The following is a 139,884-nucleotide window of genomic DNA, read 5'->3' as shown; positions in this document are numbered from 1 at the left end:
GCTCCCTCCTACCAATTCATGAAGAATTATGCCTTCTGTTAGAGGTTAATCTTCTCCCTTTTTGCTAGTCTGTTACTCAGTTCTCATAAATTGAGACTTCATGTCACAATTCTACCACCAGTGTTTCTACTTTTCATTCTCGCAGAGGTCCTCAAACTACGGCCCGCGGGCCACATGCGGCAGTGTGATTGTATTTGTTCCCATTTTGTTTTTTTACTTCAAAATAAGATATGTGCAGTGTGCATAGGAATTTGTTCATAGTTTTTTTTTTTTAAACTATAGTCCGCCCCTCCAACGGTCTGAGGAACAGTGAACTGGCCCCTTGTTTAAAAAGTTTGAGGACATGCCAGCTTAAAACTCTGCTCAGGCATAAAAAAAGCAAACAGGTAAATAAAAAACAAAACCCTCAATTAGTACATATACTGTACTATTAAAAGTACAGTAGAACTTCTGTAAGTTGACCACCCAAGAGACAGTAACCAACTGATCAACATATGGCCGTAGTCAGTATTAGGAACTAGGCCTTACTACATGTGGTGCATGTCTGGTCTGTGAAAATTAGGTCAACTTAAGGAAGTGGTCAGTGTAGGGAGGTAATCAACCATGAAGGTTCTACTGTAATTATCCCTGAGGGGTTATGGTGGGATTTTTGTTTGTTTGTTTGTTTTTTTGTTGTTGTTTTTGAGACAGTCTCATTCCATCGCCCTCAGTAGAGTGCAATGACATCATAGGTCACAGCAACCTCCAGCTCTTGGGCTTAGGCAATTCTCCTGCCTCAGCCTCCTGAGTAGGTGGGACTACAGATGTCTGCGATATGCCCAGCAATTTTTTGTTGCAGTTTGGCCGGGGCCGGGTTTGAACCCCCCACCTTTGGTATATGGGGTGTTGTGGCAAGTGTCTGTAATCACTAAGCCACTACTCACTAAGCCACAGGCGCTGCCCTGTGGGCTTTTTTTTGAGACAGCCTTACTCTGTCACTTTGGGTAAAGTGCTGTAGCATCGTAGCTCACAGCAGCCTCAGACTTTTGGGCTCAAGTGATCCTTTTGCTTCAGCCTTTCAATTGAGATTACAGACACTCGCCACAACAGCCAGCTAGTTTATCTATTTTTAGTAGAGACAGGATTTTGCTCTTGCTTGGGCTGGTCTTGAACTCCTGATCTCCACCTGCCTCAGCCTCCCAGAGTGCTAGGGTTACAGGCGTAAGCCACTGCACCTGGCCTGACGTGTTTTAAGTCTGTGTCTTTCTCTTTTTTTTTTTTATTTTGTAGAGACAGAGTCTCACTGTACCGCCCTCGGGTAGAGTGCCATAACGTCACACGGCTCACAGCAACCTCTAACTCTTGGGCTTACGCAATTCTCTTGCCTCAGCCTCCCGAGCAGCTGGGACTACAGGCGCCCACCACAACACCCGGCTATTTTTTTGTTGCAGTTTGGCCGGGGCTGGGTTTGAACCCGCCACCCTTGGTATATGGGGCCGGCGCCCTACTCACTGAGCCACAGGCGCCGCCCGTCTTTCTCTTTTTTAAGTGTACTGATTACCTTTATAAATGGTATCAGGAGGAAACTCCTGATATTTACAGCCTAATTTCTCCCTCTCAGAACTCGGCTACTTTTCAAGAAATACTTGACACAGACTCCCCTCTTTCCTTACAGTTCATTCTCCTCTAGCTTACTCTCTCCCAAACTCTCCCCTGGAATTACTCAATGAAACGGTACCATCAACTTCAGCACCAGACCAAGGAGGTACCATAGGGTCTCACCTTAACCTCTTTGTGGCACTAAGCATTATTGACAATTCCTTTTTTTCAGATTGCTTTGTTTATATATACTTAAATATTGTATATTATCTGAAATGTAAGACTGTAACATTTCTAGAATATCAAACATAAAATGAACACCTTCCAGCCTAAGAACTAGATTAGAACATTGCTGTTACCTTTGTTATCTATTACCTGTCCCCCTTCCTCTCCTCTAAAGTAGGCAATATCCTAAATTTTTGTGTTCATCACACCCATTTCTTATGTATAGTTTAGCACTCCTGTTTCCATCTGTTTGCTTTTTGAACTTTATGGGCTTATTATATCATTTGTCTTTATACTTTGTGAATATTTTATAAATACTCCTATATTTACTTAATACTTAATAAAAGTCATTAGACAGAAAATTAGCTCTTTAGGTGATTCTGCGATGGACTATATTTAGAAATTATGGCTATATTTTCAACTTCCTACCAGCTATCATACCGTTTCCCTGTTTTTGGGCCCCCCGCTCAAATTCCTGCCTTCCATACTCACCCAGACCATTGCAGGTACTCCTCTTGCATCTGTTCTTTGTGCTGGCTGGTACAGTGTATATCATACATCTGCCTGCTTAAAATTCTCATCATGCCTCCCTGTTATCTACAGATAAAGTCTAAATTCTAAAGTAGGCTATACAAGACCTGCCATGATCTGGCCTCTGCCTGCCCTTCGACTATATCTTTGCCATGCAGTCCACACTCCTGCACTGCCTTTTTTGCAGTTCCATGAAGAGACTTGTTTCTGAACCATCATGAATACTGTTCCCTCTACTTGGAATGCTTTGGCTCCTTCCCCCTTTGTGTGATGAACACCCACTGACTCCTCTCTGGGGACTGACCTGGAGGCTGTCCTCTGAACCCTTCCTCATTTTCCTTGTTATGTATCTAGCTGGAGTATTCACTTAGTTGGCTGTGTTAGTCTCCAGCAGATGAATTTAAAGACAAGGACAGGCTCTTGGTTTTTTATGCCTAATGTCTGATAAATGAGTTAACCACTGTTGAGTGAATGCATGACTGGAAACTAGCCGAGGTCTGTGTTGACCCAAGGGAAAATGAAAGCCTTCCCAGCCAGGCTTTCTCCTACCAACTCCCGCAGTATACTCCAGGCTGCTGCCTACCCCACCTGGGTTTGCACATGCGCCCACACCCTCTGGGTTAACTGGGCCAGCTCCTTCTCCTCAGCCTGCCTCCCTGTGCTCCTCAGGTCTTTCACAGAGACCATGAGCTCCCTGTCCCCTGGAAAGCCATGGCAGACCAAGCTGAGCAGTGCTGGACTCATCTATCTGCACTTCGGGCACAAACTGCTGGCCCAGTTACTGGGCACTAGTGAAGAGGACAGCGTGGTGGGCACCCTCTATGACAAGGTGGGGCACTGAGGACAGAGATGACCCACACGTCACCAGCAGACAAGCTGTGAGTGGCGCATATGCCACTCTCAGAACTTAGCCTCAGTTCAGGGTTCCTGGCCTAGCGTGGGCCCCACACTCATTCTCTCCCTCAGTCAAGCTCATCTCAAAAGGGATTGGTGGTAACTTCCCTCTCTGCCTGCATCCTGGGATAGCTGTTGGGAAGTGGATGACATAATATATGGGCTTTGAGAACCATAAAGCAGCATTTCCCAGTCCTTTTCTTGACACACAAACAATGATTGTTTAGTACCTTTAGGTAAACGGGGGGGATTGCTTGTGTTTGGAAGCATCTGGCTCAGAGGTTCTGGCTGCCCTGAAAGTTGAGGGGAGAATATCCACTGTAATTCCCTGGTGGCACATGAGTTAGAAAGGTTGGCTAGGAAGAGTTTTATTGTGAAGATATCTTTAGGTTCCAAGGGGTCCTCTGCTAGCAATTTCCTGCTATTAGGGAAGGAACAAGACCAGTGGCCCTGGCATGCATGTCAGCTCAAAGGACACCACTTAACCTTTCTCCTGTGCCCAAACTCTCCTGTGCCATTCAGAAGTCAAACGTAATCAATCTGCTGTATTTCTTGCACGTAGGCTGTTGAGTTCAGATCTGTTTTAGCTTACCCATCAGAAGCTCCCTATGACTAGTCTTTTGGAATACTAAAGTTTTAGACTGCCTGGGTCAGTTTTCCGTTCTACTGCTGGAGAGTTTTTAGCAACTGACTAAATTAAACCCATGTTTTAACTAAGCATAATGTTGAGATCTAGACCAAGAGGTGCTGGGCATGGAGGAATGACTTTTTTAGCTCTCCTTAAGTAGCATGTTTCTACATACCACAGGTGTATTGCTATGGAGACCCATCTGGTAGGGCAGTTTTGTTTTTTGTTTTTGAGACAAGAGTCTCAAGCTGTCACCCTGGGTAAAGTGCCGTGGCATCACAGCACACAGCAACCTCCAACTCTTGGGCTTAAGCGATTCTCTTGCCTCAGCCTCCCAAGTAGCTGGGACTACAGGCGCCCACCACAACACCCAGCTGTTTTTTTTTTTTCTGGTTGTAATTGTTGTTTGGCAGGCCTGGGCTGGGATATGGCTGGATGAACCTGCCAGCTCTGGTGTATGTGGCTGGTGCCCTAGCCATGAGCTATAGGTGCTGAGCCCATAGGGAAGTTTTGCATAAAACATCCCATGTTGTTTCTGCTGTGAAACATTATCTTCCAGCTTCTTCAGCCTCAGGAGATACAGCAACTACTGACGTCAACTAGCACATTATAGGCTTCCCTGGGACCCATAACCCCATATCCAGCTCTTGACATCTAGGCAAGCACTTGACTTTTGTGCTTGACCAGACCCTATTTGCCTCCTTAACGATCACCGAATAGCTTCTTCAGCCTGCCTTGCGATTTACCCCCCTCCCCACTCAGCCATCAGAACCCACTCCCACAGACCCTATCCAGGAAGTGGAGACTTTCCTTGTTCAAAAATTGGTAGCCCCCCAACTCAGTACCCTGTTGCTCGGTGGGTAGGGTGCTGGCCACCTACACCTGGGCTGGCAGGTTCGAACCCGGCCCAGGCCTGCTAAAAACCACTACAACAAAAAATGTGGTGGGCGGGGTGGCGCCTGTGGCTCAGTGAGTAGGGCGCCGGCCCCATATGCCAAGGGTGGCGGGTTCAAACCCAGCCCCAGCCAAACTGCAACAACAAAAAAATAGCCGGGCGTTGTGGCGGGCGCCTGTAGTCCCAGCTGCTCAGGAGGCTGAGGCAAGAGAATCGCGTAAGCCCAAGAGTTAGAGGTTGCTGTGAGCCGTGTGACGCCACGGCACTCTACCTGAGGGCGGTACAGTGAGACTCTGTCTCTACAAAAAAAAAAAATGTGGTGGGCACCTGTAGTCCCAGCTACTTGGGAGGCTGAGGCAAGAGAATCGCTTAAGCCCAAGAGTTGGAGGTTGCTGTGAGCTGTGACATCACAGCACTCTACCGAGGGCAATGTAGTGAAACTCTGTCTTAAAAAAAAAAAAAAAAGGGTGGCACCTATGGCTCAGTGGGTAGGGCGCTGGCCCTATATACCGAGGGTAGAGGGTTTGAACCTGGCCCTGCCAAACTGCAACAAAAAATAGCTGGGTATTGTGGCAGGCACCTATAGTCCCAGCTACTCAGGAGGCTAAAGCAAGAGGATCACCTAAGGCCAAGAGTTTGAGGTTGCTGTGAACTGTGATGCCACAGCACTCTACTGAGGGCGATAACATGAGACTGTCTCAAAAAAAAAAATTTCCTAAGCCCAAGAACTGGAAGTTGCTGCAAGCTGTGATATTATGTCACTCTACAGAGGGCAGCAAAATGAGACTCTGTCTTTTTTTTTTTTTTTTTTGTAGAGACAGAGTCTCACTGTACCGCCCTCGGTAGAGTGCCGTGCCCTCACACGGCTCACAGCAACCTCTAACTCTTGGGCTCACGCGATTCTCTTGCCTCAGCCTCCCGAGCAGCTGGGACTACAGGCACCCGCCACAACACCCGGCTATTTTTTTGTTGTTGTTGTTGCAGTTTGGCTGGGGCTGGGCTTGAACCCGCCACCCTCGGCATATGGGGCTGGCGCCCTACTCACTAAGCCACAGGCGCCGCCCCGAGACTCTGTCTCTTAAAAAATAAATTGGTAGACCCCACAGGTTGGCCTTTGCACTAGAGAGAGCACTAGAGTAGAAATCAAGTGATTGGAATTCCAGTCTCAGCACTCTTAGCTCTCTGACCTTGAACAAACCACTGAACTCTGTTCTCCCTTTTGCCAGTTAATGGTGAGATCCTTATAGGCTTGTGAAGATTAAAGGAAAAGATGTGTGTGAACATACTTTGAAACTGGTAAGACTTTACACAAATGGTAGGTAGCCTCAAGAGCATTTCCCCTGCCTTAGATGTATGAGAACTTTGTGGAAGAGGTGGATGCAGTGGACAATGGGATCTCCCAGTGGGAGGAGGGGGAGCCTCGATATGCACTGACCACTACCCTGAGTGCCCGGGTTGCTCGACTTAATCCTACCTGGAACCAGCCCAATCAAGATTCTGAGGTAAGAGGGCCCTGGGAAAGAGACCCTAAGATGGGTTAAGAACCTTGGGAGAAAATGGGAATATTTGCTTCTCCTAAATCCCCAGCAAATTCAAAGTTGGGAGCAGCCCTATGATTCTTACTCCTACCATGCCCAGGCAGGGTTCAAGCGTGCAATGGATCTGGTTAAAGAGGAGTTTCTGCAGAGACTGGACTTCTACCAACACAGCTGGCTGCCAGCCCAGGCCTTAGTGGAAGAAGCCCTGGCCCAGCGATTTCAGGTTACAGGCCTACAAGGAGGCATTGTGAAGGCTGCTGGGCAACGAGGGCTCTTGCTTTGACCCTAAACTTTCTAGCTGTGCTCCATTTCCTTTTCAGGTGGACCCAAGTGGGGAGATAATAGAACTGGCAAAAGGAGGATGCCCCTGGAAGGAGCATCTCTACCACTTGGAATCTAGGCTGTCTCCCTCAGTGGCCATCATCTTTGTTATCTTCACTGACCAGGCTGGACAGTGGCGGGTACAGTGTGTGCCCAAGGAGCCCCACTCATTCCAAAGCCGGTGAGGCCCCAAGAAACCTTGCTGTAGACCGCCAGGCCTGTGTCAGCTCTGTTAGAGTAGGCTGCTGACCTTCACCTCAGCTCTGCACCCCTTTCTCTCAGTTCTTCAGGTCTCCATTTGCTCCAGCCAACTCCCTCTTTCTGCTCACTTGTAGGCTGCCTCTGCCAGAGCCATGGCGGGGTCTTCGGGACAAGGCTCTGGACCAGGTCAGTGGGATCCCTGGCTGCATCTTTGTCCATGCCAGTGGCTTCATTGGTGGGCACCACACCCGAGAGGGTGCCTTGAACATGGCCCGTGCCACCCTGGCCCAGCACCCACACCTCCCACAAACACTCTAGTCCAATAAAACTTCCTGCATCTCACACTGACCCAGTCTTTGACCCATTATTGGCCTATACCATTCGGAGAATGTGTTCAAACTTGGGAAAACTAAAATATCTATTCTGTGAGACCCTATGCTAGGTATTTTCTTTCTTTCTCTTCTTTATTTTTTTTTGAGACAGAGTCTTACTGTGTCACCCTCAGTAGAGTGCCGTGGCCTCACAGCTCACAACAACCTTAAAATCCTGGGCTCAAGCAATTCTCTTGTCTCGGCCTCCCAAGGAGCTGGGACTACAGGTTCCCACCACAGCGTCTGGCTATTTTCTTATTGCAGTTGTCGTTTAGCAGGCCTGGGCCGGGCTTGAACCCACCAGCCTTTGTGTATATGGCTGGTGCCATAACCACTGTGCTACAAGCGCTGAGCCTAGGGTTAACAACTTGACCACATTCACAGAATGGCTAAAAAGTAACAGCAGGACTTTAGCCCAAAATCTGTGCTGTCCCTGACCCCCAACTATACCCCAGTGCAACTGGCATAGAGACTGGTAATTAGTGGAGAACAAAACATTTATTGTAATGGGAGATGAGAGTGAGGTGAATGAGGCTGGGCTGGTGGGGGCCCTGGGAGGGGGTCCCAAGGGGCAGAGATCAGGGACGTCTCAGTAAAGAGGGGCAGGTCATGAATAGAGCTTCCACCCCCAGATGCGGGCTCTTGAGCCCAGCCAACCACTGTGCTAAAACGTGGAAACTGGGCATTGACAAAGTACAGAGGGATATGGGCAATTCGGCCTGTGGACCAGCACTATGGAGAGGGGGTAAAGAAAAGTAGTATCAGAGCCTGGGCCCCAAGAAGGCCACTTGGCAGAACCACACAGAAAGCAAGGCTCTTAGCTTCCCACCCCACCCCCTAAAATTCAGCAGCCTAGCATACTCACCACACTGAGCAGGGCCCCTTTGTTAAAGGAAGGATGGAAAGTGATGAGCTGGGCCTGGGCTCCTGGCTCCCCCTGGATAATGCCACTAGGAGAAGAAAAGGTGAGCAGGCAACTGGAAGCAGAAAAGAGGTGCACAAAGTAGGATGTGGACGTTCTGGGGGCTGCCGGGCACTTACCAGGGAAGAAGCTCAAACACAGGGCTGTTTCGAGTTCGAAAAAGGAGAATGACTGGTTTGCCACCCTGTACCCTTGGATTTCCTGTAAGAAATGGATCCAGATGGGGCCTTGGTATGTGTCACACTTTATGGGGGCAAGACATGATTGCAAGAGGGTCTTTACCTAACAATTGCAATCAGTGTAACCTGGCTTATTGTACCCTCAATGAATCCCCAACAATAAAAAAAAAAAAAAGAAATGGATCCAGAGATAGGAAAATATTCTGAAGGCAGAGTTGCAGGGCAGGAGCAGAGGACTATAGGCCAGGGCATGCACTTGACATAGGGAAGACTGATGTGGCCTGAGAAAGCCCTTCACCCTTGCCTCTTACCTTTCATGAGCACAGCTAGACGTTCCCCACTGGGGTCCCAGACCATGGAGTGGGCCTCTCCCCCAAGCCTATGGGTGAGGACAGGAGGTTAGGAGAGGTAAGTGTGGACCTTCCCACCTTCCTTTCACTGCTGCTCCCTCAACCTCTCAGCTCACCTCTCCTCACCACCTGGTGTCTGTATGGTTGTCTCAGACAGATCTGCCACAATTGTTGCTGACTTTGCACCTCCAACATAACCCTTTCCCTCACCTGTGAATAAAAGCAGACATTGTTACGTGTAGGAAATGAGCCTCTCACTGGTCCCTGCCAGCTCATCATAGGCATTAACACCCTTAAAGTCTCCTAAACTTCTATACGTTCCTTTATCCTTTAGAGCAGGATCTTACAGAAGGTTGCTGCCTCCTGACCATCCCTGATAGTGTGCATCCTGAAGTGTTACCCTAACTCACCACAACGTTCTGGGAATGACAAGGAATAAATCAGTGGCTCTCCCAAAACAGTGAACAGAAGTCGGTTTCCATCTGGGCTCCAGCAGCCAGTCTGAGGTCAAGGAGCAAAAAGCAGAAGGGAGGTCTATAGAGGAATGTAGGAGGGAAAGAAGTAGAGGTAGCCAGGCTTAGAGGACCAGGAGGAGCCCCTTGGAGTCACCTCCCCAGCTTCTGTGAATCATTTCCCTCTTACCTGACACCGCCCTGATAGGGTAGGCCATCTCTCACAAGTCCACATCTGGGCCTCCCAGACTCTGAGCCATAGAGAAGCAAATGACAGCTTAGGGTCTCTAGGTTCCAAAACTTGGACTTGCCTCCCTTGGGCAGAGATTCCAGGAGCCAAATGTCTTTCTCTAGGGCCTTGGGTTCCCTCTACCCTTCTCCCACTCACCGGAAGACAGCTGAAGGTGTGGTAGCTAGGACTTTGCTGCCATCTGGGGACCAGAGCAGGTTAGTAACCCCACCTCCTCGAAACCAGGGAAGGGGAACGCAGGTCTCTGTTGAGACATCCCACACCTACAAGAGTTTGAAGCAGGAAAGTGAGACAAAACACAAGCAGCCTATCATCTCACAGTGGGCTGCCCTCTCTAACACAGAACCAGAAGGGAGAGAAGGCAGCAAAAGGACTGTTTAACATGAAGTCACGCTGGTTCTGTTTTTAAAAGTGTAAAGGAGGCCTGGTAAGATGGCTGATGCCTGTAATCCTAGCACTTTGGGAAGCCAAGGTAGGAGGGTCACTTGAGTTTAGGGGTTTGAGACCAGCCTCAGTAAGACTGAGACCCCATCTCTATAAAATATAGAGGGAGTGGTGCTTGTGGCTCAAAGGAGTAGGGCGCCAGCCCCATATAGTGGAGGTGGTGGGTTCAAACCTGACCCCAGCCAAAAACTGCAAAAAAAAAAATAAATAAAGGGCGGCGCCTATGGCTCAAAGGAGTAGGGCACAGGCCCCATATACTGGAGGTGGTAGGTTCAAACCCAGCTCCAGGGGCGGCACCTGTGGCTCAGTCGGGAAGGCGCCGGCCCCATATACCGAGGGTGACGGGTTCAAACCCGGCCCCGGCCAAACTGCAACCAAAAAATAGCCGGGCGTTGTGGCGGGTGCCTGTAGTCCCAGCTACTCGGGAGGCTGAGGCAAGAGAATCGCTTAATCCCAGGAGTTGGAGGTTGCTGTGAGCTGTGTGAGGCCATGGCACTCTACCGAGGGCCATAAAGTGAGACTCTGTCTCAAAAAAAAAAAAAACAAACAAACCCAGCTCCAGTCCAAAACTGCACAAAAAAAAAAAAGAAAATTAGCTGACCATGGTAATGTGTGACTATAGTCCCAGCTATTCAGGAGGATAAGACAGGAGGAGTTCACTTGAGCCCAGAAGTTTGAGGCTGCAGTGAGCTGTGGTGATACCACTACACTCTAGCCAGAGTGACAGAGAAAGACTTTGTCTCAAAAAAATAAAGTCTAGGGCAGCACCTGTGGCTCAGTGAGTAGGGCGCCAGCCCCATATATCGAGAGTGGCAGGTTCAAACCCAGCCCCGGTCAAATTGCAACAAAAAAATAGCTGGGCATTGTGGCAGGCGCCTGTAGTCCCAGCTACTCGGGAGGCTGAGTCAAAAGAATCGCCTAACCCCAGGGGTTGGAGGTTGCTGTGAGTTGTGTGACACCGTGGCACTCTACTGAGGGTGATAAAGTGAAACTGTCTCTACAAAAAAAATAAACTCTAGGGCTCGGCATGATGGCTCATGCCTCTAATCCCAGCACTCTGGGAGGCCAAGGTGAGTGGATAACCTGAGCTCAGGAGTTTGAGACAAGCCAAGCAAGAGTGAGACTCTGTCTCTTAAAATATCTGGGCACTGTGGTGGGCGCTTATAGTCCCAGATACTCGGGGAGCTAAGGCATAAGGAAGCTTGAACCCAAGAGTTTGAGGTTGCCGTGAGCGGTGCAGTCATAGGATCTTAGAGAAGGTTGCTGCCTTCTTCCAAGAGCATCAAAATAAATAAAATTAAAAAATAAAATAAAATCTAGGGCAGCACCTGTGGCTCAGTGAGTAGGGCGCCGACCCCATATACAGAGGGTGGCAGGTTCAAACCCAGCCCCAGCCAAACTGCAACCAAAAACTAGCCGGGCGTTGTGGCAGGCGCCTATAGTCCCAGCTTCTTGGGAGGCTGAGGCAAGAGAATCACCTAAGCCCAAGAGCTGGAGGTTGCTGTGAGCCATGTGACGTCATGGCACTCTACTGAGGGCAGTAAAGTGAGACTCTGTCTCTACCAAAAAAAAAAAAAATCTAAAAGAAAAAAGCAACAGGCGGCGCCTGTGGCTCAGTGAGTAGGGCTCCAACCCCATATGCCGAGGGTGGCGGGTTCAAACCCAGCCCCGGCCAAACTATAACAAAAAAATAGCCGGGTGTTGTAGCGGGCGCCTACTGGGGAGGCTGAAGCAAGAGAATCACCTAAGCCCAGAAGCTGGAGGTTGCTGTGAGCTGTGATGCCATGACACTCTACCAAGGGCAATAAAGTGAGACTCTGCCTCTACAAAAAAAAAAAAAAAAGAAAGAAAAAAGCAACAACCATTAAGGGACACGTTTATATTTACAACTGTAGCAGAGAAATTTTTATTTTATTTTTATTTATTTATTTATTTATTTATTTATTTATTTATTTATTTAGAGACAGCCTTGGTAGAGTGCTGTGGCATCACAGCTCACAGCAACCTCAAACTCTTGGGCTTAAGCGATCCTCTTGCCTCAGCCTCCTGAGTAGCTGGGACTATAGACACCCACCACAACGCCCGGCTATGTTTTTGTTGTAGTTGTCATTGTTTAGCAGGCCAGGGCTGGGTTGGAACCCACCTGCCTTGGTGTACGTGGCTGGCGCCCTACCCACTGAGCTATGGGCACTGCCCAGCAGGGAAAATTCTGAGTCGACTGGATGGTAAAGCTCCTTCCCTAGATACAGCTGCACACCCTCCTTCCCCTACGTTTTTCCATCACTAGGCAGACATGTTTTCCTCAAGACTAAAAGGAGACTGAAGTGACTGACTCACCAGGATAGCAGCATCCACAGGCGAAGCTGACAGCAGCCGCCCCCCACTAGGGGCCCAGGCCAAGCTGGTGACGGGTGTGTGCCCAGGATGAGACAGCACTTGGGCACAGCCAGAAGAGGGTCTGCCAAGGGGAAACCGAGGGTGTGGAGTCAGAAAACAAGAAGAAGCCCCATGATTTTCTTTCCTTGCCTCTTCCTGCCTAAATTTTCCAATCCCAATGCCCCTGGAGCTCAAATCCAGGTTGGGGAAAAGAAATAAGGATTATGGAAGTTAAAGGGAATGGGAAGCCGGATGAGGTGGTTCATGCCTATAATCCTAACAATCTGGGAGGACAAGGAGGAAAGACCCATTTGAGTTCAGGAATTCCAGACTAGCCTGAGCAAAATCGAGACCCCATTTCTACTAAAAACAGAAAAATTAGCCGAGTCTTGTGGTGGTGCCTTAGTCTTAGCTGCTCGGGAGGCTGAGGCAAGAGGATCACTTGAGCCCAAAAGTTTGAGGTTGTTGTGAGGTAGGATAGTACTCTACTCAGGGTAAAGGAGTGACAATCTTTTTTTCTTTTTTTTTGAGATGGAGTTTTACTTTATCACCCTCGGTAGTGTGCCGTGGCATCACAGTTCACAGCAACCTCAAACTCGTAGGTTTAAACAATTCTCTCACCTCAGCCTCCCAAGTAACTGGGACTACAGGCACCTGCCACAATGCCTTTTTTATTGCAGTTGTCGTTGTTTTAGCTGGCCCAGGCTGGGTTCGAATCTGCCAGCCTTGGTATATGTGGCCAGTGCCCTACCCATTGAGCAACAAGTGCCACCAAAATTTTCTTTCTTTCTTTGTTTTTTGTTTTTTTTTTTTTGTGGTTTTTGGCCAGGGCTGGGTTTTGAACCCACCACCTCCAGTATATAGGACCAGCGCCCTACTCCTTGAGCCACAGGCATCGCCCTTTCTTTTTTTTTTTTTTTTTAAGAGAGAGTCTCAAGCTGTTGCCCTGGGTAGTGCCGTGGTGTCATAGCTTATAGCAACTTCTAACTCTAAGGCTCAAGTGATCCTCTTTCCTCAGTTTTTCTATTTTTAGTAGTCACACTTTTGCTCAGGCTGGTCTTAAACTCGTGAGCTCAAATAATCCATCCACCTCAAAGGGCTAAGACTTTGCCCTTTCTCACTTTTTTTTTTTTTTTGATAGTCTTACTATGTCACACTGGGTAGAGTGCTATGGCATCACAGCTCACAGCAACCTCAAACTCCTGGGCTTAAGCGATTCTCTTGCCTCATCCTCCTGCCACCATGTCCAGCTATTTTTTCTTTTTGCAGCAGTCATTGTTGTTTACCTAGTCCGGGCCGGGTTCAAACCCACCAGCCTCCGTGTACGTGGCTGGCACTGTAACCACTCTTTATTTTTTTCTTTAAAAAAAAAGGTTGTTTTGTTTTGTTTTGTTTTTTGTAGAGACAGAGTCTCACTGTATCTCCCTCGGTAGAGTGCCGTGGCCTCACACAGCTCACAGCAGCCTCCAAATCCTGGGCTTAGGCGATTCTCTTGCCTCAGCCTCCCAAGTAGCTGGGACTACAGGCGCCCGCCACAACGCCCGGCTATTTTTGTTGTTGTTATTGCAGTTATTGCAGTTTGGCAGGTTTGAACCCGCCACCCTCGATATATGGGGCCGGCACTCTACTCACTGAGCCACAGGCACGGCCCCCCCCAAATAAAATTTTTGTTTTTGTTTTTTTTAGACAGTCTCACTTTGTCGACCTTAAGGTAGAGTGCTAAAACTTTATAAAAAAGGTAGAGTGCCATAGCGTCACAGCTCACAGCAACCTCAAACTCCTGGGCTTATGCGATTCTCCTGCCTCAGCCTCCTGAGCAGCTGGGACCACAGGCGCCCGCCACAAAGCCTGGCTATTTTTTTTGTTGTTGTTGCAGTTTGGCCAGGGCTGGGTTTGAACCCGCCACCCTCGGCATATGGGGCCGGTGCCCTACTCACTGAGCCACAGGCGCCACCCAATTTTGAGATAGACATTTGGCCAGGCAGTGGTTCACACCTATAATCCTAGCACTGTGGGAGGCCAAAGCAGTGGATTGCCTGAGCTCACAGATTCAAGACCAGCCTGACCTAGTGCAAGACCACATCTCTAGGAGGCACCTGTGGCTCAGTGGGTAGGGTGCCAGCCCCATATACCAAGGGTGGTGGGTTCAAACGCGGCCACAGCCAAACTGCAACAAAAAATAGCCAGACGCTGTGGTTAGTACCTATAGTCCCAGCTACTCGGGAGGCTGAGGCAAAAGAATCGCCTAAACCCAAGAGTTGGAGGTTGCTGTGAGCTGTGACACTACTGCACTCTACTGAGTATGATAAAGTGAGACTCTGCCTCTAAAAAAAAAAAAAAAAAAAAGACCACGTCTCTAAAAAATAGCCGGGTGTTGTGGCGGGCACCTGTAGTCCCAGCTACTCGGGTCATTGAGACAAGAGAATCACTTGAACCCAAGAGTTTGAGGTTGCTGTGACCTGTGACACCAGAGCACTCTACTGAGGGGACAAAGTGAGACTCTGTCTCAAAAAAAAAAAACTTTATAAAAAAGGAAAAAAATAAATTAGAATGCTTTCCAAATTTTTCAATGATTTGTAATAGTTCAAATAAAATAGAGATTATCTATCATTTGACAATTTTTTTGTGGGGGGGGCAGGGGCTGGTTTTGAACCTGCCACCTCCAGCTTATGGGGATGGTGCCCTACTCCTTTGAGCCACAGGCACTGCCCTATATCCTTTGACAATTAGATGAACTCTTCTAAAACCATTATCAGCCTCTTTTTTTAGTGGTAGAGCCCACCCTTTTTGATTTTTCTAAATCCACTTTAGTAACTTATAACTTGCTAGAAAAGCAAACATTTCCTTTAGATTTTCAAATTTGTTGTCCTAAACCTGTTACTTAATATTCTTTTGTAATTGTTCTATTTCCTCCCATATCTGTGGCTATCTTTCCATCATAATCCTGAAAATAGTGTACTTTGTTTTTCTCTTTTTCCTTAATTAGGCTGTCCAAAAGGTTTTCTTCTTTTTTTTAAGTTTTTGTTTTTTGTTTTTTTTAAATAGAGTTTTACTTTGTCATCCTGAGTACAGTACTGTGGTGTCCTACCTCACAGCAAACTCATTTTTAGTGGTGGAGCCCACCCTTTTTTTTGAGACAGAGCCTTAAGCTGTCGCCCTGGGTGGAGTGCCATGGCATCACAGCTCACAGCAACCTCCAACTCCCGGGCTCAAGCGATTCTCCTGTCTCTGCCTCCCAAGTAGCTGGAACTACAGGCACCTATCACAACGCCCGGCTATTTTTTGGTTGTAGTTGTCATTGTTGTTTGACAGGCCTGGGCTGGATTCGAACCCGCCAGCTTAGGTGTATGTGGCTGGGCCTGAGCCGCTTGAGCCACAGGCGCCAAGCCGAGCCCACCCTTTTTGATTTCTATGATGCCAGGGCACTCTACCAAGGGTGACAAAGTGAGACTGTATCTCAATTAAAGAAAAAAAAAAAAAAAGAACCCTAGTGTTTTGTAGCTGCTACAACACTCAAGCCAAAAAACAACAAAAACCTGGGGCCAAGGTAAGAGAGGCTGCCAAGACTCACCGAGTAGACAAGGAGGTAGGGTCCAGGGTCCAGATGAGAATGCAGCTCTGGCAGGCCACAGCCAAGACAGAGGCACTGAGGGGCTTCCAGGCCAGAGCCGCCACATTTCGCTGCAGACGATGCTTTAGGCAGGGTACTATTGTGCTGAGGTGAAGGGGTAGGGGACTGAGTCAAAGCAGGGACACTAAAGCTCAGGGGACCACACAGCAGTTAAGAATGGAAATCCAGAGAAAAAAGCTGATCCATTCAGGGCCCAGGATTATTTATTATGGGACAGAGGAGAAGACAAAAGTTAGTCCAGCAAAAGAACATATCAGTTATGGAACTCCCCAGACCCCAGCTCTAGAAGTTCTGTGGACTGGGCTCAGGAACTGCAAGACTCCCTTGGGACCAGGGCTGGATAGGAAAGGGGACATTCCCAAGTCAGAGCCCAACTGGTATACCCACACACCTGTTGGCATTGTACACACGGATTGAGTCATCTAGCAGGGCTACTGCAAACTTGTTGGTGTGCGGGTGCCACGCAAAGACCCGCAAGCAGCAGCTAGACCTATGGCAGGACAGAACATGAGATATAAGAACCTGCCCCTCCCATATATCCCAACCCAGAGGCTCAGACTCCTGCCCCATGAAAAGATGGCTCTTTTCTACTTCCTTTTGGGGTGAGGGACAGGAAGAATAACAATGTCATGATGGGGCGTGCCCCTAGCTCAATGGTTAGGGTGCTGGCCACATGCTCCGGGGCTGGTGGGTTCAAACCCGGCGCAGGCCTGCTAAACTAAAAATAGCTGGGCGTGTGGCAGGCGCCAGTAGTCCCAGCTACTAGGGAGGCTGAAGCAAGAGAATCGCTTGAGCCCAAGAGTTTGAGGTTGCTGTGAGCTATGACACCATGGCACTCTACCAAGAGTGAAACTCTGTCTCAATTAAAAAAAAAAAAAAAAGGGCAGTGCCTGTGGCTCAGTGAGTAGGGCACCAGCCCCATATACCGATAGTGGCAGGTTCAAACCTGGCCCCAGCCAAACTGTAACAACATCAAAAAAGAATAGCAGGATGTTGTGGTGGGCACCTGTAGTCCCAGCTACTTGGGAGGCTGAGGCAAGAGAATCACCTAAGCCCAGGAACTGGAGGTTGCTGTGAGCTGTGATGCCACAGCACTCTACCGAGGGTAACAAAGTGAGACTCTGTCTCAAAAAAAAAATCTTGTGAGCAATCAGGACAAAGTAGAAACTCTGACTTTCTTTCAGGAAGTTTCAAGGTTTAGAACTTCCTTCCCACAAAGCCCCAGAGCTTATACACTCACCAATTTGTAACTTGGGCAAATTCAGCAATCAGATCTTCACTCTGGAGCTATAAGAACAAAGCTCATAGAGGACATACTTGGGACAAAAGGAGCTCACCCCCTCATGTACCCACAGAGGAAATGAACCACTCCCACCGTATGGAGTCATCACACCCAACCTTGAACTGAAGGGACCGAAAGTGGAGCAGGGGTAGGGAAGGAGGCCAGACTTACAGACAGATGGGGAAACAGGGAACCGTGGAGGGAAGAGGCCCATCGACAAAGTGCCAGGGCCCAGCTGGATGCCGTCTTCACCCACTCAAACACTGTGGGGTTGAGGAAGCAGCTCTGATTAAACCATTCACAGGGCTCTCACCCTCTTAGGTGAGAGAGAAACAAGGACAAGCACAGACCAGTCCTCTGCCCCGCAAGACAAAGCTGAGTTATTTGGGTAGGTAGAAGGGGAGAAGAAAAACAGAGCTAATAGGGAAGAGGCTTGGCCAAATAGGTATTGAGGGGAAGTTTAAGAAGAATATAGAAAGGGGAGGCACCTGTGGCTCAAAGGAGTAGGGCACTAGCCCCATATGCTCTAGAGGTGGCGGGTTCAAACCCAGCCCCGGCCAAAAAAAAAGAAGAATATAGAAGGGAAATACCAACCACTAGAGAAAACCAGAGGGAAACATACTCACCTTCTTCCTCTGAATTTGCAATTTCATTCAGCACCTCAAAAAGGCCCATATCTCGCCTGACAAGGACAGGAAGCTGTGAGTCAGATTACTCTAATCACCTGAGTGCCTCTAAGTTTCATTCATTCATTCAATTATATGTATTAAAAATATAGGCACACCCATATTTAATGAATCCCAATTATTTACCAGGGGCTTTATATGTTGTCCTTTCATTTACTTATCACACCGATCTTCTGAATGGCATTCTGCCCATTTACAAATGAGTCAACTACGGCTCAGAAATATTTGGGGGCTTTGTGAGCAGGTCGAGTCAGGGCTTCCTCTAAGACAATGAATGAAAAGTCATGGAAGGGGCTCAGTGCCTGTAGCTCAGTGAGGAGGGCACCAACCACATACATCGAGGCTGGTGGGTTCGAACCTGGCCCAGGCCTGCTAAACAACAATGACAAATGTAACAAGAAAAGAGCTGGACGTTGTGGCAGGTGCCTGTAACCCCAGCTACTTGGGAGACTCACTTGAGCCCAAGAGTTTGAGGTTGCTGTAAGCTGTGACACCATGGCAGTCTACCCACAGCGACATAGTGAGACTCTGTCTCAAAAAAATAATAAATAGGGAATGAGGTCAGCGCCTGTGGCTCAGTGAGTAGGGTGCCAGCACCAGGAACGAACTGGTTCCTGAGTTCGAACCCTGGCCAAAAAAAAACAAAAAAAATAGCCAGGCATTGTGGCAGATGCCTGTAGTCCCAGCTACTTGGAAGGCTGAGGCAAGAGAATCTCCTAAACCCAAGAGCTGGAGGTTGCTGTGAGCTATGACACCACAGCACTCTACCGAGGGCAATAAAGTGAGACTCTGTCTCTAAAGAAAAAATAAATAAAAAATAAGGAAGGAAGGAAGGGAGGGAAAAAGAGAGGGAAGGAGGGAGGGAGGGAAGGGAGGGAAGGGAGGAAGGGAGGAAGGAAATGGAAGAGTTTTAAGCAAAGGAATAAGCTAATCACATTAATAAGGTACAGTGGCTCATGCCTATAATCCCAGCACTTTGGAAGGTCAAGGCAAGAAGATCACTTATGGCCAGGAGTTCAAGGCCAGCCTAGGCAACAAAGTTAAGACCCTATCTCAAAATAAGAAATAAGAGAGAGGGCGGCACCTGTGGCTCAGTCGGTAGGGCGCCGGCCCCATATACCGAGGGTGGCGGGTTCAAACCCGGCCCCGGCCAAACTGCAACCAAAAAAAAAAAAAAAAAAATAGCCGGCGTTGTGGCGGGTGCCTGTAGTCCCAGCTGCTCGGGAGGCTGAGGCAGGAGAATCGCTTAAGCCCAGGAGTTGGAGGTTGCTGTGAGCTGTGTGAGGCCACGGCACTCTACCAAGGGCCATAAAGTGAGACTCTGTCTCTACAAAAAAAAAAAATAAGAGAGAATAAGAAAAAAAGAGAGAGAGAGGGAGGGAGTGAGGAATATCAGAGAATGATCAGTCTGGCTGTAGATTAGAGGGGATCAAGAATAGAAAGAAATCAGTTAAGAGGTTACTTCAGTAATCTAGAAAAAAGGTAAAAGTGGATTGAACCAATGGGGATGGAGAACAGCAGACAGATTTGGAACTTAGGAAATAACAAGAACAAGGTTTGAGGACCAAATTAGACATTAGTAAGGAAAAGAGTAGTATTAGTACCCACATCAAATTAACCCAGATTGTATCAGCTAATATGCTTACAATGTGCCAGACCTGCTAGATGCTTCACGGCATTTAAATAAGCCTTTATCACAACCCTACAAAAATAGATATTATTTTTGTTTGTTTGTTTTGAGACATAGTCTCAGTCACCCTGGGGTTGAGTGGTGTGGTATCACAGCCCACAGCAACCTCAAACTCTTAGGCTCAAGTGATCCTCTCAAGTAGCTGGGACTACAGGCACTCGCCACAATGCCCAGCTATTTTATTGTCACTCTTGTTCAGTCTGGTCTCGAATTCCTGAGCTCAAGCAATCTGCCCGCTCAGCCTCCCACAGTGCTAGATTATAGGCATGAGCCACTGAGCCCGGCCAAAATAGATATTTAGATGAGAAATATCTATTTCTCATCATTTTTAGATGAGAAAACAGAGCTGTGAAGAGGTTAATATGAACAAGGTGACCTAAGTAGAAAGTAGCAAAGTCAGAATTCAACCATCTGTCTACCCCCAGAGCCTACACTCAAACCACTTGGTCCTGAATGAGAAATATGCCCATTCCTTAAAATGAAAAACCCAGGGAAAAGCAGGGTCACAGAGGGAAATGAAGAAATTAGATTTGAACCTGCTCAATGTATAAAGTCTATGGAATATCCAAGCAGGAGTATTTCTCAAACAAGTGAACACCCAGATCTGGCACGTCAGTTGGAAAGGAAAGCCTCAGGAACAACCAACATTCAAGGAACATCAGGCAGAGGAGCCACCATAAAGGCTGAGAAACAGCAACCGGAGAGGCAAGCGGCAAGAAAGAGCTTTTCAGGGTGGTGCCTATGGATCAGTGGGCAAGGTGCCAGCCCCAGATTCCGAGGGTGGTGGGTTCAATCCCAGCCCTGGCCAGCTAAAACATCTGTGACAATTGCAACAACAACAACAAAAATAGCCAGGCGTTATGGGGGGCACCTGTAGTCCCAGCTACTTGTGAGGCTGAGGCAAGAGAATCACCTAAGCACAAGAGTTGGAGGTTGCTGTGAGCTGTGACATCAGGGCACTCTACCAAGGGTGACAAAATAAGATTCTTATCTCAAAAAAAAAGAGGGCGGTGCCTGTGGCTCAGTGAGTAGGGCGCCGGCCCCATACACTAAGGGTGGTGGGTTCAAACCCGGTCCCAGCCAAACTACAACAAAAAATAGCTGGGTGTTGTGGTGGGCACCTGTAGTCCCAGCTACTCGGGAGGCTGAGGCAAGAGAGCTGGAGGTTGCTGTAATGCCAATGCCACAGCACTCTGCCAAGGGCGACAAAGTGAGACTCTGTCTCTTAAAAGAAAAAAAAAAGAACTTGGGGTGGCGCCTGTGGCTCAGTCGGTAAGGCGCCGGCCCCATATACCCGAGGGTGGCGGGTTCAAACCCGGCCCCGGCCAAACTGCAACCAAAAAATAGCCGGGCGCTGTGGCGGGCACCTGTAGTCCCAGCTACTCGGGAGGCTGAGGCAAGAGAATCGCTTAAGCCCAGGAGTTGGAGGTTGCTGTGAGCTGTGTGAGGCCACGGCACTCTACTGAGGGCCATAAAGTGAGACTCTGTCTCTACAAAAAAAAAAAAAAAAGAACTTGGGCAGCACCTGTGATTCAGTGAGTAGGGCGCTGGCCCCATATACTGAGGGTGGCGGGTTCAAACTCGGCCCTGGCCAAACTGCAACAAAAAAATAGCCGGGTATTGTGGCGGCACCTGTAGTCCAGCTACTTGGCAGGCTGAGGCAAGAGAATTGCCTAAGCTCAGGAACTGGAGGTTGCTGTGAGCTGTGTGATGCCACAGCACTCTACCGAGGGTGGTAAAATGAGACTCAGTCTCTACAAAAAAAAAAAAAAAAAAAAACTTTTCAGTCAATGAACTGATGTTCAACTTCACTCACATAGAAACATGCAAATTAAACTGTACTGCAATACTAAGTATCAAAATTTGATAGTACATATGCTGGGAAACAGGCATTCTCATACTTTGCTGATGGTACCACATATATGAACAATTTCAACAGAAAACTATTTTGGAAACAACTCATAAAATTACAGATGAACATACCCTTCCAACCCAACAACCTACTTCCTACGAATTCATCTTACAGATGATAATGGTAATAACAACAACAACAAAAAATAGCTAATCCTTGAAGGGATTAATATGAGCCAGACATTGTTCTGTAATACTTTATGTACCTGTTAAGTCATTTAATCACTACAAACTTGTGAGACAGGTTCCATGTTACAGATAAAAAAACTGATGACAAAGTGATTAGTGCCCAAGAGGCCAGGCGAGGTGGCTCATACCTGTAATTCTAGCACTATAAGAGGCTGAGGCAGGTGGATTGTTTGAGCTTAGGAGTTCAAGACCAGCCTGAGCAAGAAACCATCTCTACTAAAAATAGAAAAATAGCTGAGTGTTGGGTGGCGCCTGTGGCTCAAAGGAGATGGGCGCTGGCCCCATATGCTGGAGGTGGCAGATTTAAACCCAGCTCCGGCCAAAAACTGAAAAAAAAAAAAAAAAAAAAAAGAAAAACAAAAAGAAAAAAAAAATAGCTGGGTGTTGTGGCAGGTGTCTATAGTCCCTGCTACTTGGGAGCATGAGGCAAGAAGGATCACTTGAGCCCACGAGTTTGAGGTTGCTGTGAGCTATGATGCCAGAGCACTCTAGCCTGGGGCAACAAAGTGAGATTGTGTCTCAAAATACAAACAAACAAAAAAAACCCAGTAAGGTAAGAAAGATGAAATGGAACTAATGGGGCGGTGCCTGTGGCTCAAGGAGTGGGGCGCCAGTCCCATATGCCGGAGGTGGCGGGTTCAAACCCAGCCTTGGCCAAAAATCACAAAAAAAAAATAAAAAAATAAAAAACAAAATTAAAAAAAAAAAAAGAAAAGAAATGGAACTAATGGTGCACAGCCTTGAGTTCCACATGAAGAACTGATAATCAGACAGGACTTACAGCTCCAGTGAAAAGAGAGCCTTAGCCGGGCGTTGTGGCACGCGCCTGTAGTCCCAGCTACTCGGGAGGCTGAGGCAAGAGAATCGCTTAAGCCCAGGAGTTGGAGGTTGCTGTGAGCTGTGTGAGGCCACAGCACTCTACCCAGGGCCATAAAGTGAGACCCTGTCTCTACAAAAAAATAAAAGAAAAGAGAGCCTGAGGGCAGTGCCTGTGGTCAGTGAGTAGGGCACCAGCCCCATATACCAAGGGTGGCAGGTTCCAATCTGGCCACAGCCAAACTGCAACAAAAAAATAGCTGGGCATTGTGGCAGGCACCTGTAGTCCCAGCTACTCAGGAGGCTGAGGCAAGAGAATTCCCTAAGCCCAAGAGGTGGAGGTTACTGTGAGCTGTGACACCACGACACTCTACTGAGGGCGACAAAGTGAGACCCTGTCTCTTAAAAAAAAAAAAGAAGGGTGGTGCCTGTGGCTCAAAGAGTAGGGTGCCGGCCCCATATGCCAGAAGTGGCGAGTTCAAACCTGGCCCCTGCCAAAAACTGCAAAAAATAAGAGAGAGAGAGAGTCTGAAAAAAACAGCCTTTTGAAGAGCAGCCCAAGGCAGAGGGGTGGTGACCTCATTTTCTCTAAGATCCGTACATGGCCCAGTAAATCCTTTGCCACTCCTCACCAAATGTTGATGCATCTCTTCCACACTTGCTCCCGATGATGGATGAAGGCAGTTCTTGTGCCATGGTCCAGCCTCCCAGAGGTCTTTAAGGGATCCTTGGTCAGGTGTAGGACGGGGAGATTGATCCACTACAACAAAGGTGTCAGGGGTGTGACAGTTGGTCAGTCTCTTCCCCAAATCCTTACTGAACTCCTGCCAACTCCAACCCATGGGTGGCCTAAGCATAAGAAATTCAGAGGCCTGGGCGGCACCTGTGGCTCAAGGAGTAGGGTGCCAGCCCCATATGCCAGAGGAGGTGGGTTCAAACCCAGCCCTGGCCAAAAACCGCAAAAAAAAAAAAAGAAATTCAGAGGCCTGTTTCCCATTTCCACAAATTTAACACTTGTAAGTATGGAAAACAAGTCTTAGCAGCCAGTTGCTGCCACTATTAAACAGTAAAACATTTTTAATAAGCACGCGACTCTTTCTTATATAGCAAACAATAAATATCAGTTTCCTTTCTTTTTCTTCCCAGGAAGACCACAAATAAAAAGTTCCAAGTTTGGCTGAGCCCAGGGGCTCACGCCTGTAATCCTAGAGCTCTTGGAAGCTGAGGCAGGTGGATTGCTTAAGCTCAGTATTTCAAGATCAGCCTGAGGAAAAGCGAGACCCCGTCTCTACTAAAAATAGAAAAACTGAGGCAAGAGGATCGGTTGAGCCCAAGAGTTGGAGGTTGCTGTGAGCTATGATGTCACAGCACTCTACCCAGGGTAACGGCTTGACTGTCTCAAAAAAAAAAAATTTCCAAGTTGTGCCTTCCCGGTTCTCCCAGATGCTGTCCACAACTTTCTAATATGCGTAATTCTCCTGCAGTCTCACACTCCCCAGATTCGCCCTCCATCTCTCCATCCTCTCTAGGCCCGCCTGAGAACTCCTCAGCATCCCTTATACTTCAACCCTGCTAGCCTCACGCCCTGGACAAGCAGTTTCCAGTTCACCAGATTCTGCGACGCGGCCCCTGCCACGAAGCCTCGGTTCCCCAATTCTCCCTGGCTACACCCCCACACCTGCAGGTCCCCTCCCTCCTCGCCCCGCTACCTGGCCCCGGAAGTCGGGAGGTGGGCTCTCGTAGCTATTGCCCGTCACCAGCTCGTTATTGTGCTCATACAGAGTGACTTGACCCCTTGGCGGTGGCGGAGGGAACAACCCCAAGGAGCACATCTTGATTGTCCCGAGGACGTCTAGAGTCGGCAAGCTCCTGGCGGGTGACAGCACAGACCCCACTGCGACTCTTAGTTCCCGGGAAAGATTCGTGTGCGAACGGAAAGCCCCACGTGACAGACGCCGACGTGAATCTAAACGGAAGTGAAGCGAAGAATAACAGGGAAGTAGGATGTGTACACAGCCCCAGGACAGACTTCCGCAGCTTCCTCGCGCGCCGCCTGGCGGCCGGAGGGGGAGAGGCGCGGACACGTCCGCCGGACCAACCCCGGGTTAAGGGCTGTCCGGAGAGGGTTGAGTGTGGTGGTCTGTATTTTGTTTTGTTTTCTTCTGCGAGACTACGGTTTTTATCAACTCCGAATTCCCCAACATCTCCCACTCACTCTCTCAGCTCTTGGAGAATCCAAAATAAGCCACATTCAGGGAAATACCTAATTAAACCAGGCCTGTGGATAGTCCAGAGGAAAATACAGTCTGTGTCACAGGCAGATGGCGGGGAAGCTGAGGAAAAACCTCTGGGAGCAGAAAAAGGCAGAGGAGAGACCTCAGAAGGACAGGTCGTGCACGCTGGAAGTCCACAGCGGTAAGCATCCTGGAAAGGGAGGTGGGAACAGTTGGAAATCATTAACATTTCCTGAGCACTTTTTACGATAAGCTCTTAGGTAATCTTTTAAACAACCTTATGAGGTGGGTACTGTTACATCACCATTAGAAAGGTGAGGCACAGAGAGGGTGGACCTAGATATACTGACACTCGTCATTCTGACTTAAGAAAAAAAGTGAGATTGATATTCTAATTCCAAAGTATGGAACTCGAATTGGAGCCTAAGGCAGAATGGGAGCCCCTCTTCTTGCAGAAGACTTTGGAAAGGTCATTGAATTTTTTTTTTGAGACAGAGTCTCAGTATGTCACCCTGGGTGGAGTGCTCTGGCGTCACAGCTCACAGCAACCTCAAACTCTTGGGCTTAAGCGATGTTATTGTCTCAGCCTCCCAAGTAGCTGGGACTACAGGCGCCCACCACAATGCCCGGCTATTTTTTGTTGCAGTTGTCATTGTTAGCTGGCCCAGGGCCGAGTTCAAACCCACCAGCCTTGGTGCATGTGGCTGACGCTGTAACCACTGTGCTAAGGGCACTGAGCCAGGTCATTGAATTATTTGAGTTTTGGTTTCCTCACTTGCAAAGTGTCCTCATTATTTTACATTTTCCATATAAAAATCATGGAAGTAAAGCTACTTTTTTTTTTTTTTTTGTGGTTTTTGGCCGGGGCTGGGTTTGAACCCGCCACCTCCGGCATATGGGACCGGCGCCCTACTCCTTGAGCCACAGGCGCTGCCCAGAAGTAAAGCTACTTAATAAATTTTTAAGTTCTAAACATGTGTCAAAGGTTGTTAACCATAATTCTGCTATTAGCTAGGTGACCTTGGTCATTGTTTCATTCGTTTAACAGTTTTTTTTCTTGTTTTAAGAAAAAGATTCTAGCTCTGTCAGCTCTGTTGCAGCCTCAAACTCGGCCTTAAGTGATCCTCCCAAGTAGCTAGGACTACAGGTACATATTACCATGCCAGGCTTATTTAAGGAAAAAAAAAAAAATTTTAAAACAGAGTCATTCTGTGGCCCTTGATAGCATGTCTTGAGGCATCATCATAACTCACAGCAACTTCAAACTCTTGGGCTGAAACAAACCTTTTGCCTATTGTCCCTAGTAGCTGGGACTACAGGCACCCACTACAACACCTGGGTATTTTTAGAGATGGGATCTCTCCCTTTGCTCAAGCTAGTCTTGAACTCCTAAACTCAAACAATCTACCTGCCTGGGCCACCATGCCCTGCTTAATTTTTAAAATTTTTTGTGGAAACAGTGTCACCTATGTTGACCTCAAACTCCTAGCCTCAAGAGATCCTACCCCCTGGGCCTCCCAAAGTGTTGAGATTACAGATTGGCCATTCATTTAACAAATGTTAATAAGAAATTGGAAGCACCATAAGGCAGTCCCACGTGCAAGAGTGGCCAGTATCCTTGAAGAATCTAGCGGGCATTCTAGTTCTAGCATTCTTGGATTCTGAGTCTGACCCTGTCCTTTTTTTTTTTTTTTTTTTTTTTTTTGTGATTTTTTGGCCCGGGCTGGGTTTGAACCCACCACCTCCGGCATATGGGACCGGCGCCCTACTCCTTGAGCCACAGGCGCCACCCGACCCTGTCCTTTTTACCTGAAACATTCCCCCAAAACAGTTATTCCCAGGTCAGAAAACAAAGGGTCCCAGAAAGTCTCTGGGAAAAGCCCTTTGCCTGAGAAGATAGGTAGATCTACTCCAATCTAGTATCAAACGTGAAGGGATGTTAGAATCACCTTAGAATCTTGCTAAAAATGCAGATTCTAGGATGGAGCTCAGAGGCTATATTTCCCAAGAACCACTACATTGATACTGCAGAAACCACATTTTAAGTAGCAAGGTTCTAAGCTAACCCTTTTTTATAGCCTAGTTTAATTCACTACATTAGTTCACTGTCACCTAGGAAGCTGCAGAAAGCTTAAAGGGTATAAAGTATAAACTGGGGATAGTTTGGGGAATTTGGCTGAGAAAGCTCTCTCTGAGCAAAGGCAGGTTTAAAGAAGATGGAGTCAGTGAATGACAGATTGGTGGACAGCGCGTAGGACCCAATCACAGTCTGGTTTTGTATTTCCGTTATTAATACCATCCAGCCCTAGATAACCTCCAAGAAATCACTCCCGCCTGCAACTTCTACCCACCCTTCGATGAAGCCTCCATTTTTACCAACAGGTTATGTTGTTATTATCGTTTAGGTGCTTGCTCTCACCCTGTAATACCAACTGGAGAGAAGGAACAGTGCTGTATCCGCCCCACCTCTTGCCCCCACCCTGCCTGGCACAAATACTGACCCCCTCCTCCCTACTGCTTATTTAAACGTTTATTGAATGGTTTTCTCAATTTGCGGGTTCTGGAGAGGCCCAAGTCCAGGCCTCTCGAGTTCTAACAACTTCACCAGGGGGCGCGGCGGCCCAGGCGACTCAGCGACTGTGACCCACCGCGCCGTGGGCTCTCAGCACTTAGCGGGCAGTCTCTGCAGGGCCACTCCCTGCGACCTGGGCGGGAACCCCTGGCAGCGCGCTGGCCGCTGCTTCAGACTTCTAAAAGCAGCCCGCCCGCCCACTGCTGCTGCGGGAGTCGTCGCCAGGGCTTAGGTGCTGGGAGCTCGGCCTGCCGAAGCCCGGCGCCCCGGCCTGGGGCCGGTAACCAGGCGCACATGGCCCGCCCGGCCCTGTTTGTCCTGGCAGCGTGCCGCCGCTATTTGAAGCGGTTTTTATCTCCCAGAAACCAGCAAAACCCCAAGCGGAGTCTAGAGAAGATGAAAGAGGCCGAGGGGCTGGGGAGGGGAGGACCGCGAGGCTGCGGCGGGCGGGAGCTGGCACCGGACAGGCGGAGACCAGGAGGCGAGAGGGCCAGACCCTGGGAGGTCTCAAGAAGCCTGCCCGGTGGGGTGGAGGCGGGATCCTGGGGGTCCACTCCGGACCTCCTCCCCGCTCAGAGCAACTCCGGGGCGCCCTACCCCCGTCCGCCCCACTCCCCTCCCTGGTCTCTCTTCCGCCACAGCCCCCAGCCCACTAAAGTCGTCCTCGGAACTCAGATTCTTCAAAGCGCCTTTGAAGCAGCGCGCCCAGCTGGAGGGCAGGAGATTTCGCACCTGGGCGGGGGCGGGAGTAACGTCTGCGTGGGGAGGGGGCTTGTAACTCGAGTCCACCCGGATCAGGGCCCGGGGTAGCCGACCCCCTCTCATCCGTCCCAGCGCCCCCAGCGCGTCTTTCACCCGGCGAGGTGGACCTCCCTACCCGGGCGCAGTCGGGAATAGGGCCTAGGCCAGGGATGCGGCTCTGTGGGGCTGGGGCCGCACAAAGCCCTATTGTGGTTCGGGGATGGCAGCCACAGACTGGCTTTTGTTCCTCTGCTAACTCCGTGACGGGCACGACTGATTGCAGGCACGGGGCAGGGGGCGAGTTATGTGCCATACCGGGTCGCCCGCCGGGAGCTGCTTCATGGCCTCGCCGGGGCTGCGCTACAACCCCGGTGCCCGCGCTCTGGCCAGGTCACTGTCTGAGACGAGGTAGGTTAGTGCAAACTCTGAGAAGGAACCAGAAAAAAAAAAAACACTGCGCCTTCCCAACTCTACAGAAAGCACTGGACAGTCAAAAACTACCTTTGAGGGCTTGGCCATTGGAGAGCGTGGCCAACAAAGTATTTTACTATGCACATAACGTGCAAACGTGCATAACAGTATATTCGTCCATGGGGGGTCCTCAGTTTGCTAAGGAAAACTGTGGTCCACCCTTCCCCTTCTTCTTCCCCGTTTCTCACCAGAAGAAATTTTCAAATCGAACTTTTATTTATTAAATTAAAAAAAAAAAAAAGACTCCACAAGGGCATGATCCCTTCCCTTCCACAACGTTCCTCTCTCCCCAAGCCCCAGCGGCTTTAACCCTTTAACTTGGGACCTTGAGGGAGCAGGGGACAGAAAAGAAGGATCCAAAGTCACAGGAAAGGCATTCAAAGGCACAAAGCGGCTTTAAAAGTCTCTAGAGGTGGAGTTGGGAGCATCAGAAGTCCCAAGTTGGGGCCCTATGGGTGAACCTCCAAATCAGCTTGGGGTGTCCTCTTAGCTCTAAATTCTTCTTTCTCATGGCTTCTAGGCATCAGGCTGAGTACAGTGCCTTGCACAGAGTGGGCACTCAATAAATACTTGGTTTGTTTTAATCTGATCCCAGAGAAAGCCTTCCTCACTCATTCTTCCAGAGGGGCACCTCCAAACCAGTATCCTCCTGTTCGGTGGACTTCCACAAAGAGCTTGTCTAAGATGGCATCTGTAAGCTCTCCATAATCATGGCAACAGGAGATTAGCCTGATGGGGTCATGGTTTCTGAGGGAAGGGGCAGTGGAAGTACCTGCTCTGGGGCCCAGGGAGCTGCTGTACATTCCAATCCTTCTCCCCTCCATAGGAACTTGAGGTTTCACAGCTTCTGGCTTGGGCTGGGGATATCAGGGATCTCCTAGTTGAGAGATACTCCATTAACTCTTTAACAGAGACCTAGCTAACTAATCCAACTTTTAGAAAGTCTATTAAAAGAGAAACACCATTAACTGAGACCTGATAATAGAAATTCTATTAACAAGATCTCCTCTAATACTTTGTCTATACAGAGATGCATTTGGCTAGAATTTCTTTAGCAGAAATGGATCCCCTTCCCTCCCCAGCTCACTCTAACTGACCCGTCATCATAACTTAGATAAATAGAATTATTATTACTATTCATTACTTCTGGTACATAGGGGTTAAATATAGAGGCCTGGGGGCAGCGTCCCTGACCCTGGGGTCACCCCATCTTTGGGATCAGATCCCCACTGGTCTGCCCCCGCTCTTGGCACCCTGCTCTTGGCCAGGTCTTTAACCCCAATTCCCCCTAACTCTGGTCCCTAATGAAGAGGCCACCAGGGGGCAATAAATTATCATCATCATCATCATCATTGTGTTTGTGTAGAAGAAAAAAGCTCTGGGGAATGAAAAGCAGTGGAGTAAGAAGTTGGGAAGACAGGAGTCTGAGGGATAGCAGTAAATAATCTTGGGAAGGAGAAAGGGCACATGGCAAGGAACTAGTGAAATAAGGAAATAATGCTGGGAGCCCAAATGGAAGGAAGGCAAATTGGTGTGGCAAAAGCCAGGCAGAGAAAAGCTATGAAGGGGCCAGGGAAGAGTTTAGGAAGCCAGAGTGCAGGAATCAGGAACAGGCGAGGGCCTGGATGACATTTTGCAGAAAGCCAGGCTCATGGCAAGGGAAGAGGTGAGCTGGAGGAGGCATACAAAGTGATACCCAGACCCAGAATGGCCAGAGGAGAGATGGAGAAAGCCCCAAAGGACAGCATGCATGGGGTAGAGGCAATGAGGGGCAAGCAATGGTCCACAGAGCCAAGAAAGGCTGGAAATGGAGACCCTCCACCCAGCTCAGATCTCCAGCAGGTTGCTCTGCTCAGGGCTGCCTCCAGGGGCTTTTTCTGGGGGTGCTGGTGAGGCGGAAGGGCGAGGAGTCTGAGCAGCCTCCTCTTCCCCTGGACTTCGGCCCTCCCCCAGCTCCTTGGGGCCACTGGAAGGAGGGCCTGGGCCTGGCTCGCCATGGGTGCGCTGGTGTTTGCTCAAGTGGTCACTTCGGGTAAAACGCTTGGAGCAAAGCAGGCAGGTGAACTTCTTCTCCCGGGTGTGGGTACGCACATGACGCTCCAGCTCATCTGAACGGGTGAACCTCTTGCCACAGAAGAGCCAGTTGCAGACGAAGGGCCTCTCACCCGTGTGCCAGCGCAAGTGGGCCTTCAGGTGTGAGGCCTTGCCATACACCTTGCCACAACCAGGGATGTGGCAGCTGTGGATGGGCTTCTTCCGCAGCCCAGCCGCTGCTGCCCCCAGTCGCTCTAGCTCCTGGCAATTGGGGCAGTCACAGGAAGAACGCCCTGCACCACTGCCCCCATATCCACTAGTGCCCCCAGTGCCCGTGCCACGTGGGGGTTTGGCTCCACCACCACTCCCCTCCAGCTGCCCACTATTGCCCACTGCCTTGGGTTTATAGACATCTTGGGGCAGGACATGCTGAGGCCCTGGTTGCAGAAGGTGGGGAGCTGGGTAGGGGGCTGGATTAAGGGAAGTAAAGTCAGATGGGTAGGTGGGCAGCTGGGGGTTCAGTGGAGGCTGAGTGGGACCTGTGGGCAGTGTTCCTTGAAGCCCATCACCCTGGCCCTGCCCACCACCTAGCCAGTTGCCCCCAGGGTGCATGTCCCACCATGGAGTAGGAGCATTGCCTGGACCCGGTGAAATGCCTGCATGGATACCCGCCTTATACCAGGAGCCGTAGGGGTGTGCCATGTCCAGAGAAGTGTATACACTGGGCAGGCAGTCAGAAGAGCTGTGCCCCTTGGGCACTAGTAGCCCAGGGTCCTGGGTACCCGTGGGTCCAGGGAATGAGTGGGAAAAAGGAGGATAGTCATTGGCATAGCCTGATGTGGGTGCTGGAGGACTGCCTGCAGGTGAGAGAAGGCCATTGGTGCTTGAAAATGGGGCTGGGTAGGCATCCCCCATGGTTTTGGGGGTTGAAAGGTCACTGCCCACAGAATATGGCTTCTTGGTGCCTGCTTTGCCCAATGTTGTTGAGTCCCGCAGAGGGCTGGAGCCACCAAATTTGCTGCACGCTGCCGTCAGCATGGCCAGGGGGCTGGAGCCATAGTGGACTTCCTCCTGTGGAGAGAGGGAGGAACAGCTTAGGGAGAGAGGAGGAGAGGTGCATAATGAAGAGCAAAACTCTAGGACTGAGACCTAGAAACATCGAAAACAGAGCAAAGTCAGGGAAGTGTAGAGGATGGGGACTTAGAGGTAAAAGAGGTGGGCCAGTGGGGACTGGGCATCAGGGCAGAGCTTAGGTGGAATCATGGAAGGAGAGCAGAGGCCCAGGACTCCAATACCCCAACCCAGAGGCAAGAAGCAGAGCTCATTATAGAGTTCTCAGGGTGTGCAAAGGGCCTCCAAGAAACATGAGGCTCTTTTTAAATGGTTGAAGAGTTAGGGATAGAGGCAGCAGCAGAGAGAGGTGAGAATTAGGGATCCTGACCCCTGGAAGTGGGTTAGTAGCAGACAGAGGTCATGGTCAGGGACTTGGAGAAAAAAATGTGAGGCTCAAAGGGCGGCACAGGGAGAAAGCAAAAGACTAGGGACAGTACTTGCCCCCATTCCAGATTTTCCTGGCTTTACCCCTTATTCTGCTTCCTGTCTCAGCTTCAGTTCCTGACTAAGGCAGTAGCCTGGTCTCCCTGAGGTCAAGTCCTCATGTCTCTGGTGAGGAATCTCTTGGCAGGGACTCTGGCGCTGGGGAGCAAGAGGAAGCGACGTGGAGACACTGAGACATTGAAAGGGAACAGGGATGCTGCCAAGCCAGGACTGTGGCTGGGGCAAGAATGTCTTTCAGGCGGGCAGTGGACACCCCCTGCTTTGTGGTGCCAACTCGTACCCCTTTGGGAGGGCTGGAAGAGCCCAAAGTCATCATGTCCACCCAAGGAAGGGAATTAGAGTGGCTAACATACTGGCTCACAGCCACATCCCTCCATGCCTCAGTATCCCCAGCATGTAGTTGGTCTTTCTTCATCCCTTTTTTTTTTTGAGACAGAGTCTTACTCTGTTTCCCTGGGTAAAGTGCTGTGGCATCACGCTCACAGCAGCCTCAAACTCCTGGGCTCAGACGAACCTCTTGCCTCAACCTCCCAAGTAACTGGGACTAGAGGCATGTGCCACCACACCTGGCTAGTTTTTCACTTTTTGTTTTGGGGGGTTGTTTTGGAGACAGACTCTCACTTTGTCACCCTTGGTAGAGTGCTGTGGCATCATAGCTTACAGCACCCCCAAACTCTTGGGCTCAAGCGATTCTCTTGCCTCCGCCTCCCAAGTAGCTGGGACTATAGGCACACGCCACAACGCCCAGCTATTTTTAGAGATGAGGTATCACTCTGGCTCCAGGCTGATCTTCAACGTGTGAGCTCAGGCAATCCATCTGCCTCGGCCTCCCAGAAAGCTAGGATTACAGGCGTGAGCCACCATGCCCAGCCCTCCCACTCCTGCTAGTTTTTCTATTTTCTTTCCTTTTTTTTTTTTTTTGAGACAGAGTCTCACTTTGTTGCCCTCAGTAGAGTGCTGTGGCATCACAGCTCACAGCAACCTCCAACTCCTGGGCTCAAGCAGTTCTCCTGCCTCCATCTCCCAAGTGGCTGGGACTACAGGTGCTTGCCACAACACTGGCTATTTTTTGGTTGCAGCCATCATTGTTTGGTGGGCTGGGGGCTGGATTTGAACCTGCCAGCTCAGGTGTATGTGGCTGGTGCCTAAGCCGCTTGAGCCACAGGTGCTGAGCCAGGCCCAGCTATTTTTTTTGTTTGGGAGGCCTGGGCTGGGTTCGAACCCACCAGCTCCCGTGTATGTGGCTGGCATCCTAACCACTGAGCTACAGGCTCTGAGCCAAGTTTTTCTATTTTCAATAGAGACAGGGTCTCACTCTTGCTCGAAATGGTTTTGAACTCCTCAGCTCAAGCATTCCACCCACCTCAGCCACCCAGACTGCTAGGATTATAGGTGAGAGCCACCGCGCCCAGCCTCTTTATCCTTCTAGCACAGTTAAGTGAAAGAACACATACAGATATACAGATACAGGGCATGATGGAGGTCTTTTAGAAATGCAAAGGTGTGGGCAGTGCCTGTGACTCAGTGAGTAGGGCTTCGGCCCCATATACCAAGAGTGGTGGGTTCAAACCCAGCCCCGGCCAAACTGCAACAAAAAATAGCTGGGTATTGTGGTGGGCATCTATAGCCCCAGCTACTTGGGAGGCTGAGGCCAAGATAATTGCCTAAACTCAGGAGCTGGAGGTTGCTGTGAGCTGTGATGCCACAGCACTCTACCGAGGGTGATAAAGTGAGACTCTGTCTTTTAAAAAAAGAAGAAAAAAAAAATGCAATGGTGCCTCCTTTTTTTTGAGACAGTGTCTCACCATGTTGCCCTCAGTAGAGTGCCATAGCATCATAGCTCACAGCAACCTCAAACTCTTGGGCTCAAGTTATTCTCTTGTCTCAGCCTCCTGAATAGCTGGGACTACAGGCACCTGCCACAATGCTTGGCTAGTTTTAGAGATGCAGTCTTGCTCAGGCTGGTCTGGAACTACTGAGCTCAAGCAATCCACCCACCTCAGCCCCCCACAGTGCTAGATTACAGGCATGAGCCACTGCACTGGGCCTCAAAGGTTCCTCCTTAATGTCCACCTTAATGCACCTGTAGGCCCAGCTACTTGGGAGGCTGAGGCAGGAGGATCACTTGAGCCCAGGAATTTGAGGTTGCTTCTGTCACCAGGCTAAACCACTCTCAAGATCTGTAACCCTTAGGAGCTTAGCTGAGAAAGGAACCCCAGAACCCAGGATTCTCAGACCTCTCCCCCACTCCCCCATAGCTCCTAGCATGTGTTGTGTGTGACACCAATCCTAGAGGTAGGTCTGGGGTTTTTGTTTTTTGTTTTTTTTTTTGTAGAGACAGAGTCTCACTTTATGGCCCTCGGTAGAGTGCCGTGGCCTCACACAGCTCACAGCAACCTCCAACTCCTGGGCTTAAGCGATTCTCTTGCCTCAGCCTCCCCAGTAGCTGGGACTACAGGCTCCTGCCACAACGCCCGGCTAAGGTCTGGGGTTTTAAGGTTGCCACAAGCAGTATGTCCAGTCATCACTCCTGCCCTGCCCCCAAGTGGAAATTTGCTGTTCCTCCTGCCCAGTTACCTCTCTCTAAAGTCCATTGGACCCAGGAGCTCCCAAAGTCAAACCACTAAAAGCTTTCTCCAACCTGGCCACAGTAAACACCCAGGGTTCCTCTGGGTTTCTCTGGAGTCTCTGATCTTCCAAGCGGAAGGTGGGCTAAAGTAGGATAGCTGGTAGGGCAGGAATCAAATACTACCAGAAAGGAGAGGTAGAAACATGGAATTCAAAGGAGCAAGGCAGACACCAGAGACCTGCACAGAAGACCTGCAGCCTGTAGTCCCAGCTAACAGGGAGGCTGAGGCAAGAGAATTGCTTAAGCTCAGGAGTTGGAGGTTGCTGTGAGCTGTGTGACGCCATGGCACTCTGGGAGGCCAAGGTTGGATGATCTCTGGAGCTTAGGAGTTCAAGACCAGCCTGAGCAAGAATGAGACCCAATCTCTACTAAAAATCGAAAAATTAGCCAAGCCAGGCATGGTGACTCATGCCTGTAATCCTAGCACTCTGGGAGGCTGAGGCAGATGGATTGCCTGAGCTCACAGGTTTGAGACCAGCCTGAGCAAGAGCAAGACCTCTAAAAATAGCCAGGCATTGTGGTGGTCACCTGTAGTCCCAGCTACTTGGGAGACTGAGGGAAGAGAATTGCTTGAGCCCAAGAGTTTGACGTTGCTGTGAGGTTGCTAGAGTGTGTGTGATGCCACAACACTCTACTGAGGGTGACAAAGTGAGACTCTGACAAAAAAAAAAGAGAGAAAGAAAGAAAGGAAAGGAAAGGAAGGAAAGATTAGTTTGGCATTATGCCAGGCACCTATAGTCCCAGCTACTGGGGAGGCTGAAGCAGGAGGATCATTTGAGCCCAGGAGTTTGAGGTTGCTGTGAGCTATGATGCCACAGCACTTTAGTCAGGACAACAGAGTGGAGACTCTGTCTCAAAAAAAATACAAAAAGTTCCCAGCTACTCGGGAGGCTGAGGCAGGAGAATCGCCTAAGCTCGGGATTTGGAGGTTGCTGTGAGCTGTGTGACACCACGGCACTCTACCGAGGGCCATAAAGTGAGACTCTGTCTCTACAAAAAAAAAAAAAAAAAAAAATACAAAAAGAAATGGGCAGGGACCAAAACAGCAAAAAGGTAAAAAGACAAAAGGGAAGGAGAGACAGGAAAGCAGAATAAACAAAGAAGGAGAGGTGATGGAAAACAGACTGTGCTAAGAGAGCAAAGGAAAAGAGAAGGGAAAAGGGGGAGGAAAGGGGGAGGAGGAAGAAGAAGACAGACTTCCTACCTAAGAGAAACCCACTGTCCTGGGCCTCAGAAAACCCCCAGACCAGGCCACTCCTCCCCCCTGACCACCCCCTCTCCTTCTCCCCAGACCGGCTCCGGCTCCATGGTTTCCCTGCGGTCGGTTTATTTTTAAAAACGCCGACGCCGTCCCCTGCCTGGCCCTCACACTGTGGCCACAGGGGCCTCAGCCAAGCCCAAGGACCCCACCCAGATGTGGGGAGGAGAGGAGGGGTGAAAGAAGGCAGCCAGCCCCAGGCCAACAGAAGACCCCAGCCCTGGGGAATGGAGGCTCACAGGGCCCCTGAGGGCAAGGAAGGAGAAGGCAGGCACTAGACCCACTCAGGCAGGTCTGGAGGCCAAGAGCTGGGCACATGGCTAAGTTTCACCACAGCCTCGGTTTCCTTCCTGTGCTGATTGCCCTCTCCTGAAAATTAGGGGAGGGTCCTGGTTAAAGGTTCTGAGTGTGTGCCCCCATCCCTGATCAAATATATTACCTTCCTCTATCCATCATCCTTAAAAGAAAAAAGTATTGAAGGGGAACCTTTGGAAAAAGAATAAGACAGGAGCTGTCCCTCCCAGATGTAGAGCAGGGGAAGGGGGTCCTTTCCTTCTAGAGAGATGCTCCCTAGACCTGCCCTGCCTGCCCTCCCAGGGAGATGCTCACTGTACATCTGAGGGCGGGCCTTAGTTTCTGAGCAACCAAGGCCCCAATTTCTAGTTCTCTACTTTTTTTTTTTTTTTTAGAGACAGAGTCTCACTTTGTCACCCTTGGTAGAGTGCCATGGTGTCACAGCTCACAGCAACCTCCAGCTCTTGGGCTTAGGCGATTCTCTTGCCTGAGCCTCCCCAGTAGCTGGGACTACAGGCGCCCGGCTACAGTTGTCTACTTTCTCAGCCTCCTCCCATCTCTTAGTTCTCCCTGCTACCCATTTTTTCATCCCTGCCACCTCCCACCCATTCGTTCCTCCTGCCTGTCCTATACCTCACTTGGCCCAGGTGAGCTTCCCCTCAAGGAGCTGCAGCCTCCCTCTCCAAACCCCAAGTTCTTGTCATTGCCAAGGGACCCAGCCATCCCAGGAAGAAGGTTTCCTGGGGAGGTGGGGAGGAGGTTGAGGGCCTAGGTACCCCACAACTAGACAAAGAGATGGAGGGATTAGAGGAACCAGAGTGCCTTTATATTGAGGGCATCCCCAGCTCACAGGGAGTGAGGGGCCATGAAAGCCTTGCTTCTACAACACACTCCTCTTTGCCAGGCACTACCCCAATCTCATGTCTTTTCACCAGGCCCCTCCCAAGGCTCTAGTGCCACGCTGGCAATGCTGGCATGATGCCCACACCCACTGACACTGCTCTTGCCCTGGGTGGACCCAGGATTTCCGTGCATCTTATTCCTCCAGCTTCCTCAAGACCACAGGGTTCCAATGACGGCTGAAAATAGTCTCCTGGGGAGACGACAGGATGACAATCTGCCTCCACTGAAGTGGAGGTGGGTAACATAGTACAACCCCTGAAGACCCCTACCTGGCTACAGAGTGTGACAAGAGGCACAGAGTCCATCCCATTGGCTTGCATCCCATTCCCTAAAACTCAGCCACGAACTCACTACCTCAGGCCTTACTCATTTATCCTTCCTCATTTGGACTGACAGCTCTCAGATGGCCCAGCTTACACACACACCCCTGTACTCTCACAAAGCTACCTGCACTCAGGCACACAGGACTGTACCCTCACACTCACAGGCCAGTGAACACAAGTGTTAAAAGACTCCTGCTCTATCTCATACACACCTCTCCTACAGGTTTAATGAGTTGGCTTTCTGTTTCACTTTCTGTTTGGGTCATCCTGGGACCACAAACAGAGATAGAGGCTTTGGAGGGGACCCAAGAATACAGAGATACAGGGTCAGAGACCCAGAGGCAAGGAGGACCCAGGCCCCGAGTGGCTATGCATCCTCCCTTTCCAGCTGTATGCCTTGGGTCCCCCAGAAACCCTGGTATAGGCAATGATTTCTCAAGACTCCAAATCCTGACTCTCATGGTATGTTAGTTCCCTTCATCCCCAGCACCAGAGACAAGGGATACTGGGGTCCCAGCCTAGAAGGGAAGTGGCCCAGTCCACCCTGGAGCCTCCCACTCCCAAAATAGAGCTGAGTTTGTCTTTGGCTAAAAGCTAAATATTTGTGAGCTGGGCAGGCGGCCTCAGACCCTGTCCCTCCTCCTTGGTTCCCTCTCAGGCCTGGGCTCAGTTCCCCTGGTCAGCCCTCCCACATGCACATGCCCTCCTCCTTTCTAATACACAAACCAGACAAGAGCCTGCTTAGGCTAGGAGTCCCAGGACAGAGATGGGCCCCCCCAAAGAACTGTACCCAGTTGCTATTCCATGCCCATGTGGCCAACCCTCTCTGCCTTCAATCTTTGCTGCCAGTTTATCTACCTCCCACCCCTCAGCCCTATTCTCCCCTCCCCCTCCTTTCTCCATCCCTTTCCACTCCTCACAGTCAGTGTGCTTAGCTGACCCTTGGGGTTCAGTCTACTTCTGACCTAGTCCTCTCTCCACCTCCTTGCACTGCCCTCTGACCCCTATCCTATTCTTTCATCCCTTTGCTCCTGCCCTCTGCCTCTACTTCTCAGACCCCACTCCCCTCTCCTCATCAGAATGACCCCTGGAAGTGACAAGCACCACAGCTACTATCTGTGTGAGTTCCAGGGTCAGGAATTAGGACCATGTAGATTGTGGCTGATTTCCTGGGGCGAGGAGGGAGCAGTTACCTCGAGCAGGGAGGATGCCATCCTCAGGCTGGGAAACGGGTCGCAAGGAGCCAGGCAGATGGAGATAGCCGAGCCGGAGAGAGAGGGAGAGGGAGGGAGAATGAGAGAATGAGAGAGAAGAGATCTAAAGTTAGAAGGGACTGGGGGCTGGGGGGTGGGGGGGCTGCTCTCTGTCTGTAGGGATCCACCCTCTAATTACAGCTTTCCCAGCGGAGAAGGCTTCAGATCCAATGAGGAGGGTGAGAGAGGGAGGCAGAGGGTCCAAATTTCCTGCTCCATTTGCTGAGCTCCCCAAAGAAGAGATCTGGGAGGGAGAGGAGAAAAGGGGGCACCCAGGGAAGGGTGGGAAACAGGAAGGGGGGATAGGAACACGGGTAAGTTGTCAGGGCTTCCTTAGGAGCTGCTGAGGGGAAAGGTTAAAGGCGCAGAGGATCCAGGTGTCCTACACACCACAGCAATCCCATAGGCATCTGTGGGCACCCTCCCAGAGCTCCCCATGTACCTGGGGAACCTGGGGCTGGCTGTCCCGAGTTTCCTCTCTGGAGGTCTGGCAGGGAGAGTGCTGGCAACGGGTGGCCCGAGGGTGCTGGGGATGGCCTGAGGGTGCTGGGAGGAATCCTCTTCTCTCCCAGGCCAGCTGTGCTCCTGTTCCCACTCAATCCTACAATCCTACTCTTACTCCAGAGTCCTTGCTGCTGCTCGGTGGCTGCTGCTTCTGCTACTGCTGCTGCTGAAGCTGCTGCCGCCCGCCCGCTGCTGAGGGAAGGAACAGGAGGGAAAAGGAACAAACCCCAAACCACTAATTAGAGATGGGGGGGATGGGGGCTGGGGACGACACTCACACAGAGAGACTGGAACACACTGACTTACACACTCATGGACAAATACAGGGATGATGCATGCACTCACAGTCCTACCCACGCAGCATAGCCACTGTCATGAATGAACACAGTGACACACTGGAGGCACACACACCATGCACACACACACACCCAGCTGACCATGGAGATGCTTGTTTCCCCAGTCACCCACTTCTACAGCAGGGGAGCAGTATGTGTATATGTGCACATGTGCGTGTCCATGTGCTTGTGTGTGCGTGTGTGTATGTGTGTGTGTGTCATATGGAGAAGGAGGGAGGATGTGCTCTGGAGTAGGGGCTTCTACTCCCTAAACTTTTAGGGTCACAGAGGTAGTTTCCAGAGCATGAGCTGGGGAAGGGAATGGAGAGTGGGAGAGAGTTGGCATAGGCTTGAGGGGGAAGGTCCCTCAGTTTCACTGTTTGGAAATTATACCTAGGCCATCACTTTTTGCCACAGAATATGGATCTTCCAATGATCAGAAAATTTATGGCAGGTAGGAGTGAGGATAAGAGTTAAAGGGTCGGGTGGCGCCTGTGGCTCAGTGAGTAGGGCTCCAGCCCCATATGCCGAGAGTGGCGGGTTCAAACACAGCCCCGGCCAAACTGCAACAACAACAACAACAAAAATAGCCGGGCGTTGTGGCGGGCGCCTGTAGTCCCAGCTGCTCAGGAGGCTGAGGCAAGAGAATCGCGTAAACCCAAGAGTTAGAGGTTGTGTGACACCGTGTGACACTGCTGTGTGACGCCACGGCACTCTACCCGAGGGTGGTATAGTGAGACTCTGTCTCTACAAAAAAAAAAAAAAAAAAGAGTTAAAGGGTCAACTTCATGGATGGGTCAACTCATCCATGCCTACATTTCATCTCTTTGAATTAACTCTCTAAGAAAGAAATGCCTTAGCCTCCATCACTCTTTGTCAGTTACCATCCCATGGTCACTCTTCGATTAATCTCCATCCTTTTTTTTTTTTTGAGACAGAGCCTCAAGCTGTCACGCTGGGCAGAGAGCTGTGACATCACAGCTCACAGCAACCTCCAACTCTTGAGCTTAAGCGATTCTCTTGTCTCAGCCTCTTCTATGTAGCTGGGACCACAGTTGCCCACCACAACGCCTAGCTATTTTTTGGTTGCAGCCGTCATTGTTGTTTGGCAGGCCCAGGCTGGATTTGAACCCGCCAGCTCAGGTGTATGTGGCTGGCGCCTTAGCTACTTGAGCCACAGGCACCAAGCCTAACCTCTATCCTTTAATAGATAGTTCTTCATATGAGTAATCATACTTTCCTGGGAGCTCCTGGTTCCTTTTCTCATTGCCATGCATTAGTTCCCTGTGCAGCAGAAATAATTGAAGTTAGAGCTGAATAAGGACTTCTCAACTTTGACTTCTCAACAAAATGGGAAAGAAAGAAGGAATGTCAACCAGGTTGTGAGAAGAAAGCCCAAAAAGTCTATTAACTGAGACCTGGGCCCCAGGATAAGCTGAAGGGAGAGACTAGGCAACCAAGTGGTAGGACCAACCTCTCTCCCATAGAGGCGCCCAACCCTGGGAGGTTGTTTGCATGTTATTCCTTCCCACATACCTCTCTCCCCTCCCAGCTCTGCCTGTCAGAGGGATAAAGCTCTATCCTTTCCACTCCCCTGACTCCCCACCGCTGTCCCCTCACTTTCTGAGTGTCCACTTCCTTGACCCTTTTTCTCTCCCAGCTCTCCAGTGAAAAGATTAAGAGGTGGAATGGCAGATGGTGGTCCAGGGAGGGTTAACCAGCAGGGAGGAGTAAATTTCAAGTAGGACCCCAGGAGTTTCAAATTCCAGTTCGACCCCCAAGAAACCCTGTGAGCACAAGTTTTGGGGAATGAATTAGAGAAACAAGTGGCTGGTAGAAAAGGGGAAAGAAGCAAAAGAAGAAACACAATGGCCAGGAGACACACAAAGTAAATGGAACAGCCCAAGAGAATCAAAAGAGACATTACCAGTGCACAGGTATAAGGAAGAGATAAGGAGGGGGCGGCGCCTGTGGCTCAGTGAGTAGTCGCGCCGGACCCATATGCCGAGGGTGGCGGGTTCAAACCCAGCCCCGGCCAAACTGCAACAAAAAAATAGCTGGGCGTTGTGGCGGGCGCCTGTGGTCCCAGCTACTCGGGAGGCTGAGGCAGGAGAATCGCCTGGGCCCTGGAGTTGGAGGTTGCTGTGAGCTGTGTGACGCCATGGCACTCTACCAAGGGCGATAAGGTGAGACTCTGTCTCTACAAAAAAAAAAAAAAGGAAGAGGAAAACAAACAACCAGAGGTCTGGCTTTAAAAAACAAAAAACAAAAAACGGGGAGTGGGGGTTGAAAAGGTAAAAAAATTGGCAGAGAAGAACAAAGATGGGGAGACAATGGATTCTGCAGGACTGAGAAAATAGCCTGAGGCTCGGCCAGGTCTGGAGGAGGTGCAGGGTTCAGCAGCCAGGCAGGTGGGGGGCGGGGACGGATTATAAATAGCACATAATTGTGTCCGATGATTACGCGGGCCACCCCACCCGTCTGCCCAAGAGGAAGTGCCCGTGGTGGGGTGTCCCTGTGACCTCGTAGTCTCCCCCTAGTGCAGGAGTCAGAGTCTGAAGTGCCACCTGGATTTCTGGGGCTCCCAACTCAGAAGTTGGGAGAAAGAAGGGGAAGCTTTATAAAAGTTCTTATATTGCCCAGAAGAAAAGTCCAAGACTCATTGGACCAGGTAAGAAACTGAGGCAAAGGAGAAAAGTCCAGATTCTAGAAAAGGGCAGGTGAGGAGGGGGTTGGGGCTCAAACTAAACTGGGGAAGAAAGGAAAAACTGACTGAAAGGGAAAAATATAAAAGATAAAAAGATGAAAGGAGGGACAGGGTAGGGAGGGGAGTTAAGTGGAAGAGATAACCTTCTCTATATCCCCGGCAGGCTTTAATTCCTAATTGGAGGGGCCAGAAAGAAGTATTCAGGTCCAAAGAATGCTAGGGAAGGAAAAAGGAGTTCCAGCATCTCAAGAAGATGTAAGTCAACCTCCCACCCCCACAGATACTAACCCAGTAGGATAGTCCCTGAACACAGAGCCCTGCCCCCCACCTGAGGTCTGTGCCTAAAACAGCAGAGGGGCTGCCCTCAAGACCCTGGGTTTTACCTTCATCCCCACCCTTTTTAAAGATAGTCCCACAGCCCAGCTCAGGCCCTAGTATTCCTTGGTCCAGCTCCCTACCCACTTCCTAGTGCCTTCATGGGCTGGGGGCAGCAACTGGAAGCCTGACCAAGGCCCTACCCTCCACCCTCACACGCCTCCCTCAGCCCAGCCTTCCCAGGGGGTGGGGCAGTCCAGGCAAAGGCGCCATGTGGCAGGGGCGGGTAGAGGCTGCGGCTCTGGTCCTTCCAGTATAAACCCCCTAGGCATCTGGTTTCTATCCACCACCCCCCACCACCCTAGGGGCCCCTCAGCCTCCACCCATGGCCACCCAGATGCTGAGCTCCTAGAGATGGATGCCCCTAAAGGAAGGGGTGGGATGGTGCCTTTCTGATCTCCCAGTGCCAGGACTGAGCTGAACCACAGGGCTACTCCCTTCCCTTCCTCCCCTGGGAGAATCAGGGTGGGCTTTCTAGGTTGGAGGGGGTTGAATCTGGAACCTGCCTCAGTTCTAACGATTTTGGACCTTTTTGGAAAGATCAGTGGGGTGAAAAGAGAGTAAAAACTGGGGACAGTGGGAGACCTTTACTCCCTACTTCTGTAGGAGGATACCTCCTTCCACACCACTGCCCTTTACCCACCCTTCTAGGCTGTGCTCTTTCAGAGCTCTAATTCAAAGGTTGTCCTAACCTTTCATTGTTGCTGTTATAGAAGGTTTGACTACCCAGAGAGACTCACCAGTGAGTAGCAAATAGAGCCCCTGAAGTACAGCAATTGACACATACTCTAATACATACCTGATGGGCGATACATGTTCAGGTACACACACTTCCATACACGCTGGGAAACACAGTTCATACACATATATGTACTGTGCAGGCACCCACATCAACACTCACTGAAATATATGTACACTATGTAGATAATGCTAACCCAAACACACCCTAACCCCCAATCATAAAAAGGGACACACAAGGGCCGGCTGTGGTCATGCCTGTAATCCTAGCACTCTGAAAGGGTGCTGAGTTCAGGAGTCCAGTTCAAAACCAGCCTGATCAAGAACAAGACCCTGTCTTTACTAAACATAGAAAAACTAGCCAGGCATGGTGGAAAGCACCTGTAATCTCAGCTACTCAAGAGGCTGAGGCAGGAGGATTGCTTGAGGAGTTTGAAGTTACCATGAGCTAACCTGAAGCCATGGCACTCTAGTCCTGGTGACAGAGCAAGACTCTGTCTCTAAAAAAATATATATATATACACGCCAGTATGTATACATGCTTACAGACTCACAATGAACTGGAATACACCCCACATAGATTCACACAGACTCACATCAATACACACATCTACAGCAAGTGTCATATACATACACTCAGGAGTATCATCACAACTTGACAGCTCTCAGGGTCCCTGAGGTCTCCCTGAGGCACTTAGTAACCCCTCTTCTTTTTTTTTTGTAGAGACAGAGTCTCACTTTATGGCCCTCGGTAGAGTGCCGTGGCCTCACACAGCTCACAGCAACCTCCAACTCCTGGGCTTAAGCGATTCTCTTGCCTCAGCCTCCCGAGTAGCTGGGACTACAGGCGCCACAATGCCCGGCTATTTTTTGGTTGCAGTTTGGCCGGGGCCGGGTTTGAACCCACCACCCTCGGTATATGGGGCCGGCGCCCTACCGACTGAGCCACAGGCGCAGCCCAATAACCCCTCTTCTTATAAGAGGGGACAAGGCCTTGCAGACAAGGCCAGACACAGCGGCTCACGCCTGTATTCCCATGGAGGCCAAGAGGGGTAGATCACCTGAGCTGACTGAGTTCAGGACCAGCCTGAGCAAGAGTCAAACCCCTAGACCCCATCTCTAAAAATAGCCTTGCGTTGTGGTGGGTGCCTGTACTCCCAGCTACTTGGGAGGCTGAAGCAAGAGAATTGCTTGAACTGAAGAACCTGAGGTTGCTGTGCTCTATAAGCCATGGCACTCTACTGGGGGCGACAAAGTGAGAAGTGAGACTGTCTCAAAAAAAAAAAAAAGGGCGGCGCCTGTGGCTCAGTCGGTAAGGCGCTGGCCCCATATATCAAGGGTGGCGGGTTCAAACCCAGCCCCGGCTGAAATGCAAACCAAAAAAAATAGCTGGGTGTTGTGGCGGGCGCCTGTAGTCCCAGCTACTCGAGAGGCTGAGGCAAGAAAATCGCTTAAGCCCAGGAGTTAGAGGTTGCTGTGAGCTGTGTGATGCCATGGCACTCTACCGAGGGTGATAAAGTGAGACTCTGTCTCTACGAAAAAAAAAAAAAAGAATCTGTGGATAAGGGTGATGTGGGAGCCACTGCCAGTCCTACAAACTGCTATCTTCAACTTTTACTAGTGTGGGAACTTCCAGCGTACATTTGGGTACCTATGACCCTTTATTCCCCATACTCACCAGAGTTCAGAGTTCAGAGAGCCAGATGGCCCCAGCAAACCCCTGGCCCTGGGGAACCCCAGCATCCCCACCCCAAGCTAGGCCCCCACTGCTCTGCGGGCCTGCTGACTCATCTCTCCCTCTGTGGAGCTCCCCAACCACAGGGGCCTGGAAGAGAAGCTTGGAAAGTTGCGCTCATGTCCCGAGCCCCTGGTCTGGCCACTTTCCTACCCATGCACCCAGGCCCATCCCTCATCTCCTGGTCTCCTGTGGATACCAGTGACAGAAAACATAAAGGGGACAGGAAAAAAGAAGGCACCCAGAGACAAGGAAACAGAAACAAGGGAAGATATGGAAAAACAGATGGTGAGGATACAGATAAGAGATGCTGAGGGTTGGTGGCTAACCTGGCAGGGTCTTCCAAGAGCAATGGGGCTGGTGACTAGAGTAACTTGCTCTTTGGGTTAAGAGAACATCCATTCATGGCCTCAGGATTTGGAGACTTCCCAGTGCCTTGACCCAGCATTCTGAGGTTAGGCTCAGGGTGCTTGGGGAAAATAATTCAATTCTAGGAGGCAAAGCTGAGGATACAGTTAGGAAAGAAGGGAAGCTTTCAAGTGGCTGGCAACCTTTGAATAGGGCAGCTTGGAAAAGGAGCTAAGGAACTCCCCACCCCAACAAATCTGTTCACATACTTACAGGTATGCCTGGCATATCTCAACCTCACTCCCTCTCTGCTGGATCTCCCTATCCCACCCCCACTCCTAGCACCAGAGCTACTAGACAGGACTCCTAGTACTAGCCCTGGCTCCCCTCTTCTTTACAATAGTACTAGGGGAGGAAGATCAGAATTTTAAAAAATGCTATGTGGCTCAGTGCCCATAGATCAGCAGTTATGGCGCCAGCCACCTACACTGAGGGTGGTGGGTTCGAAACTGACCCGGACCTAAAACAACAATGACAACTGCAACAACAACAACAAAAAATATGTGGGCATTGTGGCAGGCTATATATATATATATGTCCTACTACTTGGGAGGCTGGAGGCTGAAGCAAGAGAATCGCTTAAGCCCAAGAGTAAGAGGTTGCTGTGAGCTGTGACGTTACAGCTCTCTACTGAGGGCAACATAGTGAGACTCTGTCTCAAAAAAAAAAAAAAAAAAATGCTACGGAAGGAGGAGGAAAGAGCTAGGATAGCAGGGGACCAAGAGAAAAATGGGAGGAAGAAGACTGAGGTCTGATCCTGGAATAAGAGAACCTGTTCTTGGTGGGCATCACACATGGCCCAACATTGAATTAAGACCCTGGTCAAGGCTCAGTGCCTGTAGCTCAGTGGTTATGACACTGGCCACATACACCAAGGCTGGCGGGTTCAAACTGGCCCAGGCCTGCTAAACAATGACAACTGCAATAGAAAAGTAGCCGGGCGTTGGGGCAGGTGCCTGTAGTCTCAGCTAATTGGGAGGCTGAGGCAAGAGAATCGCTTAAGCCCAAGAGTTTGAGGTTGCTGTGAGCTGTGACGCCACGGCACTCTACCTAGGATGCCAGGATGACATAGTGAAACTTTGTCTCAAAAAAAAAAAAGCAAAGAAAAAGAAAAATGACCCTGGTTATCTCTAATAAATTACTCTTTGAGTCTAGGCAAGTTGGCTCAGGCCTGTAATCCCAGCATTCTGGGAGGCTGAGGTGGAAGGATTACTTGAGTTCAGGAATTCAAGACCAACCAGCAAGAGAGAGACCTGGCCTCTACTAAAATGGAAAAAAAAACTAGCTAGGCAGGCTGGCACATGCCTGTAGTCCCAGCTACTCAAGAGGCTGAGGCAAGAGGATAGCATAAGGCCAGGCTAGTTAGTACTCTAGGAGGCTGAGGCAGATGGATTGCCTGACCTCACAGGTTTGAGACCAGCCTGAGCCAGAGCAAAGCCCTCTCTCTAAAAATAGCTGAGTGTTGTGGCAGGCGTCTGTAGTCCCAGTTACTCGGGAGGCTGAAGCAAGAGAATCACTTGAACCCAAGAGTTCAAGGTTGCTATGAGCTACGGCACCACGGCACTCTACCGAGGGTGAAAAAATTAGTTAAGGGAACATCCATTCATGGCCTCAGGATTTGGAGACTTCCCAGTGCCTTGACCCAGAATTCTGAGGTTAGGCTCAGGGTGCTTGGGGGAAAGGATTCAATTCTAGGAGGCAAAACTGAGGATGCTATGAGGTATAGCAACCTTAACTGCATATAAAATAAAACATATATATGTGTGTGTGTGTATGTATATATATATACACATATATGTGAGTGTATGTGTATGTATGTGTGTATATATACATATGTGTGTGTATATATATATATATTACTTTTTTTTAAAAAAGATAACTTGGGCGGCGCCTGTGGCTCAGCGGGTAGGGCGCCGGTCCCATATGCCGGAGGTGGCGGGTTCAAACCCAGCCCCGGCCAAATTAAAAAAAAAAAAAGATAACTTGGTATCTAATCCATGAAATATACTAGTGTCTTTAGCAAGAAGAATTGGGGTGATAGGGTCCTGAAACATATTCTACTCCCAGAAATGGGGCTGAACAACCCAAGAAAGGGTCTTTCAAAATTCTAAATATATGGGACAGCGCCTGTGGCTCAGTGGGTAGGGTGCTGGCCCCATATACTGAGTGTGGGGAGTTCGAACCTGACTCTGGCCAAACTGCAACAAAAAAATAGCTGGGTGTTGTGGCAGGCACCTGTAGTCCCAGCTACTCAGGAAGCTGAGGCAAGAGAATCACCTAAGCCCAAGAGCTGGAGGTTGCTGTGAGCTGTGACACCACAGCACTCTACCGAGGGTGACAAAATGAGACTCCGTCTCTAAAAAAATGATGGTGGCACCTGTAGCTCAAGCGGCCAAGGCCCCAGCCACATACACTGGAGCTGGTGGGTTCGAATCAGGCCTAGGCCTGCCAAACACTGACAACTACAACCAAAAAATGGCCAGGAGTTGTGGCAGGCACCCGGGTGCCTGTAGTCCCAGCTACTGGGGAGGCTGAGGCAAGAGAACTGCTTAAGCCCAAGAGCTGGAGATTGCTGTGAGCTGTGACGCCATGGTACTCTACCCAGGGCGACAAAATGAGACTCTGTCTCTAAATAATAATAATAATAATCCGAAATATATACCACTCCCTGCTTTTTCTGACCTGCTCCCATTCTTCTTGGGAGATAAATTTTTGAGATGTGGAATGAACCTATAGAACATTCCTTTATTCACCAAAAGCTCAGAGAGTGTCCTTTGTGCTGGGCAAGACAGACCCAGTCTTTTGCCTCACAAACTACCCAGCGACTAATATAAAAGAGTGGGCTGTATCTGGCTAGAGTAAGAGTGAATCTAAGCCAGTGTTGGTGGAATCAAGGAAAGCTTCCTGGAAGAAGAAATAACTAAGTAGAAAAAACTGAAAGATGAATAGTAGTTAGCCAGGTAAAGAAAGGAAGAGTGTTTTAGGTAGGCAGAAGGGTGTATGCAAAGGCCCAGAAGTATGAGAGATTAACACTTTTGAGATGCTGAAAATTGAGTGTGACTGGAGTACAGAGTAGAGGTTGATGGAGAAGGTCTAATCAGCTATGCAAGGGTCTGGATCCTAAGGGTAATACCTGGGAATGTTTGTATATTATAGAAAGACAACCCCAGCTGCAGAAAGAGAATAGGGGCTTAGCGCCAGGCAGTTCTGGGTAAATCAGCCATTTACTACAATGCAAGTTTGAGCAGGCTATTTAACCTAAGATTTCCCTTCTGCAGAAGAGGGAAATAATACGACAACCTCCCAGGGTTGTTGGATTAGAAATAACATGTACAGAGTTCTTAGCACAGCGCCCTACACTTAGTAGTTGCTCCACAAAGGGTGTTGGTTAGTATTGCCACCATCTGGAGGAGGGCAAAAAGTAAGGCAAGGTGTCTGTTGCAGCAGTCCAGGGAAGAGGTGAGAACATGAGGTTCATAGCAGCAGGGGTGGGGGGATAAGAAGTACACAGAGAGGTGATATTTAGGAGATAATGTAGAGGGGACTGATAGGATGTGAGGGGTGAGCAGCCACGGAACACTCCCCTGATATGTGTTTTTGTGTATGCTCTTGTACACAGAACATGCAGGCATTTTAGAGGTATGTATTCAGTTCTGAAGATGTCCCTTGACAGTTACTGGATCTGATCAAAAGTGGCGGGCCAGTGCAGTATCTGAGAATCTGGCCCCCTGCCCACTAGGAGGACAGGAGGACTCCCTCATTTTTCCTGAACTATTTCTCGTCTTCTTTTTTTTTTTACTCATTTCTGCCCGTCTCCTCGTCTCCCCCTCTACGATGGAACCTCCTGTTAAGTTTTGAGCCTGCCTAGACCACCCCTCCCTATCTTTCCTTTTTCCACTGCCTGAGTTAATGAGAGTCCCTGGGACTCAGCCACCACCACCTCCTCCCCACACACCCTCAATCGCACGCCCCCCTTTGGATTTCAAAGCAGTCTGTTTCCGCGTGGAGGCTCGAGGTAAAGCGCAGGATTAAAGCTAAGGCAAGAGTGGGGGTCTCAGCCCCCACCCACAGCTGTTGTAAAGATAGGTGCCCGGGGTCAGTCGGACAGGTCGCGAGGTGTGGGGACGCTAGGAGGTCTCTGGTGGCCTAGGTTACACTCAGGGCCGCAGGGATCTCTCCTGCTTGCTGTGCCTCAGTGTCCCTGCGCCGGCCAGGGGCAAGCGGGCCGGCCGGGGGGCGGGGCGCGGGCGGGGCCGGCCGGGCCAGGCGCCCGGGCAGGAGGCAGCTGCATATCTGCGGTCCTGACCACAATTGCTGGGAGTCGCGTCCCGGAGACTGGCGGCGCTGACTCTGCCCGCTGCGGCCGCCGCGCCGATTAAAGCCCGAGAGGGAGCGCCAGCCCAGGGAAGGGGGGAGGCGGCGGGGGAGCTCCGGGTGCCCCTTTCGCCTCCGCCTCAGCCAGCGCCCCCAGCTACCCTGCCCAGTACTTTCCCAACCGCTTGAACCTAGAGTAGGAGTCCTGCCTCCTACCAGCCCTAGCTTTCTCGAGACTCGATCTCACGCTTCTTCCTCTGGACTCTGCAAGGTCCAAGGTCCCATTGGTGCTAACATCCAGTTGACCCCAGGCCACCAGCCTCTCATGCCTTTTTTCTTCTCCATCACCCCGCACAAAGAGAGATCTGAATCTCAGAGCTTCCCCATTCACGTAGCCTCTGTTCCCCAGGAGCACTCTGGGCAAAAGCAGTTTCAAGCGAAGAAGGGTCAGAGACTGGAGCGATCAGGCTTCCCTGGGCCAGAGCACCCCCTGCTGGCTGGCCCGAAGTCTCTGCCCCTGCCCCTCCCCCTCCAGCTGTGACCTCCAGCTGCGGTGGTTCCGAAGAGCTGGCTTCTTTGATCTAGGAGCGTGGCCGCCCCCTCCAGGCGCCCCATTAACCTCCATTATCCCAATTAAGCAGCCCTCCCAGTCCTGGATCCAAGCTTCAAAGCCCCCTTAGTGGAGAGAAGAGAGCTGAATCCTAAGCCCCTCTCCCCCACCCCAAGCTACACCACTTATAAAGACCCAGGTGTCCTGGTTCCCAGCTTATGCACATGATAGCAGGGCCAGAAGAGGGACCTTTAGAGGCCACCCAGAACCCAATCCTTAAACTCCATTGAAAAGAGAACCAGATAGGAAAGAGGACCCTCTTCCACTGGCTCTCAATTTTTCTGCATCAAATGATGTAGTAGCAGTATGCAGGTTCCCATCAACTTATTTAGCTTTATCCTGCAGAGAGGGGAGCCAAGAGCCACCCCCCCCACCCCATCCCCGCCCCTTAATCCTATCTCAACACCCCCTTCCTCCTCCCTCCTGGAACAATTTCCGCTGGGGGAGCCAGAACAGGGCCCAGCACAGTGGCCGCTTCCTGGAACATTTTCCTGTATCTGAAACCGCGGCTCCCTCCCCAGAGACCAGCTGATCAAGGCCAGATGGAGGAGGAGAGGGAGTCAGGCTCTCACCATCACCCCCTCCCACTTCATATGCACACCACAGAAGCCCCTGCTCTGGCACACAAAGGCTGACACAGACACATGCCACAGTCATACACATATGGACATTCATGGCAACACAGGAACCACTAGGGCCAGGACTTGGAAGGAGACACACAAAGTCAACATACTCATAGATGATCACACATTTCTCCACTGGGCCCCTTACCACTCTAAAGTGTCCTCAGGCCTTGGACTTTCTTTGACAAATAAAGAGACCTCAGGAATCCAAGAATATTGGGGTAGGACAGCAGGAAGGGCATTGATTAGCAGAGGAGGCAAACTGAAACTCTAATGTGCTCTATCAGACAACACCTACCAACCCATTCTACTTCTGGATGAGTATCAGGCCTGACCCATCTCTCCAGGATCCTGGTGAGTAGGGAGACGAAGTCTGGCATGCTTTTCCTCATATGCTACCCTCAGAACACTTCCTACTTGCTTCAAAATTCTTGGAGAAGAAATATATGGCGTCTCGTGGACTCACTCATTTTAGCCAGGGGACAACGAAAGGTCTAGAATATGCAGCTGCAGGGAGCTCTGGGAACCCAGACAAGGAAAAAGAATACCTGAGTAACTCTTGCAGGGCCCAGTGGAGAGGGAGCCTGAGAGCCTGGGAACTTGTGGCCTCACCAGTGATATCCTAGTCCCCACCCATGCTTCTCCAGGTCTCTCTCTTTTTTTTTTTATGGAGACAGAGTCTCACTTTATCACCCTAGGTAGAGTGCTGTGGCATCACAGCTCACAGCAACCTCCAACTCCTGGGCTTAGGTGATTCTCCTGCCTCAGCCTCCCAAGTAGCTGGGACTACAGGCGCCCACTATAATGCCCAGCTGTTTTTTTGTTGCAGTTCGGTCGGGGTTGGGTTCGAGCCCACCACCCTCAGTATATGGGGCCGGTGCTTTACCCACTGAGCCACAGGCACTGCCCTCCTGGTCTCTCCTATCTCCTCCTTGCTGATTGAGAAGAAGAGGGTGGGTTGTGCGCCCAACACATCTCGTTCTTTATCCATATCCTCTTCTGTCCATCACCTTTCTAATACAGGGGCCTAATTTTTACATCCCACCTTTGTCTTTTCCTGGGAAAGACACAGAGTTGTGCAAGTATATAGTATTGGAAAGAGCTATAGATAAGCTGAGGATGAGATATATAGTCTTTTCTGGAGCATCTCACTGGTTTAGGGGAAACATTGAAATTGGAAAGTTCCAGAAAAACTGAGATATAAGGTAACCATAGAGGGATGAGGGAATGTATAATCATAGGAAGAACCAAAGCTCATAAGGCTGGCCAAAAGTCATGTGTTCATTCCTCAGCCTCTTGACGCAATAAGAAGGCATATCCTGGCGGTGCCTATGGCTCAGCGGGTAGGGCGCTGGCCCCATATGCCGAGGGTGGCGAGTTCAAACCCAGCCCCGGCCAAACTGCAACAAAAAAATAGCCGGGCGTTGTGGCGGGCGCCTGTAGTCCCAGCTACTTGGGAGGCTGAGGCAAGAGAATCGCCTAAGCCCAAGGATTTGGAGGTTGCTGTGAGCTGTGTGATGCCACGGCACTCTACCGAGGGCGATAAGATGAGACTCTGTCTCTACAAAAAAAAAAAAAGAAGGCATATCCTTTCTCATGCTCACTTTGAGAGAGGCAATACTTCAAGCCATCTTTACTCATCTGTTTAATGGTCTACCTCTCCAACTATTCAAAAGTCCTGTGCTCGCTTCGGCAGCACATATACTAAAATTGGAACGATACAGAGAAGATTAGCATGGCCCCTGCGCAAGGATGACACGCAAATTCGTGAAGCGTTCCACATTTTTGTGGGATCACACCTGTGGTGCATATTACAGGGGTATTTGCGAAACTTGGTAAATGTAGAATGTAAATGTTTTGGCACAGTAACTGAGATAACGCCGGAAAGGCTATGTTAACCACTGTGATAAAAATGTGTCAAATGGTTTATGAAGTGAGTGTATGATGCCCCATAATCATATCATTGTATACAGTTATGATTTAATAAAAAAATTAAAAAAAAAAATTAAAAAAATAGAAAAAAAAAAGTCCTTTATTTGGTATATCTGTCATTTTTCATCTTCCTTTTATTTTATTTTATTTATTTATTTATTTTAAGACAGAATCTCTTGGGCAGCGCCTGTGGCTCAAGGGGTAGGGCGCCGGTCTCATATGCCGGAGGTGGCGGGTTCAAACCCAGCCCCGGCCAAAAACCAAAAAAAAAAAAAAAAAAAGACAGAATCTCACTTTGTCCCCCTCATGTAGAGGTCCATGACATCATAGCTCATAGCACCTCAAATACCTGGGCTCAAGCAATCCTCTATGGGTGGTACCTGTGGCTCAGTGAGTAGAGCGCTAGCCCCATATACTGAAGGTGGTGGGTTCAGATCTGGCCCCAGCCAAAAACTAAAAAAAAAAAAAAAGAAGCAATCCTCTTTGCCTCACCCTCCCGAGTAGCTGGGATTACAAGTACCCACCTGGTTAGTTTTTTTACTTTATTTTTTATTATTAATTATTTTTTATTAAATCATAACTATGATCAATGCATTACATTGATGCATTTAAGGGGTTCAGGGTACTGCTAGGTTTTTTACTTTTTACTTTTTGTTGTTGTTGTTGTTGTTTGAGGCAGAGTGTCACTATGTCACCCTTGGTAGAGTGCTGTGGCATCACAGCTCACAGCAACCTCAAACCCTTGAGCTAAAGTGATTCTCTTGCCTCAGCATCCCAAGCAGCTTGGACTACAGGTGCCCACCATAAGGCCCAGCTATTTTTTTGTTGCTGTTGCTGTTGCTGTTGCTGTTGCTGTTGCAGTGGTCATTTTTGTTTAGCTGGCCTGGACCAGGTTTGAACCTGCCAACCTCGGTGTAGGTGGCTGGCCTATAACCACTGTGCTATAGGCACTGAGCCAACAAGTTTAATAAAAATCACATCAATTCCATAGATGCTAAGAAGACATTTGACAAATTCAAGATGACAAATTGACTACTCTTTTTTTTTTTTTTGAGATAGAGTCTTGTTCTGCCATCTGGGCTAGAGTGCAATGACATCACCATAGCTCACTGAGGTCTCTAACTCCTGGCCTCAAATGATCCTCCCACCTCAGTCTCCCAAAGTGCTAGGATTAAGTGGTTGAGCTACTGTGCCTGGTCTTCAAGACAGCTATTCTTTTTCTTTCTTTCTTTTTTATTTGAAACAGATATATATCTAGGGCTTACCTCCCTGGCTAGGTGCTGAATTCTGCACCCAGCCAAGACAGCTATTCCTTTTTTTTTGGAAACAGAGTCTTACTTGGTTATCCTTGGTAGAGTGATATGGCCTCATAGCTCACAGCAACCTCAAACTCTTGGGCTCAAGCGATTCTCTTGCTTCAGCTTCCTAAGTAGGTGGAACTACAGGCCACAACGCTTGGCTATATATATATATATATATTTTTTTTTTTTTTTTTTTGAGACAGAGTCTCAAGCCATCGCCCTGGGTAGAGTGCCATGGCATCACAGCTCATAGCAACCTCACACTCTTGGGCTTAAGCGATTCTCAAGCAGCTGGGACAACAGGCGCCCATCACAACACCCAGCTATTTTTTTGTTGTTGCTTTAGCTGGCCCAGACTGGGTTCGAACCTGCCAGCCTCAGTGTATGTGGCCGGTGCCCTACCCACTAAGCTATGGGCACCGCCAATGCCTGGCTATTTTTTTTTTTTGTAGAGACAGAGTCTCACTTTATGGCCCTCGGTAGAGTGCCATGGCCTCACACAGCTCACAGCAACCTCCAACTCCTGGGCTTAAGCGATTCTCTTGCCTCAGCCTCCCGAGTAGCTGGGACTACAGGCGCCCGCCACAACGCCCGGCTATTTTTTGGTTGCAGTTTGGCCAGGGCCGGGTTTGAACCCGCCACCCTCGGTATATGGGGCAGGCGCCTTACCGACTGAGCCACAGGCGCCGCCCAATGCCTGGCTATTTTTTAGAGATGGTGTCTCACTCTTGCTGGTCTGGAACTCATGAGCTCAGGTAATTCACCCTCCTCTGCCTCCCAAGTGCTGGAGTTATAGGAATGAGCCACTGCCCCCAGCCAAGACAGCAATTCTTTATTTATTTATTTATTTTGAGACAGAGTGTCACTATGTTGCCCTAGGTAGAGTGCCTTGGCATCACAGCAACCCCTAACTCATGGGCTTAAGCGATTCTCTTGCCTCAGCATCCCGAGTTGCTGGGACTACACGTGCCCGCCACAATGCCCAGCTATTTTTTTGTTACAGTTGTCATTGTTGTTTAGCTGGCCTGAACCTGCTAGCCTTGGTGTATGTGGCCAGCACTGTAACCACTGTGCTATGGACCCCGAGCCAAGACAGCTATTCTTAATAAAACCCACTGAAAAGAATTGATTCTTGGGATCTGAAGAAAGACAAAGACTTATAAATAGTATAGATTGCCATTTTGGAATCCTTCTTTTGAGCCAAAATATGGTTTTTGTTTTTGTTTTTGTTTTTAGACAGAGACTCAAGCTATCGCCCTGGGTAGAGTACTTTGGCATCGCAGCTCACAGCAACCTCCAACTCCTGGACTCAAACAATTCTCCTGCTTCAGCCTCCCAAGTAGCTGGGACTACAGGTGCCCACCACAATGCCCGGCTATTTTTTGGTTACAGCCATCATTGTTGTTTGGCGGTCTGGGCTGGATTCAGACCGCCAGCTCAGGTCTATGTGGCTGGCGCGTTAGCCGCTTGAGCCACAGGTGCCGAGCCCAAAATATGGTTTTTTAGAGTTAGGAGGGTGCTCAAATTTGCAAAGAGAAAAAGTATAGATGCAGAGAAGTACACACACAAGCATTAAGCACCAAGAATATTTGTGACAAGAGGCCAGCCAACCCTTCAATCCAAGTACAAACCAAAAACCAAACGTTGGCTATTCTCTGCTATTATCGCTTAGGAACTTACTGTGTGATCCCTAAAAGACAAAGACATAAAATGCAACAGACTTTTTCTTCAAGCAGCTGTTGGCTAAACAGGAATAACAGGCTTATGCCACGAAGATTCTTTTTTCCAAAGTGAGATCCATGGTGTACTATCCCAGTAGTACCCAGCAGTATTTAGCACAAAAGTTAGCAAGGCAGGGGCCCTAAAGCCAACAGAAATTTTGAGAGAAATATAATATTTCATATTTTTGACATATTAACACTAAAGCAGTCAATTTGAGGAACATCAGAATTTTTGTAATACAGCCTTACTTTATTTTACTTTTAGTGTTGTTTCTATCTCGAAGCTCTTATTGTAGAGGTGAGCACTGCAATCTTTTCAGAGCTTAGAATCTTTAAGAGTCTTGGGCGGTGCCTGTGGCTCAAAGAGTAGGGCACCGGTCCCATATGCAGGAGGTGGCGGGTTCAAACCTAGCCCCGGCCAAAAAAAAAAAGAGTCTTAACTCTAGAAAGTTAAGCTCAGTGTGCTGGAATAGCAGGAATGTGAAGGTGTGCTGAAAAGAGAAGGCATTCCAGGGAAGGAAAACCTTCAGGGGTCTGGGCGGTATGTAAAGAGCTTTCCGCCTTTTCTAGAGCCACCTTCCTTAGATTCCCGGTACTGGAGAAAAAAATAAACAAGGCTGCTTACTACCAGAAGGTGGCAGAAGTGAGCTTATCAGCCACTACCACCTTCTCTGGGAGTTGAAACCTGGGGCTTGGCATGGGACACTTGACGCGCTGAGGGGAGAATTGGGGTGGGAAAAATTCTAATAGTTGTGGTATTGATTCAGCCCTTTTCCCATCTCGGCTCAGAGAGGGCAAGCACATGTCAATGTATCCTGACTCCTAGGTCGAAGTTCACCAAGTGCTGGTCTGTTTCCAGCCCTAACTGTGGGCCTGGCTACCTTTCACAGACATTTCCTGAGTATCTACTGTGTTCCAGATATTTAACAAGAAGTATGCTGGCTTGGCGCTCATAGCTCAATGGTTAGGGTGCCGGCCACATACACCGAGGCTGGTAGGTTTGAGCCTGGCCTGGACCTGCCAAACAACAATGACAACTGGAACAAAAAAATAGCCGGGTGTTGTGGCGAGCACCTGTAGTCCCGCCTACTTGGGAGGCTAAGGCAAGAGAATTGCTTAAGCCTAGGCGTTTGAGGTTGCTGTGAGCTGTGACGCTCTGGCACTCTACCGAGGGCGATAAAGTGAGACTCTGTCTCAAAAAAAAAAAAAAAGTATGCAATCCAGTGGAAGAAAGCCTAGTAACGATTACCACATGTATGATATTGGGAAGTCGTTTGAGTAGTGTTTAAAAGCACACTGCCTTGACCTGGCCCTGTGACTCACGCCTGTAACCCCAGCACTCTGGGAGGCCAAGTTGGGAGAATCCCTTGATCCCAGGGGTTTCAGACCACCCTGAGCAAGAGTGAGACCCGCCTGTAGCTCAGTGGGTAGGGAGCCAGCCACATACACCGAGGCTGGAGGGTTTGAACCGGCCCTGGCCTGCTAAACAACAATGACAACTACAACAAAAAAATAGCCAGGCATTGTGGTGGGCGCCTGTACTCCCAGCCACTTGGGAAGCTGAGGCAAGAGAATCGCTTAAGCCCAAGAGTTGGAGGTTGTTGTGAGCTGTGAAGCCACGGCACTCTACCCAGGGCGACAGCTTGAGTCTCTGTCTCAAAAAAAGAAAAGAAAAAAGTTTCACCACTTGCTAGTGGTGAAATCTATCTGAGCCTCAGTTCCATTGTCTATAAAATGGGGGTAAATGACCTTCACAGAAGACCAAATAAATCAGTGGTTCTCAACCTTCCTAATGCCGCGGCCCTTTAATATAGTTCCTGTGGGTCGCGACCCACAGATAGAACCACTGAACTAGATGATACATAAAATTCACTGTCTGAAGATAAATGATTACACCTGTAATCCTAGCACTCTGGGAGGCCAAGGTGGGTGGATTGCTCTGAGCTCACAGGTTCAAGACCAGCCTGAGCAAGAGCCAGATCCCCATCTCTAAAAACAGCTGGACATTATAGGTGTTACATATAGTTCCAGCTACTTAGGAGGCTGAGGAAAGAGAATCACTTGAGCCAAAGAGTTGGAGGTTGCTGTGAGCTATGAACAAAGTCACTCTATGGAGGGTGACAAAGTGAGAGTCTGTCTTCAAAAAAATAAAGATAGCTCAGCACCTGTGGCTCAAGCAGCTAAGGCACCAGCCACATACACCTGAGCTGGCAGGTTCAAATCCATCCAAGGTTCACCAAACAACAATGACGGCTGCAACCAAAAAATAGTTGGGCGTTGTGGCAGGTGCCTGTAGTCCCAGATACTTGGAAGGCGGAGGCAGGAGAATCGCTTGAGCCTAGGAGTTGGAGGTTGCTGTGAGCAGTGATGCCAAAGCACTCTACCCAGCTTGAGGCTTTGTATCAAAAAAAAAAAAAAAAGAAACCATTGCCTGTCATATGGCAGTTATAAATACTGAATGCTGGGGGAGCAGCACCCAGCTTTACTTTTGGTAAGACTTCTCTCAAAGGGTGGCGCCTGTGGCTCAGTGGGCAGGGTGCCGCCCCCATATTCCAAGGGTGGCTGGTTCAAACCCAGCCCTGGCCAAACTACAACAACAAAAAAAAGCCAGGCATTGTGGCATGTGCCTGTAGTCCCAGCTACTCAGGAGGTTGAGGCAAGGGAATCACCTAAGCACAGGAGTTGGAGGTTGCTGTGAGCTGTGTGACGCCATGGTACTCTACCATGGGTGATAAAGTGAAACTCTTGTCGCGGGGCGGCGCCGGTGGCTCAGTGAGCAGGGCGCCGGCCCCATATGCCAAGGGTGGCGGGTTCAAACCCAGCCCTGGCCAAACTGCAACAAAAAAATAGCCGGGCGTTGTGGCGTGCGCCTGTAGTCCCAGCTACTCGGGAGGCTGAGGCAGGAGAATCGCCTAAGCCCAGGAGTTGGAGGTTGCTGTGAGCTGTGTGACGCCACGGCACTCTACCGAGGGCAATAAAGTGAAACTCTGTCTCTACAAAAATAAATAAATAAATAAATAAATAACAACATTGCAAAAAACAAGGGTGGTGCCTGTGGCTCAAGGAGTAGGGAGCCGGTCCCATATGCCAGAGGTGGCGGGTTCAAACCCAGCCCTGGCCAAAAAAAAAGTGAAACTCTTGTCTCTATAAAAAAAAAAAAAAAGACCTCTCTCAAAATAGAATTATTGTGTAGAATTGTGAAGGATGAGTAGGAAACACACATATGGGGGCTCGGTGCCTGTGGCTCAAGCGGCTAAGATGCCAGCCACATACGCCTGAGCTGGCAGGTTCGAATCCAGCCTGGGCCCTCTGAACAATGATGGCTGCAACGAAAAATAGACGGGTATTTTGGCGGCCGCCTGTAATCCCAGCTACTTGGGAGGCAGAGGCAGGAGAATCGCTTGAGCCCAGGAGTTGGAGGTTGCTGTGAGCTGTGATGCCACAGCACTCTACCCAGGGTGACCACTTGAGGCTCTGTCTCAAAAAAAAAAAGGAAACACACATGGGATGAGGGAGAAGGTGGAGGTGGAGGAAAGTGGGCCAGGAAGGAGTAAGCCAGGCAAACTCTGAGGACGTGGATTCATACTTCCTGTCTCACCAGCAACAGGGGAAAGCCTAGCTTCCTAAATTTGAGGCTGGTATGGTCTAGAATCTCTCCACAAATCAATATGCGTTTAGTGAGCACATGCTATGAGATTCTTGGAAGAGCTATGAGAGATAATGAAGATCAACAGAAAAATAAAGGCATACTCTTTGTTCCCAGGAAACCTAAAGATATTGGGAAGAAAAAACGAAATGAGGAATCACTGAAGGATAAAGAGCAGGGAGGTGAAATGGACAGATTTTTACTTTATTTATCATTATTATGATTATTATTATTACTTGAGACAGAGTCTCAGTATGTTGCCCTCAGTAGAGTGCTGTAATATCACAGCTCACAGCAACCTCAAACTCTTGGGCTTAGGTGATTCTCTTGCCTCAATCTCCCAAGTAGCTGGGACTACAGATGCCCGTGACAATGCCCAGCTATTTTTTTGCAGCAGTCCGGGTCGGGTTCGAACCCACAACCCTTGGTGTATGTGGCTGACGCCATAACCACTGTGCTATGGGTGCCGAACTGACAGGCTATTTTTTTTTTTTTTTTTTTTTTTGTAGAGACTCACTGTACCGCCCTTGGGTAGAGTGCCGTGACCTCACACGGCTCACAGCAACCTCCAACTCCTGGGCTTACGCGATTCTCTTGCCTCAGCCTCCCGAGCAGCTGGGACTACAGGCGCCCGCCACAATGCCCAGCTATTTTTCTTTTGCAGTTTGGCCGGGGCTGGGTTTGAACCCGCCACCCTCGGCATATGGGGCCGGCGCCCTACTCACTGAGCCACAGGCGCCGCCCCTGACAGGCTATTTTAATGTTGTTATTGTTGTTGTTTGTTTGTTTAGCAGGCCCGGGCCAGGTTCAAACCCACCAGCCCTGTTGTACGTGGCCGGCGCCATAATCACGGAGCTACGTACGCAGAGCCCAGATTTTTACTTTAGAATCATCATCATGGCCAGGGGCGGTGGCTCCTGCCTATAACCACAGCACTCAGGGAGGCTGAGGTGGGTGGATTCCTTGAGCTCAGGAGTTCCAAATCAGCCTGAGCAAGAGTGACATCACTTATTTAAAACTAGCCAGGCATTGTGGCAGGAGCATATAGTCTCAGCTACTTGGGAGGCTGAGGCAAGACGATCTCTTGAGCCCTAGAGTTATAGGTTGCTGTGAGCTATGATGATACAGCACTCAACCCCTGGACACCTGAGTGAGACTTGTCTCAAAAAAAGAAAAAAATAGTGCTGTGTGAAAAAAAGTAAAAAATTAAGCTTATATCACAACTAAATTCTTCTAACAATTTAAACATATCCACGGGGCAGTGCCTATGGCTCAAAGGAGTAAGGCGCCAGCCCCATATGCCAGAGGTGGCAGGTCCAAACCCGGTCCCGGCCAAAAACTACAAAAAAAAAAAAAAAACAATAAATAAATAAACACATCCACAAAACAAGTTTGCATATGTTACAAAACAAATAGAGTTTTCAGAGAATCTTTCTGCCGAGCTAGGAGACCTGTGGTTAGGTTCTTGGAGTTTCCCAGCAGCATGGCCCCCAAACGCCAGTCTCTGCTCCTGCCTCAGAAGAAGAAAACAAGACTGCCTACTGCTCCCAGACCGGAAGACACCTCAGGCTCTCAGGAATTGCTGAAAAAGAAAGAAAAAGAACAGCAGGAAGCAATTGAACATATTGATGAAGTACAAAATGAGATAGACAGACTTAATGAACAAGCCAGTAAGGAGATTTTGAAAGTAGAACAGAAATATAACAAACTCCACCAACCATTTTTTCAGAAGTCAGAATTGATCGCCAAAATCCCAAATTTTGGGGTAACAACATTTGTCAACCATCCACAAGCGTCCGTGCTGCTTGGAGAGGAGGATGAAGAGGACCTGCATTATTTGACCAGAGTTGAAGTGACAGAAAGAATTTGAAGATATTAAGTCAGGTTACAGAATAGATTTTTATTTTGATGAAAACCCTTACTTTGAAAATAAAGTTCTCTCCAAAGAATTTCATCTGAGGGCAGTGCCTGTGGCTCAGCGGGTAGGGCGCCGGTCCCATATGCCGGAGGTGGCGGGTTCAAACCCAGCCCCGGCCAAATTAAAAAACAAAAAAAAAAAGAATTTCATCTGAATGAGAGTGGTGATCCATCTTCAAAGTCCACTGAAATCAAATGGAAATCTGAAAAGGATTTGACGAAACGTCCCAGTCAAACACAGAATAAAGGGCAGCACCTGTGGCTCAAGTGGTAGGGCGCCAGTCCCATATGCTGGAGGTGGCGGGTTCAAACCCAGCCCCGGCCAAAAACCAAAAAAATAAAAAAATTAAATTAAATTAAACACAGAATAAAGCCAGCAGGAAGAGGCAGTGTGAGGAACCAGAGAGCTTCTGTACCTGGTTTACTGACCATTCTTTTTTGTTTTTTGTAGAGACAGAGTCTCACTGTACCGCCCTCGGTAGAGTGCTGTGGTGTCACACGGCTCACAGCAACCTGTAACTCTTGGGCTTACGCGATTCTCTTGCCTCAGCCTCCTGAGCAGCTGGGACTACAGGCGCCTGCCACAACGCCCGGCTATTTTTTTGTTGCAGTTTGGCCGGGGCTGGGTTTGAACCCGCCACCCTCAGCATATGGGGCCGGCACCCTACTCACTGAGCCACAGGCGCCGCCCTTACTGACCATTCTGATGCAGGTGCAGATGAATTAGGAGAGGCCATCAAAGATGATACTTGGCCAAACCCATTACATTACTACTTGGTTCCTGATATGGATGAAGAAGAAGATGATGATGATGAAGGTTTGGAAGATATTGATGAAGAAGGGGGCGAGGATGAAGGTGAAGAAGATGAAGATGATGATGAAGAGGAGGAAGGAGGAGGATGAAGGAGAAGATGACTAACAGAACACTGATGAATTCCAACCTTTTTAAAATTTTCTCCAGTCCCTAGGAGCAAATTTCAGTCTTTTTTTTTTTTTTCCTCTTGTGCTCGGTCGCCCTGTTCTCGAGGTCTCTTTTCTCTACACCATGATTCTCAACTTATTTTGGGGGGAAATACCTTGAGCAGAATACAATGGGAAAAGAATCTCTACTCATTTCTGTTCCAAATTCATTTTTATCCCTTCCTGTCTCAACAAAAACTATATGGAAGCAACACCACCAAGCTCCGTGGGAAAAAAGAAAAACCTGCTCCCTTCGCTCTGCTGGAAGCTGGAGAGTGCTAGGCCCCTGTGTAGCAGTGCATAGAATTCTAGCTTTTTTCCTCCTTTCTCTATATATTGGGCTCAGAGAGTACACTGTGTCTCTATGTAAATATGGACAGTTAGCATTTACCAACATGTATCTGTCCACTTTCTCTTGTTTAAAAAAAGAAAAAAGAACTTCAAAAAATGGGATATAGAAGGTGGGTTTCAGATGTTTGGGTGGGTTAAGTGGGCATTTTGACAACATCGCTTCTCCTTTGGCATGTTTAATTGTGATGTTTAACGGACATCCTTGCAGTTTAAGATGACACTTTTAAAATAAATTCTCTCCTAATGATGACTTGAGCCCTGCCACTCAAATGGGAGAATCAGCAGAACCTGTAGGATCTTATTTGGAATTGACATTCTCTATTGTAATTTTGTTCCTGTTTATTTTTAAATTTTCTTTTTGTTTCACTGGAAAGGAAAGATGATGCTCAGTTTTAAAAGTTAAAAGTGTACAAGTTGCTTTGTTACAATAAAACTAAATGTGTACACACACACACAAAAAAAAACAAATAGACATGTAAGACTGATGCTTCTGAGGGAAGAAGAGAGAGGCTTAGGAATGAAGAGAAAATAAAATAAAGGAGCCTTGTATGAACTCAAATGGTGACAGAATGTTATGAACAAAAGAATATGATAAACCTAATTCTTTCTACCTAGATTAAAAGAAGAAGAAAAAAAGAAAAAAAAAAAAAAAGGCTAGGCATGGTGGCTCACGCTTGTAATCCAGCACTCTGAGAGGCTGAGGTGGATGGAGAGCTTGAGCTCACGATTTCAAGACCAGCTTAAGCAAAAGCGAGACCCCCGTCTCTTAAAAATGGAAATAGCTAAGTGTTGTGGTGGGCGCCTATAGTCCCAGCTACAAAGGAGGCTAAGGCAAGAGAATGGCTTAAGGCTCAGCGCCTATACCTCAAACAGCTAAGATGCCAGCCACATACACCAGAGCTGGCGGGTTCAAATCCAGCCCAGGCCTGCCAAACAATAATGACAACTACAACCAAAAAATAGCCGGGATGGGCGGCGCCTGTGGCTCAAGGAGTAGGGCGCCGGTCCCATATGCTGGAGGTGGTGGGTTCAAACCTAGCCCCAGCCAAAATAAAAGAAAAAAAATAAGCAAAAAATAGCCGGGCGTTGTGATGGGCGCCTGTAGTTCCAGCTACTTGGGAGGCTGAGGCAAGAGCATCAGCTTAAGCCTAGGAGTTGGAGGTTGCTGTGAGCTGTGATGCCATAGCACTCTACCCAGGGTGACAGCTTGAGGCTCTGTCTCAAAAAAAAAAAGAGAGAATCGCTTGAGCCCACCGCTTTGAGGTTTCTGTGAGCTGTGACACTACAGCACTCTACTTAGGTCGACATAGCAAGATTCCATCTCAAAAAAATGAAAAAATAACTAAAAATAAAAATAGAAGAAAACAAAACTGAGGAAAGAGGATCGCTTGAGCCCAAAACTTGGTGGTTGCTGTGAGCTATGATGCCACAGCACCTACCAAGGGCAACAGCTTGACACTCTGTCTCAAGAAAATAAAGAAAAAAGGCTCGGTGCCTGTAGCACAGTGGTTAAGGCACCCCCTGGTGGGTTTGAACCCAGCCTGGGCCTGCTAAAACAACAACTGCAACAACAAAAATAGTTGGCGTTGTGAAGGGCGCCTGTAGTCCCAGCTGCTTGGGAGGCTGAGGTAAGAGAATCACTTAAGCCCAAGAGTTTGAGGTTTCTATGAGCTGTAATACTATGACACTCTACCAAGGGCGACATAGTGAAACTTCGTTTAAAAAAAATAATGTCGGGCGGCGCCTGTGGCTCAATCGGTAAGGCGCCAGCCCCATATACCGAGGGTGGCGGGTTCAAACCCGGCCCCGGCCAAACTGCAACCAAAAAATAGCCGGGCGTTGTGGCGGGCGCTGTGGTCCCAGCTACTCGGGAGACTGAGCCAAGAGAATCGCTTAAGCCCAGAAGATGGAGGTTGCTGTGAGCTGTGTGAGGCCACGGCACTCTCCTGAGGGCCATAAAGTGAGACTCTGTCTCTACAAAAAAATAAAAAAAAATAATGTCCAGGGCGGCGCCTGTGGCTCAGTCGGTAAGGCGCCGGCCCCATATACCAAGGGTGGTGGGTTCAAACCCGGCCCCGGCCAAACTGCAACCAAAAAATAGCCCGGCACAAAAAAACAGCTGGGTGTTGTGGCGGGCGCCTGTAGTCCCAGCTGCTCGGGAGGCTGAGGCAAGAGAATCGCTTAAGCCCAGGAATTGGAGGTTGCTGTGAGCTGGTGAGGCCACAGCACTCTACCCGAGGGTGGTACAGTGAGACTCTGTCTCTACAAAAAAAAAATAATAATAATAATGTCCAGATTGTGATTGCCCCATTTAAAATCCTTTAAATGGGCTAGGCGGGATGACCACACCTATAATCCTAGTGAAACTCTAGAAAAAAAATAAATCTGATCTATGGTGACAGAAAGCAGGTCAGTGGCTCCCTTAGACTAAGGTGTATGTGTTGATGGGGAGGTTAGCAGAGATTATCTGGGAGGGTGGAAGACAAAGGAATATTTTAGAGTAATAGTGTGTACCTTTTATTTATTTATTTATTTTTCTTTTTGTAGAGACAGAGTCTCACTTTATGGCCCTCGGTAGAGTGCTGTGGCATCACACTGCTCACAGCAACCTCCAACTCCTGGGCTTAAGCGATTCTCTTGCCTCAGCCTCCCGAGTAGCTGGGACCACAGGCGCCCGCCACAACGCCCAGCTATTTTTTGGTTGCAGTTCAGCTGGGGCCGGGTTTGAACCCGTCACCCTCGGTATATGGGGCTGGCGCCTTACTGACTGAGCCACAGGCACCGCCCCTATTTATTTATTTATATTTGAGACAGAGCCTCAAGCTGTCACTCTGGGTAGAGTGCCGTGGCATCATAGCTTACAGCAACCTCCATCCCCTGGGCTTCAGCCATTCTCCTGCCTCGGTCTCCCAAGTAGCTGGGACCACAGGCGCCTGCGACAACACTGCTATATTTTGGTTGCAGCCGTCATTGTTGTTTGGTGGGCCCTGGCTGAATTCGAACCTGCCAGCTCAGATGTAGGTGGCTGGCTCCTTGAGCCACAGGTGCCCAGCCAATAGCATGGATCTTGATTGTGGTAGTGGTATATACATTTGTCTAAACAAGTATATACATTTGTCTGAACTCATCAAAAAGTAAATCTATTTTATTTTTTTTAATTTATTTTATTGGCCGATCCAGGTGGCTCACACCTATAGTCCTAACACTCTGGGAGGCCCAGGCAGATGGATTGCTTGAGCTCAGGAGTTTGAGACCAGCCTGACCAAGAGCAAGAGCCCAGCTACTGGGGAGGCTGAGGCAAGAGAATCTATTGAGCCCAAGAGTTTGAGGTTGTTGTGAGCTATGATGCCACAATACTCTATCAAGAGTGTCAAACTGAGACTCACTTAAAAAAGGAAAAAAAATGAATAAAATTTATTTTTATTTATTTATTTATTGAGACAGTCTCACTTTTTTGCCCTCGGTAGAGTGTCATGGCATAATAGCTCACAGCAACCTCAAACCCTTGGGCTCAAGCGATTCTCTTGCCTCAGCCTCCCAAGTAGCTAGGACTACAGGCACCTGCCACAACGCTCGGCTGTTTTGAGAGATGAGGTCTCACTCTGTCTCAGACCGGTCTCCAACACGTGTGCTCAGGCAATCCACCCGCCTCAGCCTCTCAGAGTGCTAGGATTACAGGCGTGAGCCACTGTGTTTGGCCTATTTATTTTTGAGATAGTGTCTAACTCTGTTGCCCCAGGCTAAAGTGCTGTGGCCTAATAGTTCACAGCAACTTTAAATTCCTGGGCTCAAGTGATCCTCTTGTCTCAACCTCCCAAGTAGCTGGACTACAGACTTGCACCACCACGCCCAGCTAATTTTTTCTATTTTTAGTAAAAACAGGGTCTTACTCTTGCTTAGGCTAGTGTCAAATTCCTGAGCTCAAGCAATCCACCGGCCTGGGCCTGCCAGAGTGCTAGCATTACAGGCATGAGCCACTGCAGCAGACTAAAAATGTAAATTTATTTATTGATTGATTGATTTTTATTTTATTTTATTTTTTGGAGGCAGAGTCTCATTATGTTGCCCTTGGTAGAGTGCCGTAGCGTCACAGCTCACAGCAACCTCAAACTCTTGGGCTAAGCAATTCTCTTGCTTCACTCTCCCAAGTAGCTGGGACTATAGGTGCCTGCCACAATGCCTGGTTATTTTTTGTTGTAGTTGTCATTCTTGTCTGGCAGGCCTGGGCTGGGTTAGAATCTGCCAGCCCCAGTGTATGTGGCTGGTGCCCTAGCCACTGAGCTACAGGTGCGGAGCCTTTAACTTTAATTTTTTTTTTTTTTTTTTCAGTTTTCGGCCGAGGCTGAGTTTGAACCCGCCACCTCCAGCATATGGGGCCAGTGCCCTACTCCTTTGAGCTACAGGCGCTATCCTTTTTTTTTTTTTTTTTGAGACAGAGTCTCAAGCTGTCACCCTGGGTAGAGTGCTGTGGCGTCATAGCTCACAGCAACCTCCAACTCGGGCTCAGGCAATCCTCTTGCCCCAGTTTTTCTGTTTTCGGTAGAGATGGATGCGGTCTCGATTTTTGCTCAGGCTGGTCTCAAACCTGTGAGCTTAAGCAATCTACCTGCCTCAGCCTCCGTGCCTGGCCTTAATTTTAATTTTTAATTTTTCTTTTTTTTATTTTTGAGATAGTTTCACTTTGTTGCCCTTGGTAGAGTGTCATGGTGTCATAGCTCACAACAAGCTTAAGCTCCTTGGCTCAAGTTATTCTCTTGCCTCAGCCTCCCAAATCCTCCACAATGCCCAGCTATTTTTTTTTTTTTTTGAGACAGAGCCCCATGCTGTTGCCCTGGGTAGAGTGCTGTGGCATCACAGCTCACAGCAACCTCCAACTCCTGGGCTCAAGAGATTCTCCTGTGGGGCGGCGCCTGTGGCTCAGTGAGTAGGGCACTGGCCCCATATACCGAGGGTGGTGGGTTCAAACCCAGACCCTGCTAAACTGCAACAACAACAACAACAACAACAAAAATAGCCAGGCGTTGTGTCAGTCGCCTATAGTCCCAGCTACTCAGGAGGCTGAGGCAAGAGAATCACCTAAGCCCAGAAAGCTGGAGGTTGCTGTGAGCTGTGTGATGCCACGGCACTCTACCGTGGGCAATAAAGTGAGAATCTGTGAGACTTTAAAAAAAAAAAAAGAGAGAGAGACACGGGCCACAACGCCCATCTATTTTTTGGTTGTAGTTGTCATTGTTGTTTGGCAGACCTGGGCTGGATTCGAACCTGCCAGCTCATGTGTATGTGGCTAGCATCTTAGCCACTTGAGCCACAGGCACCAAGCCACGCCCAGCTATTTTTAGAGACCGGTTCTCATTCTTACGCAATCTGATCTCGAACCATGATCTCAGGTAATCTACCTGCCTCAGCCTCCCAGAGTGCTAGGATTTTTATATTTTTAGTAGAGATGGGGTCTTGCTCTTGCTCAGGCAGGTCTTAAACTCCTGAGTTTTTTTTATTTTTATTTTTATTTATTTATTTTTTTTGTAGAGACAGAGTCTCACTTTATGGCCCTGGGTAGAGTGCCATGGCATCCCACAGCTTACAGCAACCTCCAACTCCTGGGCTTAAGCAATTCTCTTGCCTCAGCCTCCCGAGCAGCTGGGACTACAGGCACCGGCCACAACGCCCGGCTATTTTTTTGTTGCAGTTCGGCCGGGGCTGGGTTTGAGCCCGCCACCCTCGGTATATGGGGCCGGTGCCTTACCGACTGAGCCACAGGTGCCGCCCTAAACTCCTGAGTTTTAAAGGATCCTCCCACCTCAGCCTTTCAGAGTGCAAAGTTTACAAGGTGTGAACAACCTTGCTCAGTCTAAAAAAAGAAAAAAAAATTTTTTTTAGAGACAAGGTCTTACTCTGTTGCCCTGGTGAGGTACCAATCATAGCTCACTATAATCATAGCTGACTATAATCTAACAAGTGATTGTCCTGCCTCACCCTTCTGACTAGCTGTAATTATATGCACCCTGTGTGTCACAACATCTAGCTATGTTTCTTTCTTTTTTTTTTGTTTGCAGTTTTTGGCTGGAGCTGGGTTTGAACCCGCCATCTCCAGCATATGGGGCTGGGAACCTACCGCTTTGAGCTTCAGGTGCCGCCGTCTTTTTTTTTTTTTTTTAGAGATAGGATCTCACTATGTTGTCCAGACTGGTCTCAAATTCCTGACCTCAAGTAATCCTCCTGCTTTGGCCTCCAAAAATGCTAGGACTACAGGTATGGGCCACCCTGCATAGCCTCAATTGTCTTTTTGATTCTGTTTGGTTTTTGAGCTTAAAAAATAAGGCCAGGACTAGGTAGCTCTCACTTACAATCCCTGCACTTTGGGAGTCTGAGCTGGGAAGATCATGTGAAACCAAGAATTCAAGACCAGACTAAGCAACATAGGGAGACTATCTGTCTCTGCAAAAAATTAAAAAATTGGCTGGGGATGGTATTATATACCTGTAGTCCCAGATACTCAGGATGCTGAGAAGTTCAAGTCTGCAGTGAGCTATGATGTTGCCACTGCACTCCAGCCAGGGTGACAGAGTGAGACCCTGTCTCAAACAAACAAACAAACAAAATCAATTCTAGTGAGGTATGATTTGTACACAATAAAACACACTTACTTTAAATTTACCACTCAGAGCCCGTTGGTCAGTGGTTAGGGCGCCAGCTACTTGCACTGGGGGCTGACAGGCTCAAACCCAGCCTGTGCTTGTTAAACAACAACAAAATAAATAGCCAGGTGTTGTGGTGGGAGCCTGTAGTCCCAGCTACTTGGGAGGCTTAGGCAAGAGAATCGCTTAAGCCCAAGAGTTTGAGGTTGCTATGAGCTGTGACGCCACGGCATTCTACCCAGGGTGACAGCTTGAGATTCTGTCTCAAAAAATAAATAAATAAATAAATAATAAATATACAAATAAAATTGATGGGTTTTGATGACTAATGACATACTGTGATAGGGTATGATTGAAGTTCGAGAGGGAGAGTAGAAGCTGATTGGGGAGAAAACTGGGTGGAAGGTCCCCGAAAAGGGCACACTATACTATAATTAGCTATGTATAAATTTTCTTCCTCTACTAGGCTAGGTGCTCTTTGAGACAGACCATGTCTCATTCATCTCATCTCTTCCAATGTCCAGTACTCTGTCTTGCACAAAACACGTTCAACACTGAATGAAAGAACAGCAGTAGAGACAGTGGCTTTGATCTACTGAGGTGAGGGTGGGGAGAGCAGGGAATGCAGGGGTGTAAGTGATCACATAGGTTGGAAGATAGGAAGTTCTCTATTTCCTCCTGCCTCAGTCTTGCTCAGAAGCCTGACCCAAGGATTGCTCAATTTCCCTGAGTCCTTTCCATTTCTGGGTTAGCCACACAGTGTAATAGATGCTGGGACAGGGGTGTATTCAATTCAGGGAGAGGATCTCACCCAAATTCTACTACTACTCAGGAATTTATTCTAAAAAGGCACTCTGTGAGAAGCCTCACACTGCTACTTCCCTCCTTAAAAGCATTAGAGATGGGCGGCGCCTGTGGCTCAAGGAGTAGGGCGCCGGTCCCATATGCCGGAGGTGGTGGGTTCAAACCCGGCCCCGGCCAAAAACCAAAAAAAAAAAAAAAAAAAAAAAACCATTACAGATGTACCACATGTTGGCATGTCTTTGGTACTATGCCACATGGTGATGTGCAGGGGAAAAGAAGAGAGAGCAGCTGAGAAGGTGCTGAATGCCAACAAAATGAAAAGCAGGGAATAGGCCCGAGACTGGGGATCCAAAGGAGAAAAGGAGCCAGAGGAGATTTTCTTTTTTTTGCAGTTTTTGGCCGGGGCTGGGCTTGAACCCGCCACCTCTGGCATATGGGGCCGGCGCCCCACCCCTTTGAATCAAGGCACTGCCCCAAAGGAGATTTTTTTTTTTTTTTTGTAGAGACAGAGTCTCACTTTATGGCCCTCGGTAGAGTGCCGTGGCCTCACACAGCTCACAGCAACCTCCACCTCCTGGGCTTAAGCGATTCTCTTGCCTCAGCCTCCCAAGTAGCTGGGACCACAAGCGCCCGCCACAAAGCCCGGCTATTTTTTGGTTGCAGTTTGGCCGGGGCCGGGTTTGAACCCGCCACCCTTGGTATATGGGTTCGGCGCCTTACCGACTGAGCCACAGGCGCCGCCCCAAAGGAGATTTTTTTAATTATTATTTTTAACTAAAATTCTTAACCATTTTGGGTGGCGCCTGTAGCCCAAGTGGCTAAGACACCAGCCACATACACCAGAGCTGGCGAGTTTGAATCGGCTCGGGCCTGCCAAACAATGACAACTACAACCAAAAAATAGCTGGGTGTTGTGGTGGGCAGCTGTAATCCCAGCTACTCGGGAGGCTGAGGCAAGAGAATCGCTTAAGACCAGGAGTTGAGGTTGCTGTGAGCTGTGATGCCACAGCACTCTACCCAGGGCGATAGCTTGAGGCTGTGTCTCAGAAAAAAAAAAAAAAATTAACAATTTTGTTATTATTATTATTTTTTTTTGTAGAGACAGAGTCTCACTTTATGGCCCTCGGTAGAGTGCCGTGGCCTCACACAGCTCACAGCAACCTCCAACTCCTGGGCTTAAGCGATTCTCTTGCCTCAGCCTCCCAAGTAACTGGTACTACAGGCACCCACCACAACGCCCGGCTATCTTTTGGTTGCAATTTGGCCGGGGCCGGGTTTGAACCCTCCACCCTTGGTATATGGGGCCGGCGCCTTACTGACTGAGCCACAGGCGCCACCCAACAATTTTGTTATTAAAAAATCATTTAGTTGGGCAGTGCCTGTGGCTCAAGGAGTAGGGTGCCGGTCCCATATGCAGGAGGTGGCGGGTTCAAACCTAGCCTCGGCCCCCCCCCAAAAAAAAAAAATCATTTAGTTGGGCAGCACCTGTGGCTCAAGGAGTAAGGCACCGACCCCATATACAGGGGATAGGGGGTTCAAGCCTGGCCCCAGCCAAAACTCCAAAAAAAAAAAATAATTTAGTTGGGTGGCTCCTGTGGCTCAGTGAGTAGGGCACTGGCCCCATATACCGAGGGTGGTGGGTTCGAACCCAGTCCTGGGCAAACTGCAACAAAAAAATAGCTGCGTGTTGTGGTGGGCACCTGTAGTTCCAGCTACTCCAGAGTCTGAGGCAAGAGAATTGCCTAAGCCCAAGAGCTGGAGGTTGCTATGAGCTGTGACACTACAGCACTCTACTGAGGGTGACAAAGTGAGATTCTGTCTCATATATATATATATATATATATATATAAAAATTCATTTAGGTCTCTCTCACCTTTTTTCCTCCATCAGAGGGACCCACGTCCAACTCTCTTTGGATCTTTGGAAGTGCTTTAAACTTTCTCTTTGTTGTTATTTTTTTAGAGACAGAGTCTCACTTTATCACCCTTAGTAGAGTGCCATGGCGTCACAACTCACAGCAACCTCAAACTCTTGGGCTTGAGCGATTCTCCTGCCTCAGCTTCCCAAGTAGCTGGGACTACAGGCGCTTGCCAGAACACCTGGCCGTTTTTTTTTGCCGTTTGGGGCCAGGTTTGAACCCACCACCCTAGGTATATGGTGCTAGCGCCCTACCCACTGAGCCACAGGCACCACCCCTCTTTGTTGTTCTTAAATTAAATTTCTGTTACCCTGAAACTTACGTAGATTACTTTTGCTTTCTATTCACACTGCCTGTGCTGCAAAGAGAAATCCTAGCATTCTGGGAGGCGGAGGTGGGTGGATTTCCTTGAGCTCAGGAGTTAGAGACCAGCTTGAGCAAGAGCAAGACTTTGTCTCTACAAAAAATAGAAAAAATAAGCTAGTTATCTTGGCAGGCATCTGTGGTCCCAGCTATTGCCTCCCCTGAGGCAAGAGGATTGCTTGAGCCTAAGAGTTTGAGGTTGCTATAAGCTATGAAGGTAACAGTACTCCACCAGAGTGAGAATCTGTCTCCAAAAAAACAAAATAAAATCATTTAGGGCGGCGCCTGTGGCTCAGGTGGTAAGGCACCGGCCCCATATACCGAGGGTGGTGGGTTCAAAGCCGGCTCCGGCTGAACTGCAACCAAAAAATAGCTGGGCGTTGTGGCTGGCGCCTGTAGTCCCAACTACTCGGGAGGCTGAGGCAAGAGAATCGCTTAAGCCCAGGAGTTGGAGGTTGCTGTGAGCTGTGTGATGCCACGGCACTCTACTGAGGGCCATAAAGTGAAACTCTGTCTCTACAAAAAAACAAACAAACAAAGAAAAACAAAATCATTTAAATCAGAAAAGAGATGAAAACAAACCTGAACTACCTATCATCTGGACTTATCAATTATTATTATTGTTACTTTTGAGATAGGGTCTCCCTCTGTTGCCAAATCTGGAGTAAAGTGGCGTCATCATAGCTCATTGCCACTATACCCAGTTAAAAGTTTTTTTGTTGGGCGGTGCCTGTGGCTCAGTTGGTAGGGCGCCGGCTCCATATACCGAGGGTGGCGGGTTCAAACCCGGCCCCGGCCAAACTGCAACCAAAAAATAGCTGGGTGTTGTGGCGGGCGCCTGTAGTCCCAGCTACTCGGGAGGCTGAGGCAAGAGAATCGCTTAGGCCCAGGAGTTGGAGGTTGCTGTGAGCTGTGTGAGGCCACAGCACTCTGCTGAGGGCCATAAAGTGAGACTCTGTCTCTACAAAAAAAGAAAAAAAAAAAAAAAAAGCTTTTTTGTTTTTTTTTTGCAGTTTTTGGCCGGGGCTGGGTTTTGAACCCACCACCTCCAGCATATGGAGCTGGCACCTTACTCCTTTGAGCCACAGGCGCCGCCCTAAAATTTTTTTGAGACAGAGTCTCACCTTGTGCCCCTCGGTAGAGTGCTGTAGCATCATAGCTCATAGCAACCTCAAACTCTTGGGCTCAAGTGATTCTCTTGCCTCAGCCTTCCTGGTAGCTGGGACTACAAACTTTGGCCAGGACGCCTGGCTATTTTTTTTTTAGTGATGGGGGTCTCTCTCTCTCTCTCTTTTTTTTTTTTGTAGAGACAGTGTCTCACTTTATGGCCCTCGGTAGAGTGGCATGGCATCACACAGCTCACAGCAACCTCCAACTCCTGGGCTTAAGCGATTCCCTTGCCTCAGCCCCGTAAGTAGCTGGGACTACAGGCGCCCGCCACAACGCCCAGCTATTTTTTGGTTGCAGTTTGGCCGGGGCCGGGTTTGAACCCGCCACCCTCGGTATATGGGGCTGGCGCCTTACCGACTGAGCCACAGGCGCCGCCCAGGGCTGGTTTTCAACTGGACACCTCCATCCAGCATATGGGCCTGCGCCCTACTCCTTTGAGCCACAGGCGCCACCCTGTCAGTTATTCTTTTTAAAAGACTTTTTTTTTGTAGAGACAAAGTCTCACTTTATTGCCCTTGGTAGAGTTCCCTGGAGTCACACAGCTCACAGCAACCTCCAACTCTTGGGCTTAGGCGATTCTCTTGCCTCAGCCTCCATAGTAGCTGGGACTACAGGTACCTGACACAATGCCCGGCTATAAAAGTCTTTTAAGAGGCTTGGCACCCCTAGCTAGCTGGCTGGGCCTGCTAAACAACAATGACAACTGCAACAACAAAAAATAGCCAGGCATTGTGGTGGGCGCCTGTAGTCGCAGCTACTCGGGAAGCTGAGGCAAGAGAATCACTTGAGCCCAAGAGTTTGGGAGTTGCTGTGAGCTGTGACGTCACAGCACTCTACTCAGGGCAACATTGTGAAACTCTGTCTCAAAAAAAAAAAAAAATAGCCAGGCGTTGTGGCAGGCGCCTATAGTCCCAGCTACTTGGGAGACTGAGGCAAGAGAATCACTTGAGCCCAAGAGTTTGAGGTTGCTGTTAGCTGTGATGCTACGGCACTCTACAGAGAGTGACACAGTGGGACTCTTGTCTCAAAAAAAATAAATAAAGCTCACGGCACGTGAGGTGGTCCCTTGGATCTGTGTCTTGCTTCAACAGTGTTTGGATGGAACAGACCTGGGGACTCCCTTTTTTCCAGCCTTCAGCAATTTTCCAGTCTCATTCTTTTCTTTTCCACTTGCAATCTCTGGGACCTTCTTCACTGCTATCTCCTGCCTCTGGAGCCAGCTAACACCGTTTTTTTGTGGTTAGTTCCTTATTACCGATCAGCCATGAGCTCCCAGATTCGTCAGAATTATTCCACCGATGTGGAGGCAGCCATCAACCTCCTGGTCAATTTGCATCTGCGGGTCTCCTACACCTACCTCTCTCTGGGCTACTATTTCGACCACCACGATGTGGCTCTGAAGGGCGTGGGCCACTTCTGCGTGTTGGCGGAGGAGAAGCGCGAGGGCTCTGAGCATCTCTTAAAGATGCAAAACCAGCGTGGCGGCTGCACTCTTTTCCTGGACGTGCAGAAGCCATCTCAAGATGAATGGGGTACAACCCTGGACGCAATGGAAGCCACCTTGACCCTGGAGAAGAGCCTGAACCAGGCTCTTTTGGATCTTCATGCCCTGGGTTCTGCCCGCACAGACCCTCATCTCTGTGACTTCTCGGAGAGTCACTTCCTAGATGAGGAAGTGAAACTCCTCAAGAAGATGGGCGACCACCTGACCACCTCCACAGGCTGGCTGGCCCCCAGGATGGGCTGGGCGAATATCTCTTGGAAAGGCTCACTCTTCAAGCACGACTTAAGAGCCTGTTGAGTCCAGTGACCTCTGAGGAGCCCTTTTCAAACCATCAGGGCTTCTGCCAGAGCCGCCGCCTCCTCCAGCCACAAGGCAGCTTTTTAAACACCTTGCAGTCTTTTCCCAAGCCTTGGACCAAATGGAAATAAAACTTTGTGCACCTAAAAAAAAATAAATAAATAAAAATAAAATAAAATAAGGCAGCGCCCGGAGCTCAGTTAGCAGGATGCCGGCCACATACACTGAGGGCGGTGAGTTCAAACCTGGACCAGGCCAGCTATAACAACAGTGACAACTGTAACAACAATAACAAAAAATAGCTGGGCGTTATGGTGGGTGCCTATTGTCCCAGCTACTTGGGAGGCTGAGGCAAGAAAAAGCTTAAGGCCAAGAGTTTGAAGTTGCTATAAGCTGTGATGCCATGGCACTCTACCCAGGGCAACAACTTGAGACTCTGTCTCAAAATAAATAAATAAATAAAATAAAAAATAGCTGGGCACTGAGGCAGGCGCCTGTAATCCCAGCTACAAGGGAGGCTGATGCCAGAGAATTGCTTTGAGCCCGAGCTTGAGGTTGCTGTGAACTATGATACCACAGTACTCTATAGAGGGCGACAAAGTGAGACTGTCAAAAAAAAAGGCAGTTGCCTAGAATGTCTTACCTTTTCTTGTTTACTTGTTTGTTTTTTGACACAGAGTCTCAAGCTGTCACCCTGGGTAGAGTGCTGTGGCGTCATAGCTCATAGCAACCTCCAACTCTTGGGCTCAAGCAATCCTCTTGCCTCAGTTTTCCTATTTTTAGTAGAGACAAGCTCTCATTATTGCTCAGGCTGGTCTCAAACTCTGGAGCTTGAGCAATCCAACCGCCTTGGCCTCCCAGAGTGAGAATGTCTTACCTTTTGGATTTCTCTGATTTGCTTCTTTGTGTTGTCATTTTTTTTTTTTTGAGACAGAGTCTCACTTTATCACCCTCAGTAGAGTGCCGTAGTGTCACAGCTCACAGCAACCTCCAGCTCTTGGGCTAGGGTGATTCTCTTGCCTCAGCCTCCCGAGTTGCTGGGACTACAGGCGCCCGCCACAACGCCCAGCTATTTTTGTTGCAGTTGCCACTGCTGTTTTAGCTGGCAGGGGCCGAGTTCGAACCCGCCACCCTCGGTATATGGAGCCAGCGCCCTACTCACTGAGCCACAGGCTTCACCCTGTGTTTTTATTTACCTTTTTCCTCTAGCTCTCATATTTTCTGCAAACTGGGTATTATATCTAAAGACTTGCCTAGATTTAGTTTCAATATATATATATATATTTTTTTGGTTTTTGGCCGGGGCTAGGTTTGAACCGGCAACCTCCGGCATATGGGACCGGCACCCTACTCCTTGAGCCACAGGTGCCACCCATAGTTTCAATATTTTTAAAAAGAGTATTTGTTAGGGGATGCAGAGTTCACATTGAGGCACATAATGTCTAGCTGCCTGATTCAGTATTTTAAGGTGCTGGAGGAGGCTAAGCATGAGGGTGCCCTGGCAGTGGACCTCCTATAAACCTGGAAGCTGAGCTCTAACTGGGCCTCAGGTTCTGCTGGCCTGTAAGAGCACAGAGTGGGTTGAGGTCAGGAGGGAGGCATTCAGAGAAGCATTTGCTGGGAGAGTTTGATGTGGGCAGTTTGGACTGGCTCAGGACTGAGCAGAGAATTCTGGGGACAAAGATACTACACAGGAAATGGTGTAGGGTAGAAAAAGGGGAGCCTCCCTTCAATTCTGTTGTACGTACCCTGAAGGAATGAGAAATGAGGGCGGCGCCTGTGGCTCAGTCGGTAAGGCGCCGGCCCCATATACTGAGGGTGGTAGGTTCAAACCCGGCCCCGGCCAAACTGCAACCCAAAAATAGCTGGGCATTGTGGCGGGCGCCTGTAGTCCCAGCTACTCGGGAGGCTGAGGCAAGAGAATCGCTTAAGCCCAGGAGTTGGAGGTTGCTGTGAGCTGTGTGAGGCCACGGCACTCTACCGAGGGCCATAAAGTGAGAGTCTGTCTCTACAAAAAAAAAAAAAAAAAAGAGAAATGAGACTAAGCAAAATTCCTCAGGCTTGGAGGTGGGACCATTCCAAGACCTGTTTGCCCTGTCCTCATTCCCTTGCTTGTGAAGAGTAGGAGGAACCTTCATTTTCAGCTCTGGACCAACAGGTAGTGGGCCTGGTGGTAGTATGTCTCAGAAAATTCCAGACTCCATTAGGCCAATTTTCTTGTCCTCTGCCTTCCAAGTCTTGCATAAAAATATATATTTTTTTTTTGGTAGAGACAGAGTCTCACTTTATCGCCTCGGTAGAGTGCCATGGCATCACACAGCTCACAGCAACCTCCAACTCCTGGGCTGAAGCGATTCTCTTGCCTCAGCCTCCCGAGTAGCTGGGACTACAGGCGCCCGCCACAACGCCCAGCTATTTTTTGGTTTGCAGTTCAGCCGGGGCCGGGTTTGAACCCGCCACCCTCGGTATATGGGTCAGCGCCTTACTGACAGAGCCACAGGCGCCGCCCCTAAAAGTATTTTTTGATTGTTAAACTTTTGGGGTTTTTGAGACAGAGTCTCACCCTGTCATGTGAACTACAGTGCTGTGGTGTCAGTCTAGCTCACAGCAACCTTGAACTCCTCAGGTTCCCAAGTAGCTGAGACTACAGGCGTGTATCTTGAGGCCCAGCTAATTTTTTTTTTTTTTTTGTAGAGACAGAGTCTCACTTTATGGCCCTTGGTAGAGTGCCGTGGCATCACACAGCTCACAGCAACCTCCAGCTCCTGGGCTTAAGTGATTCTCTTGCCTCAGCCTCCCGAGTAGCTGGGACTACAGGCGCCCGCCACAGCAGCTGGCTATTTTTTTGTTGCAGTTTGGCCGGGGCTGGGTTTGAACCCGCCACCCTCGGCATATGGGGCCAGCACCCTACTCACTGAGCCACAGGCGCCACCCAGAGGGCCAGCTAATTTTTATTTATTTATTTATTTTGAGACAGAGTCTCACTCTGTCAGCCTCGGTAGAGTCCCATTGTGTCATAGCTCACAGCAACCTGAAACTCTTGGGCTCAAGTGATCCTCTTGCCTCAATCTCCCAAGTAGCTGGGACTACACGCGCCTGCCACATGCCCTGCTATTTTTTTAGAGATGGGGTCTCATTCTTGCCCAGGCTAGTCTCGAACCTGTGAGCTCAGGCAATCCAACCCCCTTGGCCTCCCAGACAGCTGGGATTATAGGCATGAGCCACCAGCCTGGCCTAATGTTTTCTATTATGATTATGATTATTATTTTATTTTTTTGGAAACAGAGTCTCACTCTGTGGCCCCTGGGTAGAGTGCTGTTGTATCATAGCTCACAGCAACCTCAATCTCTTGGCCTTAGGTAATCCTCTTGCTTCAGTCTCCAGAATACTTGGGACTACAGGCACCGACACATGCATGCCTAGCTTTTCTATTTTTAGAGAGATGGGGTCTCGCTCTTGCTCAGGCTGGTCTCAAACTACTGAGTTCAAGCAACCCACCTGCCTGGGCCTCCTACAGTGCTAGGATTACAGGCCTAAGCCACTGCACCAGGCCTATAATTTAATTTATTTCTAAAAGTCATTAAAAATGGTTTGGCGTGGGCAGCGCCTGTGGCTCAAAGCCAGAGATGACGGGTTCAAACCCAGTCCCAGCCAAATACTGAAAAAAAAAAAAAAAGGCTTGGCACCTGTAGCTCAGTGAGTAGGGTGCCAGCCACATACAATGAGGCTGGTGGGTTCGAGCCCAGCCAGTGTCTGCTAAACAACAATGATAGCTGCAACCAAAAAAATAGTCTGTAGTGCCTGTAGTGGGTGCCTCTAGTCCCAGCTACTTGGGAGGCTGTAGGAAAAGAATCGCTTGAGCCCAAGAATCGCTTGAGCTGTGACGCCAGAGCACTCTACGCAGCAACATAGTGAGTGAAACTCTGTCTCAAAAAATAAATAAATAAGTCATTACAAGAACACATACATACAGGGGTGGCGCCTGTGGCTCCTCATATAATGGAGGTGGCAGGTTCAAACCCGACCAAGGCCAAAAACTGCAAAAAAAACCCCACCAAAAAACAAAAACACATACAGAAATATACAAATTACATAGGTAATAAGCACCACACATTAGGAAATACTGGAAAAGTAGAATTGGGAGACAGGGAGTCCCGCCTAAATTGTCTTCAGACCTTAGTTGGGCATGCCTCAAGTTCTCAATTTATTTCCTGATCTTAAAAACAGGATATTGGCTTGGCACCTGTAGCTCAAGCGGTTGGGGCACCAACCACTTACACCAGAGCTGGCAGGTTCGAATCCAGCCTGGGCCTGCCAAACAACAACAGCTACAATAAAAAAAAAAAAAAATGGCCAGGCATTGTGGCGGGAGCCTGTAGTCCCAGCTACTTGGGAGGCTGAGGCAAGAAAATCGCTTGAGCCCAGGAGTTTGAGGTTGCTTTGAGCTGTGATGCACGGCACTCTATCCAGGGCAACAGCTTGAGGCTCTGTCTCAAAACAAACAAACAAACAAACAAAAAACACAAGCTATTGGCTCAGAGCCTGTGGCTCAAGCTGCTAAGGCACCAGCCACATACACCTGAGCTGGCAGGTTTGAATCCAGCTCTGGCCGCCAAACAACAATGACAGCTGCAACCAAAAAATAGGGGGGTGTTGGGGCTGGCGCCTGTAGTCCCAGCTACTTGGGAGGCAGAGGCAGGAGAATCGCTTGAGCCCAGGAGTTGGAGGTTGCTGTGAGCTGTGATGCCACTACACTCTACCCAGGGTGACAGCTTGAGGCTCTGTCTCAAAAAATAAAATAAAATGAAAACAGGATATTCCATTTCTGTAAAATAGGCATTAAAAAAAGAAAACAGGGTGGCGCCTGTGGCTCAGTGAGTAGGGTGCTGGCTCCATATACCAAGGGTGGCGAGTTTGAATCTGCCCTGGCCAAACTGCAAAAAATAGCTGGGCGTGGGCGGCGCCTGTGGCTCAAGGATTAGGGCGCTGGTCCCATATGCCGCAGGTGGCTGGTTCAAACCCAGCCCCGGCCAAAAAAAAAAAAAAAAATAGCCGGGCGTTGTGGCGGGCACCTGTAGTCCCAGCTATTTGGGAGGCTGAGGCAAGAAAATCGCCTAAGCCCAAGAGCTGTGGAAGTTGCTGTGATCTGTGACACCACAGCACTCTACTGAGGGAAAGAAAGTGAGACAGTCTCTTAAAAAAAAAAAAAAGACTAGGCGCTTGTAGCTCAGCAGCCAGGGCGCTGGCCACATATACCAGGGCTGGGGGCTTCAAACCTGGCCAGGCCTGCCAAACAACAATGACAGCTACAACAACAAAAATAACCAGGCGTTATGGCAGGTGCCTGTAGTCCCAGCTACTTCGGAGGCTGAGGGAAGAGAATTGCTTAAGCCCAAGAGTTTCAGGTTGCTGTGAGCTGTGACACTACAGCACTCTACCAAGGGCGACATAGTGAGACTCTCTAAAAAAAAAAAAATCCAGTAAGAATGAAAACGGTTAAAAAGGGGATAATAGAGTATCTATGGGTGTCATTAGTCTTGTTGTGAGCGATTGAATAGAAATTCTTCCCGGAGGGCTCCCAGGGACCTTTGTCCAGGATGTCTGATCACCTCCAGCGGCCAGGGAGGGGAGGCAGCAAGGAAGGCCGGCCGACTGTGACCCCTGGTGAATATGATCACTGTAAGCAGGGCACTTATGCCTCAGAAGTCCTCTGGAGCCCTCCTGCCCTCTCCCTCCTCTCTCCCTCCACCATCTCTACAGCCTCCCCCGAAAGAAATCAACTTGGTGTTCCACGGCCTTTTCCCCACATGAACCACCCACTCGCCCAGTTTTCTCCCCGGGTGCAGGGAACACTTCCGGAAGCACGGAGAAGTCAGGTGTCAGGGCTCTGCGACTTCAGCAGGCTTCTCTGGCTCAAGGGAGGGAGGGCAAAGGAGGAAGGAGGGGTTTGCGGTTGGGCAGAGCCACACGGCCCACCCCTATCCGGAAACTGAGGGTGGAGAGGCGCCAGCCCAGTCCACGCCAGTCATCCGACTCTGCTGGGCCCGGGAGGCCTGCAAACCCCACCCCATTCCTCTGGGCACCTCGTGGCCCAAGGCGGGTTTGTTTACGAATCCGACTCCCTCCTCCTCCAGCCCGGCCCTCCGCCCGCCCCCAGGGTGGCCCCTGTTCCGTGGGAGGGGGAAACAGAGCCAGCGCCTGGCCTGCTCCCCTGTTTTTCTCCTCCCCTCCGCCCTTCCCCTCCTTTTGTTTTCCCTTCCTTCTTCCCTTCCCTTCCTTCCTCTTCCCTCTGCTTTGGATGCCCAGGTCGGGCTAGCCGTTTTCCCCAGACCTGTCATTTTACTTTTCTGGGAATGGGAAGCTGGGGGTAGTGTTCCTCCCTCTTTTTTTTTTTTTATAGAGAGTCTCACTTGGTCCTCGTAGAGTTCCATGGCGTCATAGCTCACAACAACCTCAAACTCTTGGGCTGAAGTGATCCTCTTGCCTTAGCCTCCCAAGTACCTGGGACTACAGGCGCCTGCCACAACACCTGGCTATTTTTAGAGGTGGGGGTCTCGCTCTGGTTCAGACTGGTCTCCAACCCATGAGCTGAGGAGTCCACCAGCCTCCGCCTCCCAGAGTGCTAGGATTACAGGCATGAGCCACCACGCTGGGCCTGTTCCTCCCTCTTAAATTCTAGATTCAGGGGAGGACTCAGGGCTACTTGTCCCAGGAGAGAAAGGAGGAAGGGAAACTGCTTAACTATTCTGTTTTGTTTGCAATGCAGGACCTCAGTCACTCTTGGAATGCAGGGGTCTGGTTGTGTGGGGGTGACTGGTGAGTGTAAATTGACATGCAGCATGCCTTTCTCCAGGGTGTGACTAGTTTAGGCTCCCTGTGGACCCTGAGAGGTTTGAGTATTTGAGGAAGGGAAAATGTTTTAATTATGTATTTGTTCCAAACTGGAATCCCTAGGGGTTAGATTTAAATGGCCAGAAGAGCTCTCTGTTTGATCTGTCTGGCGTCTAGGCCAGTCTCTGACCCTCCCCAGTTGTTGGAGCCTGCCTTCTGAAGTTCTCAAGAATGCAGATGGATTGTGGAACTTGAGTCTACCAGCCTCAAAGTACAAGTTTATTTATCTGCTTTTATTTAGCAAAGTGTCTTCCAGCTCCACAAACCGTCAACTGGGCTCACAGTCAGGGCTGTCTTCTTGCAGCCCTCTTCAGAAGAGGGAATATTCAAGTTCAGTTCCAACAATAACTAAATTGTGTTCTTAACCACGTCTCACACAAAAACTCCTCTCCCTCATTCCCCAGCATTTCATCCTGGTTGCAGGACTAAATGAATGCCTTCCTAGTACCAGGTACTACCAAGGCAGGGATGAATCACAATGCTGCTCAGATAAGGAAACAAAAAACAAAGACACAGCAAATGTAAAGAATAAGTCATGTTAAATAAGGATAATAATAAACAGCAGCAGCCAGTCCTGGATTTCTCACAAGTTCTGGACTTCCCAGAGAGCAGCCCAGTTTGTTTCAGTTCTTTTTTGGATTAGTTTCTTGCCTTTCCAGGGCTCTTAAGAGACTGAGGGATGTGTATGATAATCCATCCAGCTTCTGTAGTTAACCATTACACTGAATGATCTTAGCCTGCCCCTCACAAACTTGTGGAAAACCCAGGTTTGCTTTCTTATTCAGGCAGCTGGAAAATAAATTGGAAAACTGTTGAGACTTTATTATCTCGTTGAAGGACTCTGTTATACTTTTTCTTTTCTTTTATCCTAGAGTAGGCAGGACAGGTAAAGGAAATTTCAGTTAGTCTGTTTTGTATTTAGCTGTAGCTGAGAGCTTACTGAGAGGGAAGTTTTCAATAATTGTGTAAAAAAGGGGTTTTAGGCTCGGCACCTGTGACTCAAGAGGCTTAGGTGCCAGCCACATACACCTGAGCTGGAGAGTTGGCATGTAGCCCCGACCCGGCCAAACAACAATGATGACTGCAATCAAAAAATAGCCTGGCCTGGCGCCTGTGGCTCAAGCGGTTAAGGCACCAGCCATATACACCTGAGCTGGTGGGTTCAAATCCAGCCCGGGTCCCCCAAACAACAATGATGGAACCAAAAAATTAGCTGGGCGTTGTGGCAGGTGCCTGTAATCCCAGCTACTTGGGAGGCAGAGGCAGAAGAATCGCTTGAGCCCAGGAGTTGGGAGGTTGCTGTTAGCTGTGATGCCACAGCACTCTACCCAGGGCGACAGCTTGAGGCTCTATCTCAAAAAAAAAAGTGTGGGGGGGAGGGTTTAACTGGGCAAGGTGGCACAGGCTTATAGTAATACAGCTATTTGGGAAGCTGAGGTGGGAGGAATACTTGGACCCAGGAATTCAAGGCCAGCCTGGGTAACATAGTGAGACCTCTGACTCTGAAAAAGTTTTTTTTAATTTTAATTAAAAGAAGCCAAGCTCCATGGCTTATGCCTGTTATCCTAGCCCTCACTGTAGGTAAAGTAGGAGGACTGCTTGAGGCCAGGAGTTCAAGTCCAGCAAAATTGAGACTCCCATCTCTACAAAAAAAATAGAAAAATTAGCTGGGCATGGTGGTGAGAGCCTGTAGTCCTAGCTACTTCGGAGGCTGAGGCAGCTGGATCACTTGAGCCCAGGAGTTCAAGATTGCAGTGAGCTATGATGATGCTACTATACTCTACTCCCGGTGACAGTAAGACTCTGCCATAAAACAAACAACAACAAAAGGAAAAATTAAAAGGTTTTTGAACCATCTGTGTTTAAATTTGTAAAATGTTCCTAGTTATCTGATTGCTAACTAAATTGATGGAAGCTAAAGAGTAGTTTCAACTGAGTGTTAACTATATACCAGACTCATAGAATACAAAGCATAAAGGCATTGCTGAGCAGAGTGGTATGCATGCCTAAATCCCAGATACTTGGGAGTCTAAGGTGGGAAGGTTGCTGGAGCCAGGATTTCAAATTCAGAGTGGGCAATGCAGCAAGACCCTGTTTCTCTCTCTCTCTCTCTTGTTTTTTTTTTTTAGTGTCCCTGGGTGGACACGAATAAGACCAAATAAAACCCTGTCTCTTTTTTTTTTTTTTTTTTTTGAAGTTTTTAGCCAGGGCTGGGTTTGAACCTGCCACCTCTGGTATATGGGGCCGGCGCCCTACTCCTTGAGCCACAGGCACTGCCCTAAAACCGTGTCTCTTAAAAAACAACAAAGCCAGGCGAGGTGGCTCATCCCTATAATCCTAGCACTTTGGAAGGCCCAAGTGGATGGATTGCCTGAGCTCGGGAGCTGGAGACCAGTCTGAGCAAAAGTAGTGAGACCCCCAATTCTACTAAAAACAGAAAAATTGAGGCAAGAGGAACGCTTGAGTCCAAGAGTTGGAGGTTGCCGTGAGCTATGACTTTACAGCACTCTACCCAGGGCGACAGCTTGAGACTGTCTCAAAAAAAAAAACCAACACCAACAAAATGAAAACTCATCATCTCTGTCATCAAATTACTTAGTAATCTAACTGGGGGAGCCCAGATAGAAACCTCTAATGAAGGTATATAAAAGAAGAATAGTGATGGGAGTGTGTGATACCACCTGGGGGTGGGGCAGGAAAGACTTCATAGAAGTCATTCTTATCAAAGATAAAAGTTTGGAAATGCAGATGGAAGACTGGTGGGTTTGGATCCGGCCCGGGTCCATTAAACAACAATAACGGCTACAACCAGAAAAAAAAAAAATAGCCAGGCGTTGCAGCAGGCGCCTGTAATCCCAGCTACTTGGGAGGTGGAGGCAGGAGAATCGCTTGAGCCCAGGAGTTGGAGTTTGCTGTGAGCTGTAATGCCATGGCACTCTACCCAGGGTGAGATCCTGAGTCTCTGTCTCAAAGAAAAAAAAAAAATTAAGTGAATGTGGTGGATAGTAATGGGTGATGAACCTGAAAAAGCACAGGCCAGATTTACGCCCCCTCCCCCCACACTCCAAGATAGAGCCTCAAACTGTCACCCTGGGTAGTGTGCCGTGGCATCACAGCTCACAGCAACCTCCAACTCTTGGGCTCAAGTGATTCTCCTGCCTCCGCCTCCCAAGTAGCTGGGACTACAGGCGCTCACCACAACACCTGGCTATTTTTAGAGACAGGGGTCTCACTCTTGCTTAGGCTGGTCTTGAACTCGTGAGCTCAGGTAATCCACCAGCCTCAGCCTCCCAGAGTGCTAGGATTATAGGCGTGAGCCACCTTGCCCAGTCTCTATTTTTTTTTTTGAGAGAGAGTCTCACTCTGTTGTCGAGGCTAAAGAGATGTGGTGTCATAGCTCACAGCAATCTCAAACTCCTGGGCTCAAGTGATCATCTGGCCTCAGCCTCCCAAAGAGTAGCTGGGACTACAAATGCCCACCAGGACACCTGGTTAATTTTTCTATTCTTAAGGTGGTCTCACTCATGCTCAAGTTGGTCTACATCTCCTGGCTAAAGGGATCCCCTCAGCCTCCCAGAGTGCTAGGATTTACAGGCATCAGCCATGATGCCCTAGCCTGTTCGTGGTTTCTCAAAGGAATCAGACAAGATGGATCATGTTGTTCATTTGTTCTCAGGGATTATCAATAAACTGGTATATACCTAGGGCTTTCTCACTGGTTAGGTGCTGAATTCTGTCTTGTTCTGGAGGAGGAAAGAGAAAGGATAGTGCCAGATACGGTGGCTCACACTTGTAATCCTAGCACTCTGGGAGGCCAAGGTGGGTGGACTGCTTGAGTTCAAGACCACTGCAAAAAAAAAAGAAGAAAGAAAGAAAGGAAAATTAAGTTTGAGCAGTGCCTGTGGCTCAAAGGAGTAGGGCGCCAGCCCCATATGCCATAGGCGGCGGGTTCAAACCCAGCCCCGGCCAAAAACTGCAAAAAAAAAAAAAAAAAAAGAGTTCAAGACCAGCTTGAGCAAGAGGGAGGCCCCATCTCTAAAAATAGCCAAGCATTGTGGTGGGCGCCTATAGTCCCAGCTACTTAGGAGGCTGAGGTAAGAGGATGGCTTGAGCCCAAGAGTTTGAGGTTGTTGTGAGCTCTGATGCCAGGGCAATAGAATGAGACTCCTGTATCAAAAAAAAAAAAAAAAAAAAGGTAAAGAAGAGGATGATGGCTATTATGTCTTTCTCTTAGTACCAGGTTTAAAATTGAATTTTAGTTCCCACTTTAGTTATAACCAAATTATAACCATGGGAAAAAAAAACACACAATTTTAGAACTAAACAGAATAGTATAATTTTAAAAACATATTTGAGCCTCAGTTTTCTCATGTGTAAAAGGGGATAGCAGGCGGCGCCTGTGTCTCAAGGAGTAGGGTGCCAGCCCCATAAACCGGGGGTGACGGGTTCAAGCCCGGCCCTGGCCCAAACTACAAAAAAAAAAAAACAAAACAAACAGAGGGGGAGATAGCAATCTTTAAATTGGCAGAAAGAATTAATTTAGACAAATATGTGAAATATTTAGAGTAGGATCAGTTCCTCTCCCTCTCTACCCCCTGCAAGTTTAGGTGTGGTCTGTTACTGAATACAATGAACAGCTGTTTAAATCTCCAGAGCTTGGTTTACAAAGATGAGTAATGCAGTTTCTTCCTTCCAGGAAATTTCTTTCCTTCTGGAGATTTCTTTTCTCCAGTTTCTTCCCTTAGTGTTTCTTTTCTTTTTTTTTTGCAGTTTTTGGCAGGGCTGGGTTTTGAACCCACCACCTCAGGGATATGGGGCTGGTGCCCTACTCCTTGAGCCACAGGCACTGCCCCTCCCCCCCCCTTTTTTTTTTTTTTGGCCGGGGCTGGGTTTGAACCCGCCACCTCCTGCATATGGGACCGGCGCCCTACCCGCTGAGCCACAGGCGCCGCCCCCCTCCCCCCCTTTTTAAAGACAGTCTTACTTTATCAATCTCCGTAGAGTGCTGGGATATCACAGCTCACAGCAACTTCCAACTCCTGGGCTTAGGTGATTCTCTTGCCTCAGCCTCCCAAGTAGCTGGGACTACAGGTGCCTGCCATAACACCCAGCTACTTTTTTTCGCAGTTGTCATTGTTTAGCAGGCTCCAGTTAGGTTCAAACCTGCCAACTCTGGTGTATGTGGCTGGTGCCCTATAGGCTCAGAGTCCAGACCTGTACTTATTCTCTTCTATTTAGTGAGTATTTGCTAGTCCAAGGCTCTATTTATTTATTTATATATTTTGAGACAGAGCCTCAAGATGTCACCCTGGGTAGGGTGTCGTTGTATCACAGCTCACAGCAACTTCCAACTCCTGGGCTCAAGCGATTGTCCTGCCTCTGCCTCCCAAGTAGCTGGGACTATAGGCGCCCGCCACAAGGCCCGGCTATTTTTTGGTTGCAGCCGTCATTGTTGTTTGGCAGGCCCGCACTGTATTCAAACCTGCCAGCTCTGGTGTATGTAGCTGGCGCCTTAGCCGCTTGAGTTACAGGCGCCAAGCCAGTTGTCATTGTTTTTTGTCTGGCCTGGGCCGGGTTCGAACCTGCCAGTCCCAATGTATGTAGCTGGCGTCCTAACTAAGCTACAGGTGCAAAGCCTTTGGTACTGTGTTTTAGTACCAGAGACAGAGAACCACAAAACCAGAACCACTGCCCCGGTCCAGCCCAAGGCGTTGTTTGGTTCACTTAAGAATTTATAGATAGCTGGACACAGTGGCTCATGCCTGTAATCCTAGCACTTTGGGAGGCTGAGGCCAGTGGATTGCTTGAGTTCACAAGTTTGAGACTAGCCTGAGCAAAAATTGAGACCCCCCCGCAACATCTCTACTAAAAATAGAAAAACTGAGGCAAGAGGATCGCAAGCATTGGAGGTTGCTGTGAGCTATGACACCATAGCACTGTAGCTTGAGACTCTGTCTCAAAAAAAAAAAAAAAAAATTGTGGGCGGCGCCTGTGGCTCAGTGAGTAGGGCGCCAGCCCTATATGCCAAGGGTGGTGGGTTCAAACCCAGCCCCGACCAAACTGCAACAAAAAAATAGCTGGGCGTTGTGGCGGGAGCCTGTAGTCCCAGCTACTCAGGAGGCTGAGGCAAGAGAATCATGTAAGCCCAAGAGTTGGAGGTTGCTGTGAGCCGTGTGACGCCATGGCACTCTCCTGAGGGCGGTAAAGTGAGACTCTGTCTCTACAAAAAAAAAAAAATCATATAAAACTGGCCAAGGGAGGGGGCTCAGGCCTATAATCTCAGCAGTATGGCAGGCAGAGGCTTAAGGATATCTTGAGAGGGCCTGGGGGCTCAGGCCTATGATCCCAGGGCTTGGAAAGCCAAGGTGGGTGGATTGCCTGAGCTCACAGGTTTGAGACCAGCCTGAGCCAGAGCAAGACCTCAACTCTAAAAATAACTGGGCGTTGTGGCAGGAGCCTGTACTTTCCAGCTACTTGGGAGGCTGGGAGGCGGAGGCAAGAGAATTGCTTGAATCCAATGGTTAGAGGTTGCTGTGAGCTATGTCATAGCACTCTATCAAGGGCAACAAAGTGAGATTCTCAAAAAAAAAAGGATTACTTGAGCCTAGGAGTTAGAGACTGCATTGAGTCCTTAACACTTTACTACAGCTTGGGTGGCAGTGTGACCCTGTCTCAAAAAATAAAATAAAATAAAATAAAAATAAACTGGGTGGCGCCTGTGGCTCAAGGAGTAGGGCGCCAGTCCCACATGCTGGAGGTGGTGGGTTCAAACCCAGCCCCGGCCAAAAAAACCACAAAATAAATAAATAAAAAATAAAAATAAACAAGGGGGGCCTGGTGCGGTGGCTTACACCTGTAATCCTAACACTCTGGGAGATCCAGGTTGGTGGATTGCCTGAGCTCATAGGTTCTAGACCAGCCTGAGCAAGAGACCTCATCTCTAAAAATAGCAGGGCACCTGCAGTGCCAGATGTTCAGGAGGCTGAAGCAAAATAATTGCTTGAGCCCAATAGTTTGAGATTGCTGTGAGATACCATGCCATGGCGGCACTCTACTGAGGGTGACAAAGTGAGACTCTGTCTCAAAAAAAAAAACAAAAACCAAAGTTTTACCTAACTTAGGCACCTAACACTAAATAGGCAGTTAACCATTTAACTTTCTTTTTTAAACTTTATCACTCTCGGTAGAGTGCTGTAACGTCACAGCTCACAGCAACCTCCAGCTCTTGGGCTTAGGCGATTCTCCTGCCTCAGCCTCCCGAGTAGCTGGGGCTACAGGCGCCCGCCACAACCATTTAACTTTTTCCAGGTCCTGCCCAAGGCAGCAAAGGCCTCAGTTCTTACCTTCAAAGGGCTTACAATTTTTTAGAACTCGAGAGTTTAGGGCGGCGCCTGTGGCTCAGTGAGCAGGGCGCCGGCCCCATATGCCGAGGGTGGCGGGTTCAAACCCAGCCCCGGCCAAACTGCAACAACAACAAAAAAATAGCCAGGCGTTGTGGCGGGCGCCTGTAGTCCCAGCTATTCGGGAGGCTGAGGCAAGAGAATCGCCGCAGCCCAGGAGTTGGAGGTTGCTGTGAGCTGTTTGATGCCACGGCACTCTACCGAGGGCAATAAAGTGAAACTCTGTTTCTACAAAAAAAAAAAGTTTAAAAGAACACAAAATGACGAGAATAACGTGCTAATGAAAAAGTGACAACATTAGACATACAACATAGACACAGGTGCTAACAGGAATGACCTCATGCTATCACTGACAAACCACCAAGGCCACCTCCACCAAAACAAGGGTAAAGGAAGAGGCCAGAAATTCAGGTGTCTAGTTTTAGCATTCCTGATCGCAGGAAGCAGAAACTCCGATATCTTGCTTTCAGCACAGGCAATGTTTACTGGTAAAGGGGGAAAAAGAAGTGATTTATAGGATCTTGGTTTTTGGAGGTTCTGCAATTCAGGTTAGCTTCCAAGCTCAGCTCTTGGTGGTTAGCACATTCGAGGTTACTTAAGAAGATGGCGTTTGCTGGCGTCTCACCCAGACTGCATATTAGTCAACTCAGAATTGACCGATTTTGTTGAGTCGCCATATCTCGTCCCGCTTGCACTCGCAGGGCTTCTTACACCCACACCGAAAGGCATCCGCCCAACCGCCCACCCACCCATGGAGGGGGTGAGACTTGAGAGGTACTTTATAAGGGCAGTTCAATTAAGATTAAAATGAGCCCCAGTAGTGAAGAAATGCGCGCCGAAAGTCTTGGCTTTGACACTTCTTGAACAGCCGGGCTCCGCTGAAGCATTCCACCTAATCCCAGTAAAGACGGTCCCAAAGGAAGGCCAATATGGCGACGAACTGCTCTTGGCACAGCCCTCTTCCCTCCCTCGTGATGGGCGGCTAAGGTAACTCCCATTAGCCAACTTGGAGGCGGTGCCAGACTTACTTCGTCCCTTCATTGGACTAAATAACTGACAGAGCCGCCAATTTTCCTCTGCTCACTCCAAGTTCCCGCCCTCAGAGTTTAGTCGGCGTTTAATTGGCTTTTACTGCACGTCATTATACGTCCTTTCCTGTCTCTTTTAGGTACTAATCCAATCATATCTTCCTGGGCTGCCCGCCTGATTTCTGATTGGTTTTGATCATCTTTATCCTATCCCATTCCTGTCTACTTCTTATCTTTCCTTCCACTAGGATTTTGCCTAGGCACGTCCAGGATTCTGGTTGGTCGTTGTTCTGTCATTCCTGTAAAAGCTCTCCCTATCCTTACTGCTCAGTGAGCCCGCCTGGCGGTTGACTGGTTTCCTTCGAAGTCTATCATCTGTAGCTCCCGCCCATCTTCACTTCCTGCAACTTTTATTGGTTTTGAAAACTGAGAGGGAGGTCTTTTTGGGCGGACAGCAGGCACGCAACTTCGTCTTACACGCCTTAGAGAGCAAGTAAGCCTTGCCATTGGATAATCTGACCGTCTTTCTTCTATAAGTCCCTCCTTTCCCCCTCCTTCATTGGGCGGGGCAGCAGTAAAGGGGCGGGGTCTAGGCTGGGCTTGTGGCGCGCTGCTCCCTCCTCCTTACCCCCCCCTCCCTGTCCGGTCCGGGTTAGCTTGCCTCGTCAGCGTCCGCGTTTTTCCCGGCCCCCCCCAACCCCCCCGGACAGGACCCCCTTGAGCTCGTCCCTCAGCTGCCACCATGAGCGGTAAGGATGAGTCCACTCCAAGCTTAGGGGTGGGAGGGGAGTGAGGGGGCGCGCGCGAGGGCCGACCGGGCGGTCCCCGTCGTGAGGGGGGGGGCGGGCGGGAGGCGGCGGCGGTGGCCTTGGTCCCGCCCGGGGCGGAGGGAAGGGAGGGAGAAGGGGCAGTGGCGGGGCCTCCGAGGAAGAGGGGGATGGGCCGCCCGCCCCGGGGGAGGGGGCAGCGTGGCCTCGCCCGCCCCCTGCCCGCCCCGGCCACGGGGGACGGCCCTTACCCCCCACAATTCGGCCGCCGGCCTGAGGCTCCTCCCGCCGGGGGCTGGAGTCGCGGGGGCGGCCCGAGCAGTGCAGGCCCCGCCCGGGCCAACCGCCTCCCTGGTCCGCCCTCTGGTCGCCGCCTGCTCCTAGGCCCTCCTCCCCCCACTTTCCGGAGATTTCCCCCCTCCCCCCCTACTGTCCCGCCCTTTCCACGCCCCTCACCCCGAAACCGCCCTTTCCCTCTAGGGCCCGCCCTCTCTCCGCCCCAAAACCTCCTCATTTCTGACACCTAGACCCCTTTAGCCACTTAGTATTATATACAAATGTTACCTCCCTCACACTTTTTACGTCTTCTTTCCCTCTTTCCCCTCCTCTCTTCTTGTTACTTTTCACACCTGTATTTTTCTTTCTCCCTCTCTTTTAACCGTAATTTTAGCAAGCTTTCCATCCACTCACATGTTGTTTTTTGCTTTACCTATTTTTTTTCTCCCAGGATATTTTTTCTTATTTTGAAACTCTTCAAATGTGTATCGTCCTTCCTATTTCCTATCCCCGCAAAAGCCCTTTTGGAATGTTTTCTGAGTTTAATTTTGTGCAAGAGAGACCTGAGCCCCAGTTTTGGCACCACTGGTCTTAGTTCATGTCCTGCAACTCCCCCTTTCCCTATCCATTTTCTTTTCACTGGCGCTTTCCACCTTTTTGTTAGTCATTGCTGTTTCATCATAGCTTCCTTTTGCCCTTCCTCACTTTACCCTTTTCCTCCCCCAACTTTAAGTTGTTTATCTTTTAACTTTTTTAGACCCCGATCACTCCATGGATGAAATGACAGCTGTGGTGAAGATTGAAAAAGGAGTTGGTGGCAGTAACGGGGGCAATGGTAATGGTGGTGGTGCCTTTGCACAGGCTCGAAGCAGCAGCACAGGCAGTGCCAGTAGCAGCAGTGGAGGAGGAGGAGGACAGGTAAGTGATTACCAGAGACAGTATGGGGAAGGTGTTGAGAGGATGTAAATATTCTTAGATAAAATTGCCTCACTCTTCACAGAAAGATTTTTAGAAGGACTAAACCGTTTTATAGATAGGGAAGTAAGCATAGAGAGACAAGTGACTTGGAGATCCCCACAGAGGGGACTTTCCACAATACAGATAAGACAGCTCTTTGATTTTGGGTTTTGCTCTTTGTGCTATGTTGCTGTTTAATTGTTGCATACCGCCCCCTAGGCCGGCAGCTGGGTGTCATTAACTCCTTTCCTCTCCCTTATTTTCTGGCCAGGAATCCCAGCCATCCCCTTTGGCTCTGCTGGCAGCAACTTGCAGCAGAATTGAGTCACCCAATGAGAACAGCAACAACTCCCAGGGCCCGAGTCAGTCAGGGGGTACAGGTGAGCTTGACCTTACAGCCACACAACTTTCACAGGGTGCCAATGGCTGGCAGATCATCTCTTCCTCCTCTGGGGCTACCCCTACCTCAAAGGAACAGAGTGGCAGCAGTACCAGTGGCAGCAATGGCAGTGAGTCCTCCAAGAATCGTACAGTGTCTGGTGGGCAGTATGTTGTGGCTGCCACTCCCAACTTACAGAACCAGCAAGTTCTGACAGGACTACCTGGAGTGATGCCTAACATTCAGTATCAGGTAATCCCACAGTTTCAAACCGTTGATGGGCAGCAGCTGCAATTTGCTGCCACTGGAGCCCAAGTGCAGCAGGATGGTTCTGGTCAAATACAGATTATACCAGGTGCAAACCAACAAATCATCACAAATCGAGGAAGTGGAGGCAACATCATTGCTGCTATGCCAAACCTACTCCAGCAGGCTGTTCCCCTCCAAGGCCTAGCTAATAATGTGCTCTCAGGACAGACTCAGTATGTGACCAATGTACCAGTGGCCCTGAATGGGAACATCACCTTGCTACCTGTCAACAGCGTTTCTGCAGCTACCTTGACTCCCAGCTCTCAGGCAGTTACGATTAGCAGCTCTGGGTCCCAGGAGAGCGGATCACAGCCCGTCACCTCAGGGACTGCCATCAGTTCTGCCAGCTTGGTATCATCGCAAGCCAGTTCCAGCTCCTTTTTTACCAATGCCAATAGCTACTCAACAACTACTACCACCAGCAACATGGGGATTATGAACTTCACCACCAGCGGATCATCAGGGACCAACTCTCAAGGCCAGACACCCCAGAGGGTCAGTGGGTTACAGGGATCTGATGCTCTGAACATCCAACAGAACCAGGCATCTGGAGGCTCCCTGCAAGCAAGTCAGCAAAAAGATGGAGAGCAAAACCAGCAGACACAGCAACAGCAGATTCTTATCCAGCCTCAGCTAGTTCAAGGGGGACAGGCCCTACAGGCCCTTCAAGCAGCAGCACCATTGTCAGGGCAGACCTTTACAACTCAAGCTATCTCCCAGGAAACCCTCCAGAACCTCCAGCTTCAGGCTGTTCCAAACTCTGGCCCCATCATCATCCGGACACCAACAGTGGGACCCAATGGACAGGTCAGTTGGCAAACTCTTCAGCTGCAGAACCTCCAAGTTCAGAACCCACAGGCCCAGACAATCACCTTAGCCCCAATGCAGGGTGTTTCCTTGGGGCAGACCAGCAGCAGCAACACCGCTCTTACACCTATTGCCTCAGCTGCCTCCATTCCTGCAAGCACAGTCACTGTGAATGCTGCTCAACTCTCCTCCATGCCAGGCCTCCAGACCATTAACCTCAGTGCGTTGAGTACTTCAGGAATCCAGGTGCACCAGCTTCCGAGCCTGCCGTTGGCTATAGCAAATACCCCAGGTAAGGCTTCCAAGTTTTTGCATGTGTAGTGACTAACTCTAACATCTTAGTTGGAAATGTTGAGTCTAAAGAAGGAAATAGAGCCTTTTGGGATAACACTTTCTTGAAGATTAGTCTTTTAGACGAGTCAGAGAAATAGCAATGATTCTGTTTAAGTTATTTTGAAACTGAATTAAAGGAATCTTTTTTCAGTTAATCTGATGAGAAAGAAGCACTTCAGGGTAATGTCTCGGGGTTCGCATACTTCCAAGTGTCTTTGGTGCTGTAGACTCAGAGTTGGCAAACTTTCTGTTAAGGGCCAGATAGTAAATATTTTAGGTCTTGTGGGCCATATGGGGCCACGTTTTTTTTTTTTAATATGTGTTTTTTTTTTTTACATCCCTTTAAAAGGTAAAAAGCATTCTTAGTTCTAAGGCCAAAGCCTGTGGGCCACTTTTTCCATGTGATAAAAATTATGAACATGACCTATTTATACAACAGTTATGATTAAGTATTTTTCACGAACTATACCTCTTAATCGAGAGAAGAGTGATCTAATGATTTCCAGAATTATTTTTCAACAAAGTCTGAGCCCTGATTAATCTTTAGTTTACCAGAGTATCTCATATTCTTTGCAAGCTGGTTAATTAGAGTTTCATATTTTCTTTTGAATTTCTGGTTACCTTAAAAACAGATTCTGGCTTCTTCTCCTCACACTAATGTATGTTTTTCATGAGCTTCCTAGGTGATTCTGATACTTCTTAGGTAGAGAACAACTTCTTAGAGTGCTTTCTTTTTTTTTTTGTAGAGACAGAGTCTCACTGTACCGCCCTCGGGTAGAGTGCCGTGGCATCACACGGCTCACAGCAACCTCTAACTCTTGGGCTTACACGATTCTCTTGCCTCAGCCTCCCGAGTAGCTGGGACTACAGGCACCCGCCACAACGCCCGGCTATTTTTTTGTTGCAGTTTGGCCGGGGCTGGGTTTGAACCCGCCACCCTCGGCATATGGGCCCGGCACCCCACTCACTGAGCCACAGGCGGCGCCCTAGAGTGCTTTCTTTGAAAGTACTGTGTATGGTTGGGAAGGGAGGAGAAAGAAAGAGAGTGGGAAAAGGTGGACCACGTCTGGAATGGAGTGGGGAGGGAAAATTGAGAGGAGCTAGGAAAAAGGAGAGAGTTAAAGGGAAAGTGAATTAAAGAGGAGGTATATATTGGAATGCATGGTGAGTCAGTTAACCACAATATTCAGTCTTTTATTTTTAACTATGTTTCACTATTAGTTACTTTGAAGTTTAAAACATATTCACAAAATAAAGGTGAAAGTCTGTTTAGAATTTACCATTTTAAATTACACTGTATGGGCTCGTCGCCTGTAGCTCAGCTGTTAGGGTGCCAGCCACGTACACCAGAGCTGGCGGGTTTGAACCCAGCCTGGGCCTGCCAAGCAACAATGACAACTATAACCAGAGAATCGCTGGACATTGTGGTGGGTGCCTGTAGTCAAGGCTACTTGTTAGACTGAGGCAGGAGAATGGCTTAAGCCCAGGAATTTGAGGTTGCAGTGAGCTGTGACACCATGGCACTGTACCGAAGGTGACATAGTGAGACTCTGTCTCAAAAAAAAAAAAAAAAAAAATACACCGTATGGCGATAATCTTTCATAAAGCATATTGTGCATTTTTATGTATTCTGGTGTAAGATACAAAAAAATGGAAAATACAGTAGAACCTCTGTAAGTTGACCACCCAAGGGACGATAACAAACTATTCAGTATGAAACTAGTCAGTGTAGGGCGGTGCCTGTGTCTCAGTAGGTAGGGTGCTAGCCCCATATACCGAGTGTGGTGGGTTTGTACCCAACCCTGGCTAAACTGCAACAAAAAATAGCCGGTCATTGTGGTGGGCGCCTGTAGTCCCAGCTACTTGTGAGGCTGAGGCAAGAGAATCGTCTAAGGTCAGGAGTTGGAGGTTGCTGTGAGCTGTGATGCTACAGCACTCTTCCAAGGGTGATAAAAAACAAATAAACAAAAAAAAAAAAACTAGTCACTCTTAGGAAGTGGTCAACATTAAGGAACTAGGTCTACTATACTGATAAGTACATGTGGTACATGTCCAGTCTGTGAAAATTAGGTCAACTTAAAGAGGTGGTCAGACATATGATTCTACTGTAGTTTAATACCACAAGACTTGTAGTAATATTGGAATGGAATATATTTGGATTTGTGAATTGTTTATACTTTTGTTATAGAGTTCTCAGTCTGTTTCGATTGGTTTCATCTAAGTGAGGATAACAAATAGGCAACCATCTTTTCTGCCTCCTGCAGTTTTGGAATATTTAGAGGGGAAGTTCCCTGCTCAAGTTCCCTCACTTTCTCATATTCTCCCATGTTTAAAATGACTATATTTTGAGCCTTAACAAGACAGTAATTTTCTTAGTGAAGTCGAAAGAGCAGAAAAGGACCGAAGAACTCAGCTTACAATGGCCTTATTTTCTGGATGAGGAAATTGAGGTACAGACAGATGGGACAACAGCTAGAGCTGAAGCTAGTTCTAGTCTGAAGTGTAGCCTGTTAGTTTTAACTCAAGACTTGAGATAGCCTTTAAATTGTTAAAAATATTTTAGAAAAGGTGTCTTTGCTTTAAGATTTAATACTTTAGAACTGACAGGTGTTTTATAGATGAGAAATTTATGAGAGTGGAAATGGGAAAGGTTTTATAAAAACTGAACAAAACAGCCTAGAGAATTGGATACTTCTGGGTAATCTACACCAACATGTTTGGGTTTTCTTTGCTCTTTAATAGTTGTATCCAGCAGTTTTATTCTTCTTCAGAGGAAAGCAAGACTGTGGGATTACTAGTTAATTTGAGTTCTTGTAATTTCTTAAAGGTTTATAACTTAGCCTCTAGAGAACAATTATGAGGTATTCTCATTGCTAAATCATGCTCTTGAGGAACTCTGCCATTTAATATGTTACAGGATAGGGCTACCTAGTTGTTATTGATGGCTTCTCAGGTCAAGAAAATGCATGCCTAAAAAAAAAAAGAAGAAAGAATATGCATGCCTTTCTGTAAGGTAACAGTGGCTTGACATTCACTAATGAGAAAATTTGGCACTGAAAGGTCATTTTGTGAGAGTTGAGAGTGTTTGCTTCATTAACTGTGGTTTTTGAAGATAGAAGTTTCCTCCTTTCTGGCTTGTCATAATTGTGCAACATTTTTTCTTATTTAAGTGATCTGACTTTATCCTTAAAGATAATAATGTCCTGGAAGCTTAGTGCTTTATAGCATTCGGCTGCCTGCTACAGAGTATCTCATTTTACCTCCTTTTCTGGTATACAGTTATTTACTAGAAAATTGTACCTCTTGGCACAATGATATAGTCAAAAGAACACTGGATATTGGGCGGCGCCTGTGGCTCAGTCGGTAAGGCACCAGCCCCATGTACCGAGGGTGGCGGGTTCAAACCCGGCCCTGGCTGAACTGCAACTAAAAAATAGCTGGGCATTGTGGCGGGCGCCTGTAGTCCCAGGTGCTCGGGAGGCTGAGGCAAGAGAATCGCTTAAGCCCAGGAGTTGGAGGTTGCTGTGAGCTGTGTGATGCCATGGCACTCTACCGAGGGCCATAAAGTGAGACTCTGTCTCTAGAAAAAAAAAAATTGGATATTAAACAACATTATAAGATACATACATACATACATATATGAAACTGTATAAAATGTGTTTTTTTGTTTTTTATTTTTATATTTTTTTTTGAGGCAGAGTTTTACTTTGTCACCTTTGGTAGAGTGCTATGGTGTCATAGCTCACAGCAATCTCAAACTCTGGGGCTCAAATGATCCGCTTGCCTCAGTTTTCTATTTTTAGTAGAGATGGAGGTCTCACTCTTGCTCAGGCTGGTTTTGAACTTGTGGGCTAAAGCAGACCTCCCACTTGGCCTCCCAAAGTGCTAGGATTATAGGCGTGAGCAACCATGTCAGGTACATTTAAAATAATCTTTTTTTTTTTTTTTCCTGAGACAGAATCTTAAGCCGTCGCCCTTGGTAGAGTGCTATGGCATCACAGCTCACAGCAACCTCCAACTCCTCGGCTCAAGCGATCATCTTGCCTCAGTTTTTCTATTTTTAGTAGAGACAGGGTCTTGCTTTTGCTCAGGCTGGTCTCAAACTCATGAGCTTAAGCAATCCTTAGCCTCTCAAGAGTGCTAGGATTGGGCGGTGCCTGTGGTTCAGTGGGTAAGGTGCTGGCCCCATATACCGAGGGTGGTGGGTTCAAACCCAGCCCCGGCCAAAATGCAACAAAAAAATAGCCAGGCGTCGTGACAGGCACCTGCTATCCCAGCTACTTGGGAGGCTGAGGCAAGAGAATCGCCTAAGCCCAAGTATTTTGAGGTTGCTGTGAGCTGTGACACTACAGTACTCTACCAAGGGTTAGTAAGTGAGACTCTGTCTCAAAAAAAAAAAAAAAAAAAAGGAGTGCTAGGATTGCAGGCATAAGCCACCACGATGCTCAGCCTAAAATGATCTTTTAAAAATCTTTTAAGTTCTGGCTCGTCTCCGTAGCACAGTGGTTATGGTGCCAGCCACATACACCAAGGCTGGTGAGTTTGAACCTGGCCCAGGCCAGGTAAACAATGACACCTACAACAACAAAAAACAGCCAGATGTTGTGGCGGGTGCCTGTAGTCCCAGCTACCTGGGAGGCTGAGGCAAGAGAATTGCTCAAGCCCAAGAGTTTGAGTTTCCTGTGAGCTGTGACGCCATGGCACTCTACCTCCGGTATATGGGGCGGGCGCCCTACTCCTTGAGCCACAGGTGCTGCCCTATGCCCGGCTATTTTTTAGAGACTGGGTCTTGCTTGGCTCAGGCTGGTCTCAAACCTGTGAGCTCAGGCAATCTACCTGCCTTGGCCTTCCAGAGTGCTACGATTACAGGCATGAGCCACCACGCCAGTCCCTGTGTTCTGTGTTTTTCATGGGTGCCCCATGGGTGGTAGTGAGAGAGGGACCACTCAGTAAATTGAGTTGCATTCCCAGACTGTGAAATGGTCTGTGGGCTCTTTGTTGTTGTTTTTTTTTTTTAAAGTCATGAGTAGCTTTCTTTTTTTTTTTATTAACACTCTTTTCTCTTTATCAGCACGTTTTTTGATCATTTTGTAGTCACACTCTCATAGATCTTGATTTTTTGTTTTTCCTTTCAGTTATAGCCTTAGATTTTTTCTCAGCCTCTGCTAAATCCTAAAAACTCTTGCCCTAGGTTTGGAAGTGGGGGTAACTTTGAAAGATTAAATTTGGATGACTTCTTGGGAGTTCTGTCTAATAAAGAATGCAGGGCTGGGTTTTGGCAGGAGAACAGAACATACTTCCTTGGTGGCTATAATTCACTCAAGAAGCAAATTTCAGGCACTAAAAATAAAAATTTCACATCTGCCGGGCTTTTTTGGAGTCAGGAAAATGTCTTCTCTTAGAATGTGATACCACGGTTGGTCTGCCAACAGTGTCTCTAAACTTGGGGTCAGATTGCTGATGCCCAATTTATTAAAAAGTGAGTTTTAGACTTAGTATATTTGAACATTAGTGGTAAGTAAATTTAGATGATTAAAATATTTTCAGAATTATTGGAGTGATGCCTGTGGCTCAAGGAGTAGGGCACCGGCCCCGTATACTGGAGATGGCAGGTTCAAGCCCGGCCCCGGCCAATGAGATAATTTTTTATTTTAAGATAATGCTTTACCGGGCGGCGCCTGTGGCTCAAGGAGTAGGGCGCCAGTCCCATGTGCCGGAGGTGGCGGGTTCAAACCCAGCCCCGGCCAAAAACCACACACACACACACACACACACATATACACAAAAAAAGATAATGCTTTACCAAATATAACATGAAGTGTTTCTGCATCTTTTGCCCCCTTGGTCTAATATTATATTTGTTTCTTACAGTGATATTTAGTGCTTTTTAAACAGTGATTTCAGTTTAAATAGAAAAGATCTCGGGCGGCGCCTGTGGCTCAGTTGGTAAGGCGCCGGCCCCATATACCGAGGGTGGCGGGTTCAAACCCGGCCCCAGCTGAACTGCAACCAAAAAATAGCTGGGCGTTGTGGTGGGCGCCTGTAGTCCCAGCTACTCGGGAGGCTGAGGCAAGAGAATCACTTAAGCCCAGGAGTTGGAGGTTGCTGTGAGCTGCGTGAGGCCACGGCACTCTACCGAGGGCCATAAAGTGAGAATCTGTCTCTACAAAAAAAAAAAAAAAAAATAGCTGGGTGTTGTGGCAGGCACCTGTAGTTCCAGCTACTCGGGAGGCTGAGGCAAGAGAATCGCTTAAGCCCAGGAGTTGGAGGTTGCTGTGAGCTGTGTGGTGCCATGGCACTCTACCAAGGGCCATAAAGTGAGACTCTGTCTCTACAAAAAAAAAAAAAAAAAAAGAAAAGAAAAGACCTCATTTAGGTGATGCCCATAGCTCAGTTGGCACTGGCCACATAGTCTAGGGTGGGGGGGTTCGAGCCCAGCCCGGGCCTGCTAAGCAACAACAACTGCAACCAAAAAACTAGCAGGGCGTTGTGGCCTGTAGTCCCAGCTACTTGGGAGGCTGAGGCAAGAGAATTGTTTAAGCCCAAGAGTTGGAGGTTGCTGTGAGCTGTGACGCTGTGGCTCTCTACCCAGGATGACAGTTTGAGACTCTGTCTCAAAAACAAACAAACAAAAAAAAAACTCTGCGCCTGTGGCTCAAGTGGTTAAGGCGCCAGCCACATACACCTGAGCTGCTGGGTTGGAATCCAGCCTGGGCCTGCCAAACAACAATGACAGCTGCAACCAAAAAATAGCCGGGTGTTATGGTGGGCGCCTGTAGTCCCAGCTACTTGGGAGGCAGAGGCAGCAGAATCGCTTGAGCCCAGGAGTTGGAGGTTGCTGTGAGCTGTGATGCTACAGCACTCTACCCAGGGCGATAGCTTGAGGCTCTGTCTCCCAAAAAAAAAAAAAAAGGAAAGATCTCATTTAAAATGTAGATGTGGGGCGGCGCCTGTGGCTCAAGGAGTAGGGCACTGGTCTCATATGCCGGAGGTGGTGAGTTCAAACCCAGCCCCGGCCAAAAAAAAAAAAAAACTAAAATGTAGATGTGGCTGGTCACAGTTCTGTGGTGTTTACAACTAATTGAATACCAACCATTACAGATTACTCTGTTCCCATTCCACTCCCACTGCTTCACTTGACTAGCCAAAAAAAGAGAAAATCTAGGTTCCTTGAATGATTTGAAAATCAGTGGGACATGGGAAGACAGTCTTCATTTGTTCTTATTTATTCATTCCAGTGGCTTTCTCTAGATGAAGTCATTGCTAAATCACTAAATCACGTTGCCTTGTGTAATGTGGCCATTTTAGTTCCTTTTTTTTTTTTTTTTTTGAGACAGAGTCTTACTCTGTTGCCCAGGCTAGAGTGGCATGGCATCATCATAGTTCATAGCAACCTTTGTCTCTTGAGCCCAAGTCTTCTGTTTCCCTCAGCCTCTCCTAGTAGCTGAGAGTAAAGGTGCCCACCACAATGCTGCTAGTTTTTCCTATTTTTAGTAGAGACAGGGCCTCCCTCTTGCTCAGGGTGGTGGTGAACTCGTGTGCTGGAGCAATCCACTGCCTCAGCCTCCCAAAGTGCTAGGATTACAGGCGTGAGCCACCATGCCTGGCTGTCACTTTAGTTCTTAATCAAATAAGGAGAGTACAAGGATGCCTAATGTTGGCCAGGCACAGTGGCTCACGCCTATTGTAATCCCAGCACTTGGGAGGCTGAAGTGGGTAGATTGCTTGAGCTCAGGATTCACCATCACCCGGAGCAAGAGTGAGACCCCTGTCTCTAAAAAATAGCTGAGAGCTGTGGCGGGCACCTGTTGCTCTTGGTATGTGGGAGGCTGAGGGAAGATAATCACTAGAACCCAAGAGTTTGAGGTTGCTATCAGCTAAGATGCCATGGCATTCTACCAAGGGTGACCAAGTGAGACTCTGTCTCAGAAGAAAAGAAAGAAAGGGTGCCTAGTACTTCAGAATAGTTATCTGTTACGTTCTCATACCTCCTTTTCCTGTTGTTTCATTTTGTAGAGTAGCATGTAAATGTGCCTGTGCAACTGATTATTTAGTTCTGTTCTTTCCTTGCTTCTCTAATTGTTTTGTTTTTCTTCTTTTGAAAGTATTTTAAAGTGTAAGGTAGACATCTGTAGTAGTAGTAGAAAAAGCTTTATTACATGATGCTGTGTAGGTTACTTACTTGGTATCTTACTATTAATAAAAAATAATTGAGGTGGTGGTGCCTGTGGCTCAAAAGAGTGGGGCACCAGCCCCATATGCCCCAGGTGGCGGGTTCAAACCCAGCCCCGGCCAAAAACTGCAAAAAAGTAAAAATATAAAAAATAAAAAATAATTCAGTTTTCCACTCTGCTGTTTAATTGAAAAATAAGTACATCATGTTTCCTACTTCTTTCTTTTTATTCTGTTTTGAGACAGAGTCTCACTCTGTGGCATTGGGTACAATGGTGTGGCATCACGTCTTCATAGCTTACAGTGAACTTTAGTCTTTTGGGCTCAGGCTATCCTCTTGCCTCAGTCTCTCCAGTAGCTGGGATCATAGGCACCTACCAGGACACCCAGCTAGTTTTTCTATTTTTTTTAGTAGCTATGGGGTCTCAATCTTGCTCAGGATAGTCTTGAACTCCTGAGCTCAAGCAATCCACTGCCTCAGCCTCCCAAAGTACTAGGAATACAGGAATACAGATGTAAGCCACCATGCCTGGTTGCCATTTTAGCTCTTAATTAAATAAGGAGAGTACAAGTTTTTTTTTTTTTGTTTGTTTTTTTGAGACAGTCTCACTATGTTGTCTCTACAGGTGAGCTCAAGCAATCCACCCGCTTCAGTCTCCCAGAGTGCTAGGATTATAGGCGTGTGAGCCATTGTACCTGGCCCAGTGTTTCATATTTCTTTTTTTTTGTAGAGACAGAGTCTCACTTTATGGCCCTCTGTAGAGTGCCGTGGCCTCACACAGCTCACAGCAACCTCCAACTCCTGGGCTTAAGCGATTCTCTTGCCTCAGCCTCCTAAGTAGCTGGGACTACAGGCGCCCGCCACAACGCCGGGCTATTTTTTGGTTGCAGTTTGGCCAGGGCTGGGTTTGAACCCACCACCCTCGATATATGGGGCCGGCGCCCTACTTACTGAGCCACAGCGCAACCCTTTTTTCTTTTTATTTTTTTTAAATTGTTTTATTTTATTTTATTTTTTTATTGTTAAATCATAGCGGTGTACATTAGTGCAATTAAGGGGTACAATGTGCTGGTTTCATATACAATCTGAAATATTCTCATCAAACTGTTAAACGTAGCCTTCATGGCATTTTCTTAGTTATTGTATGTAGACATTTGTATTCTGCCTTTAGTAAGTTTCGCCTGTAAAGGATTATTTAAAATGTATTTACCCACACTATGATTATATTGTTAGTATTGTGCTAGAGTTTAAGAATTGTTTCCTGGCCCAGGTACAGTGGCTCACACCTATAATTCTAGCACTCTGGGAGGCCTCAGCAGGTGGATTGCCTGAGCTCACAGGTTCTTGAGACCAGCTTGAGTCAGAGTGAGACCCCGATCTCTAAAAAAATAGCTGGGCATTGTGTTGGTTGTCTGTATTCCCGGCTACTTATGAGGCTGAGGCAAAAGAATCACTTGAGCCTTAGAGTTTGAGGTTGCTGTGAGCTGTGACGCCACAGCATTCTACCAAGGGCAACAAAGTGAGACTCTGTCTCAAAAAAAAAAAAAAAAAAAGAAGGAAAGAAAAAAAGATTGTTTCTTTTAGGTGACCCCATAAAAAGTTTTAAAGTGAATCTTTAAGAGTTAGTTGCAAATCTGTGCCGTAATTTGACTTTGTACTTTTGTTTCAGTGTTTTTTGGACTCTGAATGGATTTATGGAAACAGGCAGTATTACTTGTTTGACAAGTTTAGATGTGCATATCTAACTTACAGTGAATCCTCCTCCTCACCTATGTACAAAATAAATAGTAATCCAACCACTTTGAAGAAGTTAAAATATAAAATGCCTATTTTGTTTTATTTTATTATTATTTTTGAGATAGAGTCTCATCTCACTATGTTGCCCTCAGTAGAGTGCTGTGGTGTCACAGCTCGCAGCAACCTCAAACTCTTGGGCTTAAGCAATTTTCTTGCCTCAGCTTCCCAAGCTGGGACAACAGGTGCTTGCCACAATATTTTTGTTGTTGTTATTGTTGCATTTTGGATGGGGCCAGTTTGGAACCCACCACCCTCGGTATATGGGACCGGCGCCCTACTCACTGAGCCACAGGTGCTGCTCCACAATATTTTATTTTTTGAGACAGAATCTCTCTCCCTTGCTAGTGTTTTGGAGTCAGCAGCTCAGGGCAACCTCAAACTCTTGGACTTAAGCCATCCTCTTGCCTCAGCCTCCCGAGAAGCTGGGACTACATGCAGTAGCCACAGTGCCTGGCTAGTTTTTCTGTTTTTAGTAGAGAAGGTTATCTCCTTGCTTAGGCTGGTCTTGAACTCCTGAGCTCAGGCAATCCATCGCCTTAGCCTCCCAGAGTGCTAGAATTACAGGTGTGACCTTACAGCCAAAATGCCTATTTTATTTTATTTGTTATTTATTTATTTATTTTTTTTGTCCAGACGGAGTCTCACTTTGTTGCCCTTGGTAGAGTCCTGTGGTGTCACAGCTCATAGCAACCTCAAACTCTTGGGCTTAAGCAATTCTCTCTTGTCTCAGCCTCCCAAGTATCTAGGACTACATGCACCCTCCACAATACCTGGATTTTTTTGTTGTTGTTGTCGTAGTTGTCATTGTTGTTTAGCAGGTCTGGGCTGGGTTCAAACCCGCCAGCCCCGGTGTATGGGTTGGCGCTGTAACCACTGAGCCATGGGTGCCTAGCCCAAAATGCCTATTTTATTTTTTATTATTATTTATTTTTGAGACAGAGTTTCGCTTTATCACCCTTGATAGAGTGCTATGGCATCATAGCTCACAGCAACCTCCAGCTCTTGGGCTTAGGCAATTCTCTTGCCTCAGCCTTCCAAGTAGCTGGGACTATAGGTGCCCGCACAATGTCCGGCTATTTTTTTTGTTGCAGTTTGGCCGTGGCCGGGTTCAAACCCACCACCTTCCATATATGGGGCTGGTGCCCTACTCACTGAGCCACAGGTGCTTCTCAAAATACCTATTTTAAAAGACAAAGACATGCCATGTAAGAGATGAGAGAACTAAGTTAAAAATCTGTAAATCACTAAATATTGAAAAAGACAAAACTGGGTGGTGCCTGTGGCTCAAGGGGTAGGGCACCGGTCCCACATGCCGGAGGTGGCAGGTTCAAACCTAGCCCCGGCCAAAAACCAAAAAAAAAAAAACAAACAAAAAAAAAACTTAAAAAAAGGATAAAACTGATTTTCATAAGAAAGCAAATGTTTGCTGCTAATAATCTAAATCAGGTTAAGGGCTATTGAGGTGACTCTTTAAATTATTCAGTACATTCTTTATTGAATGTGACCCTGTAATGATGGCTTAAAACATTACAGCTTTTTGTAGGCATAATACAATTAAACCAGACCATCTGTGGTGATAGCTATTGGGCTAAGGATTGCTAGAAACCCTCATTCATTGTGTCACCCTCATTTAGACAGAATTGTTCCTTTCTTGTTTTTTTCCCCAGTATGCTGGAGACACTATTATACCAAACTTTATCTTCTTGTTCTCTGTTGTTTTCCTTATTTTCCATGTTAATCTTTTTTTTTCCCCCAAGACAGAGTCTCAAGCTGTCACCCTGGGTAGAATACTGTGGTGTCATAGCTTACAGCAATCTCCAATCCAGGCTCAAGAGATTCTCTTGCCTCAGTTTTTCTGTTTTTAGTAGCAATGGGGTCTCTCTCTTGCTCAGGCTGGTCTTGAACTCATGAGCTCAGTCAATCCACCTGCCTCAGCCTCCCAGAGTGCTAGGATTACAGGCGTGAACCATCGTGCCTGGCCAATTTTTCGTATTATTCTAAAAGTTCCCTTCAGTTCCTTCCTTCCCATATTGCCCATATTTCTGATTATCAGGGTTGCTAAAAACATCAATACACATTTTAATCTATGTTCTCTATGTATTACTTTTTTTTTTTTTTTTTTTGTAGAGACAGAGTCTCACTTTATGGCCCTCGGTAGAGTGCCGTGGCCTCACACAGCTCACAGCAACCTCCAACTCCTAGGCTTAAGCGATTCTCTTGCCTCAGCCTCCCAAGTAGCTGGGACTACAGGTGCCTGGCACAATGTCCTGCTATTTTTTGGTTGTAGTTGTCATTGTTGTTTAGCGGGCCTGGGCTGCATTTGAACCTGCCAGCTCTTGTGTATGTGGCTGGCGCTCTAGCCTGTGAGCTACAGGTGCTGAGCCTATCTAATACTTTTTTAAGTTGAATTGACTTGTGGTAGCAATGTGTAGTGTGATGTTTGCTCAAAAGATGGCATTAATCAAATGAATGCTAGCATCACCATGTGACATAGTTAAAGAAAATTATGGAAGCATGGTTTTCGTTGGAGAAGTGCAAGACCATTTTGAAGTGGTATTTGAAATTCGAGAACATTGTGGAAGTACCATGATGACTATGGAGGCATCAGTGCGCAACAGAACCTCCAACATGCCTAACGGTTGCCTGCATTTATGGTAAGTTTGAGAAGCATGGTGATGCATGTGATATGCACAAAGGAAGATCTAGGAGGCCTAGCACAGCACCACAAAAGTCTATGAAACAGGCTCGGCTGCTAAGGCGCCAGCCACATACACCTTAGCTGGCAGGTTTGAATCCAGCTCAGGCCCACCAAATAATAATAACGGCTGCAACCAAAAAATAGCTGGGCATTGTGGTGGGTGCCTGTGGTCCCAGCTACTTGGGAGGCAGAGGCAGGAGAATTGCTTGAGCCCAGGATTTGGCAGTTGCAGTGAGCTGTGATGCTGCGGCACTGTATCCAGGGTAACAGCTTCAGGCTCTGTCTCCAAAAAAAAAAAAAAGTCTATGAAACAATGTACAGGTTAGGAGAACAAGCATATGACTCATTCTTTGCTACTGCAAAATGGAAACTTTTCATCTCAAGATTATTACTTACACTGAAATATGAGCACTTACCTCTAAGAGTTTGCTAGGACAATGGATAAGACAAAGAAGTGTGGTTGAGTTTCCCCCACATTCTCTTGACTTAACATCCCTTGACTTCTATCTATGGGAGACCTTAAAGGATGTAGTGTAGCCATAGAAAACTGGCTACAATGGCAGTACTTTGTGAGGAAATTGAAACAGCACGCACAGTGATACAAGTGGACACTTGAGTCAACTTTGCTCAATTTGCTCAGGCAGTAGTTTGCTGTAATCAAAAGTCTCTGAAAAAAATAAAAAACAAGTCTGGACACTGATGATAATCTCTTCGAGCACCTCCTGCAGTTCATGACTTATATTAATCTTTTGTTATTGGTATATATTATTGCAAATTTTTTTTTTTTTTTGAGACAGTCTCACTTTGTCGCCCTTGGTAGAGTGCTCTGGCGTCACAGTTCACAGCAACCTCAAATTCTTGAGCTCAGGTGATTCTCTTGTCTCAGCCTCCTGAGTAGCTGGGATTATAGGCGCCTGCCACAACACTCAGCTATTTTTAGAGACAGGGTCTTGTTCTTGCTCAGGCTGATCTCAAATCTGTCAGCTCAGGCATTCCACCTGCCGTGGCCTCCCAGAGTGCTAGGATTACAGGTGTGAGCCACCGCACCTGACCTGCTGTTTCCTTTCCTTTCTCCCTCTGTTCCCCTGGGTGGAGAACGTTGTGGAATCATAGCTCATAGGAACCTCAAACTCCTGGGCTCAAGGGATCCTCTTCCTTTAGTCTCTCAAGTAGGTGGGATCAGAGACACCTGTCACAATGACCAGCTAATTTTTCTATTTGTAGTAGAGACTGGGTCACTGTTGCTCAGGCTGGTCTTGAACTCTTGAGCTCAGGCAATCTACTGGTCTCGGCATGAACCACAGCGACTAGCCCTTAACTGCTATTTAAGAAATTTAGTCGGGGGCGGCGCTTGTGGCTCAGTGAGTAGGGCGCCGGCCCCATATACCGAGGGTGGCGGGTTCAAACCCAGCCCCGGCCAAACTGCAACCAAAAAATAGCCGGGCGTTGTGGCAGGCGCCTGTAATCTCAGCTGCTCGGTAGGCTGAGGCAGGAGAATCGCGGAAGCCCAGGAGCTAGAGGTTGCTGTGAGTCCTGTGACATCATGGCACTCTACTGAAGGCGGTAAAGTGAGACTCTCTACAAAAAAAAAAATAGCCGGGTGTTGTGGTTGGCGCCTGTGGTCCCAGGTACTCAGGAGGCCAAGGCAAGAGAATCATCTAAGCCCAGGAGTTGGAGGTTGCTGTGAGCTGTGTGACGCCACGGTACTCTACCGAGGGTGATAAAGTGAGACTCTGTCTCTACCAAAAAAAAGAAAGAAAAAAAATTCAGTCATTTAGGCAGGGCGAGGTGACTCATGCCTATAATCCTAGCACTCTGGAAGGATGAGTTGTGGGGGGTGGGGTGGATTGCTTGAACTCAGGAATTTGAGGCCAGTCCGAGTAGAGACCAGCCTGAACAAGGGTTCACCCCCTCTTTAAAAAAAAAACAAAAAAACTAGCTGGATGTTATGGTACCTGTACTCTCAGCTGAGGCAAGAGCATCACTTGAACCAAAGAGTCTGAGGTTGCTCTGAGCTGTGACGCCAGGACTCTTACTGAGGGCAACAAAGTGATACTTTTTTTTTTTTTTTTTTTTTTGAGACAAAGTCTCACTATGTTGCCCTGGTGGAGTGCTGTGGCTTCACAGTTCACAGCAACCTCTAACTCTCTTGGGCTTATCCCTGTCTTTTGCCTCAGCCTCCCAAGTAGCTGGGACTATAGGTGCCTGCCACAAATGCCCAGCGATTATTTTATTGCAGTTTGACTGGGGCCGGGTTCATACCCGCCACCCTCTATATATGGGGTCAGCGCTGTACTCACTGAGCCACAGGCGCTGCTCCCCTGTCCCCCCAACAAAGTGATACTTTGTCTTTAAATAAATAAGTAAACAGATAAATAAATAAATAGGAAATTCAGGCGTTCTTAGGGTTTGGTTGTCTTACCATGGGCATTTGCTAAATACTGGTATATTTAGTGATACAATTGCTCCCAGCAGGTACAAGAATAAAACACAAAGTGTAGATTTAAAAATGGATTCCAATTTTTGATTCTTCATCCATAAACAAATTTAGCAAAATTTATTGAGCATTGTTATATGTCTAATGGCTGTGCCATTCAAACTGGTATGATCTTTGCCTTCCTGAAGCTTTGGGCACTTAAAAGGGACAAGTTTTCCCTCACATATTCCTGAGAGTTGCAGTAAAATGTATGAAATAATGGAGCCACAAGCATTTCGAGTTTATTTTATAGTCTTTTGTTGTAATGTGTGGTATGTTGTCAGGTTATTTATTTTTTATTATTATTATTTTTTGAGACAAGATCTTACTCTGTAACCTGGCCTAGAGACAAGTGGTATCATCATTGCTCACAGCAACCTCAAACTCTTGGGCTCAAGCAGTCATCCTGCCTCAGCTCCTGAGTAGCTGGGACTACAGGTGCCTGCCATAATGCTAGGTTAATTTTTCTATTTTTAGTAGAGATGGGATCTCTACTGTTTTTTTTTCTTTCCTTCTTTCTTTTTTTTTTTTTATTGAGAAAGAGTCTCACTTAGTTGTCCTTGGTAGAGTGCCATGACATCATAGTTCATAGCAACCTCAAACTCTTGGATTCAAGCGATCCTTTGCCTCAGTTTTTAATTTTTTTTTTTCCAGTTTTTAATTTTTAGTAGAAACGGTCTCTCTTACTCAGGCTGGTCTCAAACTTGTGAGCTCAAGCAATTTACCTGCCTTGGCCTCCCAGAGTACTAGGATTACAGGCCTGAGTCACGGTGCCTGACCCTGTTGTGTTCTGTTTTTTGTTTTGTTTTGTTTTGTTTTAAGAGACAGAGTCTCACTTTATCACCCTCGGTAGAATGCCGTGGTGTCACAGCAACCTGTAACTCTCTTGGGCTTAAGAGATTCTCTTGCCTCAGCCTCCTGAGTAGCTGGGACTACAGGTGCCCAGCACAATACCCCGCTATTTTTTTGTTGCAGTTTGGCCAGGGCTGGTTTTGAACCTGCCACCCTCGGTGTATGGGGCCAGTGCCCTACTCAAAACAGGCGCTGCCATGTTTTGTTCTTTATACACAATGTTCTTGGCAGAGCCAGATGAAGCAGCACATGCCTGTAATCCTAGCACTTTGGGAAGCTGAGGTAAGTGGATTGCTTGACCTCAGGAGTTGGAGACCAGCCTCTGCAAGAGCAAGACCCCAGGTCAGGTGAGGTGGCTCACACCTGAAATCCTAGCACTCTGGGAGGCTGAGGAAGGCGGATTGCCTGAGCTCACAGGTTCAAGACCAGCCTGAGCCAGAGGGAGACCTCTCTAAAACTGGCCGAGGGTTGTGGCAGATGCCTGTAGTTACAGCTTCTCAGGAGGCTAAGGCAAGCAGATTGCTTGAGCCCAAGAGTTTGAAGTTGCTGTGAGCTGTGATGCCACCACGCCCACTCTACTGAGGGCTACAAATCGAGACTCTGTATCTAAAAAAAAAGAAAAAAGAGCAAGACCCTGTCTCTAAAAGAAAGCTGAGCATTGTGGTGGGAGTGTGTAGTCCCAGCTACTTGGGAGGCTGAGGTAAGAGGATTGCTTGAGCCCAAGAATTTGAGGTAGCTGTGAGCTGTGATGCTACAGCACACTACCAAGAATGACAAAATAAGATTGTCTCAAAACAACAAACAAACAAAAAATAGCTGGGCATTGTGGATACCTGTAGTTCCAGCTACTGGGGAGGCTGAGGCAAGAGGATGGCTTGAGCCCAAGAGTTTGGGGTTGCTATGAGCTATGATGCCATGGCACTCTCCCCAGGGTGACAGAATGCGATTCTGTCTTAAAAAGAATGTTCTTGGTGCTGTAAACACATGGGTACAGAATAAATGATCTTGAAAGAGAGTGGTGTTCAAAGGACTACTGATGTGTACTGCAGTTCCAGTGTGCGTAATGAGAAAATTGAAAACATTTATGTTATAAATGTCCAGAGAGGTGAAGTTTGAAATCTTTTGAGCATAGGAAAAATAAATATTTAGAAGATAATTTTTGTTGATAAAAATATTCTAACAGTATAATGTAATAGTGAAAATAAAGTAAAAACCACTTGAAATTTACCATCCAAAGAGAGGGTCACTCTCATAATTTTGGTGAATGTCCTTTCAGTTATCTTTTTGTAGATTTGTGTATACAGTACTTTTTTTTTTTTTTTTTTTTTTTTTGAGACAGAGTCTCACTATGTCACCCTTGGTAGAGTGTCATGGCATCACAGCTCACAGCAACCTCAAACTCTTGGGCTTAAGCAATTCTCTTGCCTTAGCCGCCCAAGTAGCTGGGACTACAGGCGCCCACCATAACACGTGGCTATTTTTTGATTGTACTTGTCATTATTGTTTGGCAGGCCCAGGCTGGATTCGGACCCGCCAGCTGTGGTGTGTGTGGCTGGCACCTTAGCTGTTTGAGCCATAGGCTCTGAGCCGACTTAATTTTATTATTGACTTGTTAAATAATATTGGTAATAGTAGATATCCTTATATGTCTTTTTTCTTTTTTTGTATATCTTAGTTATAACGGTAAAATTAACTGCATTATGTGCCATCACTCTGGTTACCAAAACTTATTATTTCTCTTTTGTCAAAAATTCATATAGTTTACAAATTTTCTCTATATATATATTTTTTAGACTTATTCTCACTTTATGGCCCTTGGTAGAGTGCCCTGGCATCATAGCTCACATAGCTCAGACAGTCCACTTGTGTTGGCCTCCCAGAGTCCTAGGATTATAGACGTGAGCCACCACGCCCGCAATCTTTCTCTATTTATTTTATTATTTTATTTTTTTATTTATTACTATTTCTTTTTTTAAAATTAAATCATAGCTGTGTACATTAATGCAATCATAGGGTACAATGTGCTGGTTTTATGTACAATTTGAAATATTTTCATCAAACCGGTTAACATAGCCTTCATGGCATTTTCTTAGTTATTGTGTTCAGACATTTATATTCTGCATTTAGTAAGTTTCACCTGTACCCTTCTAAGATGCACTGTAAGTGTGGTCCCACCAATTACTCTCCCTCCACACATCCTCCACCCTCCCCTCCCCTCCCTTGCCTCTTTCCCCATATTCTTGTGCTGTAATAGGGTTATAGCTTTCATTTCTTTTTTTTTTTTTTAGCAGTTTTTTGCCAGGGCCAGGTTTGAACCTGCCACCTCCGGTATATGGGGCCGTCACCTTATTCCTTGAGCCACAGGTGCCGCCCCCAGGTTATAGCTTTCATATGAAAGCTATAAATTAGTTTCATAGTAGGGCTGAGTACATTGGATACTTTTTCTTCCATTCTTGAGATACTTTGCTAAGAAGAATATTTTCCAGCTCTATCTATGTTAACATGAAAGAGGTAAAGTCTCCATCTTTCTTTAAGGCTGCATAATATTCCATGATGTACATATACCACCACTATCTAACTCCAGTAAGATTAGCCTACATCACATAATCCCAAAACCAGAGATGTTGTGTGAATGTGGAGAAAAGGGAACACTTCTACATTGCTGGTGGGAATGCAAACTAATATGGTCCTTTTGGAAAGATGTATGGAGAACACTTAAGAGATCTAAAAATAGACTTGCCATTCGATCCTATAATTCCTCTACTAGGTGTATAACCAGAAGACCAAAAATCATATTATAACAAAGATATTTGTACCAGAATGTTTATTGCAGCCCAATTCATAGTTGCTAAGTTGTGGAAGAAGCCCAAGTGCCTATTTATTACTATTCCTTGAGACAGTCTTTCTCATTGCCCAGGTTAGATTACAGTGGCATTATCATAGTTCCCGATAACCTCGAGCTCCTGGGGTATCTTTCTCTATTTATAATATTAATATATTGGAGCATATAGTTTGTTCATTTTGAATTATTTCCTTTTTTTTTTTTTTTTTTTAGAGACAGAGTCTCATTTTGTTGCCCTCGGTAGAGTGCTGTGGCGTCACAGCTCACAGCAACCTCCAGCTCTTGGGCTTAGGTAGGTCTCTTGCCTCAGCCTCCCGACTATAGGCGTCCACCACAATGCCTGGCTATTTTTTGTTGAAGTTTGGCTGGGGCAGAGTTTGAACCTGCTACCCTCAGTGTATGGGGCCGGTGCTCTACTCACTGAGCCACAGGCGCCACCCTTTTTTTTTTTTTTTTGAGAAAGTGTCTCTCTTTGTCATCCTCATTAGAGTGATCTGGAGTCATAGCTCACAGCAACCTCAAGCTCTCAGGCTCATGTGATTTTTTTGCCTCAGCCTTCCAAGTAGCTGGGACTACAGGCATCTGCCACAACACCTGGGTATTTTTATTTATTTATTTAATTTTTTTAAAGACAGAGTCTCACTATGTCACCCTTGGTAGAGTGCTATGACATCACAGCTCACAGCAACCTCCAACTCCTGGGCTTAGGTGAGTCTCTTGCCTTAGCCTCCTGTGTAGCTGGGACTACAGGCGTCCGCTATAACGCCCGGGTATTTTTAGAGGGGGGGGGTCTCACTTTTGCTCAGGCTGGTCTTGAACCTGTGAACTCAGGCAATCCACCCACCTCGGTCTCTCAAGTGCTAGGATTATAAGCACAAGCCATCATGCCCGGCCTGAATTATTTCCTTAGAGTAAGTCCTCGGGAGTTGGATTGCTCATTTCATTCATTATTGTGTAATGAATGGTAAAAGAACAGAGAACATAAAACTCTAATATATTAAACAAAATACATCTGAATTTTCATTGTCAAGCAAAAGCTAAAGGAAATCAGTATAGGAAAGGGTATATACACAGATATGTAGATGAGCACTCATATATTTTTATAGATTAACATTTCCCTCTATTATCCTTTTTGTCTGGTGTTACAAATGAGACAGGTTCTGTTGTTAAATTGAATTTGTATGTAAGTTGGAACAGGTATATTTACCTTAATAGCTTCCATTCATAAGTATGAGTTGTACATAAGATGAATGTTTGTAACTTGGGGATTGCCTATAGTATCATTGGCAATCTAAATTCAGTTTTTTTGTTTTTAGAGACAGAGTCTCACTTTATTGCCCTTGGTAGAGTGCTGTGGCGTCACAGCTCACAGCAACCTCCAACTCCTGGGTTTAGGTGATTCTCTTGCCTCAGCCTCACAAGTAGCTGGGACTACAGGTGCCCTTCAGAACGCCCGACCTTTTTTTTGTTGTTGTTGCAGTTTGGCCAGGGCTGGGTTGGACTTGCCACCCTTGATATATGGGGCTGGCGACCTACCCACTGAACCACAGGTGCCACCTTCTAAATTCAGTTTGCAATACTAGGTATAAATGAAAGTATTTGATCTAGTAATATAGACAAATTATGACAAAGGGATTCGACCTGTCACGTTTAAAATTTAATCTTTGAGGACAGCGTCTGTGGCTCAGTGGAGTGGGGCACTGACCCCGTAAACCAGAGGTGGTGGGTTCAAACCTGGCCCCAGCCAAAAACTACAAAAAATAAATAAATAAATAAATAAAAGTTAATCTTTGAGGTGGGGCACAGTGGTTTATGCCTGTAATCCTAGCACTCTGTGGGGCTGAAGTAGGAGGAAGGCTTAAGCTCAGAAGTTTGAGACCAGCCTGAACAAGAGCCAGATCTCGTCATTACTAAATACAGAAAAGTTAGCTGGGTATGGTGGCAGGCGCCTGTAGTCTAGGTACTCAGGAGGCTGTGGCAAGAACATCCCTTGAGCTCATGAGTTTGAAGTTGCTGTGAGCTACGATGACACAACAGCCCTCTGTACCAGCTAGGGTCAGAGGGACAGAATGAAATTCTTTCTCCAAAAAAAAGAATGATAGGGTATTTCTCCACCTAAAATTTCTATCACTGCTGGTCAGGCGCGGTGGCTCACACATATCATCCTAGCGCTCTGGAACTATGAGGTGGTTGGATTGCTTGAGCTTAGGAGTTGGAGACCAGCCTGCACAAAAGCAAGACCCCATCTCTACTAAAAACAGAAAAACTGATGCAAGAGGATCACTTGAGCCTGAGTTCAAGGTTAGAGGTTGCTGTGAGCTACATGCTATGGCATTCTATCCATGGCCACAGCTTGAGACTGGGTCAAAAAAAAAAAAAAATTGGGGGGAGGTGTGCATCGCTCAGCAAGGGTGCTGGCCATATGCATCTAGGGTGGCGGGTTTGAACCCGGCCTGAGTCTGCTGAGCAACAGTGACAATTGCAACCAAAAAATAGCTGGGTGCTGTGGCGGGCACCTATAGTCCCAGCTACTTGAGAGGCTGAGGCAAGAGAATTGCTTAAGCCCACGAGTTGGATGTTTCGGTGATCTGCAACACCACGGCACTCTACTGAGGGTGACATAGTGAGACTGTCTCCAAAAAAAATTTTTTTTTCTAAATTTCTATCACTGCTAACAGTACTTTATATATATATATTTGCATAATGAGAAGGATAAAAGGTACTATAAAATTTTTTTTTCTTTTTTTTTTTTTTAAGAGACAGAGCCTTACTTTATCGCCCCCTTGGTAGAATGCTGTGGCGTCTGGGAAGCTCCTGCGGCTCAGTGAGTAGGGCGCCAGCCCCATATGCCAAGGGTGGTGGGTTCAAACCCGACCCCGGCCAAACTGCAACAACAACAAAAAAATAGCTGGGTACCTGTAATCCCAGCTACTCGGGAGGCTGAGTCAGGAGAATCGCCTAAGCCCAAGAGCTGGAGGTTGCTGTGAGCTGTGATGCCATAGCACTCTACCGAGGGCAACAAAGTGAGACTCTGTCTCAAAAAAAAAGAATGCCATGGCGTAACAGCTCACAGCAACCTCCAACTCCTGGGCTTAGGTGATTCTCTTGCCTCAGCCTCCCAAGTAGCTGGGACTATAAGTACCTGCCACAATGCCCAGCTATTTTTTTGTTGCAGTTTGGCCAGGGCCGGGTTCGAACCCACTACCCTCGGTATATGGGGCTGGCGCCCTACCCACTGAGCCCCAGGCTCTGCCCTAAGATTTTTTTTTTTTTAATACTCTTTCTGTTTCCCAGGCTAGCGTGCTGTGGAATCAGCCTACCTCACAGCAACCTTAAACTCCTGGGCTCAGCCTCATCCTCCTGCCTCAGCCTCCCAGTGTGCTAGAATTAGAGGCATGAGCCACTGTGCCCAGCCTTATAAATATTTTTTAGAACCGGGCGGCGCCTGTGGCTCAGCGGGTAGGGCGCCGATCCCATATGCCGGAGGTGGCGGGTTCAAACCCAGCCCCGGCCAAATTAAAAAAAAAAAAAAATTTTTTAGAACCTTATTCATAGGTGACACCCATAGCTCAGTGGGTAGGGCGCCAGCCACATACACCGAGGCTGGTAGATTCGAACCCAGCCTGGGGCCAGCTAAAGCAACAATGACAACTGCAACAAAAACAATAGCCAGGCGTTGTGGCAAGTGCCTGTAGTCCCAGCTGCTTGGGATGCTGAGGCAAGAGAATCACTTAAGCCAAGAGTTTGAGGTTGCTGTGAGCTGTGACTGCCACAGCACTCCACCCAGGGTAACATAGTGAGACTGTCTCAAAAAAAAAAAGGAAAGAAAGGGATGGTGCCTGTGGCTCAGTTGGTAAAGCACCGGCCCCATTTACCAAGGGTGGCGGGTTCAAACCCGTCCCCTGCCAAATTGCAACAACAACAAAAAAAATAGCTGGGCATTGTGGCGGGCGCCTGTGGTCCCAGCTACTGAGGAGGCTGAGGCAAGAGAATCACCTAAGCCCAGGAGTTGGAGGTTACTGTGAGCTGTGTGATGCCACAGCACTCTACCAAGGGCAATAAAGTGAGACTCTTATCTCTACAAAAAAAAAAAAAAAAAAAGAAAGAAAAAAAATGAAGAGGGCTCAGTGCCTGTGGCTCAAGCGGCTAAGGGGCTAGCCACTTACACCTGAGCTGGTGGGTTCGAATCCAGCCTGCACCCACCAAACAACAATGATGGCTGCAACCAAAAAATAGCCGGGTGTTGTGGCGGGCGCCTGTAGTCCCAGCTCCTTGGGAGGGTGAGGCAGGAGAATCGCTTGAGCCCAGGAGTTGGAGGTTGCTGTGAGCTGTGATGCCATGGTACTCTACCCAGGGCAACAGCTTGAGGCTCTGTCTCAAAAAGTAAAATAAAATAAGAAAGAATAAAAAGAAAAAAAAAAAATGAAGAGTGGGGCGGCGCCTGTGGCTCAGCGGGTAGGGCGCCGGTCCCATATGCCGGAGGTGGCGGGTTCATACCCAGCCCCGGCCAAATTAAAAAAAAAAAAAAAAAAAATGAAGAGAAGAACCTTATTTATAGTTGACTATTACTCTTTTTTTTGTTGTTGTTGTTTTTTAGGTTTTACTGGAGAAATTAATTAGGTTTTATGAATGGGAGACAATCTCTAGGATACTTGTGTTTAATTAGTTTAATTTTTTTGTTTGTTTGTTTTGTTTTGTTATTTTGGCCGGGGCTGGGTTTGAACCCTCCACCTCTAGCATATGGGGCTGGTGCCCTACTCCTTTGAGACACAGGCACCACCCTTAATTAGTTTAATTTATCTTTTCTTTTTTTTTCTTTTTTTTTTTTTGCAGTTTTTGGCCAAGGCTGGGTTTGAACCCGCCATCACCGGTATGTGGGCTCGGTGCCCTACTCCTTTGAGCCTCAGGTGCCGCCCTATCTTTTCTTTTTGTTTTTTTTTTTGGAGACAGAGTCTTACTTTGTCTCCCTCAGTAGAGTGCTGTGGCATCATAGCTCACAGTAACCTCCAACTCTTGGACTCAAGCAATTCTCTTGCCTCAGCCTCCCAAGTAGCTGGGACTATAGGTGCCTGCCACCACACCCGACTATTTTTAGAGATAAGGTTGAACTCTAGCTCAGGCTGGTTTTCTGTTTGTTTTTTTCTTTTTTTTTTTTTTTTTTTATTGTTGGGGATTCATTGAGGGTATAATAAGCCAGGTTACACTGATTGCAATTGTTAGGTAAAGACCCTCTTGCAATCATGTCTTGCCCCCATAAAGTGTGACACACATCAAGGCCCCACCCCCCTCCCTCCGTCCCTCTTTCTGCTTTTCCTCCCCGCCCATAACCTTAATTGTCATTAATTGTCCTCATATCAAAATTGAGTACATAGGATTCATGCTTCTCCATTCTTGTGATGCTGTTTGTTTGTTTTTAAGACAGAGTCTCATTATGTCGCCCTGTGTAGAGTGCTCTAGCGTTACAGCTCACAGCAACCTGAAACCCTTGGGCTTAAGTGGTTCTCTTGCCTCAGTCTTGCAAGTAGCTGGGACTACATGTGCCTGCCACAATGCCCAGTTATTATTTTTTGTTGCAGTTGTCATTATTGTTTTAGCTGGCTGAACTATGGGCACTGCCCAACTAAGGCTGGTCTTGAACCTGTGAGCTGAGGCAATCCACTTACCTCGACTTCCTAGAGTGCTAGGATTACAGGCGTGAGCTACCACACCCAACCTTATGTTATCTTTTCTGTGTATGTTTCTACTTCAGTATTGTTTTGTTTTTTTTTTTTTGTAGAGACAGAGTCTCACTTTATGGCCCTCGGTAGAGTGCCGTGGCCTCACACAGCTCACAGCAACCTCCAACTCCTGGGCTTAAGCGATTCTCTTGCCTCAGCCTCCCGAGTAGCTGGGACTACAGGCGCCCGCCACAACGCCCGCCTATTTTTTGGTTGCAGTTTGGCCGGGGCTGGGTTTGAACCCGCCACCCTCGGTATATGGGGCCAGCGCCTTACCGACTGAGCCACAGGCGCCGCCCTACTTCAGTATTCTTGCATCATATCATATCATATCGTAATCATTTAAAGACTAGGCAAGTGCAATTGTGAGAAAGGGGGAAAGTTAGAACATGGAGTTTAATTAATCTGTAACTGACTTGTGAACAGTCCAATGAGGTAACTCACTGCCTACAGACCAGCCTCTGTTATGGTTTTATAATCCCATAGTATCTCATTGCTATATTTCATGCAAGAAAATCTCTAGAGCCGGGTGCTGTGGCTCACGCCTGTAATCCCAACTTTTGAGAGGCTGAGATGGGTGAATTGCTTGATCTCACAGGTTTCAGACCAGCCTGAGCAAGAGGGAGACTCTGTCTCAAAAAAAGTAGCCAAGTGTTGTGGCAGGCTGTAGTCCCAGCTACTCATGAGGCTGAAGCAAGAGAATTGCTTAAGCCCAAAAGTTTGAGGTTGCTGTGAGCAGTGATGCCATGGCACTCTACCGAGGGCGACAAACTAAAACTGTCTCAAAAAAGAAAGAAAATCTCTATAACATAAAATTAAATCTACATTGTTGCTTTTTTATTTAAAGATGACATACACTCAGAACACCTATTTCTGTACTAGTAATCAATCCCAAGTTATTCTGATTGATTGATTGATTGATGTATCGATTGAGATACAGGGTCTTGCGCCATTGCCCAGGCTACAAGTGCAGTGGCATTATTTATTGCTCATTGCAACCTCAAACTCTGGGACTCATTTCATCCTCTCTCGTGGCTTAACCTCTCTAGTAGCTGGGATTACAGATGTGTGCCACCATGCTCTACTGATTTGTATGTGCGAGAGTAGATACAAGGTCTCTATTGCTCAAGTGGGTCTCGAACTCCTGGCCTCAAGCAATCCTTCTGCCTCTAAAGTGCTGAAATTACAGGTGTGAGTCTCCACACCCAGTGTAAGCTATTTTTAATGAGGATTAAGTATAATTTGAAGTCTCTAGTATGATTTTCCTTATTCATTGGTAAATTCAGTGGTAAGAAACAATTGCAGGGCGGCGCCTGTGGCTCAGTGAGTAGGGCGCCAGCCCCATATGCCGAAGGTGGTGGGTTCAAACCCAGCCCCAGCCAAACTGCAACAACAAAAAAATAGCCCGGCGTTGTGGTGAGCGCCTGTAGTCCCAGCTGCTCGGGAGGCTGAGGCAAGAGAATCAAATAAGCCCAAGAGCTAGAGGTTGCTGTGAGCCGTGTGACGCCACGGCACTCTACCGAGGGCAGTAAAGTGAAACTCTGTCTCTACAAAAAAAAAAAAGAAACAATTGCAGATAATAGAGTATTTTTTGTCGTTTCATAGTATTCTTTTATTGCTGTTTCAGAGCCATTGGTAATTGAATTTGATATTACCAGGGTTTCCCCTTTTTTTTACTTTTTTATTTTTGAGACAGAGTCTCACTATGTCGCCCTTGGTAGAGTGCTATGGCATCACAGCTCACAGCAACCTTAAACTCTTGCTTGGGCTGAAGCCATTCTGTTGCCTCAGCCTCCCAAGTAGCTGGGACTACAGGCACCCACCACAACACCCAGCAATTTTTTTTAGAGACAGGGTCTCCCTCTTGCTCAGGCTAGTCTCGAACCAGTGAGCTCAGGCAGTCCACCCACCTCGGCTTCGTAGAGTGCTAGGATTACAGGTATGAGCCACTGCACCCGGCCTTGACTGTATTCTTCTAATTTTTTTTTTTTTTTTTTTGAGACAAGAGTCTCAAGGTGTTGCCATGGGTAGAATGCTGTGGCTTTACAGTTACTTCACAGCAACCTCAAACTCTTGAGCTTACGCGATTCTTTGCCTTAGCCTCCCAAGTAGCTGAGACTACAGTCGCCTGTCACGCCTGGCTATTTTTGGTTGTAGTTGTTATTGTTGTTTTAAATAAATTAAATGAATAAATAATTTAAAGATGGGCGGCGCCTGTGGCTCAAGGAGTAAGGCGCCGGTCCCATATGCCAGAGGTGGCGGGTTCAAACCTAGCCCTGGCCAAAAAACAAACAAACAAAAAATAATAATAAAATAAAAAAAAATAATTTAAAGAGAAATATAAAAAAATGGTTACCTAATTTTTAGGTGGGCCCAGGCTGGATTCGAACCTACCAACTCTGGCACCTGTATGTGGCTGGTGCTCTAGCGGCTTGAGCTACAGCACCAATCCTATTCTTTTAATCTTTATGCCCCTCCTCCTCCTCCACATTATCTTTGGCATGTATGTACTGTATTTAAATGAATATTATACCAGTCTATGCCTTTGTATTAATGTCGGGTAATGTAAAAGTAGACTTTTATGGAAAGATTACCAAAGCTGGAATAAAATGTAGTTGTTTTTTTGTTTGTTTTTGAGACAGAGTCTCACTATGTCGCCTTTGGTAGAGTGCTGTGGTATTATAGCTCATGGCAACCTCAAACTCTTGGGCTCAAGCAATTCTCTTGCCTCAGCCTCCCAAGTAGCCAGGATCGAACCCACCACCCTCAGTGTATGTGATTGGCACCGTAACCACTGTGGTATGGACACCAAGCCTAAAATCTAGTTTTGATAGAGAGACATCTGAAATACTTTTTTTTTTTTTTTTTTTTTTTGAGACAGAGTCTCATTCTGTCACCCTGGATAGAGTGCCATGTCATCATCGTAGCTCACTGCAGCCTCGAACTCCTAGGCTCAAGTGATCCTCCTTAGTTTTTGTATTTTTAATAGAGATAGGATCTTGCTCTGCTCAGGCTGGTCTGAAACTCCTGAGCTCAAGCAGTCCACCTACCTCAGCCTCCCATAGTGTTAGGATTACAGGCATGAGCAAACTCTCTCAAATGGTATCCTTTAAAATTTGTGTGTTTTATTTCTCCCCCACTCTTTTTTTTTTTTTTTTTTTTTTTTCATTTTAAACCTCTTGTCTGGCTCAGCACCTGTAGGTCAGTGGTTAGGGTGCTGGCCACATACACCCAGGCAGGTGGGTTTGAACCCAGCCTGGGCCTGCCAAAAAAACAACAATTGCAACAACAGAAAAAATAGATAGGCTTTGTGGTGGGGGAAGGGCGGGACGGTGGGGGGTGCATAGTCCTAGCTACTTGGGAGGCTAAGGCAAGAGAATGGCTTAAGCCCACGAGTTAAAGGTTGCTATGAGCTGTGACACTACCGCACTCTACTGAGGGTGACAAAGTGAGCCTGTCTCAAAAAAAAAAAAAAAAAGGAAATGAAACCTCTTCCCTGGGAGGGCGAGACTTTAATTCCTTTCTGTCACATAGTTACAGTGACACCTACTGGTGAGACCTATTGCTATGTTTGTGCTGGTTGCCCTGTACGTAGTGAAAACTAGGTACCCAATTTTTTATATTTATTTTTAAATTATTTATTCACTTAATTTGATATATATATATATTTTTTGTAGAGACAGAGTCTCACTTTATAGCCCTTGGTAGAATGCCGTGGCCTCACACAGCTCACAGCAACCCCCAACTCCTGGGCTTAAGCGATTCTCTTGCCTCAGCCTCCCGAGTAGGTGGGACTACAGGCGCCCGCCACAACGCTCAGCTATTTTTTGGTTGCAGTTCAGCCGAGGCCGAGTTTGAACCCGCCACCCTCGGTATATGGGGCCGGCACCTTACCAACTGAGCCACAGGCGCCGCCCTTATTCACTTAATTTGAAACAGCATCTTGCTTTGTTGCCTGAACTAAAGTGCAGTAGTGTCATTATAGCTCACAGCAACATCCAGTTCCTCGACTTTAAAAGGATCCTCTTGCCTCAGCCTCCCAAGTAGCTAGGTGGCTGGTTCAGTGAATGTGTACCCCCATGCTTGGCTAGTTTTCAAATTTGTGTAGTGTTAGAGGCCAGTTAATAACTGTATAATGGCCTCTATGTGTTCAGTTGAAAAGAAGAGCTGTCTTGGCGCCTACAGCTCAGCAGCTAGGGCGCCAGCCATATACAGTGAAGCTGGCGGGTTCGAATCCAGCCCGGGCCTGCCAAACAACAATGACAACTACAACCAAAATATAGCCGGGCCTTGTAGCAGGTACCTGGGAGGCTGAGGCAAGAGAATCGCTTAAGCCCAAGAGTTTGAGGTTGCTGTGAGCTGTGACGCCTTGGCACTCTACCCAGGGCGACAGCTTGAGATTCTGTCTCAAAAAAAAAAAAAAAGAGAAAAGAAAGGAAGAGCTGCACATTTTACACTTTAAATCAAAAGCTAGACATAGGGCGGCGCCTGTGGCTCAGTGAGTAGGGCGCTGGCTCCATATACCGAGGGTGGCGGGTTCAAAACCAGCCCCGTCAAACTGGAACAAAAAAAATAGCCGGGCATTATGGTGGGCGCCTGTAGTCCCAGCTACTTGGGAGGCTGAGGCAAGAGAATCTCCTGAGTCCAAGAGCTGGAGGTTGCTGTGAGCTGTGATGCCACGATCCTCTACCAAGGGTGACAAAATGAGAACCAGTCTCAAAGAACGGAAAAAAAAAAAAAAGCTAGACATAATTAAGTTTATCGAAGCAGGTATGTCAAAAGTTAAGATAGATCCAAAACTAGGCCTTTTATTCCATATAGCAAGTTGTGAGTACAAAAGAAGAGTTCTCTTATTTATTTATTTATTTATTTATCTTTTTGAGATAGAGTCTCATTTGGTCACACCTCAGTAGAGTGCCATGGCATCTTAGCTCATAGCAACCTCAAACTCTTGGATTCAGGTAATCCTCTTGCCTCAGCCTCCCAATTAACTAAGACTACAGACCCCCGTCACAACACCCAGCTAGTTTTAGAAATGGGGTCTTGCTCTTGCTCAGGCTGGACCTGTGAGCTCAGGTAATCCACCCACGTTGGCCTCCCAAGTGCTGGGATTACAGACGTGAGCCACTGTGCCTAGCCACAAAGTTCTTTCTTTTTTTTTTTTTTTTTTTTAGACAGTCTCACTCTGGTAGAGTGGGTCATAGTTTATAACAACCTCAAACTCTTGGGCTCAAGTGATCCTCTTGCCTACATCTCCCAGGTAGTTGGGACTATAGGCCCCTGCCACCATGCCTACCAAGTTTTTTCTTTTCTTTTTTCTTTTTTTTTTTTTTTTTTTTTGAGACAGAGCCTCAAGCTATTGCCCTGGGTAGAGTGCTGTGGCATCATAGCTCACAGCAACCTCAAACTCCTGGGCTCAAGCGAGTCTCCTGTTTCCGCCTCCCAAGTAGCTGGGATTACAGGCGCCCGCCACAATGCCTGGCTATTTTTTGGTTCCAGCCATCATTGTTGTTTGGCGGGCCTGGGCTGGATTTGAACCCGCCAGCTCAGGTGTATGTGGCTGGCGCCTTAGCCGCTTGAGCCACAGGCGCCGAGCCAGTTTTTTCTTTCTTTTTTTTTTTTTTTGCAGTTTTTGGCAGGGGCTGGGTTTGAACCTGCCACCTCTGGCATATGGGGCTGGTGCCCTACTCCGTTGAGCTATAGGCACTTGCCCACCTAGTCTATTTTTAGTGGAGGTGGAGTCTTGCTCTTGCTCAGGGTGGTCTCGAACTCCTGAGTTCAAGCAGTCTACCTGCCTAAGCCTCCCAGAGTGCTAGGATTAGAGGCATGAGAAACCATGCCCAGCTAAAAGTTCTTGAAGGAAATTAAAAGTACTGTTCCAGTGAACATACGAATGTTAAGACAGCAAAACTGGGGAAAGAAAAAGGGACAAAAACCTGTGGGTACAGTGAAATTTATTTGGGTGATGGGCACATTTATACCCATGACTCAAGCCGTGTAACAAAAACATTTTTATCCCCTTAAAATTTTAAAGCTTAGGAAAAACAAAAAAAGAAATCAAAACCAAGCTGGGTAAGGTGGTATATGCCTACTCAAGTGGTCCCAGTTGCTTGAGAGACTGAAGATTGCTTGAGCCCAGGAATTCAAGTCCATCCTGAACAACATAGTGAGACCCTGTCTCTTTTTACAAAAGAAGAAAAGCAAAACAGTCTTATTGCGATAATGGAGAAAAATTTAGTGGTTTGGATAAAATATCAAACCAGCTACAATATTCCATTCCCTGAAGCCAAAGCCTAATCCAGAATAGGGCTCTAACTGACTCTCTTCAATTCTGTAAAGACTAAGAGAGGTGAGAAGGCTACAAAAGAAAGGTTTGAGGCTAATAGAGGTTGGTACATGAAGGTAAAGTGTGTGATACTGATGTAGAAGCTTCAGCAAGTTATCCAGAGGATATAGCTAAGATGATTGATGAAGGTGGCCATACTAAACACTAATATAAACAAGACATAGAATATTTCCATTCTCAGTGCTGGGCTTGGTGGCTCAAGCTATTATCCACACGCCTTGTCCTCCAAGAGTGCTAAGATTACAGGTGAGGCCGAGGTGGGTGGATTACTCACAGGTTCAAGAAAAGCCTGAGCCAGAGCGAGACCTTCTGTTAGAAGAAGATGCCATCCAGGACTTTTCATAGCTGGAGAAAAGTTGATGGTATGGCTTCAAAGGACAGGTTACTTAAAAAAAAAAAAAAAGAAGTAGACAAATTAGTTAACTTAAAAAGCAGGGCAGTGCCTGTGGCTCAAAGGAGTAGGGTGCCGGCTCCATATGCTGGAGGTGGCATCTTTAGTAGATATGGGGTCTTTTTTTTTTTTTTTTTGTAGAGACAGAGTCTCGCTTTATGGCACTCGGTAAAGTACCGTGGCATCACAGCTCACAGCAACCTCCAACTCCTGGGCTTAAGCGATTTTCTTGCCTCAGCCTCCCGAGTAGCTGGGACTACAGGCGCCCGCCACAACGCCCGGCTATTTTTTTAGTTGCAGTTCAGCCAGGGCCGGGTTTGAACCCGCCACCCTCAACCTTACCGATTGAGTCACAGGCGCCGCCCTAGATAATGGGGTCTTGCTCTTGATAAGGCTCCTGAGTTCAAGCAATCCTCATGCTTCGTCCTCCCCAAGTGCTAGGATTATAGGCGTGAGCCACTGACCCAGCCTCTTTGTAATTTTTCTATAAATCTAAAATTGTTCTAAAATGTAGTTAACACAGAGTTACTAGGGGAGTTACTAATTACTATCCTAGATTTACTAGGACAGAAGACCCAAAAACTCTGTAATGAAATCTTATATTTGCAATGATCTATAGAATACCAGCAGATGAGAACAAACTATGAGATCTACAGATTATTGGCATCTATGAGGGAACAAGCAGGAGGAGGCAACAGGTTTTCTCAGTGGTTCTGAGAATGGAGGAAACTTTGAATCTCCAACAGGTATTCACTGGAGATCATCCAGAACAATAACTAAAATTGTGAAGGTGTTCTGTAGGATCCAGTAAACTAAAGGGAATGGAGGTAAAATCTGAAATTAATAAACCGGCCGATTGTGGTAGCTCACGCATAGGCACTCTTTTTTTTTTTTTTTTTTGTTGCAGTTTGGCCAGGGCTGGGTATGAACCTGCCACCCTTGGCATATGGGGCCGGCGCCCTACTCACTGAGCCACAGGCGCCGCCCCACATAGGCACTCTTAAGAGACTGAGGCAGGTAGATCACTTGAGCCCACGAGTTCGAGATCAGCCTTAGCAGGAATGAGACCCTCGTCTCTACTAAAAATAAAAAAACTAGTCAGGTGTTGTGGTAGGAGCCTGTAGTCCCATGTTCTTAGGAGGCTGAGACAGAATCACTTGAGCCCAAGTGTTTGAGGTTGCCGCGAGTTATGATGACATATCACTCTACCCAGGATGACAGAGTGAGACTCTGTCTTCAAAAAAAAAAAAGCCGGTGCGGTGTCTCACACCTGTAATCCTAGCACTCTGGGAGGCCGAGGTGGGTGGCTTGCCTGAGCTCACGGGTTGGAGACCAGCCTGAGCCCTGTCTCTAAGAAAAAAAATAGCTGGGTGTTGTGGCAGTTGCCTGTAGTCCTACTTGGGAGGCTGAGACAAAATCGCTTGAGCCCAAGGGTTTGAGGTTGTTGTGAGCTATGATGCCATAGTACTCTACCAAGGGCTATAAAGTGAGACTCTATCTCAAAAATAAAAAAAAAAAGAAAGAAAGAAATGAGGGCAGGCGAGGTGGCTCTCGCTTGTAATCCGAGCAGGGGCAAAGGGGGTGGTTGAGGTGATGGATCCCTTGAGCTCATGAGTTTGAGACCAGCCTGAGCAAGAGCGAGACCCTGTCCCTAAAAAACTAGCCAGGTATTGTGGCCAGCACCTATAGTTCCAGCTATTTGGGAGGCTCAGAAGAGGATACTTGAGCCCAAGAGTTTGAGGTTGCTGTGAGCTAGTATGCCACAGCAGTCTACCATGGATGACAAAGTGAGACTGTCACTAAAATAAAACAAAAAGCTAAAGGGATTAAGATTGAAAGAAAATAATATGGGGAGGCACCTGTGGCTTAGTTGGTAGGTCATCAGCCCCATATACTGAGGGTGGCAAGTTCAAGCCTGGCCCTGGCCAAACTACAACAACAACAACAAAATAGTCGGCAGCTGCTCGGGAGGCTGAGGCAAGAGAATTGCATAAGCCCAAGAGTTAGAGGTTGCTATGAGCCGTGTGACGCCACGGCACTCTACCCGAGGGCGGTACAGTGAGACTCTGTCTCTACAAAAAAAAAAAATAGTCGGGCATTGTGGCAGGCACCTGTGGTCCCAGCTACTTGGGAGGCTGAGGCAAGAGAATTGCCTGGGCCCAGGAGTTGGAGGTTGCTGTGAACAGTGTGAAGCCACGGTACTCTGCCGAGGGTGACAGAGTGAGACACTGGCTCTACAAAAAAGAAAAGAAAAGAAAGTAATATGAAAGACATGCAAAGTAGCAGGTAATTAGTATAAAATATAGGATATCTTTTTTCTTTCTTTCTTTTTTTTTTGAGACAGAGTCTCACTGTGTTGCCCTCAGTAGAGTGCTCTGGTGTCACAGCTCACAGCAACCTCAAACTCTTGGGCTCAAGTGATCCCCTTACCTTAGCCTCTTGAGTAGATGGGACTACAGGTGCCTGCCACAATGCCTGGCCATTTTTAGAGACAAGGTCTCGCTCTGGCTCAGGCTTTTCTTGAACCTGTGAGCAATCCACCCACCTCGGCCTCACCTATAATCTTAGCACTCTTGGAGGACAAGGTGTGTGGATAGATTGAGCCACCGAGCCCAGCACTGAGAATGGAAATATTCTATGTCTTGCTTATATTAGTGGTCACATTACCATACTTTTCTTTTTTTTTGTTTTTTTTGGCCAGGGCTGGGTTTGAACCCACCACCTCTGGCATATGGCACCGGCGCCCTACTCCTTGAACCACAGGCGCCGCCACATACTTTTCAACACTATTGTTTTTCTGCTTGAACATTATTTTTTGTTGTGGGGGAGGAGTGGGCAGTCTTGTACATTATAGCATGTTTAAAGGCACCGGATACCAGACATGACAATCAAAACTGTCTGCTGATCCTTGAGTATGGTGCCTCATGCCTTTAGTCATAGCTACTTGGGAGACTGAGGCAGGAAGATTACTTGAGGCCAGGAATTGGAGGCCAGCCTGGGCAATATAGTAAAACCCTATCTCCAAAAGGAAAAAGAAGTTCACAGACATTGCTAAATATCTACTAGAGCATAATGGCCACATTTGAGAGCCTTGGTCTAAATTGATCTAAAAGGTGAATTTTAGGCTGGGCAGGGTGGCTCTCACCTGTAATCCTAGCACTCTGGGGTTCCCGGGGGCAAGGTGGGTGGTTTTCTTGAGCTCAGGTCTCAGGATTTCTTGAGACCTTCTCCCCGCCACCTCTGCTAAAAAATAGAAAAACTAGCCAGGTGTTAGGGAGGGCTCCTGCAGTCCCAGCTATTTGGAAGGATAAGACAAGAGGATCGCTTGAGCCTACGAGTTTGAGATTGTTGTGAGCTATGATGCTAGGGCATTCTACCCAGGGCCACAGGGTGACACTGTCTCAAAAAGAAAAAATTAGTTTCTTTTTTTTCCTAATAAAATTAGCTACAATGTGTTTAATGTTTTGGGCCTGGCTAGTTTTTCTATTTTTAGTACAGACAATGTCTCTCTCTTGCTGGAGGGTGGTCTCAAACTCCTGAGCTGAGGCAGTCCACCCATCTTGGCCTCCCAGAATGTTGGGATTACAGGCATGAGCCACCACACAAAGCCCCTGTACTTACATATTTAATATTTCCAAATTGTCCTTTAAAAAGGTTGTACAAATTTAGCCAGGGCACAGTGGCTCATGCCTATAATCTTAGCACTCTGGGAGGTAAATAGCTTGAGCTCACAAGTTCAAGAGCAGCTTGAGCAAAATTAAGATGCCCATCTCTCTTTGATGTGGTAGCATAAGTGCTCTAGCTTATTGTGTACCATAGTAATATGTGGCTTCAGATTTAGTACCTGTGAACACATGTACAAGACATTTACTACACTTTTTACCAAAGGGAGTTATCATTGTAGTACTTTTGTGTAAAACTTGTCTTCCTCCTTGCCCCCAACTTTTTCTTTTTCTTTTTTTTGTAAATAAATAAAGCTTGGTTCTTACTTAAGGAAAAAAAAAAAAAGATGCCTGTCTCTACTAAAAATAGAAACACTGAGGAAGGAGGATGGCTTGAGCCCAAGAGTTGGAGGTTGCTGTGAGTTATGATGCCACAGCACTCTACCCAGGGTGACAGTTTGAGACTCTGTCTCAATTTAAAAAAAAAAAAAAAAAAAAGGCTGTACAAATTTATACCACCTGTATATGAAAATGCCTATTTCCCTATCCCTTTGCCATTGCTGTATATTATTAGAGTTTCAGCTTTTGTTAATCTGATAGGTGAAAAGTTACAAATTCATTCTAAGTGGAAGTATATTTTTTAAATGAGATTGATCAAATTTTTATATATTTTTGGTTCTTTGAATTCTCAGTGATTCCTGAGGGTTTTTTGTTTGTTTGTTTGTTTTTTGACATAGAGTCTCAAGTTGTCACCCTGGGTAGAGTGCCATGGTGACATCATAGCTCACAGCAACCTCCAATTCTTGGGCTCAAATGATCCTCTTGCCTCAGTGTTTTGTATTTTTTTTTTATTTTTTTATTTTATTTTTTTTTGTAGAGACAGAGTCTCACCTTATCACCCTCGGTAGAGTGCCGTGGCGTCACACAACTCACAGCAACCTCTAAATCCTTGGGTTTAGGCGATTCTCTTGACTCAGCCTCTCAAGTAGCTGGGACTACAGGCACCCGCCACAACGCCTGCTATTTTTTTGTTGCAGTTTGGCCGGGGCTGGGTTTGAACCCAGCACCCTCGGCATATGGGGCTGGTGCCCTACCCGCTGAGCCACAGGCACTGCCCAATGTGTTTTGTATTTTTAGTAGAGATGGGGTCTCACTCTGGCTCAGGCTGGTCTCGAACCCGTGAGCTCAAGGAATCCACCCACCTTGGCTTCCCACAGTGCTAGGATTACAGGTGTGAGCCACCAAGCCTGGCCATTCTTGAGATTTTAAGTATTTGAAGTATCAATGAATGTGGCTTCATAAGTTTGATGAAGTGGTACTGTGAACGTAGGGTTTCCCTGAGATGACTGGGACTGTGATAACTTCCTTACTTTCCACCTTGACTTTTTTTTTTTTCTTAATTTCAGGTGATCATGGAGGTCAGCTTGGTCTTCATGGGGCTAGTGGTGATGGAATACATGATGACACAGCAGGTGGAGAGGAAGGAGAGAATAGCCCAGATCCTCAACCTCAAGCTGGTCGGAGGACCCGGCGGGAAGCATGCACATGCCCCTACTGTAAAGATAGTGAGGGAAGGTGAGTTGGCCTAGCCAGGTGCTGTGGCTCAGGCCCATAACTGAGCACTTTGGGAGGCCGAGGTGGATGGATTGTCTCAATTCACCGGTTTGAGACCAGCCTCAGCAAGAGCAAGACCCCTGTCTCTGAAAATAGCCATGCGTTGGGGCGGGCTCCTATAGTCCCATCTACTCAAGAGGTTGAGGCAAGAGGAGTGCTTAAAGCCCAAGCCTTTAAGGTTAGATTAAGGTTAAGCATTAAGGTGTGATCTAGGACTCCCCGGCACTCCACTCAGGGTGATGGAGTGAGACTGTCTCAAAAAAAAAAGAAAAGAAAAGAAACAACAAAGAATCTCAAGGGTCCTAGAATGCAATATTCTGACAAATTTTCTCATTACTAATACCTTATTTTTTAATTTTATTCACATATTATTTATTTATTTATTTTTGAGACAGAGTCTCACTTTGTTGTCCTCAGTGGAGTGCTGTGGTGTAGCTGACAGCAACCTCAAACTCTTGTGCTCAAACAATTCTCTTGCCTCACCCTCCTGAGTAGCTGGGACTACATGCACCCGCCGCAACGTCAGGCTATTGATTAGAGATGAGGTCTTGCTCTTGCTCAGCCTGACTTTAAACTCCTGATCTCAAGTAATCCACCCGCCTCAGCCTCCTATTGTGCTGGGGATTAGGAACTCCTTGACGAGGAGTTCAAGACTGGCATGAGCAAAAGTGAGACCCCATCTCTACTAAAAGTAGAGAAGACTAGCCAGGCTTTGTGACAGGTGCCAGTAGCCCCAGCCACTAGGGAGGCTGAGGTAAGAGAATCATTTGAGCCCAAGAGTTTGAGATTGCTGTGAGCTAGGACATCACGCCACTCTGTCTCAAGAAAAAAATGAAGTATAATCAGCTTGTGATTTATCTTTTAATACAAAAAAGAAGACTTTTTTTTTTTTTTGAGACAGAGCCTCAAGCTTTCACCCTGGGTAGAGTGATGTGGCATCATAGCTCACAGCAACCTTAGACTCCTGGGCTTAAGCCATTCTCTTGCCTCAGCCTCCCAAGTAGCTGGGACTACAGGCACCTGCCACAGCGCCCGGCTATTTTTCAGTTGTAGTTGTCATTGTTGTTTGAGAGGCTCAAGCTGGGTTTGAACCTGCTAGCTCTGGTGTATGTGGTGGGTGCCTTAGCTGTTTGAGCTACAGGCGCCAAGGTAAGAAGACTGTTTTTATAAAAACGTTTAAATTAGTTTTGAGTTGGTTGATAATTACTATTGATACTTTCTGGTTCTTTATTTTATTTATTTTTGTATTTGTTTGTTTGTTTTAAGAGACAGAGTCTCATTTTATCGCCCTCAGTAGAGTGCTGTAGTATCACACCTCACAGCAACCTCCAACTCCTGGGGTTAAGCGAGTCTCTTGTGTCAGCCTCCCATGCAGCTGGTACTACAGGTGCCCACCACAATGCCTGACTATTTTTTGGTTGCAGTTTGGCCAGGGCCGAGTTTGAACCTGCCACCCTCAGTATATGGGGCTGGCACCCTACCCAGTGAGCCACAGGCGCCACCCACTTTGTGGTTCTTTAATTTCTGTCTCTAGGTGGTCATGGTGGCTCATGCCTATAATCCCAGCACTCTGAAAGGCTGAGGTGGGAAGAGCTCTTGAGCTTAGGAGTTTGAGGCCAGCCTGAACAAGAGTGAGACCCTGTCTCTACTAAAGATAGAAAAATTAACTGGGCATTGTGTTGCATGCCTATAGTCCCAGCTACTTGGGAGGCTGAGGCAAGAGGATCTCTTCAATCTAAGAGTTTCAGGTTGCTGTGAGCTAGGTTGACACCATACTCTAGAATGAATGATAAATAGTTCTATTCTCACTTTCAGGGGTTCTGGGGATCCTGGCAAAAAGAAACAGCACATATGCCACATCCAAGGCTGTGGTAAAGTATATGGCAAGACCTCACACCTACGGGCTCACTTGCGCTGGCACACAGGCGAGAGACCATTCATGTGTACCTGGTCATACTGTGGGAAACGCTTCACACGTTCGGATGAGCTGCAGAGGCACAAACGCACACACACAGGTGAGCAAAGGCCTACAGAAGAGAGAAATAGTACTAAAACAGATGGAAAACACAAAATATACCTATGAAATAACTAACATTTCTTTTTTTTTTTAATTTTTTTTTTTATTAAATCATAACTGTATACATTGATATGATCATGGGGCATCATACACTCACTTCATAAACCATTAGACACATTTTTATCACAGTGGAAATAACTAACATTTCTGAGCAACTTTTATTTGAAACTGAATATTTGGGTCACAAATGAAATTTGAGTTAATTTGGAAAACTTGCGAGAAGGAAGGAACTTGATTTTGAGTGGGATTTTGAAAGAGGATCTTTGGCCCAATTATTCTTCATATTTTCTTTCCTGGCTTTTTTGGTAAGTTCTACCTTCCATGCTTAGTATTCCCTCAACCTTTCTCTACTTTTCTTCCCTCCAAAAAGGAAAAGATAATTGTTAGGTTTTTCTTGTTCTTATCAACTTCTAATACTAGTCTTATTTTGCCTAATGCAGTTTGAAGGGAGTAAATTGACAAGTTATCCCTACTTCCTGACATGTCATCTTACCTTCTTTTTGTTTCTTTACCTAGGTGAGAAGAAATTTGCCTGCCCTGAGTGCCCTAAGCGCTTCATGAGGAGTGACCATCTGTCAAAACATATTAAGACCCACCAGAATAAGAAGGGAGGTCCAGGTGTAGCCTTGAGTGTGGGCACTTTGCCCCTGGACAGTGGGGCAGGTTCAGAAGGCAGCGGCACTGCCACCCCTTCAGCCCTTATTACCACCAACATGGTAGCCATGGAGGCCATCTGTCCAGAAGGCATTGCCCGTCTTGCTAACAGTGGCATCAACGTCATGCAGGTGGCGGATCTGCAGTCCATTAATATCAGTGGCAATGGTTTCTGAGATCAGGCATCTGGGGCCAGAGACATATGGGCCATACCCCTCAACCCTGGGATGCAAGGTAGTGTGGGTCCAAGAGACATGTGGGAGAGAAAGCCATGAGGCATTAAAATGCATGGTGGTGGGAAGAATTGGGGAAGGGATACGAGAGAAGAGATGGGGTCTTGGCACCCACCTACATCATCAGTGCCTCCTTGAATGTGGGAAACATTAGTGAAAATCCTGTTGGTGCCACCCTTTGATGAGCATTTGTTTGACCCCAGTTTCTTCTTTCATTTCTTACCCCAGCCTCCCCTTGCTGCATTTTTCTTCTCAGCTCTCCCATGATAGATCCCCCCTTTCCTAAAGCCATCATGCCTTGATAAATATATATGATCATTGAAATACTTTTTAACAAAAAACAGATTCTATATTATATATATATATATATAAAAAAAAAAGATATATAGAGACGCATTCACAGGGGTTGGCTGGGAGGAGGAAGGAGACCATTCTGTGACCAAAATACCTTGGTCATTTTTTTTTTTTAATATTGCCTTATTTTCTTATGGCTGAGCCTTGTTGTGACACATCAAGCTTTTCTATAGATGTTGTCTTGGCTTCCCATCAGATTAAGCATTCATATGCTTTGCTTTTAGTTTATATATACGTACATAATGTTTTTCCTTTCCTAATAATTGTCTTTTTATTTGGGATCAGCTTCTTGTATTCCTTTCCTGACTTAATTTTTTTTGTCTCCCCTTCTGTCACCTGATCATTTGATGTTTTTTGTTAGTGGTCCCTGGATGAGGCACTTCTGTTGATCGTTTAAAGACCTTAGTCCCAGCAACAGAATGGAAAAACCTTGATGTCCAGGCCGATGCTTGAGGTAGCTGTGAAAGGAGTGTTCAAAATAGTGCTGACGCAGGCACCTTCTTGGTGCTGGAGAGTCAAAAGCATCTCCCTTCATCAGCTGCTCTAAGCATTTAGAACCAAACTTTTCTGTGGAATTGTACATTAGACCCTTTGAAGGTTATAATCTGGAATCACTTTGTATAAACTGTCAAAAAATGGTCAAATGATAGATAGGGTCTTTTCAGTAGAAAAAAAGATTGCTCGAAGAGGAAGTGGCTCATGGTATTTGGGTTCAGGAGCTAGTGGAGTATTTGGACTTTGGTACCACTGTCTTCCACACTGTCTCTAAGCTTTTATGTGTGGGCTTCTGAGTTAGCATTCTAAAAGGAAGTACACTTCCTCTTTTGAACATCCTGGGTAGTAGTTTCTTTCCTATTATGTTGATAAGGAGCATCAGCCAATAGATCTTTCTGGGTTCCCATTCTGCAGAATTCCAGAACATGTACTAGTGACAAGACAGTGGTTCTTAATGATCTTTTTCCCTTAACTATTCTTAAATGTATGTACTTGGATGGTTCCTAAGGGAAAAGGGAGCACATGATCATGGGAATGATAGCCCAGAACAAAAGAAATCTTGTCTTACCACTATGATTTGTAAGAGAGATTGGAAGAAATCATCCTGTTTTTTCCATGGCCTGATTCCAGTAAAGACTGATCCAAAAATTATAGCGGCAGGGAACTCAGTGCGTTTTGCATTGATATTTAAACACAACCAGAATTGTCCTCAAGGCCCAGCCATTAAAGCATTGTCTCTCTCTACCTTCTGGTATCTTGTTAGAGAGCTTTTCACTGTGAGGAAGTGTGGAAATGGCTGTGTGTATGTGTGTAATCTATTAGGTTGGGGATAGGTTTTCTGTTAGCCAATAATAAAAGAGACCTGCAATAAAAAATTACCCTAATCTGATAGAAAGTTAAATGTTTGTGTATGACTGTGTGTGTGAATGTGTGCTCTTGCCTGTATATATCTACACACAGATGAGAAATTATATTTGAAATTGTTGGAAATTCAGATCAAAATGCCTTTCAGGCCCATTACCTAGAAATCTATCTTAAAACCTGGGTATGTTCCTGAGGTTATTTCTCTGCTTATGCTAAATAGGTTACAATTATGAGTGGGGGATATTCTACTGTACTTTTTCAAGAAGAAACTATTTTTTTGTTTGAAAATGAAACCAACATCCAGATCTATAGCAGAGTCTTTATTCTTTTCACAGATCTTTTTACTTTGGCTACAAATAGATGATGCTATGATTCTACTATATATTTTATATAAAATCTATCCAAATTAGGTTTTGGGTACATTTGTATTGTTTAACCTGAATTACAATAACTGTTAATACTTTAAACAATAGTTCACTTCATTTGGTCCTTTCTCTACAGATATAATTCTGTTTTCAACACCCAGGAGCTATTGCAAGGAACTTTTCCCAGATCAGATTATATTGATGCTGAAGTAAAAGTCATCTCTGTCCAGCCACTATCACACCCTTTATTCCTACCGAAAGGCAGAACTTAGAACGTGTTATTTTATGTCTGTAATCATGTACTTTGACATCTTTTGGAGGAAAGGGGCAGAATAAGTCACTGGAGTGTGCAGTATTTTGCTAGAGCATTTCAAGGAATGGAATCGCTCCAGTATAAACTTATTAGGTATAAACTAGCTTTAATGATATTGAGGAACATTTGATGATGTTTCTTTCTTGGATGAAAAGCTGCTGGTTTTCCCACAACCCTCTATATTAGCATTACCATGAGTGAATTTATATCCAATTCTTTCCACTTGCCCTATTTCCTTCTCATTAAGGAAGCTGCAGATCTGGTATCTTATTTGGCTCCAAAACAGAAGCAGAAGCAGCTCCTGCTTTTTTGTCTTCCAGCAGCAGTGAGCCACTTAGTCTTTTCCACAGGAAGATAGGGGTCTGTCTACATTCCTTGAGTTAGGAGCTTATTACTGAAAAAAATGACCTTTCCCTGAACTTTTGGCCAGCAGAAATTAACGTAACTCATACGCATATTGATTCTGAAATTTTTTCATGAGTTTGATTAGTTTTTTAATGACCAAAACTTGCAGGGCAGGAGATGCCCAGAGGAGTGGTGATATGCAAACTCCTATTCCCTGTCTTTTCAGGTTACCCATTCACATTTATTTGTTTATCATTTGACTATCTGTCTTATTTCCCCAGAGCAGTAATAACCCACACCCATCTTCCTTCAGGGACAGCCCAGCTGGCTCCCTGTGAGTGCTACATGGAATGCAGTTTAATGGATAATTCTCAGCCTGGTTCAGAATAAATTGAACCTTTGATCCTAGAAAGTATAGATTGATGTGTGTGGTAAAAATTATGATTACGGGAGGGTTGGAGACAAAAGCTGTAAATTACTATGGCTGATTTATTTCTACTATATACATATATATATTTTTTGCTTTTGTATATCCTACATAGGAAACTAAGCATTGTATTTTTTTAACAAATCTGAGAAAGCACTATGAACTGCAGGTATTTTGACTTTCAGAACATTTTGTATTGTTAATATCTTCACATGGTGTGAATACTGGAAGCTGCAGATCTTTGCTAGGACGCAATAAATTTATATTCTTTTTGAGGGGTTCTTCTGGGGGTGCTAATCAGGCCCCTGTTATTTTCTGCGGGAGCCCTGGTGCTACTTGCCTGAAGTTTTTATTCCATTGTAAGTACCCTAATGCCTTTTGGACCTTGGGATCAGATCAAAAGAGTTTTGGAGATCAAGTACCAAGGAAAGAAGACCGTCTAGCTGCCTCAAGTGAGGGGCCCTTTGCATAGCTCTTCTTCCCCCTCCCTGAAGCTGGGTAGCCCCTGGGGTTGGAGGAGAAATGTGAAGTTGTAGAAATGTACCTCCCTTAGAAGAGAGCTAGTAACTTATGCACAAGGATGAAAGGTGGCAGCAGTAGCTTTGGAGAAATGGGAGGATATGGCACTTCTCCAACCCCGGAAAACATTTCTTTTGAAAACTGCTGATAAAATACAGGCAGGTTATTACTTTTGTTTGGGAGACTCTGCTCTCTCTCATGCCTCTGTTGGCTCTACTCCGGGGGTACAGACCTTTTCTAGGAGGATGAGCAGACCAGCTTTGAGGTTGAACTGTTTCTTTTTCTTTTTTCTTTCTTTTTCTTTTTTTTCTTTTTTTGTCTGCCTTCCCTAAACACCAGCCCCTAGGAAGACATTAAGCAGCCTTATGTTTAAATTCCTATTCCCTCTTCCAGATTTGGCTCCATTGTCTTAGATCAGAAAGGAAAAGATGGGAATCCCAGGCTTCATTACTCCCCTAGGTCTTTTCCACTCTTACTTCCCAAACCCCCAAAAAGATTTCCTCCACAATGTTCATTTGAGAGAGGAATTTTGTCCCACTTTCCCCTTATCAAATAGCCCCAGTCATCTTTGTCTCTGCTAAAGGAGTAAAAGTGTGGTGATCTGTTCCTCAGCTCCCCTTAAGTCCCAGCTCAGCATCAGAAAATAAAAAGCATAACAAATGGAGTCAGGCTGGAGGACTTAGTTGATAACTCTCGCAAGTTATGTGTTTTCCCATTTTTTGCCTTCAGGAATTAACACTGTGCCTTCTCCATGAGGGAATGGGTTTTGTTGGCCCAGCCCTCTACTTTCCCAGCAACTGCTCTTGAACAGTGTGAACAGGGGCAGATCTTCATATTTCCTTTTCTCCCTGGTGACATCCCTTGCTTAGAGTCTAGGGCACAAAGACTGGGAAGGATATGCTGAGATTGACTTGAGGAAACACCACCTACACATACCAGTGGCGGTTGCCCCAGAGCTTGCTGCTGCTTCCCGAGTCTGTCATCCTCTAGTGGGAGGGGGAGATGCTCCAATCTCTGGTGCCTAAAACAAGTTTTATTTCTGTCTTAACACTGGCAATAACCAGTCTTCATACCACTGTTGCCTTTTAAAACTTCTTAATTGTTTCATGCTGTGTTCGTTGTTGGTTCCAACCCAGTTATCGCCAGGGCTGTATGGGTAAATGCTTTTAAATGCTCTCTCATCTTGCTCTTCCCCTCCCCCACTCCTGTGTATGTATGATGTTAATCTCTTTAAGTTTCTTCCTGCTCCTTTTGTATCTTCCTTTCTTGTCTCCCCTTCCTACCTTTTGTGTCTGGGTGTTTTGGGGCACTTTTTTTTTTTTTTTTTCCTTTTGTACAAAGATTAGTTTCAATGTAGTCTGTAGCTCCTTTGTAAACCTATTAAAAAAAAGTTTTTTAATAAAAAAGATATGTCTCTGGTGTATTGAGAGGGTTGGGAATGGGGTACATGGGTATAATTTTATATTCTAGACCCAACAGAAGTTTCCAGCTATACTATAATGTGTTCCCACATGTTAATTAATATAGTTGCCCTGCACTTAACTCACAGGTAAATGGTTTTATGATCAGATCAGTGTGCCACAACTACATAGAAATGTGGAGGACTGAGAAGAATGAGGGCAGCTCTAATATTTTGTCTTTTTTTTTTTTTGAGACAGAGTCTGTCTCTGTTTCCCAGGCTAAAGAGCTGTGGCCTCAGGTTGATTTTCCTATTTTTTTGTAGAGACAGGGTCTCACTCTTGCTCCTAATCTCAAGCAGTTCTCCCGTCTTGGCTTCCCAAAGTGCTAGAGTTACAGGTGTAAGCCACAGCTTCTGGCCCCAATGTTTTTTGTCTTTTTTGTTTTTGAGTCACCCTAGGGTTGAGTACTGTGGTGTTACATCTCACAGCAACTTCAAACTCTTGGGCTCAAGCGATCCTCTTGCCTTAGGCTCCGAAGTAGCTGGGACTACAGGCACCTGCCACAGTGCCTGGCTTTTTTTTTTTTTTTTAAGAGACAGAGTCTCACTTTGTCGCCCTTGGTAGAG

At 47.4% G+C, this 139,884-nt stretch overlaps 4 protein-coding genes, 1 long non-coding RNA gene, 1 other non-coding gene and 2 pseudogenes across 9 annotated transcripts in view; 5 read left to right on the top strand and 3 right to left on the bottom strand.

The window, feature by feature from the left end:
- MYG1 (MYG1 exonuclease) overlaps nucleotides 1-7,159 on the top strand; it is an 8,542-nt gene extending 1,383 nt beyond the window's left edge. The window contains exons 3-7 of the mRNA XM_053554661.1: nucleotides 3,004-3,163; nucleotides 6,101-6,253; nucleotides 6,390-6,512; nucleotides 6,610-6,791; nucleotides 6,946-7,159. Coding sequence (XP_053410636.1) covers nucleotides 3,004-3,163; nucleotides 6,101-6,253; nucleotides 6,390-6,512; nucleotides 6,610-6,791; nucleotides 6,946-7,129 — 802 coding nt within the window. The 3' untranslated portion in view covers nucleotides 7,130-7,159. The remainder of the gene's footprint in view (nucleotides 1-3,003; nucleotides 3,164-6,100; nucleotides 6,254-6,389; nucleotides 6,513-6,609; nucleotides 6,792-6,945) is intronic.
- A 504-nt stretch (nucleotides 7,160-7,663) lies between these two features.
- On the bottom strand, nucleotides 7,664-24,913 carry AAAS (aladin WD repeat nucleoporin). 2 transcript variants are annotated; one of them, XM_053554659.1, is made up of 16 exons: nucleotides 24,070-24,913; nucleotides 22,993-23,120; nucleotides 17,695-17,750; nucleotides 17,240-17,331; nucleotides 17,027-17,073; nucleotides 16,178-16,276; nucleotides 15,727-15,870; nucleotides 12,117-12,237; nucleotides 9,474-9,598; nucleotides 9,276-9,336; nucleotides 9,044-9,134; nucleotides 8,750-8,843; nucleotides 8,595-8,662; nucleotides 8,224-8,305; nucleotides 8,048-8,132; nucleotides 7,664-7,914 (listed from the first exon to the last, which is right to left on the bottom strand). In XM_053554659.1, exons 1-16 carry the CDS (start codon nucleotides 24,190-24,192, stop codon nucleotides 7,681-7,683), a joined length of 1,650 nt encoding a protein of 549 aa, XP_053410634.1. In that variant the 5' UTR covers nucleotides 24,193-24,913; the 3' UTR covers nucleotides 7,664-7,680. The 2 variants fall into 2 exon arrangements, with proteins under 2 accessions (XP_053410634.1, XP_053410635.1); XM_053554660.1 differs by lacking the exon at nucleotides 24,070-24,913 and adding an exon at nucleotides 23,970-24,056.
- A 4,649-nt stretch (nucleotides 24,914-29,562) lies between these two features.
- SP7 (Sp7 transcription factor) lies at nucleotides 29,563-39,304 on the bottom strand. 2 transcript variants are annotated; one of them, XM_053556955.1, is made up of 3 exons: nucleotides 39,072-39,304; nucleotides 38,570-38,597; nucleotides 29,563-31,483 (listed from the first exon to the last, which is right to left on the bottom strand). In XM_053556955.1, the coding sequence occupies exons 2-3, from the start codon at nucleotides 38,588-38,590 to the stop codon at nucleotides 30,206-30,208; spliced, it is 1,299 nt and encodes a 432-aa protein (XP_053412930.1). In that variant the 5' UTR covers nucleotides 38,591-38,597; nucleotides 39,072-39,304; the 3' UTR covers nucleotides 29,563-30,205. The 2 variants fall into 2 exon arrangements, with proteins under 2 accessions (XP_053412930.1, XP_053412931.1); XM_053556956.1 differs by lacking the exon at nucleotides 38,570-38,597.
- A 13,354-nt stretch (nucleotides 39,305-52,658) lies between these two features.
- On the top strand, nucleotides 52,659-52,765 carry LOC128562822 (U6 spliceosomal RNA). Its single transcript, XR_008373522.1, has one exon. It is a non-coding gene; the product is annotated as a U6 spliceosomal RNA (small nuclear RNA).
- Nucleotides 52,766-61,000: 8,235 nt separating this feature from the next.
- Nucleotides 61,001-62,414, top strand: LOC128562468 (protein SET-like; annotated as a pseudogene).
- Nucleotides 62,415-74,813: 12,399 nt separating this feature from the next.
- Nucleotides 74,814-75,628, top strand: LOC128561873 (ferritin light chain-like; annotated as a pseudogene).
- A 7,321-nt stretch (nucleotides 75,629-82,949) lies between these two features.
- Nucleotides 82,950-91,942, bottom strand: LOC128560875 (uncharacterized). The gene is made up of 3 exons (XR_008373170.1): nucleotides 91,835-91,942; nucleotides 86,090-86,235; nucleotides 82,950-83,177 (listed from the first exon to the last, which is right to left on the bottom strand). It is a non-coding gene; the product is annotated as an uncharacterized LOC128560875 (long non-coding RNA).
- Nucleotides 91,457-139,264, top strand: SP1 (Sp1 transcription factor). 2 transcript variants are annotated; one of them, XM_053554395.1, is made up of 6 exons: nucleotides 91,457-91,565; nucleotides 92,617-92,777; nucleotides 93,232-94,603; nucleotides 131,005-131,173; nucleotides 133,028-133,227; nucleotides 133,806-139,264. In XM_053554395.1, the coding sequence occupies exons 1-6, from the start codon at nucleotides 91,559-91,561 to the stop codon at nucleotides 134,117-134,119; spliced, it is 2,223 nt and encodes a 740-aa protein (XP_053410370.1). In that variant the 5' UTR covers nucleotides 91,457-91,558; the 3' UTR covers nucleotides 134,120-139,264. The 2 variants fall into 2 exon arrangements, with proteins under 2 accessions (XP_053410370.1, XP_053410368.1); XM_053554393.1 differs by having other exon boundaries at nucleotides 93,088-94,603.
- The last annotated feature ends 620 nt before the right edge of the window (nucleotides 139,265-139,884 follow it).

This window comes from Nycticebus coucang, chromosome 12 (assembly GCF_027406575.1).
Source record: "Nycticebus coucang isolate mNycCou1 chromosome 12, mNycCou1.pri, whole genome shotgun sequence".
Lineage (NCBI taxonomy): Eukaryota > Metazoa > Chordata > Mammalia > Primates > Lorisidae > Nycticebus > Nycticebus coucang.
This window is presented reverse-complemented; position numbering and strand designations above follow the sequence as displayed.

What these genes read in the sequence shown, in the direction of transcription:
- SP1 (XM_053554393.1), top strand. An exon ending in GTGGAGGAGGAGGAGGACAG is followed by an intron (nt 92,778 to 93,087) that starts GTAAGTGATTAC and finishes TTTTCTGGCCAG; the next exon opens with GAATCCCAGCCATCCCCTTT. An exon ending in GGCTATAGCAAATACCCCAG is followed by an intron (nt 94,604 to 131,004) that starts GTAAGGCTTCCA and finishes TCTTAATTTCAG; the next exon opens with GTGATCATGGAGGTCAGCTT.
- AAAS (XM_053554659.1), bottom strand. Translation starts at nt 24,192, where the DNA reads ATGTGCTCCTTGGGGTTGTTCCCTCCGCCACCGCCAAGGGGTCAAGTC. An exon ending in TTTGCCCAAGTTACAAATTG is followed by an intron (nt 16,277 to 17,026) that starts GTGAGTGTATAA and finishes GTCCTGCCATAG; the next exon opens with GTCTAGCTGCTGCTTGCGGG. An exon ending in AAGGGGCCCTGCTCAGTGTG is followed by an intron (nt 7,915 to 8,047) that starts GTGAGTATGCTA and finishes CCCTCTCCATAG; the next exon opens with TGCTGGTCCACAGGCCGAAT.
- SP7 (XM_053556955.1), bottom strand. Translation starts at nt 38,590, where the DNA reads ATGGCATCCTCCCTGCTCGAG. An exon ending in TGGCATCCTCCCTGCTCGAG is followed by an intron (nt 31,484 to 38,569) that starts GTAACTGCTCCC and finishes CTCTCTCCACAG; the next exon opens with GAGGAAGTCCACTATGGCTC.